Source organism: Fundulus heteroclitus, unplaced genomic scaffold, assembly GCF_011125445.2.
Source record: "Fundulus heteroclitus isolate FHET01 unplaced genomic scaffold, MU-UCD_Fhet_4.1 scaffold_369, whole genome shotgun sequence".
Taxonomy (NCBI): domain Eukaryota; kingdom Metazoa; phylum Chordata; class Actinopteri; order Cyprinodontiformes; family Fundulidae; genus Fundulus; species Fundulus heteroclitus.
The window spans coordinates 1-122,982 of record NW_023396780.1 but is presented as its reverse complement, the minus strand read 5'-3'; the positions used below and the strand labels follow the sequence as shown (position 1 = coordinate 122,982).

General features: G+C 44.5%; 2 protein-coding genes and 3 long non-coding RNA genes across 5 annotated transcripts; 1 reads left to right on the top strand and 4 right to left on the bottom strand.

Moving 5' to 3' along the window:
* Positions 1-19,046: 19,046 nt before the first annotated feature.
* Positions 19,047-20,809, bottom strand: LOC118560017. Its single transcript, XR_004929012.1, has 3 exons — positions 20,032-20,809; positions 19,880-19,980; positions 19,047-19,491 (listed from the first exon to the last, which is right to left on the bottom strand). It is a non-coding gene; the product is annotated as an uncharacterized LOC118560017 (long non-coding RNA).
* Positions 20,810-26,461: 5,652 nt separating this feature from the next.
* On the bottom strand, positions 26,462-27,814 carry LOC118560019. Its single transcript, XR_004929013.1, has 3 exons — positions 27,665-27,814; positions 27,513-27,613; positions 26,462-27,120 (listed from the first exon to the last, which is right to left on the bottom strand). It is a non-coding gene; the product is annotated as an uncharacterized LOC118560019 (long non-coding RNA).
* Positions 27,815-37,862: 10,048 nt separating this feature from the next.
* LOC118560018 lies at positions 37,863-40,461 on the bottom strand. Its single transcript, XM_036130628.1, has 3 exons — positions 40,327-40,461; positions 40,069-40,136; positions 37,863-39,193 (listed from the first exon to the last, which is right to left on the bottom strand). The coding sequence occupies exon 3, from the start codon at positions 39,174-39,176 to the stop codon at positions 38,130-38,132; it is 1,047 nt and encodes a 348-aa protein (XP_035986521.1). The 5' UTR covers positions 39,177-39,193; positions 40,069-40,136; positions 40,327-40,461; the 3' UTR covers positions 37,863-38,129.
* A 12,656-nt stretch (positions 40,462-53,117) lies between these two features.
* On the top strand, positions 53,118-104,066 carry LOC118560015 (NLR family CARD domain-containing protein 3-like). Its single transcript, XM_036130626.1, has 3 exons — positions 53,118-53,194; positions 53,327-55,115; positions 103,862-104,066. Exons 1-3 carry the CDS (start codon positions 53,182-53,184, stop codon positions 104,049-104,051), a joined length of 1,992 nt encoding a protein of 663 aa, XP_035986519.1. The 5' UTR covers positions 53,118-53,181; the 3' UTR covers positions 104,052-104,066.
* Positions 95,104-95,765, bottom strand: LOC118560016. Its single transcript, XR_004929011.1, has 3 exons — positions 95,713-95,765; positions 95,287-95,615; positions 95,104-95,215 (listed from the first exon to the last, which is right to left on the bottom strand). It is a non-coding gene; the product is annotated as an uncharacterized LOC118560016 (long non-coding RNA).
* Positions 104,067-122,982: the final 18,916 nt, after the last annotated feature.

Sequence of the window (122,982 nt, the reverse complement as noted above, 5' to 3'; positions counted from 1 at the left end):
TGCTGTGTGGCTGTGTGGAATCTGCTTATCTGAGTCCTTAAGTGCTGTTTTTCAACCAATTTGTATTTTGCCGCTTCATAAATTTGGTTGGTTTTGAGCGCTACCCCTGCTGTTTGTTTCTGGAGGGCTGTTTCTCCTCTGGTGTTATAAACTGCAGTTGAAGTCCTTTGCAGAGCACAGCTTATGCTGGTTTCTGACGTGCCTTCTTGTTCTACCTCCGTTTATGAAAAGCAGCTCTGTTGATACGTTTCTATCTGAGCGCATGCCTGAGGACTATAGCAATGTGTGTATGGCTTGGTAAATGGCTCGCACTGGTCCAGAGCTTTATCAAGTCTGACGACCCCAAAGCGCTTTACACTGGTCAGTTATTCACCCATTCATGCACACATTCACACCCTGATGGTGGTGAGCTGTGTTAGTAGCCACAGCTGCCCTGGAGCAGACTGACAGAAGAGAAGCTGCACTGTAGCACAGGCTTGTGCTAAATCTCACTGCAGACAATGTAAATAATTTAATGTCAATACAATTTTACCTCTGAAAGATGAACATGTCTCAGGTCTTCCTTAGCAGGACCCCTACTCTGAAATAAAACAGTACAGCTCTACATAAAAAGACGTTGTCATTTATATGTAATCGGGCTAAATTAGTAGTTTCTAAAGTAGGTAATCTAAAACAGATCATTACTGTAACATGAGTCTTTAAGTAAACCATGTAATTTATTATAATCTCAGGTGTTGAACAGGCATAATGTAACATTTATATAAAATTCTATTTACAGAACAGGTTTACATTGATATGAAGACATACATGTTCAAGTGATGAAAATAATGTTTGATCATAAAAGGATTTATGATAAATAATGAAATAAGTGTGAAAAAAGTAAAAATTATTAGTTAATTTTCATGACTGTTGTCATGTTCAAACACCTACAACATTCATTAAACAACACAAAGAAGAGAGACAACAGGGTTAAATATTGAAAGGAGACCAGCAGAGATGAATTCCGTTACATTTCTTGTCTGTTCTGAAATCCACTCTGTTGCTGCTGTACTTTTTATTATCTCAAAAAGGGAGGGCCCTAGTTTAGTGTGACCTTTGACATCATAAACTAGCAGTTTTAAGTATACAGAACAACCTCAACAGTTGAGCATTCATTGAACAGGAAAAGGAAAACACACAGATGGCTGGGTGCAATTCATCACAGATTAGATAGTACTCGCAAATTTATGGTGAGGCTGTTTCTTGCACCAGACCTCACTTTGTAACATACGAGAATCATCAGTCCTCTGAAAAACACTCTGATGTCTGAATAAACTCAACCCTTAAGACCCTTTCAATAGTAATGAGTAAATAACACATGATAAATGCATAAACATAGTAAATAAAAATAAAACATTGAATAGTAAAAAAGATTCCATCAAATGTCTTGTAATTGTTTTTTGTAATTTCAGCTCTCTTAATGAACAATTACAGTTACAAACACAAGGATAAAAGGTAGATGTTAAAACAAAAGAAACATTTTGGCTATATGAGCTATTCAAATTGAAACTGGAAACTTAAAATCAAACCCGGGCAAGATTGCATCATTACATCTCTGCACGTCACTCATCTGTCAAGGATAAACATTCATGTTACTACAACATAAATTCTGAGGTTTGCTGTACACTAAGAACACACCTGTGCTACAACTCTGTCTGAAAAATTAAACACAAAATATATATTTTAAATGTTTTAAGACAAAACTAAAAAATAGCAACTAGAGAAATGCTGAAACTAGCAAGTGAAGACTGTTGCCTTTAATGACAACAACCAAACATCTCACAGCAAACAACTGTGCAGTTTGAGTAAACATTCATAGCAGAGTCATTTTCCCTCCTGTATGGATTCTCATGTGTCTATTTAAATTTGATTTTAGGCTTTTTCCGCATTGATCACAACAGAAAGGCTTCTGTCAATTCAATTTAATTAAATTTTATTTATATAGCACCAATTCATTAAACATGTGATCTCAAGGCACTTTACAAAGTCAAATTTAATCATATTATACCGACTAGGTCAGATTATACAGATTGTTCAAAAATGTCCTAAATAAGGGAACCCAGTTGATTGCATCAAAGTCCCGACAAGCAGCATTCACTCTATCCTGTATGGATTCTCATGTGTGTGTTTAAAGTTGATTTTCGGCTAAATCTTTGTCCACATATATCACAACAGAAAGGCTTCTGTCCTGTATGGATTCTCATGTGTGTGTTTAAAGTTGATTTTCTGCTAAATCTTTGTCCACATATATCACAACAGAAAGGCTTTTGTCCTGTATGGATTCTCATGTGTATGTTTAAATGTGATTTTCGGCTAAATCTTTTTTCACATATATCACAACAGAAAGACTTCTGTCCTGTGTGGATTCTCACATGTGTGTTTAAATCCAATTTTCGGATAAATCTTTGTCCACATAGATCACAGCATAAAGGTTTCTGTCCTGTGTGGATTATCATGTGTGTGTTTAAAGTTGATTTTCGGCTAAATCTTTGTCCACATAGATCACAACAGAAAGGCTTCTGTCCTGTGTGGATTCTCATGTGTGTGTTTAAAGTTGATTTTTGGCTAAATCTTTTTCCACATATATCACAACAGAAAAGCTTCTGTCCTGTATGGATTCTCACGTGTGTGTTTAAATGTGATTTTTGGCTAAATCTTTTTCCACATATATCACAACAGAAAGACTTCTGTCCTGTGTGGATTCTCACATGTGTGTTTAAATTAAATTTTAAGCTAAATCTTTGTCCACATAGATCACAGCAGAAAGGCTTCTCTTCTGTGTGGATTCTCATGTGTGTGTTTAAATTAGATTTTTGCCTAAATCTTTTTCCACATAGATTACAGCAGAAAGGCTTCTGTCCTGTGTGGATTCTCATGTGTGTGTTTAAATCTGATTTTCGGCTAAATCTTTGTCCACATAGATCACAACAGAAAGGCTTCTGTCCTGTGTGGATTATCATGTGTCTGTTTACATGATATTTTAGGCTAAATCTTTGTCCACATAGATCACAACAGAAGGGCTTCTCTCCTGTGTGGATTCTCATGTGTGTGTTTAAATTTGCTTTTAGGCTAAATCTTTGTCCACATAGATCACAACAGAAGGGCTTCTCTCCTGTGTGGATTCTCATGTGTTTGTTTAAATTATATTTTCTAATAAATGTTTTGCCACAGTCTTCACAGCTAAGCTTCACTCCTCTCTGGACTTTCCTTCCTGAGTCCACATTTTTCTTCTTTGTAGAACATTTCTTATATCCAGAGTCTGACAAGTGCTTCAGCTCAGACAGAACGTGTTCTACATCACTGTCCTCTTCATCCTCCTCAGTGTCTTCAGCCTCTGAAGAAGTGGAAGCATCTCCATGATCTTGTATCCTGATGGATTCTTCTCCATCATTCTCTTCTGGAAGCTCTCTGCCTTTAATCTGGTCTGGATAAAGCTGTGAGAGCAGCAGAGACTGTTCATCATCCAGACTCTTTTTGGGAGGAGCAGAGACTGGAAACCTGATGGCATTAATCACCTCCTTCCCATTGAGCTGCTCTCCTGGCAGACTGATGTAGACTCCCTCCTGTTCCTCCTTGATGTGGGGGGGCTTTGGGTCATGCAGGTCATCAGGAGGTCTGTGGTCTAAAGAAGCTTCTTCTTTAACAATCGGCTTCTGCTGAACATCTGCAGGAAACATTGAAACACATTATGCACATTAGAAAGTGTTTTGATTTCAGCCTGAACTGAGGCACATTTTAATAAAGACATTTAGGTAATTTAATGAGATAAAAAAATGTTTTGGCATTTTTCATGTTCTTTTGCTTCATAACCTGCCACGTAACATGGATTGTTGGATGATTTAGTTTACACCATTTCATTTACAGAACATGCAGCAGAGTAAAACACAGAATAAAACAACAGAAAACTTATATGTCCTACAATCAATATAGCGATACAACGAGCAGTTCAACTCGATAACAATTAGTGGACAATAAAACACAAAACACCACCCAGACAAAAACCACAAGCTACTTCAAAGCCAGGGATATTGATGGTATAATCCACCTTGACAATCATGGCGACTGCCCTTATCCCATCCTAAAAAATGGTTTGGGTCACACCGCAGTTCATTCCTCCTCCAGCAGGGTTGGAATGGCCTCAAATGCTAATGTCCAGACACCAGAGAAGAGAAGAAGGCTAGGAGGCTAGGTCTGAAAACGTTATTTACCTCTCAACTTGCTCTTAGGCTTTGGGATAACTGACAGTAACTACACTGCCAGCCTGAAGGAGTGTGACGGAGCATATGTTTGAATCAGGTCAGATACTGAGGGCATGACCATGTGAACACTTAAAAACAAATAAAATAACTTTAAAACCAACTTGGAAATCAACTGGAACCCAATGTACAGATATCTAAACAGAAGTGATAAGTTCTCATTTCTTTGCATCAGTTAAATGTCGTGCAACAGTGTTTTGAAATAGCAGAAGTAGAATAGTGATCTAAATGGGTCGTAATAAACTGTCAGGTACTGAGATTGGTGAACCAGAATTCAGCCGCACACAGAGTTTGGTTTTCAACAGTTTATTAAAGGCGATGGTTGGTGGGGAAGGAACTGACCCAGACTGGAGCAGGTGGGAGATGATGGCAGGAGCAGGCAGACGTGAGGCGAAGGAGACGGCGAGGCAAACGGCGAGGGACGAAAGACAAGGAAGAAGGCTGGTGAAAGGTAGAATGAAGGGAGAAGACGTTCCGGCGGGGATGAACAGACTGAGGAGGGATTGTGTAAGCAGGTTGACAGGTGGACTGAGTCTGACTTGACTGACTCGGTGGCAGGTGGCAGTGATCAGGCGTGGAACCTTTATTCTCAAGGATGTAATTCTCCTGAAGAGGACCCACTTTTTAAGTCTTTGTTCCTTCATGATCTACATGAAAGTCTACGATATTATATGATATTATCTGACCGTGCATTGCAAGGTGATATACTAAAGAATTATTTTTGTTCTTGGACAATGTATTTTGGGAAAATTGTTTAGTTATATAACTTGTTTAGCTTCTTTATATAACTTGTTTCCCTTATATTATGGGAACAACTGGTGAGTTCACATAAACTAAGCGCAACATATATGCTCTTGCACTGAGTTTTACCCGTTATGTTTCTCACATACAACTGAGAACAACATGTGTTATAATTTGTTTTAACTTGTGGTGGGAACTTATGACTATGTGTTGTGGGAAAGACTGATTCAATTTCTTTATTGCTTATTTTGTTTTGCTGTATTTCGCAATGTTATTTTGCTTCACACAGTGCTAAAATGCTGGGAACGGTTTCTGTTTTGGAAAAATGTTTGGAAACGGGACGAACAGATCAGCTGGGAGAGAGAACTGGCCATTCTCGCCCCCATCTGACACTTTGTTTATGGGTATTTAAAGGAGGTTACCGCCCTCAGTCGACAAAGTCTGCCGTGGGTTTGTGGACGCCCGGCCGCTTTGATGTCCGGACTGACCCGGCTTCCCAGTCCTAACCATGGTAAGAGCTGATTCTGAGAATCTGTTGAACATCACGCCTGTTTGAAAGCTTGTCGGCATTGATGGTTGCTACTTTGCTATATTCTGTGGGGAATAATAAAGGACATAATTATTCTAGCAGAAATAGTGCTTGCTGTTTTGCTGTATTCTGTGGGGAATAATAAATGTGGGCATTATTATTCTAGCAGACGCAGTGTTTGTGTTTTTATTTGTGTGTCGCCGATCTCTCCCAAACCTGAATAAAGATTTCATAAAACACAGGGGAAATAACTTTTCCATGCTGGAGACGCGCAGATATGCTCAGTTTCTTTGGAGCACTTGTTGGCATTTAGACAGAAAACAAAGCAAGTTTAGAGACTTAGACCTTCAAACAGGAAAAAGGCCTAAGAAAAGACATAAATTCAGTTCTCCAGTGATCCAGCAGACTGAAAAGTGTGGAGACAGGCTGCAGCGAATGCCTAAAGAGTCAGATAAATATCAACCTTATCACAATGCAAAACCAAAAGGTAACATTGGTAAAAGGTGGAGCCATTCCAGAGAAGTGATCACCAAGGAAAACCTTGAAAGTATCTGCAGAGATTTTCTCACAGACTTTGACGTGTGTTTAACAAAAATCCAAAAGCAACCCCAAACTCATCATGCCCCAGCATACGATAAGGTTGAAAATAATTTCTAACACGGTTTATCCTGTTTTAACCCTTTCTTATCGTTTTGGGACTTAAGACACGATGAAGGTTATATTGCTCAGCTGGAAAAAAGCTGCCCCTCCAAACAAACGGTGGATGGAAGATGTTATGAACCATCTAAAGCTTGAAACATACTGTCAGCGACTCTGTTCATAGATTTAGAGTAACCTGGCAGCCATTTTTTTCATATTTTGGGACTTAATTCGAAAGTTACGTATGTAACTACGGTTCTATGAATCCCGGATGACCGCCAGAGGCGGTGCTGAAAGCACTGAATGTTCCCTTCGGGCATGCGCAGTTCGAGTAATTATACCAACAGAGTCACACCTGTGACGCCGGATGACCACTCGGAGGCTATATAGCCTGCTGTCATCCTTGGCTCTGTTCCTACAGAATCTTCTCGCAGAAGCAAGGATTCTGAGTGACAGAGAAGCTCTGGCGGTCATCCGGGATTCATAGAACCGTAGTTACATACGTAACTTTCGTTCTATTTCATCCCTCCTGACCGCCAGAGGCGGTGCTGAAAGCACTGAATGACTAATGCCAACTATGTCACAAGGAATCCTGAGCACATACCTCACTGAGAGGGCCCAGCAGAACCTTGTAAAAGGACCTGACCCAGTGGATGAGGGACAGTCACATTGACGTTGTAGAACCTCGTGAAGGTGGTCGGGGAAGCCCATGATGCAGCAGCACATATTGCTTCAAGAGGGACCCCTCTCAAAGCCGCCCAGGAAGCAGAGACGCTCCTGGTGGAATGTGCCCTCACCCTGACTGGCAGGGAGCGGCGACCTACAGCGTAGGCGTGGCAGATGGCACTCACTATCCAATGAGACAGACGCTGCTTGGAAAGAGGGTAGCCTAACCTCGGACCTCCATAACACAAAAAAAGCTGGTCTGAGCGTCTTAGACTTGCGGTGGCAGAAATATATGCTTCCAATGCCCTTACTGGGCACAATAACTCAGACCCCTCGGTTGCACCTGACTGGGGCTGAAACCGAGCCAACTGCAATGGCTCGTTACGGTGAAAAGGAGACAACACCTTAGGCACAAATGCAGTATTAGGCCACAGGGTAACACCGGAGTCATCTGAAGCCCACCTGATACATGTAGGGCTGACAGAGAGAGCATGTAACTCACTGACTCTCTTAGCCAACACGATAGCCAACAGAAAGGCGGTCTTGCAAGAAAGCCACTTGAGGTCCGCTTGTGCCAAAGGCTCGAATGGAGGATGGCACAGGGCCGCAAGAACCAATGGTAGGTCCCAATCGGGCACTCGTGGAGCCGGCAGCGGGCGTAACCTACGAGCACCGCGCAGAAAAAGAGAGACCAGATCATGGCGCCCTACTGTACGGTCGTTGACAGGTAGGTGACGACATGAAATTGCCGCAACATACACCTTAAGGGTCGAAGGAGAGCGGCCCTTATCAAGGAGAGACTGGAGGAACTCCAGAATTGTGGGCACCGAGCAGGTAACCGGATTCTCATTGTGGGCAGAGCACCACTGAGAAAAAAGACGCCATCTGTTGTCATACTGCAGCCTAGTGGAGGGCGCCCTAGCACTCAAAATGGTGTGTCTGACAGGTTCTGAACACCCAGTCAGCCTCCCAGGGGCCAGGCCCACAGCTGGAGACGTTGAGGGTTGGGGTGCCATATCTGTCCCTCCAACTGAGACAGCAGGTCCCTCCTTGTTGGAAGACGCCATGGAGTACTGAGACACAGACTGCGAAGCAGCGGGAACCACGGGCGTGCTGGCCAGAACGGAGCTACCAGCAACACCCTGTGGCCTCCCTCGAGAACCCTCCGTAGAGTAGGCCAAACCAGCGAGAGGGGTGGAAAGGCATACAGGAGAACCTGTGGCCATGGATGAGCCAGCGCATCCTGGCCCAGTGCGCCCCCGACCCCTGTCAGGGAATACCATAGGGGGCACTGGGTTGACTCCTCTGTGGCAAACAGATCTACCTCTGCCTGGCCAAAGAGGTTCCAGATCTTGCGCACTACGTCGCGGTGAAGAGACCACTCTCCCGGAGCAGGTGCCTGGCGGGATAGAGAGTCTGCAACCTGGTTCTGCCGCCCTGGTAGATATGCTGCACGCAGGGTGGACAGACGGGGAAACGCCCATTCCAGGAGATCCCTGGACACCTCCAGGAGACGTGCTGACCTGGTGCCTCCCTGGTGGTTGATATGGTAAACAACAGAGGTGTTGTCCGTTCGAACCAACACATGCCGTCCTTCTAGGTGGGGCAGAAGGCACCTGAGGGCCATGTGCACAGCCCGCAGCTCCAGCACGTTTATGTGCTCGGTGCGCTCCCTTGGTCCCCAGAGACCCCGAACCGCTCTGTGTTGCCACACGGCGCCCCAGCCCTTGGGGCTGGCATCCGTGGTGACCACTTCCCTTCGAGACACCACTAACCCCATTGGAACGCCACAGGACAAGAGGGTCCTGTCCTGCCAATGAGCTAGGGCACGGAGGCACAGCCTCGTCACCATGAGCCTATGACGTCTGTGCAGCCTGGCATCTAGGTGAAAGCTGTTGAGCCACCGCTGCAAAGGGCGCAGAAGGAGCAAACCCAAGGGCACGACACGAGTGACCGATGTCAGTTTGCCCAGCATTCGCAGGAAGATGCTGTAAGGAAACTGCCTGCCCAGCCTGAATCGACCGACAAACTGGAGTATGTCGTCCACCCTGCGAACAGACGGACGGGCCTTCATGGTAGTGGAGTCCAGATGCATCCCAAGAAAGGTGGTTGTCTGAGATGGAACCAGACAACTCTTTGCAAGGTTGACTTTGAGGCCCAACCGTGACACCTGTAGAAGAAGCCGGGACGTATCCCGAGAGGCAGCTACCTGAGTGGGAGCACAGAGAAGCCAGTCGTCCAGGTATGGCAGAATCCTTACTCCGGAGGCCTGCAGAGGAGAGAGGGCCGCTTTCACGCAACGAGTAAACACCCTCGGGGAAAGGGAGAGCCCGAATGGGAGCACCCGGAATTGCCAATGGCGACCCTGATAAGCAAACCTGAGAAAGCGGCGATGTTCTGCCGCAATAGGTACATGGAAGTAGGCATCTGTCAGATCTACTGACGCAAACCAATCCCCTGCCACGACAGTCTGAAGGACCTCTGCTGTGGTGAGCATGTGGAATGGAAGGACTTTCAGGTACTGATTGAGTCCCCTTAAATCTAGAACGGGGCGAAAACCGCCAGTCTTCTTTGCCACGAGGAAGTACGTGGAATAGTAGCCTCTGGGTTGCCGCAGAGGATCCACAGCCTCGATTGCTCCCTTGGCTAGGAGGGCGGAAAGCTCCTGGTCTAGTGCCAAGGATTTCACCGGGTCGGTGATAATGGTCATTTTGACCCGGCGTGAGAGAGGGGGCCGCCGTCGGAACTGGAGTCTGTAGCCATGGGTTAGGGTGGCAACCACCCATGGATCCACAGAGTGAGCAGCCCAGAAACGTAGCTGCTGATGGGAAAAATGTCCGACGGCTGGCCCGGTGGCGTCATCTTCCATCCCCTCGGCCTCTGGGAGCCCTGGGGGGAGGACGTCCAGGATCTGAGGCCCGGGTCGGTCTAGCTGGGCGGCCGACTGGCCTACGAAAGTCCCTGCTGGGTCTCTGCCGCAGATCACGGGGATAGGGACCACCAGATCCATCACCAGTCTGAGGCCGTGGCCGAACGCTGGGTGTAGTAGCAGGGCGCCCTGAACGCTGAGGAAAGGGGGGTACGCTCCTGCGAAGGCCAGAAAGCTGCTGGCTGGTCTGACGCGCCTGAATAGTCCGCTCCAGTGCCTCCAGGGCAGCTGACCCAAACAACTCCCCTGGCACGACCGGGACACCCCTGAGGGTCCTACGGCAAGCCTCCGTGAGAGGAGACTGTGCAAGCCAGACCTGTCTACGAGCTTGGACAAGGAATGACATGACTCGACCGAGCTCTCTGGTCATCAGCGCAAAGGCCTGCAACGCTGCATCACTAAAGCCAACCGCTGCAGCTGCACCACCAGCGTCCTGAACGGATGTAGAGAGGGCGAACATGAGGTGCGCCAGGGAGTTGCCGAGACGTCCCGCACGCGCTCCTGCATTGTATGCCTTACACAAGAGGTCATCTGTAACCAGGCATTGAGTCCGTGGGCACCTGACCTCAGGACGTAGGGCCTCATCTGGTGACACAATCAGTGAAGCAACAGCTGGTTCAACTGCTGGCATACGGTCCAGGCCGGCTTTCACCGACTCGTGCATGGCAGCCAACACCCGACCGTCTGAGGAGAGCCGTGATAACGCTCTCGGGTCCCGCCAGCAAGCGTGCAACTCCTTAAGGTACTCCTCTGATGGAGGTACAGAAAATGGAGTAGGGGCCCGTCCGCGCCTGAAAAAGGCACTCCCGGAGTCGGACACCTCTCCTTGCGGGAGTTCTAGCTGCAGCTGCTTCAGGGCCATGGACATGACATCCCGCATGGAACTGTCACTGGCCTCCCCAACTGCACTCCGGGATGAAAACGACCCATTGTCAGAGGCTTGAGAGGACCCTGCCTCCTCCTCATCTCTGAAATGAGAAGCAGAGGCAGCCAGAGATATGACGTCCTCCTCCGCAACTAGTTCAGGCATGGGTGGGGAGGAGAGCCCAGCCACTGGAAGAGAGGTATCAGACCGATGTGTCTGCAGCAAGGACTTCATCTCTGCCAACTCCGCTGACAACTGTTCCACCCTTGTGGCCAGGCCCTGGTCAAGTTTGGCCCGTCTCCTCCGAGGAGGGGGTGCTGAGACCGCAGACCCACCACGGCGCTTAGAACGCCTGGGGGGATCCACCTGTCCAGAGGGCGGAAGGTCAGAACCCTCCTGGGGGCACAACTGTGCCAACCGGGCCACCCTCACTGCATGTGGCATAAAACTGCAATTCATGCAGGGGTTCTCGGACAACGCCTCCACAAGGTGCTCATGTCCAAGGCAGGTAGGGCACAGGTCGTGGCCATCCTCTGCCTGGAGGGCAGCCCCACAATCCCTGCAGCTATGGAAGCCATCCATGTCTAAGGTCGGCAAGGCTCAACCCAATTAAATGAAAATGCGCTAAAATCGGGAGAGGGGGCGCGAACGCAGCCGTCACCAGTTATGGCAGAGCCAAGAAATAGGCTGCAAACACAAGGAGGCTGATATTGGGAGAGGGGGCGAACACGCTACTGTCACCAGGTATAAAACCAATAAATCAAAGGCGCTAACAACGTTAGCCGTACTTCGCACTTGAGTAAATCAGTTAGTCACACTGGGAGAGGGGGCGAACACGCTGCCGTCACCAGGTATAAACTGGTAAACCAGAAGGAACTAACAACGTTAGTCGTTTTTTTTTTTTGACCTCGGTAAATCAACTTATTAGTCAAACTGGGAGAGGGGGCGGACACGCTGCCGTCACCAGGTATAAACTGGTAAACCGAAATGGGCTAACAACATTAGCCGTACACAACTTCGGTAAATGATTTTGGTCGCACTGGGAGAGGGAGCGAACACGCTACCGTCACCGGTATAAACTGATAAACCAAATAACTAACAACGTTAGTCGTCTTTAGACCTCGGTAAATTAACTTATTAGTCACACTGGGAGAGGGGGCGAACACGCTGCCGTCACCAGGTATAAACTGGTAAACCGAAATGGGCTAACAACATTAGCCGTACACAATCAACAGCCCCAGCTGTAGGTAACAGGGTAACGAAAAGCCGTGAGCTGGGAGAGGGGGCGCGAACGCTACCGTCACCAACAAACAGCTTACTTACCTTCCAAAGAACTTCCACAATCAACCCGTTGCAGCCCTGGGAGGGCGGAGGAAAAACCGCAACTCCGCGCGTTGGGGCGTCACACAACGGGGAAGTTAGCGAACCGCTTGCGAGAAGAAAAAAGGAACAGAGCCAAGGATGACAGCAGGCTATATAGCCTCCGAGTGGTCATCCGGCGTCACAGGTGTGACTCTGTTGGTATAATTACTCGAACTGCGCATGCCCGAAGGGAACATTCAGTGCTTTCAGCACCGCCTCTGGCGGTCAGGAGGGATGAAATAGAACTCTTAAGAGTAACATCTTACCCAGCCTCTCCTTTTTGCCTCTTTGTTGAACCTGATAGCTGAATCTCATCTGTCAGCACGTGCTGTTGGGATTGTATTACCCTATTTATTATGTTCTTTAGGCTGTTTTTGAATCTTAGAAATCAATAAAAATTATTTGAATATTTTTTTCTGTTCCACTTTTCAGTTTGTGTCCATTGAATGTGAAATAAGCCCAAAATAACCCCTAATAAACTTTTTATCAAAGGTATCTCACAGAGCACTATAGTGAAAGCAGTAATGCTCCACTTGTGAAAGTAAACCTGTTGGCCTCTCCTTGGCATCAAGACAGCAATTCTTGGTGCTCCACAACCAGACAGGACACGTAAAAAACTGACAGAATCAAGGCTGCCAGACAACCGGCGCCACCGGGTCCTCTGACTACCACCAGCAACCAAAGCAGGTGGAGTGTCTTGCTCAAGGACACAACGACAGAGGATCGGTGTGGGGCTTCAAACTGCCAACCCACCAGTTACAGGAAAAACTTCTAGCTCAGATATTTTGTCTGATGAATCCAGAGAGTTTTGGCCTTTAGCTGCAACACAGGACCCAGAAACAAAGTAAAGCAATCCTTACTGTTGATAGGAGCAGCAGTTAATGGAAAGCTGCTATCAGTCTCCTCCTTCACAAGGAGCTGCTCTCCTTCCTGACGGGCCCCGGGTTCCTCCTGTTCCTCCTTTATGTGGAGGGGCTCTGACTCCTGCTGCTCCCCCTCAGGACTCTGTTCCTCAGGAGCCTCTTCTTTAACATCTGCAGCCAACACTGAAACACATTACATGCTTTATCAACAACTAGATCTTTACAATGTTACAACCATGGGAAAGATTCAGTTTAGAGAAAAAAATTTGATCAGCAGTGAAGAGAAAACTGAACCTCAGGAACTGACAGTTTCACCCTAGAAATGATCACCGGTAACTTGAGGGTCATTCTGTTGTGGGAATTTATTGTAATTATTTCTTTAAAACGTTTAATAATGGCTAAATTGGATAAAATATGACAGTTAAACATTGATTTATAAGTATATATTTGTTATATGAATAAATATTTGTAGCTGATTAATTGAACAGTTATGTCTTGTTATTGTTTTGTTGCATTTAATGACACACAGTTTTATATTATTAGCTACCTTTGGCTCAGTATTTAATTAAGTGAGTCATTGATTTATTTCTTTATACATTCTAAATGTTGGCAGGATTGGTCCTCCATAGTGAACAGCCAGAAGAAAACATGCGACCCTCTTTCTAAACAAGATAAACCAAAAACGGTTTTTTGGGGGCATTTTTTCAAGCACAAAGAAACTCTTGATACTGAACGTTGCTACATGCTAAGCTAGCATTAGCACCTCCTATGCTACAAGCTAAGCTAGCATTAGCACCTCATATGCAGAGCTGCAGGCTTAGCCAGTTTTCTGGGGGAAAGCCTGCAACGAGTTGTGATGAAGAGGAGGAATCCATCAGCTGCTGAAAACGGCTCCTAAACTTTAGCTCCATCCACACAGTTAGCATGAAGAAGGAAATCTCCAAACCTGATGGGTGCAGCAGAACTCTGGGCTGGAAAACATCCCCCATCATTGGTGTCTCCTCTGCTGCGTCCTGCCGCTCTTTGAGCTCCTGCTTCCCTCCAGTTTCTCCGCTGTGCCTCCAGCTGCTGGACTTCTTTCCAGACTTCATCACCTGCAGCAGCTGCTGCTCTCTTTCAGCCTCACCAACACTCCCGCTTCTGGCCTCACAGCAGAACAAGGACAAAGAACCCGGAAGAGATCAACGTGGCTGCGCGTTGGGGAAGAGGCACATAAAAAACGGCCGCCATCTTGGTGCGGTCATTCTGCAAACAGCACCAGGATGCCAGAGGCGGATTCTCAGGATTTCTAATTCAATTCAATTCAATTCAATTCAATTCAATTCAATTTTCTTTATATAGCGCCAAATCATGAAACATGTCATCTCAAGGCACTTTACAAAATCAAGTTCAATCATACTATACAGATTGGGTCAGATTATACAGATTGGTCAAAATGTCCTATATAAGGAAACCAGTTGATTGCATCAAAGTCCCGACAATCAACTTGTTTGTAAAACGAAAGATAATTATGTCAAGGTTGCCTCTTTGCTTTAATTTAAATATTTTTCTTCTTAATATCTGATAAAATAAATTATTTTGCTTATTTTTGTAGTGTTTTTGAGTCATTATATCAGAATCGGTAAAATTGGACACTGGTATTTTCACGTTTTGCACCCAAAAGTATTGTTTCTATGTATATCTTATTACATTAGGGAGATGTTTAACTTTCAGGAAAAAAAACAACTTTCTTTCATCTCAGGCATTAGTTTCCTCTTAGTTTTGATCATCATTTCCAGATGTTGTCACTCGAATTCCTCAACTCTGTTATGGAAACTTGAAAGGCTCTCTGAATATTATCATAAAATAAATTGGGATAGAAATCAACATTTTCACATAGATCAAATGTCCCCCATACTAATTCAATCATTTTAAACTGAAAGATGACATAAAATCACACATTTGTGTCCTCTTATTTCCTGAAATGTGACTAATCTGGGAAAGCACTCTTGTCATTTTTCATCAAAATTGTTTTTTAACCTAAGAATTGTAATCAAAATAAATTTTATATCATAGCTTTTAATATCTTGGATAAAAGTCTCCAGACAATAATTTTTTCAACATTTAAATTTATTTTTTTTAATGAAATTGTAGGTGTGACGGGGTTGAGAACAGCATAACAGGGTTGAAGATGGTAACGGGGTTAAAGGGACAAATACAATTTTACATATTTACTTCAATGTACAGCACTTTCCGTTGGCATTATACTGTATTTAATTTGGAACCATAGCAAGGACACCAGATATAAATTGCTGTTGAATTGAGCTTTATTAATCTAAAGTAAAAAAACAGCATATTACCAACAGTAAAACATTAAGTGAAATGATTAAATGCAACATAATGTGAACTGTGTGTGTGTGTAGGTATAACAAAGTCTCATGGGAGATGTGCTAAAAGTAACCTCTTCCTAATTCCTAACATACAGTCACACTTGTAATTTGATATATTAATATTAATAACAACAATGATCAGACAGTGAAGGATTTTAATGTGTCTGTATCAGTGTTTGTGTCCATGTTAAAGTGATTTTGCATGTGTTCCTGTATCAGTGTGTGTGTCTGTATATATGCATGAATGTGCCTTTTGTTTCATTAAGTTCATATTGTGAGTGGGTTCCACACCTCTTTAAAGACTTCCACATGGCGCTTTGGAACGTTTGTGGGGGTGGAATAAGTTCAAGGACTTCATCAAACAGGTACCAGTGAAGATCATCCTGATATGGCCAGAAGAAGCGCTTTGACCCAATACCATGCATACATTTGACCTGGACATGTGTCTCTTGTATGTTTAGAATGATACCTGGATACAAATCATCATCATATGTGAGAATACAGCATTTACCAATCAGCTGTGAACTTTGCCACTGCTTTGTTTTCCTGTATTTCCCTCAGCAGCTGGCTGTGATGCAGCCATTTCCATCTTCTGTCTGAAACTGAAACACTGGCTGTTGAAGCACTTGCAGATAAACTGCTGACGTGTTGAACTCATGCAACTTGCATCCAGAAGCATCAGTTCTCCTGGAGCCAGAGTAATGAGCTGCTGGATTCTCATGGTTCCAGGAACAGCCGCTATCTTTGGCATTTCTCCATTGCTTCTTCAACATCTTTTCACAAAGAAGAGTTTAACTCTTGTGTTTGCTTCAGACAAGGTCCTGAATAACTCTTCTGCATCTGGGATGTCACGGCCTTTTGCCACCATCTTGTCAGCTGCTCTTTTTAAGGCTCCCCCAGCACCATCTGCTCCTTTTCCATTGACATTGTTAGGAAGATGTTCTGTTGTTAATACAAACAGGATTCAAACTTGGCATCAGTAAAAGGTCAGGCTGTCTTTTTCATAGCCTTACTAAATCTGGAACTGTCCAATCTACCATAGCAGGTCTGAGATGGTAGCATGTAGGGAGTGTTTGCTACCCTGTAGTCCTGCAGCTCGGTCCATTAGTGGCCTGGCTGGCCAGAACCACGCTGACCTCCACTTAAGGTAAAAAATTAACTGCTTTATTTTGGGCACAGGCTGCAGACACCATCATCCCAGCTCTGCTTCAGGAGAAGCTCTCCCAGCTGAATGTACCCGACTCCACCTGCAGGTGGATCACAGACTTCCTGTCTGACAGGAAGCAGCAGGTGAAGCTGGGAGAGACACTCATCTGCACTTTTGCCTCTAAAGTCAGAGAGAAGAGAAAAAAGGAGTCAGTTCCAGTTGCACTGAGCAGCTGAGCAGATTAGTAGATTGTTGGTTCCTGTAAAAACTAGACATCCATGGAGAAATCAGCAGACAGATCCACATGAATAAAGCTAGAAAGTCAGATCAAGGAGAAAGGCAATGGTTTAATCCAGAACACCAGACACTAGCCTCAAGCAGCATAGCAGTCATTTTAACAGCAAACATTAAAAGAGGCCAAAAGCTTCAATTTTAGCACATTTGGAAAGGTTTGCCACATGAAAGTGAAGCAGAAAATGCCAATTGTCCATGTGGTCAGCTGTCTTTAGTGTGAAATGTAGAATCCTAAAATGCTGTAAAGTGAATAGTGGAATGAAGGTAAAAAAGCCGAGGTAAAAAAGGAGGCGGTGGAAGGAAGCACATCTAGCATCAAAATGTGAGTCCCATCTAAATGACTGAGAGATTTAACAAGGACTCATCCAGGAGGTCCCAGAGGAAGCAGAACAACATGTGAAGCTCTGCAGGACTCACTGCCTCAGTTAAGGTCAACAATTAGAGAGAAAGTGGAAAAATGGCCTCCATGGGAGAGGTCCAAGACCAGAAGCACTGCTGAGCCACAAGAAGCCAAAGAGCCAAAAACATCTGGATGATCATCAAGACTTTTGGGGAAATCTTCTGGGACTGATGAGACAAACTGGACCTTTCTGGAAGGTGTGGCTCCGTTCCATCTGCTGAAGAACTAGGACAGCGTTTCAGAAGCACAACATCAGGCCTACAGTCAAACACGGTGGTGGCAGTGTGATGGTCTGGCTGCTTCTGCTTCTTCTGGACCTGGAGGACCTGCTAGAACTGAAGGAAGCAGGAATTCTGCTCTGTGACAGAAAATCCTGGAGAAGAAAGTCCTGCAAGCAGTTCTGGACCTTAGACTCAAGCTGACTGAGGTTCTGCAGCAGGACAATGATCCAAAGCTCAGCAGCAAAGCCAGGGATGAAGGTTGTGGAGTGGCCTAGTCAAAGTCTGGAGCTAAAGCTGACTGAGATGCTGTGGCCTGACCTTAAACAGGCTGTTCATGCTGGAAAAGCCTCCAATGTGTCTGAATGAAAAAGTTCTGCAAAGCAGAGCGGGTCCAAACTGCTCCAGCTGATGGAAAAGACTGATTAGCAGTTATCAGAACCACTTGATGGCAGCTGCTGCCGCCAAGGCTTGAAGCAGAAGAAACACAAGAAGGACTTTAAAACCACTTTCTGGATCTACTCAGGTTCTGTTTGTCTGACATTAAAATTCATTTGATGATCTGAAAAGTTTCCATGTGACAAAAACTAGAAGAAATCCACCAAATTCTTTAGATTTCTGTGTAAAACGTCTGAAGACTGAGAGCAAAGTGGAAGCAAAGTCAGATTGCTGCTTTGTTGCTCAAAGGTTGGCAGTAAAGCAGCTGATTCTGATTAGTGCGGATGAAGCCTCCAGCTGTCTGCCCTTCATCCTGCTCCATGCTGCCATCACACAGGAACAAGACACCAAAGATCATGTGAACTCCTTGGCTGGAGGCAGAGACTCATCCCTAACCTGGAGGCAACAAAATACAGCAAGTCCTTTCTGTCAACTTTGAATTGACAGCTTGATGGATTCAAAATGTGGCCCAGATCAAATCCATCATTTCTGAGCCTAATTTCAGACCTTCTGAGCCTTTTCTCCCTGATGCTCCCCCACATCTAACTGCAGCCCTAACCGTGGCCTTAGTGGCTTTTCTGGCCATTTTAGGAGACACATGGAGACAAAGGAGCTCAGCATGGTGAAGTGGAGCAAAAGGAAACTAGTTGTTTGTTTCTAGGTGGGAAAGTTTTGGAGAATCTCTTTCTGCTGCCGTTCTAAAGGCTTTCCAGGAGGAATGTGATCTGCTGGCTTTCAGTCCACAAACACATCAACTAACTTCTTGGTGATCTCTTTAGTTTTCAGCTTTAAAGTTGATTCAAAGCTGTTAAAGCTGAAGAACATTTGCTCTGATGCAGCAATGGAGAAAATCCAAGCTTTTCTTCTTGGACTCTTTCAAACTAATGAGTCTTCAAAGAAATCTGCAGCACATTTCATCTTGACTTTTATTAGATGGAGTTATTGAGGGGGAAAAAGTTTCCACTAATGAGCCTGGATGTGCTGCTTTGTGTTGATCTGCCAAATCAAATCAGCAGTTTGTGGTGGTCAGCTGCTAAAAGGACTTTAATGGGCTGTGAATACTTTAGCCTGTAGGGGCCTGTAGTGGAAGTCAGTTTGCTAGCAGGACTCTGCAGCAGCTGATGGATGTTGAGCAGCTGATGTGTGGATGAAAAGCCAGAGAAAATGAAGGTGCTCAGCTTTGAGAAAGCTGTGAAAACTTTGCTAGTGTAGCATATTTGTAAATATAATATAGTACATTTTAAATCAATGTAAGTGAATAGTGACCAATCGGGTCAATAGGCTAGTTGGATCAGAAACTAGATTCGACTCATGAAGGAGCAGACAGACTGGAAGGTTGCAGTTGCGAGTGCCTTTGTATTTATAGTGTAGAAAGTTATATACATATTTACAACAGTGAAACATTCAAATGGCCATATAAAATGCGCAAAAGAAAAAAACTAAATAAACAGAAAAAAACATTAATCAATTCTACAATTAATGAACCCACACCCTTCAGTTCATTCACCCCAAGCTGGGGTTGGTTAAAGGTCCCAAGCAAGTTCTTTTAAAGTGCTTGGTGCAGTGCAGGTCCTAACTGACGCAAGTCAGATCAGGGTAGAACAGAATTGTTCGTTGGCTGCAAGGAGCCTCCTACCAGCCTGGCAGGAGATCAACAAGTCTTCACGCACGCACGCCAAAGTGCAAATCTTTCTTGGGCTCTAGGCCTGGATCTTCAGCTCGCCATCAAACCTGGCCTGAATAATAAAACAGGACCATTTTCTCAATATATATATTCAAACATTCTAGTGTGCACACACAAATTCAATAAATGGCACTCTTTGCACTATAAATAATTCCAATTTTCAGTCAATATGCATATTCAATATAAATATAAAGTTCAATATAAATTACATCCATGAAATCCAATAAATACGCACTATATAAATTAGTCAACATGAAATGTAAAGAAAACCTAATATAAACAAGTGCTCAAACAAACATTTAAGGCACCCAATTGTTTACATGTGGTTTGTATAAATCTAAAATGGTCGTCTGTTTGTTTAGCAGCTGCTAAATTACCAAGTATACAAACAAACATTGACATCAATAAGCTAACACTAAGCCACACACAGAAACACTCACCAATTCCACAGTTTATGCCTCACACAACAGGTTTTTCTCCCCATCTCATCCTGGCAAAGTAGTTAGCTCCTGCAGCTCTGCTTCTCCCAACATGTCCTAACCTTCCTACTTCTTCTTCTTCTTTTTGTTTAATGGCAGATTGCAACCCTAACCTTCCTACTTCCTTACTCCAGCTAATATACCTAGCTGATAGGCTGTGGAAGTACATGTGACCATGATACTTGACAGTGATTGGCTATGAAGTAGTGAGGGGATGGAAGTTCTATTTTACACAGGCTTGATCACTGAGATTTAGACCTGGGTTACACCCTCCCCCCTTAAATACATGCAACGCCGGTGCATGCTAAATTATCTGGACACTAGAACATACAGGAGCATCCGGGACAGGCTCCACCCACATTTCACTATAAGCAGTAGCTAAGCTATGCAAAAGAGTTTGCACTACAGAGATTAATGGGTTGCCTAAAGCAGCATACTGAAGACGCTTAATTGGCTGTGGCTGTCGACTAGACCGACGAATCGGCTGTTCAGTTTCTATACTATCACTAGCCTGTGAAGCAGGTATAGGTGCTTCAGTGGAATGTGGTGAGGATATGGTCAAGGTTGGTAATGTCTCTACCAGGCCATGGGATTCCAAATCTTCAGATGGGCTCAGCTCAGGAACATGTTCAGGCTCAGGTGAAATTCCTGGGTCTATTTGATCTTCTTCTGAAGGAACTTTTTCCAGGGCTGGATATGGATCCACAGCATCCGCCAGTAGAGACGACTTATCCACATCAAGTGAGGGATTCTTTCTTTCTGTCTCAGGAACAGGAACTCTGTTCATGGGCTGGGTAGGGATTGTACCCTCAACACTGACCTTCACAGTTGGCAAAACTGAAAACCCAGGTAAACTCCACTCCTCATCCTCCTCATCTGGGCTCCCCTCCAGTTCTTTCACTGGTTCCTGGAGACTGCGGGTCTGAGGCCTACGAGCAGGTGTGGAAACTGGTTGGTCAACTTCGGCCTGAGGAAGAAATCCACAAGGGAGTAGAAGGTCACGGTGCAGAGTTCGGGTCCCTCCAGAGGGATCCTTTCTGGCCTTACAATATACACAGGGAGATCACCCACACGACCAATCACCACATAGATGTTTGTCTCCCACTTGTCCTCCAGTTTATGCTTGCCTCTGAGCCTCACATTTCTGACCAATACTCGATCACCTTCTTCAAGACTGGCTGGTTTCACTCTTTGATCAAAACGGATCTTGTTTCTTCTTGCCATCTTTTCTGCATTTTTGTTAGCTAGCTGAAAACTTTCCTTCAGCCGAGAACGCAAGTTCTGCACATACTGAGAGTGTGATTGAGATGATAAATCTCTGACAGGTAAGTTGAAGGCTATGTCAACAGGAAGTCTCGGACAGCGACCAAACATCAACTTGTATGGAGTAAAACCTGTAACCTCATTTCGAGTGCAATTATAAGCATGAACAAGTGGCTTGACATACTCTTTCCACCTAGTTTTCTGCTCTGGCTCCAATGTACCCAACATGCTGAGCAAAGTCCTATTGAACCTCTCGACAGGGTTCCCACGGGGATGGTATGGCGTGGTGTGAGTCTTTTTAATGCCAGCAATGTTGCAGAGCTCTTTAATGAGGTGAGACTCGAAATCAGGCCCTTGGTCCGTGTGCAGGCGCTCAGGAAATCCATAATGCACAACAAAATTCTCCCACAGACATTTTGCAACGGTTTTTGCCTTTTGATTGGCTGTTGGAAAAGCCATAGCATACTTAGTGAAATGGTCTGTGAGGACAAGGATGTTTTTAGTGTTGCTTTTATCAGGTTCAATTGATAGATAATCCATGCACAGAAGCTCCAGTGGCCGACTGGTCTGAATGTTCACCAATGGTGCAGCTCGTTCTGGCAAAGCTTTCCGGCGAATGCAGCGATTGCAGGTTTTAATCTTGGTTTCAACATCTACAGACATGCGTGGCCAGAAAAATCTAGATCTTACAAGGTCAAGTGTTCTTTCAATCCCCATGTGTCCCATATCATCATGAAGGCTTGAAAGGACAACAGAACGACATTCCGCTGGCAACACAAGCTGAAATGATAGGACCTCACCATCCTGCCTTCTTCTATATAGAATGTCATCTTTTAGTTCCAGACGATTCCATTCTCTCATCACCAGAGGAAGGTCAGGAAGTTCAGCCCTGGCAGTTGGAGGTATTTTCTCTCCTGTTTCAAGCTGATGAATAACTTCTCTCAAAACAGGATCAGCTCTCTGTTTCTCCCTGATGTCATGAAGGGACAGTGATGGAAGCACTGGCAACCCTTGGGACTCATCAATGTACAAATCAGGAAGAACTGTAGGGGTCATACTCATCGTTTCGACCAGAGTAATGTTTTGCTCCAAAGGACCATCAGGCGTTTGGCCTCTCAGCAGGCAGCTGTAAAAAATGGCTCTGACCACATCTGGGGTGAGTTCTGCAGCATCCTCTGCTTCATTCATATGTGCTGTGATGAACTGTTGCACCATAGCCCATTCTCTCTGTGGGTCAGGTGTCTGGGAGTGTGGTCTCCTGGAGAGGGCATCAGCATCTCTGTTTTGGCTGCCCGCACGGTACTGCAATTTAAAGTCATATGTAGACAATGCGGCAAGCCACCGATGACTAGCAGCATCAAGTTTAGCAGAGGTCAAGATATATGTTAGCGGATTGTTATCGGTAACAACAGTGAAACTGGAGCCATAGAGATAGTCATGGAATTTTTCAGTAACGCTCCATTTTAAAGCTAAAAATTCCAATTTATGGGCTGGATACCTTGTTTCACTGGCAGACAACCCACGGCTAGCATATGCTATAACTCGTAGCTTCCCCTCTTGTTCTTGATAGAGAGCAGCTCCAAGGCCAATGGTGCTGGCGTCTGTATGCAGAATGTAAGGTTGACTTGGGTTGGCAAAACCGAGTACTGGGGCTGTCGTCAACCTGTCAATCAACGTATCAAAAGCAGATTGACACTGTGCAGTCCACTTTTCTTTAAAAGGTTTCTTTGCATCATGGCTTTTCATTATGATGGTTGTTTTGCTGCCACGCTTACGGGCAGGAGGGTACCCTTTTGTCAGGTCATTTAAAGGTTTAGCAATAGCAGCGTAGCCATTAATGAACCTGCGGTAATACCCTGCAAAGCCAAGAAATGATCGCAGTTCTTTTAAAGTTTGAGGAACTGGCCAGGATTTTAAGGCACTAATCTTTTCAGGATCTGTTTCAACCCCATATTCAGAAACTATGTGGCCTAAATAACGCACAGAAGTTTGGAAAAACTTACATTTCTGTGGTGATAATTTAAGACCATAATCTCTGAGTCGATGCAACACTCTTATCAACCTACTCTCATGTTCTTCTAGGGTGTCAGAGAAGATAATCAAATCATCCAAGAAGACCAAAACTTCTTTTAAATGCAAGTCACCCATGCACTTCTCCATAAGACGCTGGAAAGTACTGGGTGCATTAGTCACACCTTGGGGCATTCTATTGAATTCCCAAAACCCAAGTGGGGTCACAAATGCAGTTTTGGGCTTATCACCTTCTTCCATTTCTATCTGATAGTATCCTGACTTCAGATCAAGAACACTGAACCAACGTGAACCAGTGAGAGCTGAAAATGACTCTTCCAAATTTGGTAATGCATAAGCATCCTTTACCGTTTGTAGGTTCAACTTCCTATAATCTATACAAAGCCGGACATCCCCATTCTTCTTCCGAACGACTACAATCGGTGACGAGAATGGTGACTCTGATTCTCTTATTACTCCTGTCTCCAGAAGATCTCGCAAATGATTGCGAACAGCCTCAATATCATTTGGATGGATAGGGCGAGCACGATGTTTAAATGGAGTCTCATCATGAAGATGGATGTGATGCTTCACCCGGTCAGTACATCCAAAGTCAAGGTCATGATGGGAAAACACTTCTGGTATCTCTTTGAGCTTAGCAATAACTCGTTCTTTTCAATCAGGAGGAATCGGAGAATTTCCAAATTCAAACTGGAGATCAACTTTGTCAGTGTTCCTGAGCTGTGCATTACAGCAGGAAACCTCAGCTAGAAGCTGTGGTGATACTGTGACTTCTGCAATAATAGCAGGTGGTGACAATATTATGCTCTGTTTTGACTCATTTGTGATAACCACTGGGATCTTATGAAGTGTATGATTGGGCAATGACACCAGACAATTTTTCACACACAATCCTCCCGGCAAGGAAGTGGATGGCTGCTCAACTAATGCCCAACTGCTAACTGGCAGCAAACTGGTACAGGCATAGCCTTCCAGAACCATGGTATGGCCTGCTGGAAAAACAACAGGTGCCTGACTGTCAAGTGCTACATCACATACATTGGGCTCTTGGGTCTGCTGGTGACGTAACTGAAGAAGCTGGAGAACTGCTTTGTAGCCATGCTTGGCTGGTCTAAAGCTAACACTATTATCTTTCAGGCGTTTGTCATATAATGAATCAAGAGTGTTCATTCCAATCAGAACTTGGGACTGAGTTCCACTTTTAACATCTGGAACCACAAGTGCCAGTGTACAAACATCCAAATCTGTGCCAATAAACTCCTTAGGAAAAACTACTGTCATTTCTATATAACCCAAGTATGGGACAGCTTGACCTGCAGCTCCCTCTACTTGTAACAATTCATTTAATGGTTTCACAGGTTGATGAGAAAAATACTGATTGTAAAATGAAACTGGTATTGTGGTAACTTGTGATCCTGTATCTAACAGACATTGAACTTGCTGACCAGCTATTGCTACTTGACCAGTACATTTTGAGCCAATCAACCCTCGTGGTAATTCTGTAGCCTCAGAAATTGCATGAGACATATTGGTGCATGTTATCAGTGTCTGCTTTGTGGGACTTTGCTGGTCCTCTACAGGTTCCGTTTGCCCCTCAACGAGAACCTGTCTCAGTTTAACGACAGGGCACTATGAGAGTTCATTTTCTGCCACTTCTTCTGCTTTTCCATTAATTGTTTCTTCTTAGCAGCAACTAGTGAAGGATTAGGAGGATTGTCACACTTAGGTTTTATATGTCCATCTTCCCCGCAGTTGTAGCAGTAACCTGGCTTGGGTGGTAAATTTGCATTTTTATGAGAGGGTTGAAATGCATATTTACTAGTCTGTGGGGGCTGACTGAACTTGGCAACACGCATAGATTTTGGAAAAACAGACTGTTTCTGGCCAGACTGAGCAGTTGTAAGAGCAACCAACTGTTGCTGTACATCAGCTAACTGCTTGGCAAGTTGTTGGGTGATGATAGTCAAATCATCATAAGCACTTTTTTCTTCAACTGATGCATAAGCATGATGTGAATGCACACTAGCTCTGGATTTACTGGAACCAAGGTGCTGTTTCATACGCTGAGCTTTAGCAGCTTCTCTGTCTTCTTCTGTTCTTAACAACAACAACAGTTCAGCAAAAGACGGTGGTTTTGACTTGCGTTGCTTAAGTTGGAGCTCAGAGATTAAGGTGTTATCCCAACAACCACGACAGAATTGATTCAGCAAATGTTTTTCAAAATCAGCAACTGATACTCCACCCCTCCTTACAGCATGGTTCAAAGTCACTTGCAGGCGTTGTAAATAAACTGATGGTTTTTCACCTGCGTCTTGAAACTGCTCCATAAATTTTGCATACAGTTCATCACCATCTTGGACTGTTCCATAGGCAGAGTCAAGGATTTTGAGGTAACTTGAAGGAGGTGCATCTGGTTGAAGATGTTTAACCATGTATGCAGCTGGTGGTAGTAGACTGTCAAATATCCTTCTAGAACGGTGTAGTTCCGACACGGCAGGATCCTTTAACAGAAGGTCAACGCCAGATCGCCAAGCTTCATAATCCATTTCATGTTGTGGTCTCGGAGTTCGACCAGAAAATGATTTAAGTTTTAATGAGGACATGTGCATTGCATTATCATCACTTTTCATGATATGCTCAACCACATACCTCTGCACTCCAGGTGGGTTGATATCTGAGAAAGACATAGCTGGCAAGGGTCCGGAAGGTCGTGATGTGTAGTGGGCTGTAGGATCAGGTTGGACTTGTGGCAGCTCCCCGTCATCTGCAGTTACATCTTTTGGTTTGAGATGAATCACACCCTTGGTTGCCATCTGTGATGTACTTGAAGCAGCCATAGCCAAATCATCTTTATCTGGAGGTGTCTTCAAGAAAGAAGGTGCTGGACAAAGTTCAGTAATGGACTGGCCCAGTAGAGACACTACACTCTTGAGGACATCTGTGTAATTCTGACCTGTAAGCTTAGCCATGTGTTTCATTTCATTCAGGTAAGTTTGAGTTTTTATTTTAGCTTCTAACTCAGAGCAAACCACTGACAGTTCTTCGATTTCATAAGTAACTTTGGTTTGACAAATATACACATACGGCAAGATTTCACGCAACCCCTCTAACGCACTCCCTGACGCAAACTCAAAAATTATGCAGTTATGAAAATCTGAGTCAGAATCAGTTATAATTTCAGACTTTTCCATTAATCCATAACCTGTTAGAAAATCAGCTACTTCGTTATCAGTTTCTGTGTTCGTCGCATATTTAATCAACACTGCATTAGGTATTTTAACCCCGTATTTCACAAAGACGTCCATAGTAGCAACAAAATAGCAAACTGCAATACTTCAGCTCTGTACAAACTCCTCCTGGCTAGCTCGCCATAAATTAATGTAGCATATTTGTAAATATAATATAGTACATTTTAAATCAATGTAAGTGAATAGTGACCAATCGGGTCAATAGGCTAGTTGGATCAGAAACTAGATTCGACTCATGAAGGAGCAGACAGACTGGAAGGTTGCAGTTGCGAGTGCCTTTGTATTTATAGTGTAGAAAGTTATATACATATTTACAACAGTGAAACATTCAAATGGCCATATAAAATGCGCAAAAGAAAAAAACTAAATAAACAGAAAAAAACATTAATCAATTCTACAATTAATGAACCCACACCCTTCAGTTCATTCACCCCAAGCTGGGGTTGGTTAAAGGTCCCAAGCAAGTTCTTTTAAAGTGCTTGGTGCAGTGCAGGTCCTAACTGACGCAAGTCAGATCAGGGTAGAACAGAATTGTTCGTTGGCTGCAAGGAGCCTCCTACCAGCCTGGCAGGAGATCAACAAGTCTTCACGCACGCACGCCAAAGTGCAAATCTTTCTTGGGCTCTAGGCCTGGATCTTCAGCTCGCCATCAAACCTGGCCTGAATAATAAAACAGGACCATTTTCTCAATATATATATATATTCAAACATTCTAGTGTGCACACACAAATTCAATAAATGGCACTCTTTGCACTATAAATAATTCCAATTTTCAGTCAATATGCATATTCAATATAAATATAAAGTTCAATATAAATTACATCCATGAAATCCAATAAATACGCACTATATAAATTAGTCAACATGAAATGTAAAGAAAACCTAATATAAACAAGTGCTCAAACAAACATTTAAGGCACCCAATTGTTTACATGTGGTTTGTATAAATCTAAAATGGTCGTCTGTTTGTTTAGCAGCTGCTAAATTACCAAGTATACAAACAAACATTGACATCAATAAGCTAACACTAAGCCACACACAGAAACACTCACCAATTCCACAGTTTATGCCTCACACAACAGGTTTTTCTCCCCATCTCATCCTGGCAAAGTAGTTAGCTCCTGCAGCTCTGCTTCTCCCAACATGTCCTAACCTTCCTACTTCTTCTTCGTCTTTTTGTTTAATGGCAGATTGCAACCCTAACCTTCCTACTTCCTTACTCCAGCTAATATACCTAGCTGATAGGCTGTGGAAGTACATGTGACCATGATACTTGACAGTGATTGGCTATGAAGTAGTGAGGGGATGGAAGTTCTATTTTACACAGGCTTGATCACTGAGATTTAGACCTGGGTTACACTAGCAGCAGAATTTGCTGCTGCTGCTGCTGTATTTTAGGAAGAGAAGAGCTGCAGCTCTAGCAGCCCTAATGTCAGAGAAAAGTCCATCTTTAATGCAGCAACTAGAAATCTCTGCTGGTGGCAGTCAGAGGAAGCTGCAAGCTGGCAGCTTGTAGAATGGCCAGCAAAGCAACATGGAGGGAGGCTGTGAGAAATGTTTCCATCCTTCAGCTTTTCTAGCCCACTTGCAGCAGCTCAACATGAAGCCAGATGGAGATTTGGCCAAAGAGCCGAGCGCTTGTCATTGTTGATCATTTAGAGATCAGACTGTGAGGACATGACAGAGCTGCAGTCATCAGAGCCCAGCAGAAAGCAGCAGAAGCCAGAGAAGAAGCAGCAGCCATGCTTGTGTTGTGGATCAAGGTAGCGTGCTCCATGTTTGGCTCATTAAAGCAGAAGCTTGACAAGCAGACAATGGGCCACTACTGCACTTTACAAGTTTACAGTCCTAGCAGAGTTTCCTTTAAAGACCTTTGGCTTCCAGGCGCTTCTTTCTGGAGGAGTGGCACCCTGGAGCGGGTGGGCTCAGGAAGCCCACTGCAGCTTGGTGACTAGAAGCCACTTTCTAGCAGTCACTTCATCTGTGCTGCTGCTGCTGCTGCTGGCTTGGCCTTTAACTTTTTCATCTGCAAAGCTGAACAAGGATCAGATGTGCGCTGAGTCTGGACTCACATCTTGACTGAGAACGCTGCAAATGCTGCGCTGAAAGCACAACTTTGGCTCTTTTCTGGACCCAGGGACAAGATTTGCTGCTCAGCGCTGAGCCTGACCTACATGCTGGGGGGGGGGGGCAGCCAGCAGCCAGCAGTCAGCAGTCAGCATGCTGCTGCTGGCAGGAAATGAGGGAGCAGAGGAAGGAGGCAGCCTTGTGGAGCCGCTCAGTTCCCAGAACACTGCTGAACTCCCTCAGAAGATAAGGTGGTGGAAAGGAGAGACACAGCAGCTCCACATGGCAGCTGCAGACGTTTCCCTCAGCCACTCATTCACTGATGTCCACCAAATGCCCATAGAGTTCATCTTAGGGCCCAACAGCAGAGAAGCCATCCAGCTCCATAACAGAGGTCAGAGGTCAGAGAGGAGCCAGGTCTCCCTGATCACAGCATGCTGCACCCCAGCTACTCCTTGATACGCAGCTCCTCCACCTTCCACTTCACACAGCGTGTGCTGCACAGCAAGACGCTGGGCTTTGTCCCTGTGGGCTGCCGTACTCCTCCCCTTCTACCTGTCCTTGGTCCAAGCCGTCCTGATCATTGTCCTTCCAGCGCTTCTTCAGGCAGCTCTGCAGGGCCAAGGGACACAAGTGATCTCTGCAAGAAGTAGAAAGTGGAAAAGTTGGAGCCTGCCGCATGCAGAAGTTTGAAGAATCAGTCTTTGTTGCCAGAAAGCCGTAGTGCAGGAGCAAAAACACACAAAGACAATGAGTGCAGAAGAGCAGCTGCAAAAAGGCCTGAAAGAAAGTGAAAAGAAGAAAAGAGCAGCAGCAGCAGCAGCAGCAGCAGCAGCAGGAGTCCGGGTGGCCAGCAGAGCAGCACAGCCACAATTTTCCATCTCAAGCCATGAACTTTAAAGCCAGATAGGATCATGTTTAGCTTTGAAGGGCTCCACAAGCCATCAGAATCAAAGCAGAAGCAGAAGCAGGAGCTCAGCTACTTTTAGCTACTTTGTAGACGGCATTCTGGGAGAAAGAAGACTTTTCATCCACTTTTTTCCACTCTTGCTGCTCATGTGCATTAATGCGCCACCATGAGAGACGAGGGCAAGCTTCTGCTTCTGCTGCTCACACGCTGCACTCTGGACTCGCCAGCAGAAGAGAAAACAGACTGTGCAATAGTTAGAAAAGCACTTCTCACTAACTTTGCAGCTGCACACCTTGCAGAGGGAAAAAGGCAGGAAAAAAGAGGCAAAGCAGCCACTTGTTCCATCCTCTGATGATTAGAAATGAAAGCAGGAAAATCTGCAAAGGATCCTGTTCTACGGCTGCAGCTTCTAGCTGCTAAATATCTGCAGCCACTTTGGCTTCAGCAGCTTGTGGAGAGCAGCTCTAAAGGAAACTTGATTTTCTGCTGGAACTTTGCTGCTTTTAGCAGCTTTCTGTCCTCCAACACTTGATGCTCAGACCACAAGCTTAGCTCTGCTTGCTCCCAGCTCAGAGGATGAAGGACGTTTGAAGGTCAAGACGGGACTTTATGCACATGTTGATGCAAATCAAGGACTATTGTGAATTTAGAAGGAGGAGGAGGAGGAGATGGCTGGTCTTGATGACTCAGCATTTCTTGGATCCTTGCAGGGAGAAGAGCAGCAGTGTGTGGAAGATGTTCAATGTGCTGTAAGCAGACAGAGAAATGTTCTCTTCTAGATGTGGCTGACTAGAGGCAGCCTTCCAGAGCCACTCCCCGACTGAAGCCTTTCTGCAGCTTTCCTTTCTGCCTAGCCTTGGCTCTCTGTGCTCCTCAGCCTTGGCTCTCTCTCTCAGACTAAACACAATCAGGAGGGATTGAAGACTTTTGCTCTGCAGGCTGGCAGCACACAAACTTTTGGAACTTTTCTATCTGAGCAACACATGATTGATTTGCTCCTTTAAATAGTCACAGTCATGCTGGGCTCTGGGAGGTCAAAGGTCAGCTAGGTGCCAGCAGGGAAATGCTGATGGCCAAGTTGCTGAATCTTTGCAGCTTTTCCATCTTTTTCTGCCTGCGTTCAGTTCAGATGATCTTTTAGTTGCTTCCTGCAGAGATGTGAACGTTCCACCATGATTCCTGTCTGATTCCAGCAGAGCAGCAACACACATGATGCTTTAAAGCCAAACTGAAGAGGCAGATGCAGACAGGAAGGATTGCTGGCTGCACTTAGTTGCTGTGGACAGCAGGTGGCGCTGCTGCTGCTGCATGGCCCACAGAGGGAGAGCAGCAGCGCCACCTGCAGGGACACATGAAGAGCAGCCTGAAGCTGAGCTGGGAGACATGAAGCTTTAACATCTGCTGAACTCTTCAGCTCCTCTTTCCCTCACATCTGGCCTGAAGCAGCTTTAAGGTGGAAAACTGCTGCAGCTGGAGGAGATTCAGCAAAACCAACATGTTGCTTTGCTTTCTGGGCCACAAGCTCCACAGGAGGCTTGGCAGCATCAAGCTGGATGAAGAAGAAGAAGAAGAAGAAGAAGAAGATTTTAACAATACATTTATTTACAATTCATGAAATGCACGAAATACAATTAAAAACACAATGTATCACATCAGGACAAGTTTTTAAAAAAGATTAAATAAGGTGCTGGTTAAAGGTATACTATGCAACCGGGGTTGATTTTCCAGCGAGGCTCCCCCCAGAGGGCGAAAGTAAAAGTGCACTGTCGTAAAGATGCTCAGCTGTTCTCCTGGTTTGTCCGTCAAGCCAGGCGCGGTTGTTTTGAGCTTAGCAGACAGGCGAACACAACGAATACAAAAGTGGAAAAAATGGCAGTACAAACAATGACTAACACAGTGAAAGTATGAACACAGAGAGAGAGAAACCATTCCAATGCAGTGTTTCCCCTAGGAATTTGGGACGACCGGCGGAGCGGAGCGGGGGAGACAAGCTTTGCGCCGCTGTGCGGAGCGGGGGGTGGGGGGGGGGGAGACAAAGTTTGCACCGCGGAGCGGAGCGGAGCGGGGGGTGGGGGGGGGGGGGGGGGAGACAAACTTTGCACCGGTGACCGGCGGAGCGGGGGAGACAAACTTTGCACCGCTGACCGGCTGAGCGGAGCGGCGCACATATCGAGTTAGTTTTATTTTTTTATTATTATTTTTTTTGAATGTCGGCGAGGCGGTAGCGTGAGGGAAACCCTACAATGTTACTTACAATCGCATCAGCAGAAACGCGAGGTCCGCGAGCCTTGCAGCCTTCTATGTTCACCCGTGTACGACTCCTCTCTCTGTCCAGAGCCATTTTCCTCTTTCTTGCCTGCTCCAACATGGGCTTTCGCTGTTTTCTCGCTGGTTCCGCCATGATAACTGCATAAATATCGCCACTGCGCTACCAACGAGCACACCTTTCACTGCGGGCGTGTAGCAGTTCTCGCCGTAAAGCAAGACCGACTCTCACGATGCACACGAGACTACTGAGCCTGTGACTGCGGGCCGACTGCTCCTGCAATTGCAAGTGCGGTATTTCCCCCACAGACCACCAGGGCGGCCGAGAAAACCTTTGTTCAACCTGAAATGACTCATTTAAATATCCAAAACGGTATGGAACATATTAATTAACTGAAAAATGTTGCATAGTATGCCTTTAAATTCTAATTTTCCTTGAGTTGATATACTGCACAATATCCCATTAAAACCCCATAACTGTATAAAATTTTTCATATTCCCAGTGGCTCTGTGGAAACAAAACTCTAGTCTCAATCTGGCCTTTATATTAACCTTCCACAGAACCACGGCATCGAGTTGAGGTCCAGCCTGGAGTCTGTCTCTACGAGATATATAAATAGCCATTTTTGCTTCTGCAATTAAATAATTTAAAATCTGACCTTTTGACTTATTGGCTTTGTTAAAACGCAGTCCATTAATAAAAATAGAACTGGTAAAAACAAAACCAAAGTGGCTAAAAACAGTCATCAATAAACTAAAAAAAGTCGTCAGTCTCCTACAATCAATAAAAACATGAAAAACATTCTCAGGCAGACCACAGAAAGGACACTCGTTTAAAACCCCTGGACTAATAATTGATAAATACGAGTTCGTAGCGATGGCACCATGTAAAATTCTCCATTGGAGATCACCAGTTGGTTTTCTTATAGGAGGTTTATAAAGGGTCCTCCACTGAGGGGTTTGTCCTTCCAGTCGGTCCGCCCACACGCTCATGGCTCGACCTCGCAGAGTTCTTTCATTCAGGACTTTAACACAATTTTTATAGAGTACTTTTGGGCCTGTACTCTGAAGGCTCATCTGTGAACTTTCTGTGGCGAGGAGAGGACCGCTATCTTTTGTGAAGCCGGTATTCAAGGTCAACTCAGGGATCGGGTCTGTCGGGTCCGGTGAAGCTTCTCCCTCTTTGAGCAGCTGCAGGAGACGCCTCTCCCCAGCTGTCAGTCTTTCTTTCACCAGACTCAGGAAGCGCTGCACCAGTCTAGCAGATCGGACTCCAAGTAGAGGAGCGACGGCCTGGGCGTTGGCAAAGTCTGGTCCAGCCGTCTCCACCAGGTGCTTCAGTGTTGTCGTCTTGGACTTGCACAACGCCTCTGACAGTCCAGGTATTTTGCCATGACATACATCCAGTCTGGCCCCACAGACTAAAGGCTCCTTTAAAAGCCAATGCAGAGAGTTCTGCGCCTGCGAACGACATAGTTTAAAAAGACCACAGGATTTAAAAACACCCTGATAAAATTGAGGCAACCCCTTTAACTTAAAAAAATTAAAATCAGTTAAAAACAGAGCAGCATCCAGCCCCAGAAAATTAACACGTCTGAGAATGCAACTGGCCACATCCTTCCATACAGGTGAACCTGTCAAATACTTCTGGATGAACTGTAATCTAAAAGTAGCCGTTCTACTGGCCAGATGAACGAGGCCCTGGCCCCCCTCCTCTCTCGGTAAAAACAAAACAGACTGTGGCACCCAGTGTAGTACCGTTCCAAAAAAAATTAACCATCTCCGATTGGATTTTTACAAGTAGCCCAGATGGTGGGTCTAACACTGCTAGTTTGTGCCACAGCTGTGAAGCAACTAGATTGTTTAAAACCAGCACTCTGCCTCGGTAGGACATTTGTGAGTGTAACCATTTCCACTTTGATAACTTGTTTTGAATTTTTTCTTCAATATATTCCCAGTTCTTTTTCACAACATGTTTATCACCTAAAAACACACCGAGATACTTAAAACCATCCTTTTTCCATAAAAGACCCTGAGGGAGAACTGGGAGCCCGTCGGACCACTCGCCAACTGCCAGGGCTTCGCTTTTTCTCCAGTTCACCCTCGCAGCGGACAGAGTTGAGAAACTTTTTCGTGATCTCAGTTAAAACAGTGACATCCCGCTGATCTTTAATAAAAACAACGACATCATCAGCATAGGCAGATAAAACCATATTATTCTTAAAACCGGGTAAAACCAGACCATGAACAGTCAAGCGTATTTTCTGGAGGAGGGGTTCCAGGGAGAGTGCGTAGAGCATCCCCGAGAGCGCGCAGCCCTGTCGAACGCCTCTACACACCCTAAAAGGAGCACACAGGCTGCCGTTGATCTTCAGCACACTCTCAATATCACTATACAAAACCTGGATCTTAGCAATAAGACCCTCGCCGAACCCAAACCTCCTCATGGTTTCCCAGAGGAAGCCGTGTTCGACGCGGTCGAATGCCTTTTCTTGATCTAGTGAAATCAAGCCCGTTTGCAAACCCAATGAACCGGAGACCTCCAAAACGTCCCGAATTAGGTAGATGTTATCTACCAGGGACCTGCTGGGGACACAATAGGTCTGATCCCGGTGGATGACCTGCTCCATAGCTCTTCCCAGCCTAGTGGCCAGGGCCTTGGAGAGGATTTTATAGTCGGTACAGAGGAGGGACACGGGGCGCCAGTTCTTGATGTCCTGCAGGTTCCCCTTTTTTGGCAGCAGGGTGATCACTGCCCTGCGGCATGACAAGGGGAGTGAACCAGCAAGCAGACTCTCGTTGTAGACGTCCAGCAAGTCTTGGGCCAGAAGATCCCAGTAGGCCTTGTAGAACTCCACAGTGAGCCCGTCAACGCCCGGGGACTTCTGGCCCTGCATGCTGAGGAGGGCTGTGTGGAGCTCCTGGAGCCCCAGGGGGCGCTCTAGCTCAGCATTGGTCTCCTCAGAGACCTGAGGCAGTTCGACACAGAACTCCTTCAGCAGTTCCTCGTTCTCCTTATATTCACTTTGAAACAGAGAACGGTAAAAACCCACAGCCCTCCTCCTGATCTGCCCTGGTTCACTCAGTTGCTGCCCCGTGTCCGACAGCAAAGAGTGGATCTGCTTCCTCTGCCCGTGCTTCCTCTCTAAGCTAAAAAAGAAGCTAGAGGGAGCATCCATCTCCGTGATGTTCTGGATCCGGGACCTGACCAATGTGCCTTGGACTTTATTCTCCAGCAGGTTTGCTAAAACTAGCCTTTTAGATTTGAGAGCTTCAATGTGCTCTCGATTTCCTGTGGATTCACTAAGTCGTTCTAACTCCACGATGTTCATCTCCAGATCTCTAATAGATCCGGTGATGTCACGAGTGACATTGAGAGTATACTGCTGACTCAGCAGTTTTATTTGCACTTTACCATGGTCCCACCACTGTCTCAGGCTGGTAAAATCAGACTTTCTCTGTCTAAAACCCGTCCAAAAATAACCTAAAATCTCTTTAAAACCCAGATCATAAGTTAAAGCCGAGTTAAAATGCCAGTAAGCGCTTCTAGGTAAAATGTTTCTGATAAAAACACTACCTAAAAGCAACGAGTGATCGGTAAAAGCCACTGGTAAAATCTGGCAGGTTTTAAACACGTTAAAATGGTGTTTAAAACAAAAACGATCAAGACGAGCTAAAGTGATTCGGTTTTCTTTAATATGAGACCATGTGTACTGCCTGGAGCCTGCATGCATCCTCCTCCATATGTCCACTAGGCCGTGAGACGAGACCAGCTGCCGCAGAGCATGTTGGGCCGCTGAATGCGGCTCTGCATGATTACGATCTAAAAACTCGTTTTCCGTACAATTAAAATCCCCACCAATAAAAACATAATCTTCCGACCCACAATCACCCAGCATTTCCCCAATTTTAAAAAAAAAAACGCTTTTTCTCTGCATTGGTGATGGGAGCATAAATATTAATAAAAACAAGGTTAAAATGATCAAACTTTGCTTTGACTAAAAGACACCTCCCCTGAACGACGTGCTCAACTTCTGTAGAGTTTGGGGTGAAAGCTCTGGAGAACAGGAAACCCACCCCTGCACTCTGGGAGGTGCCGTGACTTAAAATGACCTCCCCCCTCCACTCTCTACCCCAGTCTGTTTCTATTAAAGAATCACTATGAGTTTCTTGCAAAAATAAAACATCAATTATTTTATGGTTTATTGTTTGATAAATCTGTGCTCGTTTTACTGCCTCTCTAGCCCCATTGATGTTCAAGGATGCTATTTTAAAAGAATCCATAATGGGTGAGAGATTAAAAGCAACATACCAAACAGCTATACAGAATATTAAAGTGCATGTGCGTTTCATGAGATTCAAAATTGCTTTCTAACTTTACTCATAACTTTTTTCAATCTGTAAGCTTGTTGTTCTGTAAGACCAACCTCTTCCTTGTTTCTAATATGGTGTCTGGCTGAAAAATAAAAAGTTCTCAAATCAGGAAAATAACTTTCAACTTTTACCCCTCTTAAACCTTTTGTTTGTTGCAGAAAGGTTAAAAACGATTCTACAGGATATCTTGTCTCTCCACAGCTGCTCTGTGACAGAGACACCACGCTGCTGTCAGACAGCTCGCCATCACTATCGCTGCTGTCAGAAATGACTTTCCTTTCTGTGGTCAGCTTGCTGACCTGCCTGCTAGCCTGCACAGCAGCCACCACGTTTTTCCTTTTACTACGCCTTTTAGGAGCTTCCAGTTCCATCACCTGCTCCCCCTCGCCTTTCTCCTCCACAGGCTCCTCCACAATCACCTCCCCTCCACCTTTCTCTCCCTGATCGCCACGCATACCATCCTGCTCCATTTCACCCTGATCCTCCCCCTCCTCACCAGTCACACAAGTTTCTCCACCACCACACACCACCGTGCTGCCTTCATTCACCACACAATCACTCTTTTGTAAATTAGATGCTTCCTCCACAGTCTTATCTTCCACCAAACTTTCTTCCTGATCTCCAGCGACCGGGCCAGACGCCACGGGTTCCTCCGCGGTTACGTTGGAGTTCCCCGCAGCGCCAGAATGGACCTTACCAAGCTCCGCCCACAACTGACCTAAAATTCTGAAGTCTCACAAACAAAGCCTCGCGGCGCATTCATTCTACGGTAGTTTCTATGTAAACATGGCGGTTTCCACTTGGACGGATTCTTTGCGGAGTATTCCTGACTCGATTAGTGCGTCATTTCTGCCTGATTTTGAGAAAATATCATCGACAACAATGGACAGAGGAGTTAACAAGTTCATGTCATCATTTTTGGACGAGTTAAGGGTATTTGAGCCACGCGAAGCCTCCAAAGTTGTGCAGGTCACCGCAAAATGCTATCGGTCGATGAGGAAAACGGCAGACCCTCACTCCCTCAGCATTAATATAGATGTGGACAAGATAACTGATGCCTATTGTTCTTGCAAGGCTGGGTAAGTTGTGCATTCATCGTTTTGTCTGTTACTTTTGAAATCAGTGGATAATTCTTGTGGTTTGTTGGCAAATGTTTGTGTGGCTAGCCTGATACGCTGTACTTGGTGCTAGAGTGGCTAACACGAGGAACAGTTTCGTCCAAAGCCTCTTCTGCTAAAATAAAATATTTAGTGTATGTCAGATACAGTACACGATTGAGATTGATCTGTTTAGCTAACGTAAGACTGTGTAGCAGACATGCTTCACGGTCTTGAAGCTGTAAAGTTGTATCAGTACTGCCGTTATGTTGCAATTAGCTAAAAGCTGTTCATGATGCATGCGTTTATTGTTGATTTTCTTTTTTTCAGACTTGGGGGTCATTGTTCACATATTATAGGCCTCCTCAAGACCTTGCAGTATTTCAAACTGCAAAGTTTTTCCTCAATCCCTGACCGATTGAGCTGCACCAGTATGCCACAAGCTTGGGGAGCACAATCAGCTCGGGGTTTGAGGATTGAACCCGTGCCCATCAACCACCTCACTCTAGCACGAAACGTAACTCACCGCAAGCGCAGACCGAAGGAATGCAGTGTGGACTTGAACAAAATGTATGTACTTTTTTACTGATTTAGATTTGAAACAAAATTTAACAAAAAAATATATGTACCCTGGTCTTGTTTTATGATTCTGAGTGTAACTACAACTGCATGAATGCAAACAAAACCAACACATAAAACTGTTCTTTATTTTAATTAATATTGCAAATTTGACAACTCTCAAAATTCATTTTCATTATATTTACAGAGTGACAAAGGTTGAACCCGAGGAGATAGCTGCACTGAAATTATTACATGGTACTCCATTGACATATATGCTGACGCCTTCAGCACCAACTGTCTCTACACCCCTGGGAGAAGTGCAAATTGGGTCAGCTGTTTCCTATCAGGTAAAAATTAATGAAATGTGTACTAAAACAAGACTAGTATTACTGTTCTTACATTTTCTTCAAAACAAAGCCCTGGAAAAGTGTCAAGTAGCAACACACAGCCCATATTCTGTTTAACTTAGGAAATAATATAGCAGGAATTGTACAACCAACTATTTTGAAATCTTTAATGCGAGAAATGAGTCGTTCAACATGCACTCTGTGTCTTGCTATTTTGTCAGTTAGTGCAAGATCTGCCTGAGACAACTGTTTGTCTGCTGAGGCAAAAGGTGGTATGTTTAAGGACAGACCAAGGGCATTTATCTCATCCTTGATTGTAAACCCTTTGTCTGCCATGACACCGTCACCATTCTGAATGTAACCAATGTCCTTCAGTTGTTGTATGGTTTCATAAAAACCACTTGCTTTTGTAATGGCCTTGTCTGATATTGATCCTGTGAATAATTCTGATGTGAACATGAAAGACCCCCGAGAGTCACAACCTATGAGTGCCTTGAATGTTGTGGTAGACTTATAATCGCTATATAGTTGGCATTGCACACCATGGGCCCAGGGGGATTCTGTTTTTAATTCTGTTCCATCAATAATAATTAATGTTGTAGGGAAATTAGCTTTGAAGTCTTTTGGCATGTTGTCTATTATAGTTTGTCTGTGTGGCCAGATAGAAACAGTGCACAGCTTAAGATAAATAATGTCAATCCAAGTGTTAAATACTATACCAGCTGACTGTTGTGAAATGCCGAACCGTGTTGCTAGATCGAACAGACCAAAGTTTTGTCTTAGTCTGCACATAGTCAGGAAAAGTCCATTTTCTGCTGACATTTCTCTAATGTCATTTCTGTTTTCATCATAAGTCAAAGTCTCCCTCTTTGGCAAGAGAAATGTAAATAGTGACATGAAACGGACTAGTGTAAGTCCTGTATAATATACACACAGATTTTTTTTGCTGTTCTTCTCAGATTCAACAACAGCATCAATACCAAACAGTTTTCGTTTCTGTTCTTTCTGTAGCTCTGTTTCTAAATTTTCCACTTTTGCTTGTAAGCGACTGATTTCAGTTTTTGCCATTTCCAACTCTGCAGTCACTGCAAGCATATCCAGCGGCGAAATCCCTGAAAACAAAAAATAAAAAAGGACTAAATATGTATATATAGACAAATGTATATAATGTGATGATACTGCTCTTTTGTTTCAGACAAGGAACTTGAAGGCAGATGCGACAGCGGTCATGCAACAGTGTGGCAACACCTGTGTCACAAATAACCCACCAGTGGATCTTCCAGAAAGATATAAAGCGTTGAAAGACCTTAATATTTGTGAAGATCCTGTGGAACTGGAAGCTCGAACCAGAGAACAGAGTAAATGTGCTGAGTGGTTTGAGGCAAGAAAAAAAAGGCTTACAGCCTCAAATTTCCATCGAGTTATGGTCAGGAAAGCAAAGGTCACACACAAGTTTTTAGAGTCAATTTTTGACGCTAACTCTGTTTCAGCCCCTTCACTGGATTACGGGCGAAGAAACGAGCCCTTAGCAAAATCAAAATATTTACAGACTCATCAGGACCGGCACTTGCATGAGTGTGGCTTTGTGGTCAGTAATCACTTTCCCTTCATAGGTGCTTCACCCGACGGCAAAGTATGTGACGGTGGCCGATCAGGTCTAATAGAAATAAAGTGTCCGTATACCGCTCGAAATTCCACCATTCTGGATGCCTGCATGCTACCCAATTTTTGCCTAGAAATGCAACCCAGTGGCTCTGCTCAGCTGAAGAAGACACACATGTACTATGCTCAGGTTCAAGGTCAACTTATGATCACAGGATGTGATTTTTGTGATTTTATTGTTTTCACCCACAAGGATCTACATGTAGAAAGAGTGTGGCCAGACAAAGTATTTATGTCATCCATGTTAGAAGTTTTAGCTGCTTTCTATCAAGATCATGCTGTGCCTTATTTACAAAACCTGTAGGAACTGGTTATCCTCACTTACAATGTTCATCTGTTTGCACCTCTATCCCTTTGTCTGCATCATTGTTTTCTGCAGCATCGTAGGTATCCCTGTAAATAATTCAGAACATTCACTGTGAACTAGATGGTATCCCTGTAAACAATTGAAACAACAAAAGTGATTCTGTTTCTGTTTGATGTTCATGTTTGTGGAAAATGTGAATTGTGACACATGATAAATAATAAAATAACTTTTAATCAGCACTGTGTTATGGATGTGTATATAATTGTGTGTACTAACAAGCTCTCTGCTCTAATCGATGGTCTCTTGTCTTTGCTGTCCTGCCTACTTGCACTTTCCGATGCTCTTTTTCGTGCGCGCCTAGCTTTATGCACTCGCGCTCCGTCTGCTGGTGTCGGATAAGGATGGGACGCTGTTGGCCTAGCCTCGTGAGACCATCCTGATCTCGCGAGTTTTCAAGGTTTCACTCGCAGATCAGTCTGGCTACTCTCCGTTGAAGAAAATTTGGAGCCGTTCACCAAACGAACGTCCAATCAGCGTTGACTTTGAGGCGGGTTGAGGTGTGACGCAACGGGAAGCGCGACAGTTCAGTCTAAACAACATGGCGGCTTCAGCCGATGAAACTAGCGTTAGCGTGGCTATCGAGCAAGTTTTATCGGAATTACAGAGTATTTCTTTGCTGAGCTAACGAGCCTTTACCTGCAGCAGCAAGAGTAGCTTGGCTTGTGGTTGTGTTTTCGTCGTCGCTCTGTTACGAGCGACGACGAATCTGATTGGTTTATTTGGCCCGTCTATCACCAACATAGGCCAATCAGCTAACCAGTATTTTCGCCCCTTCCCAAAATTACTTCAACGGAAGGTTTCCAGATGGATATGCGGAGCAAATCTATCTGGCGGAGTCAGGTAACTGTTGGCCCATCCCCGCCGACAAAATGCTAATAAATAAATAAATAATAAGCAATAAGTATTATTGCTTTGCTTTAAGTATTAAAGCAAATTTATAATACTTACACCAGCACACACTCCCTTGTTCTTATTGATCCTACGAAGGTTGAGCTGCTCGTGTGGTCGCGCACAAGCTTTGATCCAAGCCCGGCATTCTGCACCTGATTTTGGAAATCTGTGAATTTTCCCACCACAAATACGATTAGGGTATCTGACATCACCAGTACAGATACCCCACTGGCAATGGAGAACCATTATTTTTTTATTATTTTTCGATTATTAACTCGAAAACTTTATGCCGGTATGCTAGCACAGCGGTAGTATAGCACTACATTAGCTTGTGTTTGTGAGACTTCTTCGAACGTTGTAGCCACTCTATGACGTAGAATGGGCATCAGCCAATGAAAAGCGGCCCCTCTGGTAAGGTCCATCCTCCACCGCGGCAGGAGCTCCAGCCTCGCCGGACACACCCACCCGCTCCCCGGCTGCTGCAGGCTGCTGCTCCACTGTGTCTGACGGAGCCGACCCGGCTCTGTTTGGACACGTTCTTATCAAATGTCCCTCCCCTCCGCAACCAAAGCACTTCATGTTTGAAGATGGTGCAAACAATACATAGTCAAAATCATCGATTTTAACTTTAAAACACAGATTGAGTTCCTCGTCACGCTTATTTAAAATCATGTAAAGCTGTCTCCTGTGCGAAACGACATGCTTTAACAATGGTGATTTACATCCTGACAATATTTTTCTAATAGGAGAAACTAATTTTCCATGTCGAGACAACTCTTTGACGAGGAACTCATCACTGACGAAGGGAGGGACATTTGACAAAATAACCTTTGTAGTGGGCTGCACGAGCGGCAACACCTGCAGGAACGAGCCGTTCACGGAGATGCCCGTCTCGACCGACAGGTGTGCCTGCTCCACCTTCTCCACAAACAAGACCACCGCTCCGTTCATTCGGGCCGCGGACTTAATCGCACCATGACCAATAACCTCCCCTACCGCCAAACAAACTTCCTCCACGCTGCACGGAGAACCAGCACCCACCTTGATGCCGTTCCTCCGTGTCAGCGTGGAGAAAACCCCACCACCCACCACCATGGCGTTCAAAACGCCGACCTGCCGCCGGGCAACACCCGACGGCTCCAAAACCCACAAAACCTACCAACAAAATCCAAAAATCACAATAAACACCTATATACACAATATTTACACACACCCTGTGAAAGATAGAAAAAAGTAGGAAAAAAACACTCAAACAGATAACTCACGCTCTCTCCCTTCTCCTCCACTCACACTCCTCCCACACGAAGAAGAAGAAGAAGAAGCAGTGAGAGCAGCAGCAGCAGCAGCAGTCACCTCCACACAGGCTCTGCTTCCTTGCTGAACATCTCCAAGCAACACGTTTCCTCAGCTGTGCTGTTAGGATGCTGCTCTGAAACATCTCAGGAGGACAGGACACTTGGAGACACTTTGGAGAGGAGATCTCCTGGAATCAGACTCACCTAAAGCTGCTGAGAGCCTCAACATCTCCAGATCCTCAGCAGACTGAGCTGAGCTGCTGACCAGTCTGCTGAGCAGAACTTTACTGGACCTGCAGCTCTGACTGGGATCTTCTTCCACTTTGGCTTTCAGCACAAACATCAGCAGAAGATTGCCAGAAATCACCCATGAAATCAATCTTTTCTGGGACTCCAAGCTGGGAGAAAGTCAAGCTGACTGTGGCAACATTTGCTGAACACTTGCAGATGATTTCAGGGAGAAAATGATGGCCGTAGAAGCAGGACTGAATGTTTTAGCTCAGCGTAGAAAGAAAGAAAGATTAGAGTCCAGCTAAACATGGATGGAGCCTTTTCATTAGCAATCTTTCAGCTAGCATAAGAGCAGCTAAACAACTGCTAACACACTTCTAGCACTCTTTAACAAGCTTTAAATGCTCCACAGCACATTAGTTTACAACAACAATCATCAAACTGTCACTTATTATGCTTCAAATCCACTTATTGAAGACAGAAAACCAAACTTCATAGCTTCTCCCACGGAATGCCAACAGAAAGAGCGATGGAGAGCGTGGGAAACCCTTCACAGACTATAATGCTATGATCCGTTAATTTGTCTTTTTAAACTCCGAACTAACACTCACAACAACAATCCATCAATTCAATAGCTTCACCAGCAAAGATCATTATTTACATTTTCATTCGCAACACCTTAAATTTCAATAGAAATAATCATTTAGAAACAGGAAGTTACCCGCTGTTTGTCAATGGATCTGTCGTCTTTTCAAAATAAAAGCCTCCGGTGCTCATATAGTTTCCTAGCGGAATAGCTTCTCACTGGACAATCTAGTGTAATAACATCCCACTGCTACATTATGGATGTGGAGAACTGTTCAATAAGGTTTAAATAGTATAATAATATCATTATTTCTTGGTGGTTTGTGTAAAAGCATTTTGGAGCTAGTAGAGTCACGTGTGACATAAACACAGAGACTCAGGTTCATGCCAGCTGACCAAATCTACCTTGTTCTAGAAATATATAATGAATAAATACTAATAATCTATGTATCTCTATGTAGCAGCACAAATGGTACGCTGCCACTTTAAGGCCAATCTTGGCTGCTGTATATCAGCAGGTCTCCACAAGGCTGCTGCTGTTGAACTCAGCTGCTTGTCTTTGTTTGTCAAACTGTGCTGGGCTTCTTTGTTGCTCCTCACACCTCTGGAGCCATCTGTCCTGTTGTTTGCTGGCAGGAAGCTACACTGTGAGGAGGAATTGTGGACTTGTTTACCTGGCATGCTGGGAATTTACCAGTTACAGCCACCTGACCAGCCTCTGATCAGCATTCAACGTGGATTGACACTCGCTGCTGTTTTGCCTATAAAGACATGTTTTAAAGACTTAGCTGAACTTTCATTGGTGGCACCATTTATGGGATGCAGTGCAATATTGTAGTGGCATTGTATCACTGTTTTACTCATATTGATGTAGTTTTGTCTGTCATTTAGGGACTGAGGCTACTGTGGTGGCAGTGGTGAGCCCTGGTGGCCCTGGTGTTTTGGGTTGTGTTGTGTTGGAGCAGCCTTTGCTTGTGTTTGCTGTGTTTCTGTAGTGTCCAGGGTGCCTTAATTTTAACAGACAATAGCAGTAAAAACGATAAAAAGGGGTTTAAATACTGTTAATGATTTATTTTAAATGTGTGATGACTGCAGTTATTGTGGCAAAAAATAAATAAATCACAGAACATTATTTATTTTTTCAAAAAAATGACCTTACTCCAGCTTTCAAATTACTGAAGAGAATCTGTAAATTTTAGTTAGAGAGTTTGATCAAATTTAAAAGACTTGCGTTTCAGTACAGCTTTTAAAATCTCTGAAGTTAGCAGCTCTTATGTGTTGTGTGTTTCTGTTCAATAAGTACATTGATAACTGCTTCAGTAGATTTAGCAAAGAATGTCCCCTTTTCTTCTAATTGCCACATCGTTTTGAAGGTAACATTAGGCCTTAACAGTTTGATTTTTCCCTCCCTCTTACTTACTTTTTTACTTTTACTGAACTGCCTTATATTTTCACCATAATTCTGTATGTTATGGACAATTTTGTAGCACAATTAATACTGTGTATTAATTCTTGTCTTTTCTAGATCCCTGTGGATAAGCTGACATGGCAGAGAAAAGGCCAGCTAAGTTGCCAGTGATTTTAAATCCTGATGACACCAGGAAGCTAATTCTGCCTGCTGGAATTCCAGAGACTGTGGAAGAGCTTTTAAACCAAGTGAGGAAGATGTGTGGAGTAAATGGCAATTTTAGACTCCAGTACCAAGACAGAGACTTTAGTGATGCACTAGTGAAGCTGACATCTACTAGTGAACTTGAAAATGTGGCAACTATCAAGGTCATCCCAGTAAGTGATGATAGCCAAGCCATCCCTGGATGTGATGATGTAGAGTCTACTCAGACAGATGACACAGAGCTCCTGTCCTCACCTTCCAGCTCTGTCTCTACAAGAACCCACATGTGGCCAAGAGAGTTTCCAATACCAACGTTCTCCTATGACACTGAACTGCAGTTAGAAAAGGCAAATGCAGTGTATCGGTCAAACAAGAGACCACTCACAGCGAGTCCTAAAACAATAACAGATATTCTGAAAAAGGTAGCTGAAGAGATTTACAAGTAGAAACCCTACCAACAGATGCTGACTTCAGTGCTGTAGCCGAAGCACTAATCAAGAAGCATCCATGCCTCTATGAACCTGCTTCCTACAATGGTTGCTATGGATGGAAATGCCGGCTGAAGACAAAGATGGCCAACTACCCAACTCAGCTAAAGGGTATTGGATGTGCTGAATTACTTGCTAATTCACTGAAGTACAAAGGTGCGGAGGATGCATTGCCAGCAAAAAACGTGAAGAGACCACGGAGAGGAGAAGCCAAGCACATTCCTGACATTCCAACTGGAGAGACTCAAGATATTTTGGAAGCTGAGAGAGTGACACTTCTGAGCGAAGTAAAGAAGCCAAACAATCGTGCATTGATCAAGAATAAAATGGAAAAAGACTTTTTCACTCCCAAGACAGTAAATTGTGACAAAGGAACTAGAAGTGGAACATGGAAAGAAAGATGGCCTGTATTGTTCTCAGTGGAGGAGGTAAGTATTTTTTTTTTCCAGTAATAGCAATAGTTCAGGAGTGGCCTATAAATCATGTATCAACTGAGCCAAAGCAATTCACAATGCATGTTTAGGTCTAGTCATAGAAAGATGAGACACACCACACAGTTTTGATGTGAAATATAATAACATTTGCTTGTGATATTGTTTTTATGCAGATCAATGGTGAATTTATGAGGATTACTACTGTTCCACTTCAACCACGATTCCTGGCCTCTTTGGACAAGCACCATGGTAAGCTGATGGAGATCATCAGGAACAAGGGAGGAGCTATCAGAGAGAAGACACACCATGTATTGAAGCTTCTTGATCAGCTATGTATTTGCTTAGTGTTGCAACAATAGCCTACCAGAAAAATAGAAAAACCGTAAACAAAAGCAATAATTTTCATGTGTCACTATCAGAACACTTGATTGTGAAATTAGATCGTTTTGGAAGAAGTAGAATGTTTCTCATCTGATTTTGACAGGCTATTCACCGGTTTGGCAGCAATCACTGCAGATCATCGTTCTCATTTAGACGTGTACATGTTTGCATCTTCAGTCAAGTTGCATGGTTTGTGTTCTGCACTCTCACCTAGAGCCTGGATGTGAGCCTAAAGAGAGAGTGTCTGCTGAAGTGCCTCATCTTGTACCTTGGGGAAGATGTACAAAAACTGATCAAGGAGTTTCTGCTACGATATTTTGCTGTTAATCACTTAAACTTCAGAAAAGTTCATTTACATGAGCTCAGTTCCCAATAAACTACTCAGGTTAATTTATGATAAATTCATATCCAATTGCTGATCCCATTTAAAATGTCTACAGGGTTTCCCAGTGAAAACTGAGTAGTCCTGGCGCTTTGTGCAGATGTTGCTCTTTGGGGGTGCACATGCTACTGATGAGCGGAGGGGGGTGAGCGTAGTCACTACAGCCGCAGCACAGACGTACTGTGCGCTGCGCTGCTAACAGCTTTTGTGAAGCCCCAGGCTTTGGAAATCACAGCTTGTCTTTGCATACACATTTATCTGCCACTTAACTTTCACTGGATTTTGGTCCCTCCAGCGACCCAGTACTTTGCTCTGCTTAGTCGGGATTGTTGAGGGGGATAGGCCGTGGGCCAGAATCTGTACGGTGACTTTTCCTATGAACTGTCAGGGGGCAACTTTCTTCCACCGGGATCAGTTGCTACACATAGCAGTGATCTCACAACACCAATGTTCCCACGTTTTCACTTGCACATTAATAAGTTATAGCAGATAAAAAATCTAAACTGTGGCGCTCCGGTCCAACAACCTGGACAGGTCGCCAGTCCATCACAGGGCAGAAATAGTCCAGACTTTTGCCCAATTTACTGTGATATCAGACCTGCTGCGCTAGAATAACACAGGCAACAGGCGTCGTTGTGCTAAACGAGTTATCCACGCCAGAATTTGTATCCCTGCGTCGGGAGCGTGCTTGAAATCAATAAAACTTTTAACCTCCAGCTTTGTGAAGTCTATTTTTAGGCATCACATTCTAATAAAATGAAATTGATTTTTTTAAACTCCTAATGCATTGTTCTATTTTTAAAAGCGACATATCTCATTTTCTTAATATGGTTAATATCTCTATGGTTCTTGGTTGAGTTAAAATCTTATTAAATCTGATAATTTTGGCTGTACCTTTTATTCAGTGTTCATTTGATCACAGGTGAAATCCGCTTTATATGATCTATTCATGCAGGTTTAGCTACCAAAAAAGAAAAAAGACGAACCAGTAGACAGCTGTGATGGACTTAGGAAGGTGGATTTATGGTTTCAGCTGACAGACATGCGACAATCTAATAACATAAAGCTAATATTTTCATGACACATGTGGAAATGACCACAGAGCCGTTTTCTTTCCCAGAACGTGTTATATTGACTGATCAAACGAGTTTTAACCCTTATGATCGCAATAACAAGTGTTACATTTTCAGTTTTTTATCTATCTGATATTAATGCGCTCTCACCTGTCAGCATCTTACTGGCTTTGCCTTCTGGGAGGAAAGCTGTTGGATTTTGTAAAAGGACCAACAGAAAATGGAGGAAAAAGAAGGAGAGAACAAAAAAGGAGAAGGACAGCAGCTCGGCCCAGGGCACAGCTCTGGAAGGTGAATAGAGGAGTTTAGAAAAGTCAATTGGTCCCTGGATCACAGAGCAGATACAAGCACTTTAAAGCTTATTACTGCAGATTAATTTCTCTTTTTCTCTATTTTTACCACCAGCCTGGTGAGAAGTGCTCCGTGTAGCAATCAAACACAAGGAGATGTACATGTATATATATTCTTTGTAGATGTTTCCACTTGTTATTCAGGATTATTCATTATTTTTCCTGTTTATTGATCCTCAGTAAATGACATTACTAGAGCTGCACCTTTAACCCATCAGGCTGTTGGAACTAATTAACCAGCCTCCAGTGGAGGAGCTAGGCTGATAAAAAGAAAAGAAGAACTGAGAGGAAAGGTATTTAATCTCAGGTAAACTCACCTGGACAGGGGGCGGAGCCTCAGGTGAGTCGGTTACAGTCAGGTATCAGATCAGGAGGAACAGGTTCTGACTCCATTTAGCAGCAGAACAGAACAGAGAGAAGAACTGAAAGGAAAGGTATTTAATCTCAGGTAAACTCACCTGGACAGGGGGCGGAGCCTCAGGTGAGTCAGTTACAGTCAGGTATCAGATCAGGAGAAACAGGTTCTGACTCCATTTAGCAGCAGAACAGAACAGAGAGAAGAACTGAGAGGAAAGGTGTTTAAAGTCAGGTAAACTCACCTGGACAGGGGGCGGAGCCTCAGGTGAGTCGGTTACAGTCAGGTATCAGATCAGGAGAAACAGGTTCTGACTCCATTTAGCAGCAGAACAGAACAGAGAGAAGACTCTGGATCAGGGTGAGTGTGAACTTGTTCTGCTTTTCTCTCTGTGGACTGTGAACAGAACCAGGAACAGAACTCAGTCTGGTTCTCCTTCAGAACCAAGCTGCTGCTTCATGTAACCGTGGTGCTGGTCAGGCTCTGATTTCCTGCTTATCAGCACCAACAAACGCTCAGTTTCCTTCCTTTGTCTCTTTTCTTCAGACAAAAACTGAATAATGATGTAAAAGCGCCTTTAGCATCGTTTGCTTTCTGAGTGGAACGTCTAGTCAGACTCAGATTTGTGGGAAGACCATCCCACAGGTTGGTTCCTTTGACAGAAAAAAACATTTTTACCAAAAGATGTTTTACTAAATGGAACTTTGCATTCTCCACATGTAGCAGCTGCAGTTGTTCAGTAGAACCGGTACCGGTTCTCTGCTGCTTCTTCCTCATGATCTTAGCTAATGCTGACGTCAGAGACTCACATCCTGTTCTAGATGAAGAATTGAGCTGAATCAGGAAAAGTGCTTTGAAAACTCTGAAGTCTGCAGATTGTGATTTAGCTGCTGAATAAAAGCTGAAAATCAAACTTTGTTCTCAGTTGATCTCTGATTCTTTGCAGCAGCAGCCGCACCTTTCTGTAAAATCTCTCTAGAGACAGTTTGTCTCCTGCAGAACAACATGTCATGGTTGCTATTTAGTTCTTTTCCAACCAGCCTCTGATGACATCACAGCAGGCCACCAATCAGAGTCCTTTAGAATACGGCCATTTGGAGTTTTTCTCTCCTTTTTCTCCTGGTTGTGGATCCAGTTGCTCCTTCAGAGGCGTTTCCTTGTATTTCCTGGTTTCCTGGTTTTCTCTACGGCTGCACCATGTTTGATCCAGATGTGTTCAGTTGTCTAGCATCTGCTTTATTATCGCCTGTTGTCTTTGTTCACATAAATTCTATTTTAATTCAATCTGAAAAAACTCACCTGGAGAGAAAAAGACAATTAGAAGAATTTTATTGCTACAATTATTTTAAGACTTTGGCGCTCAGACCTCAGCAGGAAACATTAGCGCTGAATTTTCCTTTAATATGCATAAGCAGGTGTATGAGAACAGGGATGTTTCCCCCCAGGCCTGAAACTGGTGGTGGAGTGGAGATAGACCAAGTTGGTTCAGTCCATAGACGCTGGTTGGTGAGACCATCTGCTTGAGCTGTATTGGTGAGATCCAGTAGACTGGGAGAGCTGATACTAGTGCTTCACTCAGGGACCCACAAAGATAGATGTCCAGCTTGGATAAACACAGGTTTGCATCAACCTGTCCATGATGAGCAAGCATGAGGCGACAGTGGAGAGGAAAAACTCCCCTTTGGGAAGAAACCTCTGGCAGAACCAGACTCAACATGGCGGTCTTCTGCCGGACCCATTGAGATGTGACAGGGAATGCAGTCAGAGTCCAGGAGGAATTCCACTCTGATAGGGACGAGGTTGAAGGAGCACCATGGGAAAGCCAGATGGAGCTTGGCTACCATGGTGGAGAAGGGATGGAGGTGGGTTGGATCAGGTCATCTGAGTCCTAATCAGACATTGGCCAACCACTGCTTGAGCTTTGGCTGGGTAGCAGGCTGAGACGTGATTTGAAGACCTTTAAGATGAACTCTGGATGCTGATTGGGCTTCGTGGAGGTCTGGTTCAAAGCTGATTGGCTTACGTCGGAGGAGATGAGCCTCTGATTGGATGAATGTAAGTAATTCAGTTACTTTAGTTGAATTTCTGCCTAGGCTTCATATAGTTTATTAATACTTTTAAATGGCTGCCCTAATTGACAAATATCAAAGTTTCTATGGAATGAAAAGGAGCCAGAAATGTTGTTCAGCAGTTCATGCAGACTAGTTTGTAACAGCGTCACTTTTAACCCTCTCATTGCCGTTTATTCAGCAGACAGGACTTGCCTGAAGTTTGTTGCTTTGCCCTTTAAACAGTTATTGCTCAGTCAGAAACACAATTAATACTGAATAACTGTCAGATAGTGAAAGTTGAAGAAGTCTTGGAGAAAACGGCAGAAGGACACTCCCTGCACAGTTTGGATTCTACAGCCAAAGAAATAAATAGAGAAAAGCTTCAGGTCAGCTGAATATAACTTTGGTCATAAAGGAGCTGAAACACCAAGATGTTCCTCCTAAATCAAATCTTTTTCAGAGGAACATCTTGGTTCTGATTGAGCTCATCATGGTAAAATCTTCAATCAGATAAATCCATCTCTGCTGTTCTTCTGGAGAATGACCTGCAGGATGGTCCAAGAGAAGAGTTACAAGCTGCAGAAGAGAACTAAAAGGAAGTAAAACCTTCTGGAAATGAGTGCATTTGTCCTTGATCTGAGCAGCTAAATCAGATTATCTGCCAATGGAATGAGTATTTGATCCCTAAAATAAGATAATTAGATATACTGACCTTGAAATAAGATGATGGAGATGAGTTGATCCTATATTAAGAGCTAAATGGTATTCAGTTGGCAGATAATCCTATTTAGCTGCTCAGATCAAGGACAAAAACACTCATTTCAATCCAGTTTTACTTGCTTTTAGTTCCTTTTAGCAGTGAAGCTGCAGCATCTTTGTTCATCTTTGTGGGCCGCTGTGTTCAGAACCAACACATCAGAACTTCAGAGGAAATGTTCCCTCCTTCATTCACTCTGGATGTTTCTACAGACCTGGAACAGGATTCCAGTTCAGACCTGAAAAGGTTTCAGCCTCAGTTTGAGCTTCATTCTCTGAAGAAAGCAGAACTTCTCCAGATGGTTCTGAGGAGATCAGCCAGCAGACATCAGGAGGTGCATGAAGTAGTGAAGGAGAGGACAATCCAGACCCAGATGGTACCTGCTGAACTCAGGTTCCTCTGGTCCTCTACACACATGATGGGAACCAGCTTTCTGCTCTACAGAACACTGACTGGACCTGAACCACTGGCAACTGACTGGTTCTGGTTCCTCTCTCAGGCTGACTGAAGTCCAGGAGATGGAGAACAGAGCAGAACCTCCAGGACCCATCAGTCCATCTATGAGGAGTGACCGGTCCAAAGACTGGAATCCAGACTTCAAAGAACCTGGACCCTCAGAGTAAGAACCTTTAAAGCTTCTGCTTCTCTGCAGCAGTTTGTGTTCAGAGCTTCTTCTCTGGTTTTTATCAGAGTTTCTCACTGATTGATGTGATCTGAATAACAACATGTTGGTGTTTCAGAGGTCAGAACCACAGACAGAGAGCAGAACCTCCAGGATCCAGCTGTCCGTCTATCAGGAGTGACCGGTCCAAAGATATCGATCCAGACTTCAGTGAAGAACCTGGACCCTCAGACTCAGAGTAAGAACCCAGTTTCTAACTGATTCATGTGATTCCACAGAGATATAAAACATAATATTTACTCAGTCTTCAGTTTATAAAGTGAAAGTAAATTAGTTTAGAACTTTAACTTAACTTAAAGCTCCATAATCATCAGCTGTTAGTCAATAAAGCAGTAGTATTCACTGCAGAAACATTGGGCCTGGTTATACACACATGTACAATGGTCTTAGTCACATTGGCTGTAGGGAGAATTGTTGGCATGGAAATGTGTAAATATATGTTTAGAAGCATATTCATTCATTTGTTTAAAAATGGACCTTAGAGTTTTATAAACTGGTAAGTAAAGCATGAATTAGGAAGAGCATTTATGTTAAGATCTAAAGGAAGGAGAAGGGGTGTGATTACTTTTGTTTTACTTCTTCAGACCAGGACCTGGACTGCTGGCAGCCAATCAGAGCAGCTGTGCTCCAGGTGAGACTGAACATCTCCAATCAGAACTTCCTTCTATCGTCTCTGTTGGACTAATTCCTCGTCTTTAGTTGGCATTTGGGAATCTAAGTGTTTAAAGTCTTTCTGGGATCGATTATTTGCCCTGAATCTCTGGATTTCCAGCTGCTGTAAATGTAACGTCTGTGTTCAACCCAACAACCTATTGGGTTTGCTTTGAAGTGCTTCTGTTTTCAGCCCTTTGTGCTAAATGCATTAAAACTGAAGATCTCCTTAAAGCTGCAGCTCATTTTGATGGAAACAAAAAGGTGGAGAAAACAAGCTGCTGCACTGCTGCTTTACAGAAAGAGGGAAGGAAAGTCTGAGAGACAGAAAGCTTTATTTCCTCTGACAATAGATCCCAGATTACAGCAGATAGATTTGTAGAAACATGGAATATTTCTATCTGCTGTTTACTTCTAAAGGACCAAATCAGTCCCATGTCATTTCTAATCTGTAATTATTCTCTAAAAACATCCAATCCAGTCTGTGAGGGAGAAAAGCATCTGAAATGTGAACACTAGCTGATCCAAGGAGCTGTTTCTCTGGCAGATTAGAGCATTTCCTCCAGATTTCCTTCATTAAGGCTGAAAATGCTGCCAGGAAACATTTTCTGTCTCTCTGCCTCTTCTGTAGCTGCTGTGTTTGTGGGAGAAGGTCAGATAGAAGCAGAGAAATTAGGACAATGGTGACCTGATGCTAAAGAGTTGATGTTGCTGAAAGCTGCTGCATGTTTCTGTCAGCATTTCTTCATCTGATCTGCTTTGTGAATCAGATCCTGACAGTGAACAGATACTGGCCACAAAGCAGAGGCACAACTCTGCTGTCTGACCATCTAACAAGGTTCTGCTTCTAAGGATGGATCCCATTGGTTAGCATCACATCATGTGGACTAAGAGACCTTCTAATGAAGACACCTCCTGATGTTCCAGATGTTTCTGCTCCAACTTCATCACTAAATCAGCTTTTTCCTTCAGTTGTCTCTTCTTCTCTGTTCCAGCAGATGTTGGTCTGCAGGAGGTTCTAGAGGAACATAAGATCAGTCTGAGGAGGAGATGTGAACGTGTGACTGAAGGAAGTGATGAACCAGGAAGTAGAACCCTCCTCAACAGGATCTACACTGATCTCTACATCACAGAGGGACAGAGTGAAGAGGTTAATAGCCAACATGAGGTGAAGCAGCTGGAGAGAGCTTCCAGGATCCAGAACCTCCATGACTCTCCAATCAGGTGCCACGACATCTTTAAAGCCTCACCTGACCAACATGGAGCCATCAGAGTGGTTCTGACCAACGGCGTGGCTGGTGTTGGAAAAACCTTCTCAGTGCAGAAGTTCACTCTGGACTGGGCCGAGGGCTTGGAGAACCAAGATGTCCGTGTGGTGGTTCTGCTGTCGTTCAGGGAGCTGAACCTGATCAGAGGTGAGCAGCACAGTCTTCTCACGCTGCTCCATGTTTTCCATCCAACCCTCCAGAAGCTCCCAGCAGAGCAGCTGGCTCGCCACAAACTTCTCTTCATCTTTGACGGCCTGGATGAAAGCAGACTTTCTCTGGACTTCAGCCACAGTCGGCTGGTTTCTGACGTCACACAGAAGTCATCAGTCGACGTTCTGCTGACAAACCTCATCAAGGGGAACCTGCTTCCCTCGGCTCTGGTCTGGATCACCTCCAGACCTGCAGCGGCCAATCAGATCCCTCCTTCATGTGTTGCCAGGGTAACAGAGGTACGAGGCTTCAGCGACGCCCAGAAGGAGGAGTACTTCAGGAGGAGGTTCAGTGATGAAGAGCTGTCCAGCAGAATCATCTCCCACATCAAGACCTCCAGGAGCCTCCACATCATGTGTGGAATCCCAGTCTTCTGCTGGATCACTGCTACGGTTCTGGAGAACATGTTGACCACAGAGCAGAGAGGAGAGCTGCCCAAGACCATGACTGACATGTACTCTCACTTCCTGCTGGTCCAGACCAGGAGGAAGAAGAACAAGTACCATGGAGGACATGGGAGGAGTCCACAGGAGCTGATGGAGGCTGACAGGGAAGTTCTCCTGAAGCTGGGGAGGCTGGCGTTGGAACAGCTGGAGAAAGGAAACATCATGTTCTACCAAGAAGACCTGCAGCAGTGTGGTCTGGATGTCACAGAGGCCTCGGTGTACTCAGGAGTTTGTACAGAGATCTTCAAGAGAGAGAGCGTGATCTTCCAGAAAGCAGTCTACTGCTTTGTTCATCTGAGCATTCAGGAGTTTCTGGCTGCAGTCTACATGTTCCACTGCTTCACCAGCAGGAACACACCGGTGGTGGAGAACTTCCTGGGAAAATACCAGGATTACTCATCTCTGTATGAGTTCATGGAGAGAATCATGTATAAATCCCTCAGAAGTGAAAATGGCCACCTGGACCTGTTTGCTCGCTTCCTTCATGGCCTCTCTGTGGAGTCCAACCAGAGACTCTTAGGAGGCCTGCTGGGTCAGACAGAGAACAGTCCAGGAACCATCCAGAGAGTCATCAACAACCTGAAGTGGATGAACACTGGTGATTATATCTCTCCTGAGAGAAGCATCAACATCTTCCACTGTCTGATGGAGATGAAGGACCTCTCAGTTTTTCAGGAGATCCAACAGTTCCTGAAATCAGAGAACAGATCAGAGAAGCTCTCAGAGATCCAGTGTTCAGCTCTGGCCTACATGCTGCAGATGTCAGAGGAGGTTCTGGATGAGTTGGACCTGGAGAAGTACAACACATCAGAGAAGGGACGACTGAGACTGGTTCCAGCTGTGAGGAACTGCAGAAAGGCTCGGTGAGTCCAGATGTCTTCATTGACTGATGCTGACTCAGCATTATTGCCGTCCGGTTTATTCTTCATTATTCAGTCGGTTCTGGACGTTTTTGGACCTTTAACTACTTCCTTCATACTTTGGACTATTTCAACCATCAGATTTCTAAATCTTCAGCTCATTCAGGTCAGCTCTGCTGCAGCTTTTGGTATTTAGAGATTTTGATCTTTTAGAAAGATTCAATCATCCAGAGACACATTTTAAACTTTAAACAGCTCTTCACTCATTGGGCTGTTACCCATAATTCACCTCTTTAGAAAATCCCTCTTTAGGTCAGGGCTATTGAACTGATGGTCTGTGGGCCACTTCTGGTCCGCTGGTGATGGTAATCTGGGCCGTAAATGACTTCTTTGTAAAAACTAAATAAATCAGAGAAGATCAGAAACATTGTGTGAAAAACAGCCCAGATGAGCGGCATGGTTGACCAGCCTTGGTTTGTCTGCTGTTCAGTTCCTAACCTCTAAGTAATAGGTTAGCTTTCATTGTTCTCTGAAACAGTCCACAACTATGTTTGTCTACGACTGTCACTGACATCTTCAACCCTTGGAGTAAGCCCCCCCCCCCCTCTGTTTGTGATGTCCCCCCTCTGGTCATTCATGGGGGGGGGGGGGGGGGGGGGGGGGGATACATTCCTCCCCAGGGGCGGTTCTAGACAGGGGCCAACAGGGCCTGTGCCCCTGTAGAACTGTTCCTGGTCCCTGTACTAAAGACATGATATTAAATTTCTTAGGATGATAAATGCTGAAAAAGATACCATGACTGGTCATTTGGATCAGTTGTATTTTTTTCATTTATGTTTTTATCCAATAATAAAATAACAAAATATTATTTAAAAATTAAGCTGTTTCCTGCTGTACTGAGAAAAGATCAGGGGTCTGCAACCTGCAGTTCCAGAGCCACAATTGGCTCTTTGGCTTACTTAATATATTAAACGATGAAATGTTGACCTGTTAAGTCCCCCCACCCCAAAATCTTTTGTTCTGTGCCCCTGTGAAAAAACTCTGGCCCCACCCTGGCCCCCCTGCTAAATTTGATCTAGAACCCCCACTGTTCCTCCCCCTTCTGATCTGAATAAGTAATACTATCAGGGGTTTAAAGTTCTCCGTCACTGTGAGGGAGTTTCGTCATTTGGAAAATTAGCGCAAAATGTTCCGTGTAGACTTTTTATTCAAGATTTTAAACAGAAGCTGCGCTCAACCAATGACATCTGGCAGAGCCAGGACATTAGCCAATCAGAAGGAGAGTAGGGCGGGTCTTTGCAAAGCGGAAATCTACCAGTTTGAGGTTTATCGTGTTCAATCATTATGGATGTATGGTATATGGAGCAGCAGCAAAATCATCATTACAAATAGTAGACAAATTACAATATAGGGCATTACGAATTTACCTGACTCCGCCAGATAGATTTGCTCCGCATATCCATCTGGAAACCTTCCGTTGAAGTAATTTTGGGAAGGGGCGAAAATACTGGTTAGCTGATTGGCCTATGTTGGTGATTGACGGGCCAAATGAACCAATCAGATTCGTCGTCACTCGTAACAGAGCGACGACGAAAACACAACCACAAGCCAAGCTACTCTTGCTGCTGCAGGTAAAGGCTCGTTAGCTCAGCAAAGAAATACTCTGTAATTCCGATAAAACTTGCCCGATAGCCACGCTAACGCTAGTTCCATCGGCTGAAGCCGCCATGTTCTTTAGACTGAACTGTCGCGCTTCTCGTTGCGTCACACCTCAACCCGCCTCAAAGCCAACGCTGATTGGACGTTCGTTTGGTGAACGGCTCCAAATTTTCTTTAACGGAGAGTAGCCAGACTGATCTGCGAGTGAAACCTTGAAAGCTCGCGAGATCAGGATGGTCTCACGAGGCTAATTACGAATAGCTACTGGAGAAACTAAGACTACCCCCATAAATGCTCTTTTAGTAGAGGCTGGAGAAACTCCTTTAGAAATGAGACGGGTCAGAATTTCCCTTTCGTACTGGATCAGAATTAAAAGTAGTAGTCAAGAAAACCCAGCAACAAGCATTATAAAGAACTGTTGGGAATATTCCAAATTTACAAGAAAGGGTTTTGGCTGGACTGTGAATAAATGGGCAAAAATATGAGTTAGATGATAAGACGTTCTCTAAAAATAACCCAATTAGTGCTGTGCCACCATGGTTGTTTCCTGAAACCAAAGTTGACTTGGAAATACATGATATGAAAAGAGAATGGAAACATAATGAAGTCGGGGTTAAAACTAGCTTATATATTAGACAATGGTATTATAGTTATTTAAAAATATACACAGATGGCTCCAAAAATTCAAAGGGAAATGTGGGAGTAGGGATATTCATTCCAGAGTTTAATAAATGTATATGTAAAAGATTAACAGACCTTTTATCTATATATACAGCAGAAATGGTTGCAATTATTTTTAGTTTACAGTGGGTGGAGGAGGTTAGACCAGATAGGGTGGTAATTTGTACAGATTCAAAAGCTGCAATAGAAAGCATTCACTCAGGAGGAAATAATAGGAAATACCTTGTGTTAGAAATTTATCAGAGTTTATTTAGGTTAGTTAGATGTGGAATAGATGTTCAGTTCTGTTGGGTACCGGCACATGAAGGGGTGAAAGGAAATGAAACAGCAGACAAGCTAGCTAAAAAGGCTTTAGGAAAGCAGAATGTAGTTGAGATAACATTTGGGAGAGGGGAAGGGAAATCAATAATTAAAAAGAAAGAAACAGAAATGTGGCAAAAAATATGGGTTGAAGATGAGAAAGGAAGAAGATTATATAGGGTTCAAAAATCTGTAATATGTAAAAATTATGGAAAAATAAGCAGAAGGGAAGAGATAATTTTTACTAGAATAAGAACTGGACACACGTACTTGAATGAGTTTTTGTATATAATAGGGAAGAGAAATAATGATATATGTGAGGGTTGTGGAGGAAAAGAAAATGTGGATCATGTTCTGATGAAATGCATTAAATATGCAACGGAAAGAGAGAGGATGAGGAAAGTAATTATGGAAAATGGGAGAGAATGGAGTATTAAAGGAATATTAGGGCGAGATGGAGATAGAGAGGAAATATGGTCATTAATAAAGCATTGTTTTTATTTTTACATAACACAATTAAAAAATAGAATATAGTAGGTGGAACACACCTACACACTCATGTACAGTAGGTGGCAGTATGCACCTATAAGTTGTTTGCGATCTGCCAATGAAAGAAAAGAAGAAGAAGAAGAAAAAGAAGAAGAAGAAGGTGTTCATCATTCAACTCTGCTGAGGTGCTCCCCGGGAGGCGAGAGGGTTGCAGCGAGTGAAACAGTTGTTGGTTAAAGTGACGGAGGTGTAATTTGGAGTTAATGGGGTACCGCGCACGTGACGTCACCGTCTCAAGAGCAACGCCCCTTTTGCCGCTTAGGTAGGGCATACAGGAGAGAACGCCCGTAGCAACCAGCTATTACACGCACAACAGAAACAGCGATATGACCGACTTTACAGCCATTAAACTTTCCCAAGACGATGTTCCAGGCGCACGGATTACTGGTCGCACTGTGGAAGAACACACCAACCTTCAGCTCAAACAATGGCTTGAGTGTCGAGGGCTTAAAAAGACTGGAAAACTGGCCGAGTTGATGAACGGTAAGCTTTGTTTTTTTTTCCTGCGCGGCGATCATGGTGGCGTCGGCTGTTTTTTTGTTGTTGTTGTTGTTTGCAATCACCGTCCAGGAATGGGTATATGTTTAATGTTTGTCTCATTTGAAATGTTTTTGAGTAAGCTATCCTGGTAGCAGGGTATCAAGTTAGCGCCTGCTACCATGATAGCCTATATGCTGTCATGGTAGCAGGCGCTACTTTATTAACATGTCGGCCACCAAAATACTCTTACCTTGACTTGATGTCGCTGGAATTGGGTCAGGATGTTCTTCGGTTGGGCCCTTTCCTCCGACAAAATGCTTGCTACATATGTAGGTGAATTTGGTAACTTTTTCCGGGTTGAACTGTTGTGTAGGCCGACCGCCCCGGTCCCAGCGCACACGTTTCTCCTTGGCAGTCTTGAAGAAAACATCCTTCATATGCGGCCGATCAGCGTACCTCGAGTCGCTGTTGCACGTTCCATAGCAACAATGTTTAAAAACCATGGTCTTAGATTTGGAAAAAGCAGTCGTTTACCGAGTAAAACCTAGGCTAACGCACGTCTCTTTTACAGCGACACAGCGGCGGGTTTCCGGAGTTTGCCCCACTGCGTACCACGTGATGTGACGTCATCGTGACGTTGTGTTTCTAAAAATAGCTCGCGCGCGGTACCCCATTGTAGATAACTTTAAACAAGGAAGTGCGATGGACGAATGCGAAGAATTAGATGACTCAGATAATTGTAGTGTGAGTAGTGATTATTGTAATAGAAGTGGAAAAACAGGAGACGGGCAAACAGTGAGTCGAGGAAATAAGAAAAGGAAAGGATTTGAATCTGATGAAGATAAAAGAGAGGTAAATAAAAGAAAAGAAATGAAAGTGATTCTTAGATTCCAGAACCCATGTGCTTTAAATCCTTTAAAGATAAGTGAGGCAATATATAAAATAGTAGGTGAAGTAAAAACAGTCAAAACGCTAAGAGATGGTAATCTATTGGTGTTATGCAGAGATAGAGATCAGGTGCGGGGACTAATGAGATGCAAGACATATAATCAAGCCACAAATATGGCAGGAGAGAGGAGAAGTAATGGGAGTAATATATGGAGTATCAACTGATCTGACGGAGGAAGAGATTAAAGGTAATGTAGAAGGAGCTCGGGTGATTAAAGTGAAACGTTTTTTACAAGAGAGGGAGTTAAAAGTCCTAGTAAGTCAGTTATGTTAGTACTAGAAGACGACAGATTACCTGAAAAAGTGATGATTGGGTATGTTAGTTATACAGTAAGGCAATACATTCCTCCACCAACCAGATGTTACAAATGTCAGAGGTTGGGACATATTGCTGCTGCTTGCAGAGCTAAGGCCAGGTGTGCCAGGTGTGGAGGAGAGCACGAGTATGGGAAATGTTCTGAAGGAACTAAGTTAAAGTGTTGTAATTGTGGTGGAGAACATAGTGCTGCATTTAAAGGATGTGAAGCTCATAAAACAGCAGTGCAGGTACAAAATATACGTGTCAAAGAAAACGTTACCTATGCAGATGCAATTAAAAGGGTAAGTAATTTAAATGTTAATGCTAAAAGCATTTCTGTGCCCCTTACTCCATCTAAAAAAAACAGAGCAAATGCAGAGCCAGAGTACCTTAGGAAATACAATGATTGTGGAGAAAAATAAATTTGTTGCATTTATTGTGGAAGTAATAAATTGTTCAGCACAGACAGATAGTAGAACAGAGTTAATTAAATTAAAATTATAATAAAAGCAGCAGAAAAATACCTTGAGATGGAAGACTTGTCTTTTGAGTCAATCAATGCAGTTTTAACAACAGGGATAAATGAAAGTCAACAGTCCAGTAGTCATGAAATTTAATGGTTTTATCCATACTACAGTGGAATGCAAGAAGCTTAATAGCTAATGGCGGAGAGTTAGAATATTTTATTGAAAGACAGAATGTTAAACCAAATATAGTATGTATTCAAGAAACCTGGTAAAAACCATCACTTGATTTTATTCTTAATGGATATATAGCACTACGTAAAGATAGAAATCCAAATGTAGGAGGAGGTGTTGCTATATTTGTTCAGCAGGGAATTAGTTATAAAGCTTTGGATATAAATGAAGAAATAGAAGTCATAGGGATTGAGGTATGGATTAGTAAATCAAAATTTTATATAATAAATTATTATAACCCTTGTAAAAAATAAGTAGAGAAATACTTGATAGTATTTATGTGAAGGAAAATGTAAGGAATATTTTATGTGGAGATTTTAATGCTCATAATACCTTATGGGGAAGTAAAAGGAATGATGAAAATGGAAACATAATTGAGCAATTTATGGTTGATTATAACTTAACTTGTCTAAATGATGGAAAAGGTACTAGATTTGATGTAGGGCATGGAGCAGAATCTGCAATTGATCTTACTATAGTGTCAGATCAGATAGCAGGAAATAGTCAATGGGAAGTAATTAATGATAACCCCCTTTGGAAGTGATCATTATCCTATTATGGTTAAATTTAATAATTTTGAAGTAGTATTTGAAGAAAATTGGTATCCTAAATGGAGAATGAGGGAAGCTAATTGGGCAAAGTATAAGAAGATAGCAAGTGACAAATTTATGGAGATTATGCCAAATTTAAGTAACGATATTGAAGAATTAAATTCAATGATTACAAATATAATATGTGAATCTGCAGAAAAGGCCATTGGCAAATCTACTGGATTAAAGAAAAAGAAAATGGTTCCTTGGTGAAACAACAAATGTAAAGAAGCTATTAAAGTTAGGAATAAAGCATTTAAAAGGTTAAAATTAAACCATTCATTTGATAATTTAATAATATACAAAAAAGCACAGTCTAAAGTTAAGAGAGTAGTTAAATTATCAAAAAAGAAATATTGGAGAAGTTTTTGTAGTACAATCGGAACAGATGTTAAAGTAAAGGAGATCTGAGGATTGATTAGAAAGATGGGAGAAATTAGAAGGGAGTTTTCTTTACCTATAATTAAAGATAATCAGTGTGAAGCTATAACAAACAAGGATAAAGCAGAGATGTTTGCAAGGTCCTTTGTGAAAGTGCATAGTTCTAAAAATTTATCAAATGAAGAATTATCACGGAGATTGGAAATGATTGAAGATAATAGAGAAATTTTAAATAGGAAAGAGATGGAAGTGTTTCAGATAAAGACTTTACATTATTTGAAATTAATAGAGCGTTGATTGGAGTTAAAAATACATCTCCAGGTAAAGATGGCATATGCTATAGGATGATAGAACAGCTATCAGATGCTGCTAAAGGCAAAGTTTTAAAATATACAATAAAGTATGGGAACAAGGTGAATTGCCCTCTAGTTGGAAACATTCAATAGTTGTACCAATAGTAAAGCCAGGTAAGAATAAAGGAGAGGTAAAAAGTTATAGGCCTATAGCTCTTACTTCTAATTTATGTAAATTGATGGAGAGAATGATAACTAGGAGATTAATGTATGAAATGGAAAAAAGATGTCTTTTATCTCCTTATCAGAGTGGTTTTAGAAGTGGACGGGCGACGGTAGATCCAATTGTTTGTTTAGATAATGAAATTAGAAAGGCTCAGGTAAATAAAGAAATGCTCTTAGCTACATTTTTTGATATTGAAAAAGCGTATGATATGCTTTGGAAGGAGGGTTTATTAATTAAGATGGATAAAATGGGAATTAAAGGAAAAATGTTTAATTGGATTAAGGATTTTTTAAAGAATAGAACAATAGAAGTAAGAGTTGGGGTAAATTATTAGAGACCTAAGTATATAATGTTCTGTCACTTTTTAATTGACGGGTGATTAATGACCCTAATCATTTCCGGTCCCCTTTGATTTCCGGTCCCCCCTTTGATTTCCGCCCCCCCCTCCCCCCCATTTCCGGTCTCCCTCGATTTCCGGCCTCCCTCGATGTCCGGCCCCTCTTGATTTCCGGCCCCTCCTTGTTTCCTGCCTTACCCATATTATATTATTATCATTAATATGATATTATTATTATTATTAATATAGTTATTAACTTTATTATCGTGATTATTTAAGTTTGTCTAATGATTCCTTTAATACACATCCAATTATTTAATTCAGTTTATCCACATCCAGTTATTTAATTTATCTTATACACATCCAATGATTTAATTTTTATCCACATTCAGTTATTTAATTTTTATACACACTCAATCTGATGCTTAGCAGCAGCATACCATCCATATTAAATGATGACATTAATTATAATACAATTCACTTTACTATCGTGATTATTTAATTATATCTATTTATTTCAGTTGTACACATGCAATTAATGTATCTTATACGCACTCAATCTAACGCTCAGCAGCAGACCAGCCACACTCTACGTGGAAAAAACCTCCGTCCCGCACCGTTGTGATTTCGCTGAAATAGAGAATCCTTAATCTTTAATCCTGAAATAAAGCTCAACTCAGTCCTCCCTCCAAACTAAAGGTTTGGAGCGTCCTCATACTACGGTGGACAGTGTCTTACTGACCACAGGTTTTTGGATCACAACCTAAATTTCACGAGATCTGTTGAGGAGGGGAGGAGTTGTGTCAAAACACATGTGTGGCACTGCAGGAAGGGGGGACAATATCAATCTTTGCTGACTTGCAGTCAGCAAATTCGTGCAGAGCGTTATCTTATCATTTCATACATCTAACAGCAAAACCGTCGCTTTCAACAAGCATGACATCCTTTCATTGTTAGTTAATAAACAAAAACACCGAGCCTCTCTGTTATCTTAATCAACAGACTGACTGGTCAGCGTAGACATCATACTTCCTGGTTAACTAGGGAGCCGAACAGGAAACCTCCCCCTTATCTCAATAAGCCACTGACCACCGCAGCTCAGTAAAAATCAAAACGGTCAGTAAAAGTCATTACGCTGGTGGAACTCACGCCTTTCTTATCCTACAACTCTCTTAGTTAAAATATAGTTGTTGTTTTTGTTTTTTACCAACTCTGAAGGCAGCCATCTCTCTACAGATTGTACTAATATTTGTCCTGTCAAATGTACATGTCCTAACTATGGCTCTTATAAACTAATGATTGTTCAGACAATTAATCGTGTAATCGTTAAAAATGTACAAATTCTGCTGATTCTTACCATAATTACTTAAGCTAATTCTATGAGTAATAGAAATGAAAAAAAAAAGCTAAATCGGTGAATATTTCACTCTGAATAAAAAGGCTAAATCTTCAACTAAAAAAGTTCTAGGATCAAAATGTTAAAAGTTCAGCCCTTTCTGGTGGACTTGCAAATGCAGTGCAAATGCATCTGTAGTGAAAATAGTCACAAACAAGTATCAAGTTACACCTGTACATTACATTCTGGATTTTTTCTTTTTTAGAATAGAATAGATTTTATTCTATTTATATAAAACAGATCCTTCTAGTGTACTGCAGGGACAATGTTAAACTAGGGTTTGTTTAATCGACAAATGATAATATAATGATAATGACACATTTATCAAATAAGGTACACATCTAGTTTAAATTAAGGTATGATAAATACTACCTTTTTCATATCATTCTGACACAGTTTTAACACAATAGAAATAGCTGTACCGTCCCAAAGTGGGGAGATTAAGGTGACAGCTGACTTTAGACAATACTGATTAAAATGGAACAAAGCTCAATTTAAAGTTAAGTTAGTACAGCAAAGGAAAAAGAAAACAAACTGCAATTATTAATACATAAGGCCTAGTCAGATAACAATTGAAAAATAAAAACAAGTTCATTTGCAGAATAATGTAATATTTTAAACATATTTTGTTACACAAATTAACAAAAACTGCAAAGACTTTCTCCACAGAACAGAACCAAAACCAAACTTTGCTCTCAATATATTGCTCTGATAAGACTCTGCAGGTTTTTCACTGGAACCTGCTCATTCTGCTCCACTTTATCGTCTCCATCTTTAAACTAAAAAACTAGATGCTTTGATTTTGCCTCTCCCCCATAGTTCATTTTATAGAACTCAGGGTTTCCCCAGAACTTGGGCTAATCTTTGCAGTAGGTGTTTTGGTGGGTTGAGGGGTGTTTGCGGTTAACTGTGCCGGCGGGGATTTTTACCAAAATATTGATTTTCATCATTAAAAACAGCAGAACAGTATAGCCTTGTACCAGACAAGTAAAAGTTAGGTAACCAAAGTAAGAAGAACATGATTTTTAATTGTGATGGCAGAAATATCCAGTCAGTAGCTTTTGGTTTTACGGTTATAAACATTGATCCATTATTTGGTGGATATAAAGGCTGCTGATCATCAGGCGGCTGCAAGCAGCAACAGAAATCCATGCAGGGTACAGGCCGGCCTGCAGCACAGTAAAAATGCAGAGGTTGCTGTCAGCAATACCTGTTGGCGTGTAATCAGTAGAGCCAACATTTGCACTGCCGATTTTTTTTTTTTTTCTTCACACAAACCACGGTCTGTTTGTACTAACAGACCAATCTAGACTTAGGTTAAATCAGTCAGTTTGGAAGTGGCTTTTTTCTTGTTGAATAATGCCAGTAATTGTCTAAACTTTCTCTTTTATTTGACAAAATTGCTGACAAGCACAAAATTGTTGGATTTTGTTTGGAAATCAGTGGCAACCGCAGAACAACAGACTCTCTAACAGCCAAACCAGTGCTACAAATCCTCTAAAGCTACATGAGGTGAACCCTGAACTAAGGGGGGAGTTTTGTGGTGGATAGATGCTAAACTTTCTTCAGTGATATTTTTCATTTAGTTTCCAAACACACCTAGAACCAGCACCATTGGTTAAAAAATGTAGTTGAACATGCGGAGAGGTTTAGCCTGTATAAGTTTTGACCCTGTCTAGAGCGACAAACCCCCACAATGAATTCACAGCTTTTCACCAAATTGCTTGTCTTAATTTTTTTTCTTCCAAAATTCATCTCCACGATCAGTGTATGTAAACTTCTGACTGGAAAATACCAGGATATGTTGTCCCTGTATAGGTGAAACCAAACCGTAACAACTATTTAAAAATATGTAAACAGTTTTAATTGACTAATTAACTCTTCTACTCCTATTTTGCAAAATCAACACTTACACCCTTTTGGGTCCTTTTTATTTTTACGTTATTTGTTGTTATTTCAACTTTACGTTCTCTCTGTTTTGTTTTTTCTCTTCATAGTAGGTACATCTACCCTGGTATTCTGTTTAGCTGTGACGCCATTACCGTCTTTAACATAGAAACTATTTGTGGATCAGTGTTTCTGTGATGCTTTTGTATCTCTGCTTATGCCATATTGATAGTGTTAGTAAAATTGTATTGTATGTAGTAGTGCTTTCTTATTTTATTTAATTTATTTTTTTACGCCCTAAGATGTTTAGGGCGTAAAATGAATAGCAGAGGGTGAGACAGACAAGCAAAACCAGACTTGAACAGAGCCAGAAATACCAACAAGTTGTTAATGCCAATGACCAAAAACATTCTGGTCTACAATAACGAATACCACATTTTAACATTTTTTCTATGTAATTGATTACTGTAAGCAATGTTTCTGAGACAAATCTTTGAAATTGTAGTAACTGCTGCACTATATTGAGCATCTTTTTATCCTAAAGCTGGTTAAAATTGACTGTTATTGAACTGTGTTGCTAATTAAAGCCTCAACTCCATTAATTGTGCAAAGTAATGATTTCTATCTCTGCTTTAGTAAATGATGGATAATCATAATCTGGTATTTTAAATGTTACTTTTGGCAGTTTTACCAATCATGACAATCATGAAAAAGCAGAGTATTGGATAGTAGAATATTTCAAAACCGTCTTCATATCGTAATTAATAACATCAAAAACTATAAATACTTTTTACGAGGATTGAAACATGAAACACAAGGAAAATAGGATAGAATAGAATTGAAACAGGCCTTATTCTGCCTCACTGAGAAATTCAAGTGCCACAACTGCAAAGTCAAACGTAAATGGAAAGATTCCGACACAGAGGTACAACATACAAAGCAGAAATTAAGAATTTAAGGCTCCGCAGTAAGGGCAAACTTGCAGAATAAAAGAAACAAAATATAGCTTTTATTGTCAATTTAATAATTAGTCAGTATGTCAAATCTCCACCATGTATCACCCCTCTCTTGAATCATGTTCACCGCCTTAAAATGGTGGAGGGTTTGTGGGATCTGCTATGATTCTGAGAACTATGTTTTCCAGAGATTCTTACTCCTGGCTTACCTGACTCCGCCAGATAGATTTGCTCCGCATATCCATCTGGAAACCTTCCGTTGAAGTAACTTTGGGAAGGGGCGAAAATACTGGTTAGCTGATTGGCCTATGTTGGTGATAGACGGGCCAAATGAACCAATCAGATTCGTCGTCGCTCTGTTACGAGCGACGACGAAAACACAACCACAAGCCAAGCTACTCTTGCTGCTGCAGGTAAAGGCTCGTTAGCTCAGCAAAGAAATACTCTGTAATTCCAATAAAACTTGCTCGATAGCCACGCTAACGCTAGTTTCATCGGCTGAAGCCGCCATGTTGTTTAGACTGAACTGTCGCGCTTCCCGTTGCGTCACACCTCAACCCGCCTCAAAGCCAACGCTGATTGGACGTTCGTTTGGTGAACGGCTCCAAATTTTCTTCAACGGAGAGTATCCAGACTGATCTGCGAGTGAAACCTTAAAAACTCGCGAGATCAGGATGGTCTCACGAGGCTAACTCCTGGCAGGATCTCCCATGGCAAGTTGGCCTCAGTCCACCACCAGATTTTATTGAGTATATAGTTCTTTTTCTGAATTGTTAGTTTTACATGAAACCTACCAGGATGCACACCTTCCAAAAAATAACAATAAATCTACTTTTACTGAACTTAACTGAAACAAGCCAGGTGCAGTGCCTGAGATGTTCTGTGTTATTTTGCGGACTCCTGGATGAGCTGTTTGTGTACGCTTGGAAATAATATTGTCCTGGTTACTGGTGGTCTGAAGAGAAAAGATAAAATGGCACGATACCCTCATCAGACAGATAGATGCCGATGATAAATGTCAAATTCTGCTTTTGAATTTATTTAGATCCAGGCATAATATGTAGCCTTCTGAGAAATTGTAGCCTGAATCTATTTAACTGAATTCTTTGGGCTACAGGTCTGACATTAAATAGACCTTGGCGTGAGTATTAAAATTAGCCTCAGCTTACAAAAAATGTGAATAATAACAACATCTATTCATTCAATTACTTTTTCATAATAGGCTGGTTTGGATAGCTTTATACCCCTTAATAAATACAATAATTTAAAAAGCTTCTGGATACATTCAGCTCATTTGTCAGATCTTATACATTTGTTTCAGTTTTTGAAAAAAAAAATATAGCCAAAACAGAAAAGCAGAAACAGGAAATAATCCTCTCACATAAAGGTGAGCTTTTAATTTCATAGTTAAGACCGTCTTGAATGTCTGGGTAATATTGGTAACCTTACAAGGATATTTTTCCCTTTTTCCTCATTACCTAATATGTTATCCACTGTCATTAGATTTCTTGTGAACACATCTTTTTCTGTATATTTATTAAATTGCATTCTACCTTTATTCCGCTCTCAGCAAATTTTTCATGGGATTTAAAATGTGTACCTTTTCTTGTCTTTTTACAAGAAAAAACTGCCTTTGTGCCAAATAAGGAACAACGAGACGTTGTGTTTGAGTGATAGCGATAGATAAAAAGGTCTGACCAGTAACCAACGTGTGGATGGGGTGTGAAAACTTTCCAGTGCACCGTCAGGTTCTGACTTGATGTCAGAACTTTTGCTCTCTGGTTTCCTAACACACCTCAGTTAATTAAACATCAATTAAAGCTCACACAGATAAACAAACACTGCGCTCCAGTAGCATAGATTTCTTTCTATGTAACTGATTACTGTAAGCAATGTTTCTGTGACAAAAAAGTTCTTTGAGTAATTTAATTGTAGATTTGATAATGTATTGATTATATTTTATGTAAAATTTCACGTAAAGTAAAAGCTATATAAAAAAGATGTGTAAAATAGTTTTTTGTCACTGTTGTAAAATCTCACTATACCAGATTCATTATTTGACTCAATTCTGATCTCAGTTTCAAATGAACAATCCTTTAGAATTTTAGCACATAGTCTCATGCAACTAGGTCCTCCAAATGCAAACAGTTAACGCTATAAAATAAATAACTTGAGTGACAATCGTAAATGTTGCTCGTAAACAAAGCAGCATGTTTTTAACCATTGAAATTAGACACCTGATAAACTTCATACTATCCATCCTCTTTACCAAAGACAGATTCAAAAACTAGCAATAAACTATTTTTCTACAAGAGAACCCCCAAAGGAGTAATAACTGGTGGGTTTTTATGGCATATTTGCCATAAAGTGACACACACACATCTTAGGGCGTCAAATATAGTTACTATCCACACTCGTATTGTATTTTGGGTTCTTAATGCTAATTATGGACTTATTTTTCAGAGTGGACAGATAATACAATATCTGGAAAGTAAAAAAATAAAAAATAAAATAAGAAAGCACTACTACATACAATACAATTTTACTAACACTATCAATATGGCATAAGCAGAGATACAAAAGCATCACAGAAACACTGATCCACAAATAGTTTCTATGTTAAAGACGGTAATGGCGTCACAGCTAAACAGAATACCAGGGTAGATGTACCTACTATGAAGAGAAAAAACAAAACAGAGAGAACGTAAAGTTGAAATAACAACAAATAACGTAAAAATAAAAAGGACCCAAAAGGGTGTAAGTGTTGATTTTGCAAAATAGGAGTAGAAGAGTTAATTAGTCAATTAAAACTGTTTACATATTTTTAAATAGTTGTTACGGTTTGGTTTCACCTATACAGGGACAACATATCCTGGTATTTTCCAGTCAGAAGTTTACATACACTGATCGTGGAGATGAATTTTGGAAGAAAAAAAATTAAGACAAGCAATTTGGTGAAAAGCTGTGAATTCATTGTGGGGGTTTGTCGCTCTAGACAGGGTCAAAACTTATACAGGCTAAACCTCTCCGCATGTTCAACTACATTTTTTAACCAATGGTGCTGGTTCTAGGTGTGTTTGGAAACTAAATGAAAAATATCACTGAAGAAAGTTTAGCATCTATCCACCACAAAACTCCCCCCTTAGTTCAGGGTTCACCTCATGTAGCTTTAGAGGATTTGTAGCACTGGTTTGGCTGTTAGACAGTCTGTTGTTCTGCGGTTGCCACTGATTTCCAAACAAAATCCAACCATTTTGTGCTTGTCAGCAATTTTGTCAAATAAAAGAGAAAGTTTAGACAATTACTGGCATTATTCAACAAGAAAAAAGCCACTTCCAAACTGACTGATTTAACCTAAGTCTAGATTGGTCTGTTAGTACAAACAGACCGTGGTTTGTGTGAAGAAAAAAAAAAAAAATCGGCAGTGCAAATGTTGGCTCTACTGATTACACGCCAACAGGTATTGCTGACAGCAACCTCTGCATTTTTACTGTGCTGCAGGCCGGCCTGTACCCTGCATGGATTTCTGTTGCTGCTTGCAGCCGCCTGATGATCAGCAGCCTTTATATCCACCAAATAATGGATCAATGTTTATAACCGTAAAACCAAAAGCTACTGACTGGATATTTCTGCCATCACAATTAAAAATCATGTTCTTCTTACTTTGGTTACCTAACTTTTACTTGTCTGGTACAACGCTATACTGTTCTGCTGTTTTTAATGATGAAAATCAATATTTTGGTAAAAATCCCCGCCGGCACAGTTAACCGCAAACACCCCTCAACCCACCAAAACACCTACTGCAAAGATTAGCCCAAGTTCTGGGGAAACCCTGAGTTCTATAAAATGAACTATGGGGGAGAGGCAAAATCAAAGCATCTAGTTTTTTAGTTTAAAGATGGAGACGATAAAGTGGAGCAGAATGAGCAGGTTCCAGTGAAAAACCTGCAGAGTCTTATCAGAGCAATATATTGAGAGCAAAGTTTGGTTTTGGTTCTGTTCTGTGGAGAAAGTCTTTGCAGTTTTTGTTAATTTGTGTAACAAAATATGTTTAAAATATTACATTATTCTGCAAATGAACTTGTTTTTATTTTTCAATTGTTATCTGACTAGGCCTTATGTATTAATAATTGCAGTTTGTTTTCTTTTTCCTTTGCTGTACTAACTTAACTTTAAATTAAGCTTTGTTCCATTTTAATCAGTATTGTCTAAAGTCAGCTGTCACCTGAATCTCCCCACTGTGGGACGGTACAGCTATTTCTATTGTGTTAAAACTGTGTCAGAATGATATGAAAAAGGTAGTATTTATCATACCTTAATTTAAACTAGATGTGTACCTTATTTGATAAATGTGTCATTATCATTATATTATCATTTGTCGACTAAACAAACCCTAGTTTAACATTGTCCCTGCAGTACACTAGAAGGATCTGTTTTATATAAATAGAATAAAATCTATTCTATTCTAAAAAAGAAAAAATCCAGAATGTAATGTACAGGTGTAACTTGATACTTGTTTGTGACTATTTTCACTACAGATGCATTTGCACTGCATTTGCAAGTCCACCAGAAAGGGCTGAACTTTTAACATTTTGATCCTAGAACTTTTTTAGTTGAAGATTTAGCCTTTTTATTCAGAGTGAAATATTCACCGATTTAGCTTTTTTTTTTCATTTCTATTACTCATAGAATTAGCTTAAGTAATTATGTTAAGAATCAGCAGAATTTGTACATTTTTAACGATTACACGATTAATTGTCTGAACAATCATTAGTTTATAAGAGCCATAGTTAGGACATGTACATTTGACAGGACAAATATTAGTACAATCTGTAGAGAGATGGCTGCCTTCAGAGTTGGTAAAAAACAAAAACAACAACTATATTTTAACTAAGAGAGTTGTAGGATAAGAAAGGCGTGAGTTCCACCAGCGTAATGACTTTTACTGACCGTTTTGATTTTTACTGAGCTGCGGTGGTCAGTGGTTTATTGAGATAAGGGGGAGGTTTCCTGTTCGGCTCCCTAGTTAACCAGGAAGTATGATGTCTACGCTGACCAGTCAGTCTGTTGATTAAGATAACAGAGAGGCTCGGTGTTTTTGTTTATTAACTAACAATGAAAGGATGTCATGCTTGTTGAAAGCGACGGTTTTGCTGTTAGATGTATGAAATGATAAGATAACGCTCTGCACGAATTTGCTGACTGCAAGTCAGCAAAGATTGATATTGTCCCCCCTTCCTGCAGTGCCACACATGTGTTTTGACACAACTCCTCCCCTCCTCAACAGATCTCGTGAAATTTAGGTTGTGATCCAAAAACCTGTGGTCAGTAAGACACTGTCCACCGTAGTATGAGGACGCTCCAAACCTTTAGTTTGGAGGGAGGACTGAGTTGAGCTTTATTTCAGGATTAAAGATTAAGGATTCTCTATTTCAGCGAAATCACAACGGTGCGGGACGGAGGTTTTTTCCACGTAGAGTGTGGCTGGTCTGCTGCTGAGCGTTAGATTGAGTGCGTATAAGATACATTAATTGCATGTGTACAACTGAAATAAATAGATATAATTAAATAATCACGATAGTAAAGTGAATTGTATTATAATTAATGTCATCATTTAATATGGATGGTATGCTGCTGCTAAGCATCAGATTGAGTGTGTATAAAAATTAAATAACTGAATGTGGATAAAAATTAAATCATTGGATGTGTATAAGATAAATTAAATAACTGGATGTGGATAAACTGAATTAAATAATTGGATGTGTATTAAAGGAATCATTAGACAAACTTAAATAATCACGATAATAAAGTTAATAACTATATTAATAATAATAATAATATCATATTAATGATAATAATATAATATGGGTAAGGCAGGAAACAAGGAGGGGCCGGAAATCAAGAGGGGCCGGACATCGAGGGAGGCCGGAAATCGAGGGAGACCGGAAATGGGGGGGAGGGGGGGGCGGAAATCAAGGGGGACCGGAAATGATTAGGGTCATTAATCACCCGTCAATTAAAAAGTGACAGAACATTATATACTTAGGTCTCTATTATTCAAATATTTATGCTATACAAAATGGAACTCCACAAGGTAGTGTATGTAGTCCATTGCTTTTTAATATAATGATTGATATTTTTGATAATATAGATTTTAGAATTAGTAAAGCATTATATGCAGATGATGGGGCATTATGGGTGAAAGGAGGAAATAGTAATTTAAAAAATAGAATGCAATCAGCTATTAAAACGGTTGAAAGATGGTCACATGAATGGGGGTTTCATTTGTCTGTTGAGAAGACACAACTAATGTTTCTCAAGGAAAAGGGTTAATCCAACAGTAGATCTAACATATGGGAATAAATTGAAACAGGTAAATATCGTAAGGTACCTCAGTGTATGGTATGATGGAAAACTTTCATTTAAGATACATATACAGAAGATTATTGATAAATGTAAAAAAGGTATTAATATTTTGAAATGTTTGTCAGGGAATGACTGGGGGCAACTAGCACATCTTTGAAAAGAATATATGATGTTTTAATTCGATCTGTGTTGGACTATGGATGTATCGTTTATAAATCAGCTGCAAATTCTTTGTTATTAGATTTAGAATCCAAGCGAAAGCGCTTAAAATATGTTGTGGTGCTTTTAGAACGTCTCCAATTCCTGCTCTTCAGGTGATTACTGGAGAAATGACACGGGACTTAAGGAGGATGAAACTGTCAATAAATTACTGGTTAAATTTACAAGGACATGAGGAAAATCACCCTGCTAAACAGGTATTTAGAAAATGTTGGGAATAATTGGGAGTATTCTGGGATAAGTAATATAGCATACTGTAAAACTGTAATCACATCTAAAATTGCTCCATGGTTATTTGAAATACCAACAGTAAATTTGGAAACCAAAAAAATAGAACAGTCCTGTGGAGGTTTGTACCAAATTATTCAGCAGTATTTAGATATTAGGTATGAAAATATGACACAAATATATACAGATGCATCAAAAGAGGAAAATGGTAAAACAGGAGTAGCAGTAAATATTCCGAAAGAAAATATTTCTATAAAAAGAAGGACAACAGATCATTTATCAATTTTTTCAGCGGAGATGTTGGCAATTATTTTGGCATAGCAATGGGTGCTGGAGGTGAAGCCTAGAAATGTAGTTATCTGTTCAGATTCATTGTCTTGCCTGACTAGTTTTAAAAGTGGAAAATCTGAAAGCCGTCAAGATCTTTTAGATGAAGTCAGTTATTTAATATATGGTATAAAGCAACTGTCATGGTTTTCAGATGACGAGTCCACATGCAGATACGATCGGGAAGCAAGGCACAGTTTTAAGATGTTTATTTAGGAAACAGGCCGGTATTACGGACGGGACTACAGGCAACTTCGACAGGGTCGGAACGTCACGGCTGGAGAGACTGCAAAGAGAAGGAGAGTAAGTGACTCTGAAAGGTGAACCAGGAAAACTACTAGAAGCTGCGCTGCTTACCATAAAGCTGGGCGGACCTAACCGGGGAGAAGTAGCGCCGAGGGAACTCTGTGATCCTACTCTGTTGGTGTTAGGCGGCTGGTGGCAGAGGGCGGCAGATGTTACTGGTGAGAGATCCAGAGCGAGCCTCCTCGGCAGTGGGTGACAGATGGATTGACCAGAGTGCGAGAAGAGCCAGCAGAATCCGGGAGGGGGAATCTCAGGCCCCGCTGGGTAACATCCAGGGAGTATGAGGGGAGCGCCAGAGCAAAATCTGAGCAGGAGGATTCTGTAGCTCTGTCTCTTCGGACAAGACGTCAAGACGGGTGAGTGCATCCAAGCACCAAAAACTGTGACAAAAACAGGGAGATCCAAAATTGGTCAAAATTCAAAGACGAAAAACTCACAAGCAGGTTTTCAGGAGTTGGGTCACAGGCCACGTCGTACCACGACTGGTTAAGGCTCTGGCGTCTTCCATCTGTCAGCGCTCTGCTTAAGAGAAGCGCTCTGCTTAAGAGAACTTAACATAAGTTGCTGTCCAAAACGGGCTTGATCTGGGAGACATGGAAAGTGGGGTGTACTCGGGAGTGAGGAGGCAAACATAGACGGACGGTGGTCGGGTTGATAAATGACTATCTCATAGGGCCCAGTGAACCGGGGAGCAAGCTTCTTAGCGGACGGGTTGGATAAGACGTCTCTGGAAGATAACCAAACTTTCTGACCAGGGTGATATTGAGGAGCTGGTCTGCGGTGCTGGTCGGCGAACCTCTTGCTCCGCTCTGCGGTGCGAGTGAGTGCAGTGATGGTGGTTCTCCAGATGTCCTGACAGCGAGCAATGTAATCGTTGACGGAGGTGAAGGGAATCCTGAGTTCATCCGTGGGTAGGAGTGGAGGTTGATATCCTAAAGCTACTTCAAAGGGTGAACGTCCGGTAGCTGAAGTGATGTGAGAGTTGAGGGCATATTCTACCCAGGGCAAAAACTTATTCCAGTCCGAAGGTGAAGATGACGTGAGGCAGCGGAGGGTGGTCTCTAGTTGTTGTTTCATTCGTTCAGTTTGGCCATTGGTCTGAGGATGGTATCCGGAGGTGAGTGTGTAACGGGCACCCAGAGCAGAGCAAAAGTGCCGCCAGACCTGGGAGATGAACTGAGGACCCCGGTCAGAGAGGATATCAACTGGGATGCCGTGGAGTTTGAAAACATGCTTTATGAGGAGCTGGGCCGTCTGGAGGGCGTTGGGTAATTTACGGATGGGGATGAGATGACATGACTTTGAGAACCGGCCCACAACTGTCAAAATAGTTGACATGCCCTGGGACAACGGAAGGCCTGTAACGAAATCAATAGCGATGTGGGACCATGGACGTTTGGGGATGGGGAGAGGATTTAACAAACCGGAAGGTGGCTGAGTAGAGGACTTATTCTGGGCGCAGACGGGACAGGCTAGAACATACTCTGGTATGTTCTTGCCTTCTGGTGGTTCATGAGGGCCACCAGAAGTGCCAGGACACCTGAGACTGGGTTCTATAAATGCCCGGATGGGCGGAAAACTTAGCATCATGACACCAGCGTAGAACCTCAGGACGAACAGACTGGGGAACGTACTTAAGTCCAGGTGGACCTGTACCTGGGTCTGGATCTAATAGTTGGGCCTGGTTGATCCTGTCCTCCAGGTCCCAATGCAGGGCTCCAACAGTACATGTGGGGGGAAGAATGTGTTCCGGCTCCTTCTCTTGTTCAGAAGGGGCAAATTGACGAGACAGTGCATCAGGTTTGACATTTCTTGAGCCAGGTCTGTAGGTAATGGTGAGGTTAAATCATGAGAAAAACAAAGACCAACGGGCTTGTCTGGAGTTGAGTCGACGGGCTGACTGCAGGTAGGAGAGGTTCTTGTGATCTGTCCATATTATGATGGGCTGCTCGGATCCCTCTAGCCAGTGCCGCCACTCTTCTAAAGCTAGTTTTATAGCTAGTAGCTCACGATCGCCCACATCGTAGTTCTGCTCAGCAGGGGACAAACGACGGGAGAAGAACGCACACGGATGTAACTTGTTGTCATTCTCTGACTGTTGGGACAAAACCGCACCCACACCGGTATTAGAAGCATCTATCTCTAGGACAAACTGTTTGGCTGGGTCGGGGTGAACGAGTATGGGTGCCTGGGAAACGGGATTTGAGTCTGTTGAAGGCCTCCTCTGCCTCAGGACTCCAGATGTATGGGACCTTGGTGGAGGTAAGAGCATGTAATGGGGAGGCTATCTGGCTATAATTCCTGACAAAGCGCCTATAAAAGTTTGCAAAACCCAAAAACCGTTGGAGCTGTTTACGCGACTCAGGGACAGGCCACTCCATTACTGCCGTTATCTTTTCCGGGTCTGACTTTACTTGTCCGCCTTCTAAAACTAAACCAAGAAAAGAAACAGAGGTCTGGTGAAAATCACACTTCTCAGCCTTAACGAATAAACGATTCTCTAAGAGTCGTTGGAAAACAAGACAGACATGTTGCTTGTGTTGTTCTAAGTCACGAGAGTAGATAAGGATGTCGTCCAGATAGACGAAAACAAAAACGTTCAAAAAATCCCGAAGGACATCATTAACCAGTGCCTGAAATACTGCTGGGGCATTGCACAAACCAAAAGGCATGACTAGGTACTCGAAGTGACCTAGCGGGGTCTTAAAAGCCGTCTTCCACTCATCCCCTTGTCTCACCCGAACCAGATGATAAGCGTTGCGCAGATCGAGTTTAGTAAAGACTGTGGCATTCTGGACTGGTTCAAGAGCTGAAGATAACAGCGGAAGTGGGTATTTGTTTTTAACAGTTATCTGGTTGAGCCCTCGATAGTCGATACAGGGTCGAAGGGACCCGTCTTTCTTGCCGACAAAAAAGAAACCAGCGCCTAATGGGGAGGATGAAGGGCGGATCAACCCTGTAGCAAGAGACTCCCCTATATATTTCTCGAGCGCTTGACGTTCTGACCTCGAAATATTGTAAAGCCGACTGACAGGTAGTGGAGCCCCCAGGCAACAAATCAATGGCGCAATCATAAGGCCGACGAGGAGGAAGGGAACAAGCCTGAGTCTTACTAAATACCATTCGTAAGTCGTGGTAATCCTCCGGGACGCGAGAGAGGTCTACAACATCCTCTGATTCAGACAAGGCGGTCGGAGGGACAGAAACGGGGCGAGCGGACTGTAAACACCTGGAATGACAATTTAGCTGTGGATTGTGGAGGGTTAACCAAGCTAAACCTAGAACCACGGGTGAACGCTTCACTGGAAAAACAAAAAAATGAGTTGTTCCCGGTGGTTACCAGAGGCTATTACCACTAGGGGTCGAGTTCGATGGGTGATCAAGGTTAACTGCTGTCCATCTAAAGACGAAACCTGTAGAGGTTCTGGTAAAGACTCAACGGGCACACGGAGCTGATCAACTATGGCTTGGTCGATAAGATTAAAATCAGAACCCGAATCTACTAGAGCCGAAACGTCAAAGCTGTCCTGGTCAAAAACTAAAGTGACTGGCAAACAAAAACGAGAGCGAGACGGCGCCTTAATGGCTACCTGGGGAATTGTCTTGTTACTGTCCGCCGTTCTCCCCATTACGAACGGCGGTCCCGGTCTTTTGGCCGAACCGGACAGTCTCTTAAAAAATGACCCTCGCCACCACAATACAGGCACAAGTTGCCCGAGTAGCGCTGTTTACGCTCTTCATTAGGTAAGTGAACCTGCCCCAACTGCATAGGTTCTGGGGGTGAAGTAACTACTGGCCGGGGTACCCTATTGGTAAATGTTGATACAGGGGGAGACCGCAGGATACGGTCTGGTCGAGCCCGGTTCCGACTGCGTAACCGGGAATCCAACCTAATGGCTAACGCCACAAAATCCTCAAACTCCTCAGGTTCCTCAACTCGGGCTAACTCATCCTTTAAAGCCTCATCTAGAGCCTGAAAAAATACTGCCTTTAACAGCTTAGGTTGCCAACCTGCTGCAGCGCCCAACGTGCGAAACTCCACAGAGAAGTCAGATACGCGTCGGCCGCGCTGTTTCAAAGAAAGGAGATTACGAGACTGTTGAGCCGAATCTAATTCAGATGAAAAACCCGTCTTGAACTCAGTAACGAATTCCTGAAAGGAACACCCGAATGACTGGCAATCAGGGAAACGAGCCTCAGCCCATCTGAGAGCTCTACCCGTTAAAAGTCGTAAAACATATGATATTTTAACTTGATCTGAGGCGAATGTCTGAGGGGATCGGTTAAACATGAGTTTGCACTGAAATAAGAACCCGCCGCAATCCCCGCTGTCACCGGAGAATTTCTCTGGACAAGGTGACGCGCTCTCAGGAGGTGGAGTCTGAACAAGACTCTCAATTCTCTGAGCGGCGGGAGGCGGGGTATTAGGGTCTTGAGTGACAGGCGGAGTCATCGCGGAAGTGACTGCATCCGTCAACTGGCTAAACTGAGCGGCTAATCTCTGAAGCTGTTCTTGTGTCAAATTTACAGCTAACCCAAGCGACTGCATCTGTTCCTGCTGTGCGGCTAGCTGCCGCCCGAACGTATCCGCTGGACTTTGTTGGCCAGAGCCTTCTTCTGTCATGGTTTTCCGATGACGAGTCTGTTAAGTGTAGATGTTAGGACGAGGTGGAAAATTACGTAGGCAAGGAACTCTTAACAGCTTTCATTCATAACTTGCTTAGCAGGCAGCAAAACCCTCCATTTCACTTCCTTTCTCACACTTCTTCTCCCTCTTCTTATTCTCTACTCATACACCACCTAGTGGTAGACACAACATTCCCCCCTTACTTGAAAAGCTTGCATGTACCCATTTAACATAAGGCTGAACATCAAGCTCATTTAACAGTTTGTAAACATTAGTATAACTTTAGCTGAAATCAAAGTAGGTGATTACTTAAGCAACTAAACCAATCAAATATATTCGGCAACCCTGTACTTTTAACACTTGGGGTTACTATGAAACAGAATTGGCAAATGTAGCCGTTGAAAATAAAATCCACATGTTTGAAACATTTTGTACCACGAAATGAATTCACCTGTACCCAAAACATGTAACACACTCATTTATGCATCCATTTACTCTTTTTTTAGCTTCTTTGAAAGTCCTTGAATCACACTGGTTGAGCAGCAGTTCTAATACTTTTCCTTTGAACCACCAGATCACTCTTTTCTGGTTTTGTTGTTTTGCATGGAATACCTGCAGGGTATCGTGAAAGTCTGGCAGCATTCCACCTTCTATTGTCACTGAGTACATAAGTACTTCCTCCAACCTGCTTTTCAACACTTATCGGTGGCGTAAATCTAGATGATCCTTTGCGAACATGATGAGGTCTTTTTACCCTCACCATATCTCCAGGTTTGAAAGTTGGTGTCTTGGCTCCACGGCGCTTATCAGTATATTGTTTAGACTTTTCTTGTTTCCGTTGAACTGTTTCTCGTACTGTAAGGTGTTTCCTGCTTTCCTCTGAATCTGGAAAGACATTCACTTTTGTTTTCATCCTCCTATTGTGCAATAGTTTTTTTTTTTTTTTTTTTTTTTTTTTTTTCCCCAGTGTCCTGTCTAGCACTATGGCAATAGGAATTGATATCTCAATGCCAGATGGAGCTCGACAGATTTTGCTTTTACAAGTGGAGCAAACAGCTTTCGCCATAGTGCTCCACTTGATTTATGCTTGTAAATAGCTTTATTATGATTCCTGCAAGGAGAATTTCAAATTATATGGACATGACAATGGGAGAGTAAAGGAAGAACAAAAAGTGAAAGAAAAGAAAAAAAAAAAGAGTAGAGGTGAAAGAAAGAGGAGATAAAAGGAAGAGAATGATAAAATGTCCTCTGTCTGCTCCATCACCTGGAAAGAGACACAAAAAGAACAGCACAACCAACAGACATAAAGCAACAGATACACTCGAATAACACCTAGATGCCATTGCTAAATCATATATATTATTATGTAAGCTGACATGTGTAATGTGATATTTGAAAAAAGAAAGTGACACAACATAAATAAATAAATAAATAAATTATAAGATTACTGTATATAAGTGAACACTTAATACCTGGGACCCAGCACCAGTGGGAGATGTGAAAGTGCACTAGTTTAGGTGAAGATTATCCAGAAATAGCTTGATAGTGATTGTGGAGAACCAAAGACCCACCTTCCCCGAGCACAGAGGCAGGCGTCAGGGGACCCGTAGCCCCGGACTCCCACAGGGGTCCCTAAAGCAGGTCGCCCAGGAGGGGCCGACACAGGATATCTGCAACCCCCCCCCCAAGGAAGGAGCAGAGACGACCCCGAGGAAATCCCCCAGCCACCGCAATGCCGACGCCTTCAAGAGCCGCGGGGACGAGCCCGTGGGCTCCGCCGGCAGCTAGCCCCGCTGAAGTGGTCCCGGCCATGGGCCCTGGGGGCCAGAGGCCCCAGGGGCGCCCCGCCCCCGCGACGAGGGCCCCGGCCGCCCCCCGGGGGGCCAGGCCCCGCGAAGAGGCCGCCAGGAGCGGGCCGGCGCACGCCCGGGAACCCGCCCCAAACCCGAAGCCAACTAATGCGCCAGGGGGCCAAGGCGCCCGCCAACGAAGTGGAGGAGGGCAGGACGTGGGGGGATGGGCTCCGCACCTATCGGAGACTTGAGATGTTCTTGGGAGAGGGAGCGGACCACACCCATACCTGAAAAAAAAAAACTCATTCACCCCATCCCTCCCTTGTGCCCCACTCGCCACACAAAAAAAAAAAAAAAAAAAAAAAAAAAAAAAAAAAAAAAAAGACGCTGTACACACATTCCCACATAACACTCACATCCAACACTGACCAAAGGGGGGGGATCACCCCAAATCGACTATACGACTGCTTGTGCCCGACCCCCGGCCCCGGCCCCCGACCAGACGCCCCCCGGACCGGGCCCCCCAAAGAGGGCGGGCCAACACGACCCGCACGAGCCACCCGGCCAGAGCCCCCCCCCTCCCCCTAAATACCTAATAAACCCACTCCCTCCCCCCACCTTACCCTTGCCATCCCTGCCCCCCGTCCCCTGGGGGGTGCGGAGGCATCAGCCCCAGATCTGGTAGGCCGCTGACTGCACACCGCAGCCCCCCGCCAAGACCCCGGACACAGTGGCCCGCACCTCCTCCAGGCCCCAGACTCCTTGCCTCCATCGGAGAACGGGGGTGTGCAGAAGACCCCGACCCTCCCTACGCCTGCTCAAATGTTGTGTTGTTGCATGTTGTTCTCAAGTGCGTTTAAAAACTGGGAGCGCCGAAGGGGATGCACGGCACAGCCCACCCCCCTTTCGGAAGGTAGCTGTTGCCAGCGCACCCCCTCCGTGTGACTGCCCAGAGCCCTCAATGTCTAAGTGGGAGAGGAGGTGAAGGGAGCCGTCCGAGGTGAGGCCCACACAACATAAGCCCCCTCCCAGACGTCTTCCCCCCACCCCCCCCTACCATGGCCTATATGAGTGTGTGATGTGAAAAATGTTTGAAGTGAAAGTGTCTAAGATGCAAAATAAAATTGGGGAGAGGGGCGTCACCAGAAAGTGGCAACCTCCAGTAACGCCCCCTCCCTCATGACCTACATGTGTGGCGGCGTGATGGAGCAGGCAGAGGGAGGAGTCCGGGGATGGGGAGCAAATGACTGGGAAGCCAACCCAGGGAGCCAGCTCCCCTACTGACTCCAATAGGCACCCCCGCTCCCCGAAAGCCCCACCTAGAGAAGGGGGCCTCGCCAGCGGCACCACCGTAGCCCGGGGGCCAGGGAGAGGCCGCAGGGCCCGCCAGCCAACCACCCACCAGGACCAACACCTAAGCCCCCCCCAGCCCACCCACCAAATAAATAATAATAATAATAATAATAATAATAATAATAATAATAATAATAATAATAATAATAATAATAAGAGGGGGGGACCCTGGCCAGCCGGCCCGCACGAGCCACCCCAACCCCACCCCCCAGGTGAAACCCGCACCGGAAGACGACACGGACCAGGACCGGGACAGGGGGCCGGACACAAGCCCACCAGAACGTCAACCCCCCCCAACCCCCCCCCCCCCCCCCCCCCACCCGTGGATTTAATCCCTCCCCAACATTAACGTTCAAACAACTCACCATACATTCGACAGTAGACATCCAGGCTGGGTAGATCCCTACTCCCCCTCCTTTCCCCCTCCCCCCACTGGCAGAGTGCCTTTCCAATAAAGGAGAAGAGCATCTGCCCAGAGGTGTTAATGACCATGCCCCCCTACCAGCTCAACGGGCCCCGAGGCCCCCCAGCGTACCAGAGGCCCCGTGCAGGGGCGGACACCCGGGCGCGCGCCGGCCCACACCAAAAGCGGCACACCCCCCGGAACCGGAACCCCCGAGGCCCCGCCGGGGCCCGCGCCCGAGGGCGGCGCGCCCCAGGGACCCCAGACCCACCCCGGCCCCACCCAGCGGCAGCACAGCTACCAGGTCAGTAACCCACGTCCGTCAACACGCAGCTCCCAAAGAGCGCCGCAAGCGGCTGCTGTAGGCCACCCGTAGGCCTCCCAAACTCCTCCCAGATGGGGGCAACAGACCCCGGAGCCGGATCCACCAGGCGCCCTACTCCAAGTGCCCCCAGGGCCCCAGGAACCCCTCCATCCAGCCACTGCGCCCTGCAGGAAGCAACCCACCGCCCCCTATTCCACTAAGTGATGGTGTTGATCAGAGGAGCCCAAAAAGACCAATCAGATGTGGAAGCAGATGCTGTCTCTAGATTAATATGATCCAACAAAAGGTCTCTATACTGATTGATACTGAGATTTTGTTTACTTTTCCAATTCATGAGGATAGTTTTCTTTGCGATGCATAAAGCAGTAAAAACCATGTAAACTATTTCTTTTTTCAGAGGACTTTCCTCAAAATTACCGAGCAGGCAAACTGATGGGGATGGTGTAATCTTACAGCTCAAGCACCTTGATAAGTCCTTACATATCTGTGTCCAGAACCTCTGGACTGGTGTGCATAACCATAACGCATGAAAATAATTATCAGGATGATTGCCTATGCAGTGTGGGCAGATATTAGATTGTGCCAGACCCATCTTGAATAATCTTTGTCCTGTGTAATGTACTCTGTGAAGGATTTTGTATTGTATTAGTTGTAAGTTGGTGTTTCTAGTCAATTTGAAAGTTCTTAGACATGTCTGAGCCCAGAAATTTTGTTCAAAGGTGCCTGATAAATCTTTTTCCCACTTCATTATAGGAAGAGATATCGAATCATCTATTTTAGTCAGTGTCCTGTATGATTTAGACAGTAGTTTGGGGGGGGGTTAAATCTAAGAACTCTATTATATTAGTTGGGACTTGTAAACCACCATTAATATGCTTATATTTATTTTTAATTATAGATTTAAGTTGTTCATATTCCAAGAATTTATTTTTACTAATGCCATATTGCATATTTAGTTTAGCAAAATTGATGAACTCGGTTCCGTCAAGTAGATGTTCCAGATATTTAATACCTTTATTCTTCCAGTATGTAAAGTTTATCATTTTATTATTTTGTAGGATATCAGGGTTATTCCAGATAGGTGTACGACTGCATGGGATAAGGGATGACTTTGTCATTTTGAGGAACTCCCACCATGCTGTCAGAGTAGAACTAATGTTGATATATTTGAAGCATGTATGCCGTTTTATATTTGAGCTTATAAACGGCAGATCTGAAATCATGATATTATTGCACATTTCCTGTTCTATATCTAACCAAGGCTCATCTAAAAGACTATTTTTTATCCATTTAGAGATGTATTGTAGCCTATTTGCTAAGTAATAGTTATGGAAGTTAGGCAGATCTAATCCTCCCCTGTCTTTAGTCTTCTGTATTGTCTTTAAGCTAATACGTGGGGGTTTATCTTTCCAAAGAAATCTAGAAATGGCAGAGTCTAGAGATTTAAACCAGTCAGATGATGGTTTATTGGGGACCATTGAAAATAAATAATTAATTCTAGGTAGGACCTGTCAGGATTCCCTGTGTATCTGTGCCCTATTCTGCTCCGCAGGTGGTTCTAGCTGGCGAGGGGCGTGACCCACACCTGCGTCTCATTTGGAGCGGCTTCTTAAGCAGAGCACCGACAGATGGAAGACGCCAGAATGTTAAACCAGTCGTGGTATGACGTGGCCTCCAACTAGCTCAGAAGCACTAGCGTGTAAGCTTTGCCTCTCGACTTTTTGACTAATTTTGGATCTTCTCTTTGTCACAGTTTTGTGCGTGGAAGCACTTACCTCTCGACGCTCTGTCCGGAGAATCATACCCGCAGCATCACAAGGCTCAGATTCTGCTCTGGCGACTCCCCCCCTTGCTCCCTGGATATTACCCAGCCGGGCTTGTGGTTCCCCTCCCGGATGCTGCTGGTTCCTCTCGTCATTCAGGTTAATCCATCTGTCACCCCGCTCAGCCGAAGCTCGCTCTGGGTCCCTCGCCAGTTCCACCTGCTGCCCTCCAGCCGCTAGCCACTACACCAACAGAGATAGGATCACAGGGTCCTCTTGCCGCTACTTCCTCCCGGTCAGGTCCGCCCAGCTGAGTGGTAAGCTGCGCAGGTTCTTGTATTTCCTTGTTTCGTTCAATCGTAGTCATTTTCTTTTCCTTTCCCACAGTACCTCCCGCTCGACGCTCAGACCTCTCCTCCGGCGTCTCGTCGTTGTTTCCCAGCAGTTGATTCCTTCAATAAACATCTTAAAACTTGTGCCTGGCCTCCCGCTCGTATCCGCATGTGGGCAAAACAATTGAAAACCATGACAGAAGAACATTCTGGCCAGCAAAGTCCAGCGGATACGTTCGGGCGGCAGCTGGCCGCGCAACAGGAACAGCTGCAGTCACTGGGTTTAGCAGTAAACTCAACGCAGGAACAACTCCAGGTACTCACCGCCCAGCTTAGCCAGCTCACTGCCTCGCTTGCCGCGGCAACCCAGCCTGTCACTCAAGCTCCTGACACCCCGCCTCCTGCAGCGCAAAGCGCGGAGGACAGCAGTTGGGCCCCGCCTCCCGGAGACACGTCACTGTGTCCGGAGAAATTTTCCGGTGACAGCGGGGATTGCGGAGGATTTTTATTCCAGTGTAAACTAGTTTTTAATCGTTCTCCCCACACATTTGCTTCAGATCAAGTTAAGATCTCCTATATATTACGACTCTTGACGGGCAAAGCCCTCAGATGGGCAGAAGCCCGTTTCCCTGATTGTGACTCGTTTGGCTGCTCTTTTCAGGACTTTATTACAGAGTTTAAGACGGTGTTTTCGGCAGAGTTAGACACCGATCAGCAGTCTCGAGTCCTTCTCAGTTTAAAACAGCGTGGCCGGCGTGTGTCAGACTTCTCCGTCGAGTTTCGTACCGTGGCCGCAGCAGCAGGTTGGGAGGGCAAGCCCTTAAAGGCAGCATTCTTTCAGGCTCTGGATGAGGGTCTAAAGGATGAATTGGCCCGGGTTAAGGTTCCCAGCACGTTCGAGGAGCTGGTGAATGTAGCTATTCGTCTCGACTCCCGGCTGCGTAGTCGAAATCGGGCTCGTTCGGACAGGCCGTTACGGTCTTTTGGACCCCCGGCACATACGAACGGTTCTCAACGACGGGAGGTTACGCCTCCACCTGAGCCCATGCAGTTGGGACGGGTCAGTCTGACTAGCGACGAGCGCCAGCAGCGCTTCTCCAATAACCTGTGTCTCTACTGCGGAGGCGAGGGTCATTTTGTCAGGGAGTGCCCGGTGCGGCCAAAAGACCGGGTCCGCCGTCAGTAGCGGGAAGGACGGCGGACCGGTGTTCGATTCCCACCCCCAAGATGAGTGACAGCCAGCCGTCCTCGCGTTTTTGTTTACCAGTTACACTAGTCTTTAATCAGGATAGTATTAACGTGTCTGCTCTCGTAGATTCCGGCTCCGATTTTAATTTAATCGACCAAGAGATGGTCGAACAGCTCCGTTTACCCACTAAACCATTATCGGAGCCACTCCAGGTTTCCTCCTTAGACGGGCTAAGACTGACTTTGATCACCCGCCAGACTGAGCCTCTGGAAGTGATAGTATCAGGTAATCATCGGGAACAGCTCTCGTTTTTTGTCTTTCCCGTAAAGCGTTCACCAGTGGTTTTGGGTTTAGCCTGGTTAGCCGTTCACAACCCGCAATTAAACTGGGCTGAATCACGGCTCGAGTCGTGGTCCCCTGCCTGCCACTCTCGGTGCTTGCAGTCTGCGCTCCCGGTTTCCCATGCCCCGAGTTCCATCTCGGGTCCTGTGGATGTTATTGATCTTTCTCGCGTCCCGGGTTGTTACCACGATCTGCGAGAAGTATTTAGCAAGAGTCGGGCTAGCTCTCTACCCCCGCACCGTCCTTATGACTGCGCCATCGACTTGCTGCCGGGAGCCCCTCTACCAGCCAGTCGCCTTTACAACATCTCGAGGTCTGAGCGTCAAGCGCTCGAGCGTTATATAAGTGAGTCCCTTTCGGCCGGATTAATCCGCCCGTCGTCCTCACCTTTGGGGGCTGGCTTCTTTTTTGTGGGAAAAAAGGATGGGTCCCTCCGACCTTGCATTGATTATCGGGGACTAAACCAAATAACCATTAAGAACAAGTATCCACTTCCTCTGTTATCTTCTGCGCTTGAGCCAGTCCAGGACGCGGTCATCTTCACCAAACTCGACCTGCGCAATGCTTACCATTTAGTTCGTATTAGGCAAGGAGACGAGTGGAAAACAGCCTTTAAGACCCCGTTAGGTCACTTTGAGTATCTTGTAATGCCTTTTGGTTTGTGTAATGCCCCGGCTGTGTTTCAAGCCTTAGTAAACGATGTCCTTCGTGACTTTCTAAACGTCTTTGTTTTCGTCTATTTGGACGACATTTTGATTTATTCAAGCGATCTTGAGCAGCACAAACAGCATGTTCGCTTAGTCCTGCAACGCCTCTTAGAGAACCGCTTATTCGTTAAAGCGGAGAAATGCGAGTTTCATCAAACTTCAGTTTCCTTCCTCGGTTTGATTTTAGAAGGCGGACGAGTCAGATCAGACCCTGAAAAGATCAAGGCGGTCGTAGAGTGGCCAACCCCAGAGTCCCGTAAACAACTTCAGCGGTTCTTAGGTTTCGCCAATTTTTACCGGCGTTTCATTCGAAATTATAGCCAGATTGCCTCGCCCTTGCACGCGTTAACCTCTACCAAGGTCCCTTTCGCCTGGAGCTCTAAAGCTGAGGCCGCTTTCGTTGATCTCAAGACCCGGTTTTCTCAGGCCCCCATTCTTATTCACCCCGATCCTTCTAAACAGTTCATCCTCGAGATCGACGCGTCCGACACCGGGGTCGGCGCGGTCTTATCTCAACAATCCAAGGTTGATAACAAGAACCACCCCTGCGCCTTTTTTTCTCGCCGGTTATCCCCAGCCGAGCGAAACTACGACGTCGGCGACCGAGAACTGCTGGCCATTAAGTTAGCGTTGGAGGAGTGGCGTCACTGGTTAGAGGGATCCGAGCAGCCTGTAATCGTCTGGACAGACCATAAGAACCTTTCATACCTGCAGTCAGCCCGACGCCTTAATCCCCGACAAGCCCGCTGGTCCTTATTTTTCTCTAGATTCAACCTCACTATAACCTACAGACCCGGATCCAGAAACGTGAAACCAGACGCTCTCTCTCGCCAATTTGCCCCTCCAGAACAGGAGAGAGAACCAGCACCGATTCTCCCCCCCTCGTGCACCATTGGGGCCTTGCATTGGGACCTGGAGGATCGAATCAACCAAGCCCTAAAGCTCGATCCAGACCCAGGCACTGGACCAGCGGGTCTTAAGTACGTACCCCGATCTGTCCGTCCCGATGTCCTACGCTGGAGCCACGATTCCAAGTTTTCCGCACACCCCGGCATATATAGGACCCAGTCCCAGGTTTCCCGCCGTTTTTGGTGGCCATCCTGGACCAAGGATGTCCGAGAATACGTCCTAGCCTGTCCGGTTTGCGCCCAGAACAAACCTTCGACCCAACCACCTTCCGGTCTATTACATCCACTTCCAATCCCCAAGCGTCCCTGGTCCCATATAGCCTTGGACTTTGTTACCGGTCTTCCCACATCCCAAGGTATGTCTACCATCCTTACAGTAGTAGACCGCTTCTCCAAGTCCTGCCACCTCATTCCGATCCGAAAACTACCTAATGCTCTCCAAACAGCCCAACTACTCATTAAACACGTGTTTCGACTCCATGGGATCCCCACAGAGATCCTCTCTGACCGAGGGCCTCAGTTTGTCTCCCAGGTCTGGCGGCACTTTTGCTCAGCTCTCGGTGCACGTTACACCCTCACTTCTGGATATCACCCACAGACAAACGGTCAAACCGAACGTATGAACCAGCAACTCGAAACCACCCTCCGCTGCCTCACCTCGTCATCCCCAACAGACTGGAACAAATTTTTACCATGGGTTGAGTACGCCCTCAATTCACACCTCTCGTCATCCACCGGACGTTCACCTTTTGAAATAGCCCTAGGTTATCAACCTCCACTTCTGCCCTCTGATGAACTCCAAATCCCCTTCGCTTCTGTTAACGAATACATCGCCCGCTGTCAAGATATCTGGAGAGCCACCATCTCTGCACTTTCACGCACCGCAGAGCAGAGCAAGAGATTCGCCGACAAACGTCGCAGACCAGCCCCGCCTTATCACCCCGGTCAAAGGGTCTGGCTGTCTTCCAGGGACGTCTTGTCAGACTCATCCGCTAAGAAACTCGCTCCCCGGTTCACCGGCCCCTATACTATAGAGTCCATCATCAACCCCTCCTCCGTCCGTCTACGTCTGCCTCCTCACTCCCGTGTGCATCCCACCTTCCATGTCTCCCAAATAAAACCGGTCTTGGACAGCGACCTGTACCCTCCTGCCGAACCCCCTCCACCCTCCCCGGAGGATCGGAGGCCCCGCGTTCTCAGGGTTGTGGACGCCCGTCGTCGAGGTAAGGGTCACCAGTACCTTGTCGACTGGGAGGGTCGCAGCCCTGGGGAACGATCCTGGGTTTCCGGTTCTGCTATAACAGATAAGGACCTGCTAAGCAGGTTCTGGTCAGCGCAACCTAGCACCTCCTCGTCCGGGCCGCCAGGAGGCGGCCGTTGAGGGGGAGGTAGTGTCAGGATTCCCTGTGTATCTGTGCCCTATTCTGCTCCGCAGGTGGTTCTAGCTGGCGAGGGGCGTGACCCACACCTGCGTCTCATTTGGAGCGGCTTCTTAAGCAGAGCACCGACAGATGGAAGACGCCAGAATGTTAAACCAGTCGTGGTATGACGTGGCCTCCAACTAGCTCAGAAGCACTAGCGTGTAAGCTTTGCCTCTCGACTTTTTGACTAATTTTGGATCTTCTCTTTGTCACAGTTTTGTGCGTGGAAGCACTTACCTCTCGACGCTCTGTCCGGAGAATCATACCCGCAGCATCACAAGGCTCAGATTCTGCTCTGGCGACTCCCCCCCTTGCTCCCTGGATATTACCCAGCCGGGCTTGTGGTTCCCCTCCCGGATGCTGCTGGTTCCTCTCGTCATTCAGGTTAATCCATCTGTCACCCCGCTCAGCCGAAGCTCGCTCTGGGTCCCTCGCCAGTTCCACCTGCTGCCCTCCAGCCGCTAGCCACTACACCAACAGGGATAGGATCACAGGGTCCTCTTGCCGCTACTTCCTCCCGGTCAGGTCCGCCCAGCTGAGTGGTAAGCTGCGCAGGTTCTTGTATTTCCTTGTTTCGTTCAATCGTAGTCATTTTCTTTTCCTTTCCCACAGTACCTCCCGCTCGACGCTCAGACCTCTCCTCCGGCGTCTCGTCGTTGTTTCCCAGCAGTTGATTCCTTCAATAAACATCTTAAAACTTGTGCCTGGCCTCCCGCTCGTATCCGCATGTGGGCAAAACAATTGAAAACCATGACAGGACCATCATTTTTATTGAAGCTACCCTACCCATAAGTGTGATTGGAAGCGATTTCCATCTTTCAAGGTCCTCTTCTATCCTGTTTAAAAGTGGGGCATGGTTAAGTTTAAGTAAATCTGTTAATTTATTCGACACAGTAATACCTAAATATTTAATATTTCCTGATTGCATTTGTAAATTTAGGGAGTTTTCGAGAGAGCAATTAATTGACAGTACCGTAGATTTAGACCAGTTTAACGAGTAATCTGATACTTTGGAGAAAGATTCTAGTATTCTAATTACTTGTAAAAGAGAATTATTTGAATGCTGGAGATAAAGTAATACATCATCCGCGTACAGACTAATCTTGTGCTCTATTTTCATGCATTTTATACCTTTTACAGCTTTTGTTTGTCTGATTGTTGCTGCTAGAGGTTCTATAAAGATGGCAAAAAGTGATGGAGAAAGAGGGCATCCTTGCCTGGTGCCCCTCTGTAGACAAAAACTGGAAGATATTTGATTATTTGTCCTGACACAGGCTGTTGGAGAATTGTATAGAATTTTTAACCAGTTTATGAATAAATCGCCAAAACCGAATTTATGAAGAGTAGCGAATAAAAATTTCCAATTTACTCTATCAAATGCTTTTTCTGCGTCTAAAGACAATATATTGGTTTTAATGTTTTTACTGTAGGAATAATCAATTAAATTAAGTAATCGGCGTGTATTTGTGGATGACTGCCTTCCTCTGATGAAACCAGTTTGATCTGGATGTATTATGAGAGGAGTTACTTTGTCTAATCTTTTTGCTAAAGCTTTACAGATTATCTTAATATCCACATTAATTAAGGATATGGGACGATAACTAGTGGGCAACACAGGATCTTTGTCTGGCTTGAGCAGAAGGCTGATGGTGGCAGAGTTCATATTAGCTGGAAATCTACCTTTTTCCTGTATTTCCTGCAACATTCTGTGGAACGTTGGGGCTAGAATATTCCAGAACTCTTTATAAAACTCAGTGGGGAATCCATCTGGACCTGGAGCCTTTTTATTAGGCATGCTTTTAAGAGCTTCCTGGGTTTCAGCTGTTGTCAGCGGGGAATCCAGTGTCATTCTTTGGTTATCTGATAATTTAGGAAGTGTAATTTTATCCAGAAATTGCTTAATATCCTTCTCTGATGGATTTATCTGTGGTGTGTATAAAGATTTGTAGAAATCGCGGAAGGTATTATTTATACACTCTGGTTCACTTACTGTATTACCAGTTGAATCTGTAACTGCAAATATAGTATTGTGCAATAGTTCTGATGGCGATACTCCAGTTGTGCTATGTGGCGTTGCTCTGTAGTTTTGTAGAAAATCAGTCACTGTGGTTTTCCAGTCTTTCTGCATGTGTTCAGCAGTTAGGATTGTCTCCTTAAGAACTCTGTTCCATCTTTCAACAGCACCATTGCACTGCGGATGGTACACACTTGTACGAAGATGAGATATTCCCCTCTCTTTGAGGAAAATCTGCAAAAGAGCTGGAAAGAAACTGTGGCCCATTATCAGTGACTATGTAATCAGGGTTTCCCTCTCTGCTGAAAATAGAGCGCAGAAATGTGATAACAACATCAGTCGTTACAGTATGAGCAAATGCTACTTCTGGCCACTTACTGTAATAGTCCACTAATGTTATAGCGAATCTACATGAAGAAGCAGCAGTTTCAAAGGGACCCACAATGTCCAGAGCAACTTTCTCCCACGGTCTGTTCGGCAGTTCAATAGGTTGTAGGGGAGCAGGAGCAGTTTTAGCGGATTTGTCGTTCATTTGGCAAGTCGTACATGAAGAAATAACCGACTGAACCATTTTGTCCATCTGGGGCCACCAATAGAGGTCACGAAGCCTCTGTTTTGTGCGAACAATGCCTTGATGTGTTTCATGTGCCAAGTGAATGACAGTAGCACGTAAAGCAACAGGAACGATGTATCGATGTTCACCTCTCATAACCAGGTCCTGAGATGCAGAAAGCTCATTCCTGATGTGGAAGTATGGTATTAAGACCGGGTCCACATCCTTCTTGCACTTAGGCCAGCCTTTCTCTATCTGTCCACGGAGAAGTGTGAGTTCATGGCAGTGAGACGAAGCAGAAGTGAACTCATCAACAGACAGAGCTGACACCACGGCTGCAACCATTTCAGGTTCATCAAAAGGGGTAGAGTCCCTAGGAAGTGGTAACCGTGACAAACAGTCTGCAGCCTGGTTTTGTGATCCAGGCCTGTATTCCAAATCATAGGTGAAGCACAGCAAACGCGCAGACCAGCGTGCGACCCTCATTCCCGCACGCCCAATGCCTTTGGTAGCTAGTAATGTCGTCAGTGCTTGATGATCAGTCCTCAGTGTGAAACGTCGGCCCCAGAGATAAGACCTCCATTTTTCCACGGCCCACACACAAGCAAGAGCCTCCTTTTCTACTGTGGAGTATTTCCGTTCTGCAGAGGTCAGCGTCCGAGATGCAAATGCTACAGTGCGTTCAACATCATCTGGGTGTATTTGGGTCAGCACACCACCCAGGCCGTAATCCGAAGCGTCCGTGGTGACAATAGTTGGGAGGGACGGGTCAAAAAGAGCCAGAACCGGACTGTTCAGTAAAAGTTCTTTTAATTCCCTAAAGCTTTGATCAGCCCCTTCAGTCCACACAAAACCAGAGTCAGCAGTTTCTCTCAGCACAGCCCGCATTGGTTCCACTAATGTGGCAAAATTAGGAAGAAACTTACTGTACCAGGAGATCAAACCCAGGAAGGAGCGCAGAGACGGAAGATCATGTGGTGGTGGTGCATCACGGACAGCTGCACAATGATCTGGATCAGGAAGGATGCCGTCTTTGGAAATGATGTGACCAAGAAACTTGAGGCTGGACTGTCTAAATGCGCATTTTCGCATGTTGAGTGTCAGGCCTGCCTCTGTAAGACGCTGGAGCACAGCACGCAGTCGTTTGTCATGTTCCTGTAGAGAAGATCCTGAAACAATTACGTCATCCAAGTAATTGTGCACACCAGGCAGTCCTTTAAGCACAGTTTCCATCATTTTTTGGAATGCAGATGGAGCAGAAGCCAACCCGTAGGGAACACGGCAGTAACGGAAAAGCCCCTTATGTGTAATAAAAGCCGTGAGATCCCTACTACTCTCATGCAACAGGAGTTGATGGTATGCAGATGCCAGGTCAATGGTGGAGAAAACACTGGCATCTCTGAGCTCACTTAGAAGCTCATCCATGTGGGGCAAAGGGTGACTGTCGGCAACAATAGCTTTATTAGGCTCCCTCAAGTCAACGCACAATCTTGGTCTGCCCTCTTTCCTTGTTGTGACCACAATAGGAGAAATCCAGGGGGAAGCATCAATGCGTTCGATAATTCCCTCCTTTAACAGCAGATCCAGTTCCTCAGACACTGCATCACGTACTGCAAATGGAAGGCGGCGAAGCTTTTGCCGAACTGGTACTGCATCCTCACGTATTTTAACTTTGTGCACAAACCCAGCAACACAGCCAATAGAAGCAGAGTCTGTTTTTGTCAGCAACACAGGTGCAGCCGAAGAGGCATGTTCAGGGGTTGGAGCACGGATTGAATCGGAGTTAAATGTCCAATTCAGTGCATTTATCAGATCCATCCCCAGTAATGCAGATCCGCCTTTGACTACATACAAAGAAGCAGAAGCAGCCTTGTCATGAAGGGTAACTGTTGCTTCCAAACATCCTATTACAGGAATATCCTCTTTCAAGTAGGTAACTAGTTTAACCTGAGGTGCAGTGAGATGACAGCCAGGAAAATGTCTATTGTACAGAGTCTCTGGTATGGTAGAAACTGATGATCCTGTATCAGTAATTCATTATCAGCAGACTCGCCCGATGCAGCTTTAATGTTCACATTGCAAAACAGTCTGTCAGTAGTGTTACCTTCATTTGCGGTTAACATGAGCACAACCACTTCAGGAATTACTTCCCCTACTTGTTTAGTTGAGCGGCAAACTTTAGAAAAGTGTCCAGTCTTACCACAGCTGTTGCATTTTGCCGTGGCTGCAGGGCAGCTTCTTGCATTCGCCAGGTGGTTTGTCGATCCACAGCGATAACAGGTGCGCTCTGTCTGCCGCGCGGGGCGCGTGTGGTTGTTTTTAGATGCAGCTTGCCGTTTTTTTTCCTTGTGTTGACGTTGAGTAGGTCCGCGTTGGGCAACCGTGTTAACAGCTGTAGCTCCGGTGAGGAGTTCGGACGACCGAAGAGCGTGTTCCACTTGACATGCCAGCGTGATAGCGCTGTCCAGCGTCAGAGAACATTCCAGTAAAAGTCTGTTTCTCACCTCCGGTGCATAAGCCTTCTCAATCAGCTGATCCCGCAGCATCTCGTCCTCCATGGTTCCATAAGCACATGGAATAGCCAGCTCACGTAAAGCAGCAAGGTATTGAGGCACAGTCTCATCCGCCCTCTGCGTTCTCTGTCAGAATTGGTGTCTCGCCACGACAACGTTCACCTTCGGTGTAAACTGTAGTTCCAACGCCGTCATTGCGTCATTGTATGAAGTGCCGGCGTTAGGCAAGGTGTAGGATAAACGTTGTCCCTCGAAGCCAAGGGCGTGAATTAGTAGAGCACGGCGTCTAGCATCGGACCAGGAATTGCCAGTAGCATGGATAGCTGTTAAGTAGTTCTCAAACATTTTCCGCCACATGGAAAACGGGACCGTAGGTTCTCCACTGCAGGGTAGGAACGGTGCAGGCATGGGTACAGACGTCATCGTCGCCAATTGTTAAGTGTAGATGTTAGGACGAGGTGGAAAATTACGTAGGCAAGGAACTCTTAACAGCTTTCATTCATAACTTGCTTAGCAGGCAGCAAAACCCTCCATTTCACTTCCTTTCTCACACTTCTTCTCCCTCTTCTTATTCTCTACTCATACACCACCTAGTGGTAGACACAACAGAGTCCACATGCAGATACGATCGGGAAGCAAGGCACAGTTTTAAGATGTTTATTTAGGAAACAGGCCGGTATAACGGACGGGACTACAGGCAACTTCGGCAGGGTCAGAACGTCACGGCTGGAGAGACTGCAAAGAGAAGGAGAGTAAGTGACTCTGAAAGGTGAACCAGGAAAACTACTAGAATCTGCGCTGCTTACCATAAAGCTGGGCGGACCTAACCGGGGAGAAGTAGCGCCGAGGGAACCCTGTGATCCTACTCTGTTGGTGTTAGGCAGCTAGTGGCAGAGGGCGGCAGATGTTACTGGTGAGAGATCCAGAGCGAGCCTCCTCGGCAGTGGGTGACAGATGGATTGACCAGAGTGCGAGAAGAGCCAGCAGAATCCGGGAGGGGGAATCTCAGGCCCCGCTGGGTAACATCCAGGGAGTATGAGGGGAGCGCCAGAGCAAAATCTGAGCAGGAGGATTCTGTAGCTCTGTCTCTTCGGACAAGACGTCAAGACGGGTGAGTGCATCCAAGCACCAAAAACTGTGACAAAAACAGGGAGATCCAAAATTAGTCAAAATTCAAAGACGAAAAACTCACAAGCAGGTTTTCAGGAGTTGGGTCACAGGCCACGTCGTACCACGACTGGTTAAGGCTCTGGCGTCTTCCATCTGTCAGCGCTCTGCTTAAGAAGCCAGAGGAAGCCGCCTGCAACGAGCTGCAGGTGTGGGCCACGCCCCCTCAGCCAACTAGGCACACCTGAGGAGTAGAATTAGAGCAGAACAACACAGAGAACCCTGACAGCAACAAAAAAATAAGTATTCAATTTACATGGGTTCCAGCACATAAAGGAATTTTAGGTAATGAAAAAGTAGATAAATTAGCTAAAGAAGCAAGACAAATTGAATATGATGTCCCACTAAGTAGAACAGAAATAAAAGTAATTATTAAAGATAAAATAAATAATATATGGCAGGAGAGATGGAATTTAAAAGAAAAGGGAAGACATTTATATAAAAGACAGAAAGATATTATCATAAGATATAATAGTATAATGAATAGAAGAGAGGAAATATGGATAAACAGGTTGAGGATAGGGCATACTAGTTTAAATACTGGTTTAAAAATAATAGGCAAGGCAAAGGCAAGGCAAGGCAAATTTATTTATATAGCACAATTCAGTACAGGGACAATGCAAAGTGCTTTACATTATTAAAATATAGCAAATTAAAACAGAATAAAAGCAAGTAGGAATAAAATGTAGATAGAAAATAGAACAAAAAAGTGGTGTTTCAGTTAACTAGAACAGTTGAAGGCAATCCTAAACAAATGTGTTTTTAATCTTGATTTAAAGGAACTCAGGCTTTCCGCACCTTTACAATTTTCTGAAAGTTTGTTCCAGATCAGTGGAGCATAGGAACTAAATGCTGCTTCTCCTTGTTTAGTTCTGGTTCTAGGTATGCAGAGCAGGCTGGAGCCAGAAGACTTTAGTGGTCTGGAGGGTTGATGCCCAGATAACAAGTCTGTGATGTATTTAGGTGCTTAGCCATTCAGGGATTTATAGACTAACAGAAGGATTTTAAAGTCTATTCTCTGAGATACAGGGAGCCAGTGTAATGACTTTAGAACTGGGGTTATGTTCTCTACGTTCTTAGTCTTAGTGAGGACGCGGGCAGCAGCGTTCTGGATCAGCTGCAGCTGTCTGATCCACTTTTTAGGCAGACCTGTGAAAACACCATTGCAGTAATCAATTCTACTAAATATAAACGCATGGATTAGTTTTTCCAGATCCTGCTGAGACATCAGTCCTTTAATCCTGGAAATGTTCCTCAGGTGATAGAAAGCTGACCTTGTAATTGTCTTTAGATGCTTTTGGAGGTTCAGGTCTGAGTCCATCACTACTTCCAGATTTCGGGCCTGATTGGTGGTTTTTAGCTGAAGCAGCTGGAGCTGTGTGCTAACTTTTGATCTCTCCTCTATTGGTCCAAATATTATTACTTCTGTTTTGTTTTTATTCAACTGAAGAAAATTTTGGCACATCCACGTATTGATTTCTTCTAGGCATTTATTCAGTGCCTGAACTGGTTCATAGTCACCTGGTGACATGGTGATGCAGAGCTGTGTGTCGTCTGCATAGTTATGGTAGCTGATGTTGTTGTTTTTTATTATCTGAGCAAGAGGGAGCATGTAGATATTGAAAAGGAGGGGACCCAGGATGGACCCTTGGGGAACCCCACATGTGATTTTTGTCATCTCTGATGTAAAGTCACCCACTGATACAAAAAATTCCCTGTCCTTTAAGTAGGATTTAAACCAGTGGAGAGCTGTACCAGAGAGGCCGACCCAGTTCTCCAGGCGCTTTAACAGAATGGAGTGATCGACAGTATCAAATGCTGCACTGAGGTCCAACTGAACCAGCACGGTGGTTCTTCCACAGTCTGTATTTCTATGGATGTCACTAAACACCTTGATCAGGGCGGTCTCTATACTGTGGTGAGGAAGCCAGACTGGAAAACGTCAAAGCGGCTGGTCGTTGTTAAGAAGGTGTTTAATTGTTGAAATACAGCTTTTTCAATAATCTTACTGATAAAGGGGAGGTTTGAGATGGGCCTGTAGTTCTAGAGTAGAAGTTTGTCTAAACTGTTCTTTTTCAGCAGTGGTTTGATAATTGCTGTTTTTAGGGACTGGGGGAAAACACCTGACAGAAGGGACGTGTTTATTATCTGAGTCAACTCAGACGCTATGCCAGGTAAAACTTTCTTAAGGAAAACTGTGGATAGAACATCAAGGCAGCATGAAGAGGAACTTAGCTGCTGAATGATCTGCTCTAAGCTTTTGTGGTTTATTGAATTGGGACATTTTGTCAGGATAAGTTCCAGCTGAGTACGGCTTTGGTTCTGGAGCTGGTGTGGATGTACAAACTGATCCTCTAATTTTTAGGATTTTTTCAGTAAAGAAGTTAGCAAATTCATTGCAGGTCTTGGTGGAGTGGAGTTCTGAAGCCACGGACACAGGAGGATTTGTTAACCTGTCGACTGTGGAAAATAAGACACAAGCATTATTAATGTTTTTCTTGATGATCTCTGAGAAGAAAGATTCTCTTGCATTTTTCAGTTGTAAGTTATATCTGTAAAGTCTCTTTTTATAGATGTCATAGTGAACCTGGAGTCTGTTCTTTCTCCACCTGCGTTCAGCTTTCCGACATTCCCTTTTTTCACCTCTAACTGCTGGAGCATTTCTCCAAGGAGATTTTTTCTTCCCGGAAAGAACTTTCACTTTAACTGGAGCAATGCAGTCAATGATGTCTGAGACTTTAGAATGAAAGTTATCTACTAGCTCATCTACTGAGTTGCAGCCCAAGGTTGAAGTATCAGAGTAAGCTTGAATAAAATTTTCTGTGGCATTGTCCTTAAAGGTGCGTTTTCTTACGATGTCACTTTGGCTAAATGAGTCACTGGAAATGATACATTCAAAGGTAACGGAGAAGTGATCGGATAAGGCAACATCAGTTACATTGACCTGTGAAATGTTTAGACTTTTAGTGATGATTAAGTCTAAAATATGCCCCTGCTTGTGTGTTGGCTGTTTAACATTCTGAGTTAAACCAAAGTTTCTAAGTGTGTCACACAGTTCTTTTGCACTTCTGTCTTCAGGGTTGTCAACGTGAAAGTTGAAGTCTCCCACAATAATTAAACAGTCATAATCAACGCATATAACAGACAGCAGGTCACTAAGATCATTAAAAAAGTTTGATGTGGACTTAGGAGGCCTGTACACATTCAGAAACATAGTTTGTACCGGGCTCTTTACCTGGAGAGCCAAATGTTCAAAAGAGTCAAATTTTCCCAAAAATACCTTTTTACACTTTAGTGAATCATTAAACAATGTTGCTACTCCTCCACCTTTCCTTTGCTGTCTGCTCTCACAAAGAAAATTGTAGTTTGGAGGTGTTGACTCCATCAGTATAACTGCTTCATTAAATTCATGTAACCATGTTTCTGTTAAAAACATAACATCAAGATTATTGTCAATAACGAAGTCATTAATTAAAAGGGATTTTCCTGACAGAGATCTAATGTTTAATAAACCCAGTTTATATGATTTGGTGGTTGATGATGTCTTTGTGGCAGGTTGCATCTGACAGTTTATGACTTTTAAGTACGACTGATTATTCCTGTCTGTTTTCCTTTTGCTTTTCTTATTTCTGCCACGTATGTTACGAACGTGAATCAGGCAAACCCAGTATTCAAACCAAACAAGTGAGGTGAAGGCAAAAAACAGGATTTAATAATAAAACAGGGACAGGCAAGGCTCAATGGTCAAAATGGCAGTCCAAAATCCGGTACACAAAAGGCAGTCCAAAATAGGCAGAGGTACAAACAGGGCAAAGCAAGCTCGGATAACCATGGGACAGAATCAGGTCGGTAAACCGGTAAATCAGTCAGACAGGGCAGGAAAAACAGATCAGGGAACAGGCTGGCTCAGAATCAAAAAAGGCTCTCAGGTTAGCATCAACAGGTCAATCAAGAAAGGAACGCTGGAAACAAAACTCACCGTGGGCTCGTTAATGATCTGGCGGAGAACTAAAGACTGAGGCAGAACTATATAGTGAAGTGCACAGGTGAAATGGAGTGAAAACTAATTACCGGGAAACAGCTGGAACTAATCAGAGACAGGGAAGTGACTGAAAGTGAACTGAACTAATAGGTTGGTGACTGCTGACAGGGGAGTGAGCTGGCAGGTGAACAGAACTGAGCTAAAAGCTTACAGAACCCTAACAGATAGTATAACACAAAGAACAAAATCAAACCACAACAAAACTCAAACTATTCCATGATACAAAACTAAGACAGAACCTAAAATCATGACAACGTACCATAACAGATATTCCATGTTCTCCGTCAGGAGGCCCAGGCTTATGCTGGAAGCGGTCTTGACTGATAAACGTACTGCCAGGGCCTGCTGTATATCACAAGGAAGTTATCCGAAGGTCTTCAGGACAGGCATGTTCTGTGATATGTAGAGGAGGAGGAGGATCTGGACCTCTGCGTCCTTTGGAAGATGCTGATTTAGTCACAGAGCTGCGGTTTTCAGAATTAATATGTGGAGAGGATGTCAACCGTAGACCAATCTTAAGGACTTTGTTCATGGTGTGAGAAAAATCCAGAAAAGGAACCTCTGGGCTTTGTGGAGAGGAAGGCGAGGCGGGTGTAGTCTGGATCGGTGTTCGTGACGATGGCGGTTCTTGGTCCTCTCTTTGTCCTGCTGAGATCTGGGATGAATCGTCCTGTAGCTCTGACAACGCCTCATTCTGTGTCATCTTTCTGGCCATCTTTATCTTGGCTTGTTCGGGCCGCACTGGGCTTATCTTTTGTTTAGGCACTGGATGTACCTTGTTTTGGAACAAAGCTGATGGAGCATGGTTCACAGAATAGAAGATGTTTGAAATCAATCGTTTTGCACCTGACCTATTTAGAGAGAAGCCATCTCTGTTGAACAGATGTCTTCTTTCCCAGAAGATGTTAAAGTTGTCTATGAAGGTTGCAGTTGTTTGCATGTTTTTTCCAGCCATTTGTTTAGCATCTGAATTCTGGAAAAAATCTCGTCTCCACAGGTCACGGGCGTGAGAGGGCCGCTGAGAAGCACCTTGACATTTTTGCCATGAACTAAGTTCAACAGACGAATGTAATCCTCTTTCAATACTTCTGATTTTCTTATCCGGGAGACGTCACCCAGGGCTTCAGCTTGTATTATGAGTTTTTCCAAGGTCGGGCGTTCTTTCAAGATCCTTGGAAGGTCTGTCTGAAGGATGTCTAATAAATCAGACACCGGGCCATAGTTCGAGTCGTTATAAATTAACACCTCTGTGTTTTTCTTGTTACAGAAATGTTTAATCCCACATACAGACCCACTGCATAAAATCAGGGTCCTTGGCCCCGTGGCATGTCCTTTCTCTGATGTATTAGAGCGAAAGTCGTTGACGTACCTCTGAGTGTTGTCATGATTCTCCTGGGTCACATTTTGGAGTGGAGCGAATCTGTTTCGTAAAGGAATTCCAGCATTTCCAGCAGGTTTACTCCTATCATTTGTTTTGGGAACAGCCCGCTGTTGTTTCACTTGTCCTGGGACATCTCTCTGTAGTCTCGGCCAGTTTTCTTTGTCTAGGTGTGGGGTTTGTTGATCTTTGGTCTTGCACCCAGGGGGGTCCAGGGATTCTCGTTTTCCTCAGGGATCTGTTTGTTCAGAGAGTTGCCGGGCTGGTGGTCCCCGTTTGGAGTCGCAGGCAGGGTTGTTTCCTTTCCATACGCGCCGTTTACATCATAATTCAGTTCGAGTCGGCATATCTTCTGTTCTATAACAGCGATCTTCTGTAGAAGCGTGTCAAGGTCTACTGTGGTGAAGGTAGGCATCTTTGCAAAATGAAAATCAAAAATAAATAAAAAGAAAATAAATAAAAATAACTAAATCCAACTTCCCGTGGTTTTGGCAAAGAGATAAAAAGGAGATAAAAAGTAAAAGGCAGGAAAATGCAAGCAAGCAGGGAGCAGAGAAAAATGCGTCCGAGCAGGCAGAGAGGCGGAGCGGGGACTCATCCAACAGGTAATTGTTCTTATTGTGGAGAAATCAGAGGAGTAGAACATGTTTTGATTTATTGTTGGAAATATATTAAAGAGAGGAAAGAACTGGAAAGGGTATTGGGGAGTTCAGTAAAGATGGATGAATTATTAGGGAAACATCAATCAAATAAAATAATTAAAGCACTTATTAAATATTTAAAAGATACAGAATTAGCTCGGAGGATTTAGTGTGTATGTATGTGATTGTGTAAGTATAGATATAATCTAGTTTCATTAAGATATAAAGAAATATAGGAAAATATATTTCTAAATTACATCTCCGTCCAGTTGATGGCGGTAATGCACACAGTATGTAAACTGCCAGAAAACACAATAGAAGAAGAAGAAGAAGAAAAAGAAGTGTTCATCATTTTAACTTTTGGAAGAACATCTCAAACTGACTTCAGATGCATGAATGAACGTAGTGGTAGTCAAAGGTTTTCTTTGGATTTATGCAAACCAGCAGGTCAGAAAGTTCAGCGGATAGAACAGCTGACAACAACTTCCCTCGGTAAGCGTGTCTAAACTGAAAGAGTAACGCTCTAGCTCGGCTAATTTAGCATGACACGCTTTTTTTTTTAAGAAGAAGATGGAGGGTCGGAATGTGAAACGATGTCCCGGTTTGACTAGGTCTGATTCGGAAAAAGTTAAAAAAAAATCATAAATATTATTCCACCTGCGCTTTTCTGTAACAAAGAAGGTCGTGGAGGGGCTGTTGACCATCTCCAGCAGTCAGTGAGCGAGAGGTGGGGACACAGAGTATATAGGATTGATTTATATTGAATGTGACAGTGGAGTTAATGTACAGGTGTGAAGAAGATGATGTAATGATGCATTACATCTGTCTTTTGAATTAGCTGCAGTTTATGGAGGGTTTTGAAATTGTAAAGTGGAAAGGTGAATGGACTGTGGACCAGTTTGGCAAAAGTGTGAAGGAAGAACTTGCTTGATGCTGCAAATATGAAAGTTAACCAGGTGATGTTATGGATTTGGAAAGTAAAGGAGATTATGCAGAGGGCTGTCCTTGATGGTGCAAAGGCTCTGAAGCTGGAAGGTGGAGAGATACAGAAATTGTCAATGGAACTGTCAGATTTGGTTAAAGTGGACTTGTTACAATAAGCAAATGAGGTTACTAAGGTGGCATGATGTCCACGGCCCGGGAATATATGGACTGACTAGAAAAAAATGTTTTGTCAAATTGATTATTTTTGCTTTAACCCCAGATTATTATGGATTTATATTAATACATGTCTTGTGTCCTTCACATTTGTAAATTAATTTTGTCTGTATTAATACGAGTATTAATACGTTTTCTGCTCAAAGCGGTTAAAGTAAACTAATACCCACTCCCGAGTCCCGACAGTAGATGGCGCAAGTTTAAAAACAATAGTCTAACCTACTGGATCTAGCTAGCTACCTGAAAGAGCAGCTGCTAGCTAACCATTATTAATAAAACTTTGATTCATTAATAAAACTTTTGAAGTTACCCCCCCCCCCCCCCCCCCCCGCTCTGTTTTTTGCCAAATCGCACACTGGCGGAGAGCATGCTGTGAAGAAAAGCTGCTTTATTGATGCAGTTGTAGTAACACACTGTGTTGTAGTGGAAGTAACGTAACGCCGTTAGCTGTTACATTAAGTCATGACTCTCTTTACTAAATGAAAACTGGAGCCTCCTGGTTTCTTTTTGATACATTACCAGTAATTTTACCCAGTTTGGTCACTTGCAGTAAAAGGAAGAGGCGTCACTTGTATGTATAGTTAGAGATGATTTGGAAGTGAGATGAAGCCAAAACAACCATAGTGTATTATCACTAGACTCACATATGTCTAGAGATAATCTGGTGATAATTTACATAGAGGAGACGGCCAAATGCTACCATGGACATCCAGATAGATTTAGTCAGTTCTGTTGTTTTACTCTAGATGATCTTTCTTCATCTTTGTGGTTAAATGAAGCTTTTAACCAAAGCAGAGACACAGCAGCTCTGCAGTAGAACCAAGACCTGAAGAGACTGAAGAGATTCTCTGTGTGGGTCAAACAGGACATTGATGTGAAGAGCAGATGTTCATCTGATGATGACATCACTGTTTAGTCATCATCTTTTAGTCTGTTTATCAGTCTTTATTAGTCTGATTTAACTACAACTGATCTGATTCTTTCTCTCATCACAGACTAGTGGGCTGTAGTCTCTCACCGACTGAATGTGAAGTTGTGGCCTCAGCTCTGAAGTCCAACCCCTCCCTGACTGACCTGGAAATAGATCAGATCCATGATAGATGGAGAACCTTTGGAGACTCTGAGATGAAGCTTCTCTGTGAGATCCTGGAGACTCCATTCTGTAAAGTAAAGAAGCTGACGTAGGTTTTATCTTTTCTGCTACTTTAAAACTTATTTTAATTAATAATTTTGTTCTGACATTTTTTCTTTACAGACAACCTGGTGTCCAAATGTTTTGCCTTGTCAATTATTTATTTTCTTCTTTGATATTTTTAGTATTGAACATTTAAAACTTAAAATGCTTTGGACTGAAGAACAAAAATTAGGAAAATAAGTCAAATGATGTGAATTATTGATGGAGATGTTTTAATTTGATTTGGGAAAGATTTAGATAACAAGATCAGATCATTTATCTTTATTTTTCATTTCTTTGTCACATCTTTACATGAAACATTTGTTCCTCCAGAGTAGTGCCAGGATCACATTCACGCACATAAACAGTAAAATAAAAAAAAATAAAACAGCATTATCTAAAAAATTAATGTTTGAGAAGAACAAAGAGAGAAAATGTAAACTAAATCAAAGCGACGGCACCAGCAGGTTGCATGTTCTCCCTGTGCATGCGTGGGTTCTCTCTGGGTACTCCGGCTTCCTCCCACTGTCCTAAAACATGACTGTTAGCTTAACTGGCCTCTCTAAATCCTCCTTAGGTGTGAGTGTGTGTGTGAATGGTTGGTTGTCCTGTCTGTCTCTGTGCTGTCCTGTGATAGGCTGCTTACCTGTCCAGGTGAAGCCCGCCTCTCAGCCACTGACAGCTGCAGATAGACACCAGCAGCCCTCAGGACCCCAGCAGGGATAAGCCTGGTGGAAAATGGTTGGATGGACGGCACCAGCAGGTTCCAGCAGCTCAGCTTTGTCCTGAAGCTGCTGTTCTGTTGGTGCGGCTCAGAGAGGAACCGTCCTCTTCAGTCTGACAGCTCAATCAGACAGAACCAGAACCAGGAGCCAGCAGTGTGGCTATTAAAACTACAACACAATATTGAAAAGTAAAAAGCTCTACTGCAGCAGACGCTCTCTGGACTCAGCGGTACCGTTCAGCAACAAGCCAACAAGTTTGAGCACCAAGAAGGAAACCAAAGAAAAACTGAAGAATCATCATTTCTATTAGTCTGCAGACCATTTCTGCCTGGCAGACCATGATCCAGAGGAACATCTGGCTCCAGCTGTTCTCCTCCATCCTCCTCCTCCCAGGATGTGAAAAAGGAGGTGCCGGGAGCCCCATCAGCCCGGATGCTCTGTTGGCTCCTCACTTTAAATCGGCGCTGGAGAAGATCCAGAAGAACGCCGAGGAGTCAGAGACGCTTCAGGACCTGGTGAGGCCTCGCTCCGGGCCGACGTCCCTCGCTGGTCTGCCGGCTGCTTGGAGCACCGTGGCCAGGAGGTCAGGAGTTCAGGCGCTCCACGCCTCCTGGAGACTCCCTCTGCTCCTCCATCAGCCTCCTCCATCAGCCTCCTCCATCAGCCTCCTCCATCAGCCTCCTCCATCAGCCTCCGCCTCCATCAGCCTCCTCCTCCTCTTCCTCCTCCATCAGCCTCCTCCTCCCTCTGCTGCTCCCTCTGCTGCTCCCTCTGCTCCTCCCTCTGCTCCTCCCTCTGCTGCTCCCTCTGCTCCTCCATCAGCCTCCTCCTCCATCAGCCTCCTCCATCAGCCTCCTCCATCAGTCTCCTCCTCCATCAGCCTCCTCCATCAGCCTCCCTCTGCTCCTCCATCAGCCGCCTCCTCCATCAGCCTCCCTCTGCTCCTCCATCAGCCGCCTCCTCCATCAGCCTACTCCTCCTCCTCTCCTCATCCATCAGCCTCCTCCTCCTCCATCAGCCTCCCTCTGCTCCTCCATCAGCCTCCTCCTCCATCAGCGTCCTCCTCCATCAGCCTCATCCTCCTCCTCCATCAGCCTCCTCCTCCATCAGCCGCCTCCTCCTCCTCTCCTCCCTCTGCTCCTCCATCAGCATCCTCCTCCCTCTGCTCCTCCATCAGCATCCTCCTCCATCAGCATCCTCCTCCCTCTGCTCCTCCATCAGCCTCCTCCTCCATCAGCCTCATCCTCCTCCTCCATCAGCCTCATCCTCCTCCTCCATCAGCCTCCTCCTCCATCAGCCTCATCCTCCTCCTCCATCCGCCTCCTCCTCCATCAGCCGCCTCCTCCTCCTCTGCTCCCCAATCAGCCTCCTCCTCCATCAGCATCCTCCATAAGGACCCTCCATCAGCCTCCTCCTCCATCAGCTCCTCCTCCATCAGCCTCCTCCATCAGCCTCCTCCTCCATCAGCTCCTCCTCCCTCTGAAAAAAATGCCAGCAGATTCCAGCCTTGCAGTAAAATCGGCCGATCTCACTCCTCTCCTCCTTCTCTCCTTCCTCTCTCCATCTCTCCTCGTCCTCTTCTCCTTCTCTCCTTCCTCTCTCCTCCTCCTCTTCTCCTCCTCCTTTCCTCCTTCTCTCCTCCTCATAGACTGATCAGCAGAGGCTCCACGCTGCACCTCCTCTCCCTCCACGCTTCAGAGGAGTCATGGAGATGGTTCTGGCGTCTCCAGAGCAGAGCGCTGCACCTCCTCCTCTCCTCCACGGTTCAGAGGAGTCATGGAGACGGTTCTAGCGTCTCCAGAGCAGAGCGCTGCACCTCCTCCTCTCCTCCACGGTTCAGAGGAGTCATGGAGACGGTTCTAGCGTCTCCAGAGCAGAGCGCTGCACCTCCTCTCTCCTCCACGGTTCAGAGGAGTCATGGAGACGGTTCTAGCGTCTCCAGAGCAGAGCGCTGCACCTCCTCTCTCCTCCACGGTTTGGAGGAGTCATGGAGACGGTTCTAGCGTCTCCAGAGCAGAGCGCTGCACCTCCTCTCTCCTCCACGGTTCAGAGGAGTCATGGAGACGGTTCTAGCGTCTCCAGAGCAGAGCGCTGCACCTCCTCTCTCCTCCTCCACAGTTCAGAGGAGTCATGGAGACGGTTCTAGCGTCTCCAGAGCAGAGCGCTGCACCTCCTCTCTCCTCCACGGTCCAGAGGAGTCATGGAGACGGTTCTAGCGTCTCCAGAGCAGAGCGCTGCACCTCCTCTCTCCTCCTCCACGGTTCAGAGGAGTCATGGAGACGGTTCTAGCATCTCCAGAGCAGAGCGCTGCACCTCCTCTCTCCTCCACGGTTCAGAGGAGTCATGGAGACGGTTCTAGCGTCTCCAGAGCAGAGCGCTGCACCTCCTCTCTCCTCCTCCATGGTTCAGAGGAGTCATGGAGACGGTTCTAGCGTCTCCAGAGCAGACCGCTGCACCTCCTCTCTCCTCCACGGTTTGGAGGAGTCATGGAGACGGTTCTAGCGTCTCCAGAGCAGAGCACTGCACCTCCTCTCTCCTCCACGGTTCAGAGGAGTCATGGAGACGGTTCTAGCGTCTCCAGAGCAGAGCGCTGCACCTCCTCTCTCCTCCTCCACAGTTCAGAGGAGTCATGGAGACGGTTCTAGCGTCTCCAGAGCAGAGCGCTGCACCTCCTCTCTCCTCCACGGTCAAGAGGAGTCATGGAGACGGTTTCTAGCGTCTCCAGAGCAGAGCGCTACACCTCCTCTCTCCTCCTCCACGGTTCAGAGGAGTCATGGAGATGGTTCTGGCGTCTCCAGAGCAGAGCGCTGCACCTCCTCTCTCCTCCTCCACGGTTCAGAGGAGTCATGGAGATGGTTCTGGCGTCTCCAGAGCAGAGCGCTGCACCTCCTCTCTCCTCTTCCTCGCTTCAGAGGAGTCATGGAGACGGTTCTAGCGTCTCCAGAGCAGAGCGCTGCACCTCCTCTCTCCTCCTCCACGGTTCAGAGGAGTCATGGAGACGGTTCTAGCGTCTCCAGAGAAGAGCGCTGCACCTCCTCTCTCCTCCTCCATGGTTCAGAGGAGTCATGGAGACAGTTCTAGTGTCTCCAGAGCAGAGCGCTGCACCTCCTCTCTCCTCCTCCACGGTTCAGAGGACTCATGGAGATGGTTCTGGCGTCTCCAGAGCAGAGCGCTGCACCTCCTCTCTCCTCTTCCTCGGTTCAGAGGAGTCATGGAGATGGTTCTGGCGTCTCCAGAGCAGAGCGCTTCACCTCCTCTCTCCTCCACGGTTCAGAGGAGTCATGGAGACGGTTCTAGCGTCTCCAGAGCAGAGCGCTGCACCTTCTCTCTCCTCCTCCACGGTTCAGAGGAGTCATGGAGACGGTTCTAGCGTCTCCAGAGCAGAGCGCTGCACCTCCTCCTCTCCTCCACGGTTCAGAGGAGTCATGGAGACGGTTCTAGCGTCTCCAGAGCAGAGCGCTGCACCTCCTCTCTCCTCCACGGTTCAGAGGAGTCATGGAGACGGTTCTAGCGTCTCCAGAGCAGAGCGCTGCACCTCCTCTCTCCTCCACGGTTTGGAGGAGTCATGGAGACGGTTCTAGCGTCTCCAGAGCAGAGCGCTGCACCTCCTCTCTCCTCCACGGTTCAGAGGAGTCATGGAGACGGTTCTAGCGTCTCCAGAGCAGAGCGCTGCACCTCCTCTCTCCTCCTCCACAGTTCAGAGGAGTCATGGAGACGGTTCTAGCGTCTCCAGAGCAGAGCGCTGCACCTCCTCTCTCCTCCACGGTCCAGAGGAGTCATGGAGACGGTTCTAGCGTCTCCAGAGCAGAGCGCTGCACCTCCTCTCTCCTCCTCCATGGTTCAGAGGAGTCATGGAGACAGTTCTAGCGTCTCCAGAGCGGAGCGCTGCACCTCCTCTCTCCTCCTCCACGGTTCAGAGGAGTCATGGAGACGGTTCTAGCGTCTCCAGAGCAGAGCGCTGCACCTCCTCTCTCCTCCTCCACGGTTCAGAGGAGTCATGGAGACGGTTCTAGCGTCTCCAGAGCAGACCGCTGCACTTCCTCTCTCCTCCACGGTTCAGAGGAGTCATGGAGACAGTTCTAGTGTCTCCAGAGCAGAGCGCTGCACCTCCTCTCTCCTCCTCCACGGTTCAGAGGAGTCATGGAGATGGTTCTGGCGTCTCCAGAGCAGAGCGCTGCACCTCCTCTCTCCTCTTCCTCGGTTCAGAGGAGTCATGGAGACGGTTCTAGCGTCTCCAGAGCAGAGCGCTGCACCTCTTCTCTCCTCCACGGTTTGGAGGAGTCATGGAGACGGTTCTAGCGTCTCCAGAGCAGAGCGCTGCACCTCCTCTCTCCTCCTCCACGGTTCAGAGGAGTCATGGAGACGGTTCTAGCGTCTCCAGAGCAGAGCGCTGCACCTCCTCTCTCCTCCACGGTTTGGAGGAGTCATGGAGACGGTTCTAGCGTCTCCAGAGCAGAGCGCTGCACCTCCTCTCTCCTCCACGGTTCAGATGAGTCATGGAGACGGTTCTAGCGTCTCCAGAGCAGAGCGCTGCACCTCCTCTCTCCTCCTCCACAGTTCAGAGGAGTCATGGAGACGGTTCTAGCGTCTCCAGAGCAGAGCGCTGCACCTCCTCTCTCCTCCACGGTCAAGAGGAGTCATGGAGACGGTTCTAGCATCTCCAGAGCAGAGCGCTGCACCTCCTCTCTCCTCCACGGTTCAGAGGAGTCATGGAGACGGTTCTAGCGTCTCCAGAGCAGAGCGCTGCACCTCCTCTCTCCTCCTCCATGGTTCAGAGGAGTCATGGAGACGGTTCTAGCGTCTCCAGAGCAGACCGCTGCACCTCCTCTCTCCTCCACGGTTTGGAGGAGTCATGGAGACGGTTCTAGCGTCTCCAGAGCAGAGCGCTGCACCTCCTCTCTCCTCCACGGTTCAGAGGAGTCATGGAGACGGTTCTAGCGTCTCCAGAGCAGAGTGCTGCACCTCCTCTCTCCTCCTCCACAGTTCAGAGGAGTCATGGAGACGGTTCTAGCGTCTCCAGAGCAGAGCGCTGCACCTCCTCTCTCCTCCACGGTCAAGAGGAGTCATGGAGACGGTTCTAGCGTCTCCAGAGCAGAGCGCTACACCTCCTCTCTCCTCCTCCACGGTTCAGAGGAGTCATGGAGATGGTTCTGGCGTCTCCAGAGCAGAGCGCTGCACCTCCTCTCACCTCCTCCACGGTTCAGAGGAGTCATGGAGATGGTTCTGGCGTCTCCAGAGCAGAGCGCTGCACCTCCTCTCTCCTCTTCCTCGCTTCAGAGGAGTCATGGAGACGGTTCTAGCGTCTCCAGAGCAGAGCGCTGCACCTCCTCTCTCCTCCTCCACGGTTCAGAGGAGTCATGGAGACGGTTCTAGCGTCTCCAGAGCAGAGCGCTGCACCTCCTCTCTCCTCCTCCACGGTTCAGAGGAGTCATGGAGACGGTTCTAGTGTCTCCAGAGCAGAGCGCTGCACCTCCTCTCTCCTCCTCCACGGTTCAGAGGACTCATGGAGATGGTTCTGGCGTCTCCAGAGCAGAGCGCTGCACCTCCTCTCTCCTCTTCCTCGGTTCAGAGGAGTCATGGAGATGGTTCTGGCGTCTCCAGAGCAGAGCGCTTCACCTCCTCTCTCCTCCACGGTTCAGAGGAGTCATGGAGACGGTTCTAGCGTCTCCAGAGCAGAGCGCTGCACCTTCTCTCTCCTCCTCCACGGTTCAGAGGAGTCATGGAGACGGTTCTAGCGTCTCCAGAGCAGAGCGCTGCACCTCCTCCTCTCCTCCACGGTTCAGAGGAGTCATGGAGACGGTTCTAGCGTCTCCAGAGCAGAGCGCTGCACCTCCTCTCTCCTCCACGGTTCAGAGGAGTCATGGAGACGGTTCTAGCGTCTCCAGAGCAGAGCGCTGCACCTCCTCTCTCCTCCACGGTTTGGAGGAGTCATGGAGACGGTTCTAGCGTCTCCAGAGCAGAGCGCTGCACCTCCTCTCTCCTCCTCCACAGTTCAGAGGAGTCATGGAGACGGTTCTAGCGTCTCCAGAGCAGAGCGCTGCACCTCCTCTCTCCTCCACGGTCCAGAGGAGTCATGGAGACGGTTCTAGCGTCTCCAGAGCAGAGCGCTGCACCTCCTCTCTCCTCCTCCATGGTTCAGAGGAGTCATGGAGACAGTTCTAGCGTCTCCAGAGCGGAGCGCTGCACCTCCTCTCTCCTCCTCCACGGTTCAGAGGAGTCATGGAGACGGTTCTAGCGTCTCCAGAGCAGAGCGCTGCACCTCCTCTCTCCTCCTCCACGGTTCAGAGGAGTCATGGAGACGGTTCTAGCGTCTCCAGAGCAGACCGCTGCACCTCCTCTCTCCTCCACGGTTCAGAGGAGTCATGGAGACAGTTCTAGTGTCTCCAGAGCAGAGCGCTGCACCTCCTCTCTCCTCCTCCACGGTTCAGAGGAGTCATGGAGATGGTTCTGGCGTCTCCAGAGCAGAGCGCTGCACCTCCTCTCTCCTCTTCCTCGGTTCAGAGGAGTCATGGAGACGGTTCTAGCGTCTCCAGAGCAGAGCACTGCACCTCCTCTCTCCTCCACGGTTTGGAGGAGTCATGGAGACGGTTCTAGCGTCTCCAGAGCAGAGCGCTGCACCTCCTCTCTCCTCCTCCACGGTTCAGAGGAGTCAGGGAGACGGTTCTAGCGTCTCCAGAGCAGAGCGCTGCACCTCCTCTCTCCTCCTCCATGGTTCAGAGGAGTCATGGAGACAGTTCTAGTGTCTCCAGAGCAGAGCGCTGCACCTCCTCTCTCCTCCTCCATGGTTCAGAGGAGTCATGGAGATGGTTCTGGCGTCTCCAGAGCAGAGCGCTGCACCTCCTCTCTCCTCTTCCTCGGTTCAGAGGAGTCATGGAGATGGTTCTGGCGTCTCCAGAGCAGAGCGCTGCACCTCCTCTCTCCTCCTCCACGGTTCAGAGGAGTCATGGAGATGGTTCTGGCGTCTCCAGAGCAGAGCGCTGCACCACCTCTCTCCTCCATGGTTCAGAGTAGTCATGGAGACAGTTCTAGTGTCTCCAGAGCAGAGCGCTGCACCTCCTCTCTCCTCCTCCACGGTTCAGAGGAGTCATGGAGATGGTTCTGGCGTCTCCAGAGCAGAGCGCTGCACCTCCTCTCTCCTCTTCCTCGGTTCAGAGGAGTCATGGAGACGGTTCTAGCGTCTCCAGAGCAGAGCGCTGCACCTCCTCTCTCCTCCTCCACGGTTCAGAGGAGTCATGGAGACGGTTCTAGCGTCTCCAGAGCAGAGCGCTGCACCTCCTCTCTCCTCCTCCACGGTTCAGAGGAGTCATGGAGACAGTTCTAGTGTCTCCAGAGCAGAGCGCTGCACCTCCTCTCTCCTCCTCCACGGTTCAGAGGAGTCATGGAGATGGTTCTGGCCTCTCCAGAGCAGAGCGCTGCACCTCCTCTCTCCTCTTCCTCGGTTCAGAGGAGTCATGGAGATGGTTCTGGCGTCTCCAGAGCAGAGCGCTGCACCTCCTCTCTCCTCCTCCACGGTTCAGAGGAGTCATGGAGACGGTTCTAGCGTCTCCAGAGCAGAGCGCTGCACCTCCTCTCTCCTCCTCCATGGTTCAGAGGAGTCATGGAGACGGTTCTAGCGTCTCCAGAGCAGAGCGCTGCACCTCCTCTCTCCTCCTCCATGGTTCAGAGGAGTCATGGAGACGGTTCTAGCGTCTCCAGAGCAGAGCGCTGCACCTCCTCTCTCCTCCTCCATGGTTCAGAGGAGTCATGGAGACGGTTCTAGCGTCTCCAGAGCAGAGCGCTGCACCTCCTCTCTCCTCCTCCACGGTTCAGAGGAGTCATGGAGACGGTTCTAGCGTCTCCAGAGCAGAGCGCTGCTCTCCTGTCAGAACTGCAGGAACTCCTGGATAAAGACGTCATTTCCAGGGTTCTCCACGGGGTTCTATTGCCTTTATTTACTGGTTCTGATCACAGAGAGACGGTTCCACATGCTGACAGTCAGACAGCTGCTGGAGAACGTTCTCCAGAACCACTGGTTCTCCTCCATAGATCTGAAGGACTACTTCCATGTTCCATCATCCCCAAACACAGGAAGTATCTGCGCTTCTCTTTCCAGGGGATTCCCTGTCACTACAACCTGCCGTTGGGTTCCTCTCTGGTTCCACGCACGTTCTCCAGATGCCGCTGCGCTCTGCAGGGATGAGAATCCTCTTTTATGTGGACCACCTGCTCTTGCTGGCTCGGTCCAGAGAGGAAGCGGCGGTGCAGACCAGAGCTCTGGCTCCACAGCTGACAGAACTGGGTTCTCCATAAAGTGCTAAAAGGTTGTGTTCTGCGTCCCAGCTGCTAGGAGCTAAACTGGGCCACCATGAGAGCCCAGAGCAGACGCTGTCAGCGCTGCTCCGCCGGGTCACACCTCCACACAGTGACAGCTCTGTCCGTCATGCGGCTGCTGGGGATGACGTCAGCGGCCCACCTGCTGCTTCCGCTGGCTCTGCTTCATAGGAGGCGCCTGCCTGCAGAGATGCTTCACCCGCCTGCGCAGAGACCCTGTGGCCAGAAGAGGCAGAGGATGACTGCAGTCCCTCCGTCAGTGGGAGCCCACCTGGCCCACTGGGGAAACCCCCCCACTGTGTCAGAGGGAGTTGCCCTCAGCAGACCAGAGTCACACGTCCCGGTGTTCACAGACGCTGTCAGGCTGGGAGGAAGGTGTCTGTCCCAGGTAGTGGCAGAGAAGTGGCCACACCACATGTCTCTCCACATAAAGGTGCTGAAGCTGACTCAGCATTTTGCTCCTCTGCTGCGGGACCAGCAGCTTCTGATCCACACCCACAACAGGCTCACAGCAGCGGCATAAAGCGCCAAGGCTGCTGCTTTAGCTTGAAGATGAATCCAGAACAATGTGAGCTGAAACTCTGTTAAATGATCCATGTTTAGAACATTGTGGCTCTGAGAACCACTGTTCTAGCAGAACCCTGAGCCAGACTAGAAGACAGCAGCATTTTAAACAGACGCCAGAGCCATCAGACTTAAATATCCAGCAGCAGCAAGTGATCATGGATGGATTTATGTTCAAGGAGAGTTTATTGTTGGCTGCTAATCTCCAAGCTCTAGTGCCCCCCCCCCAACCCTAAGCCCAGAACATCTTCATCAGCAGCCGCCACTGCTGAGAACCACACCTTGATCTGGACCTTCACACGTCATGATAACATGTTCTGGTTCTGCTGGCTTTAACTCTTTAAATCAGTTCTACTGGATCACATATCAGACATCAGTTCATCATGTTTCTGGCACTTTTACATTCAGGGACATTCATTTTCTACATTTGATCATTTATTTGTTCATGTTTCAGTTTTAACCTGCATCCTGGTGGCTTCAGCTCACATCTTTCATTCTTTATTCAGATTGATGGGCTGCAGTTTGTCAGAGATCAGCTGTGAACATCTGGGTTCTGCCCTGAAGTCCAACCCGTCCCATCTGACAGAACTGGACCTGAGTCAGAACAACCTGAAAGATGGTGGAGTGAAGGAGCTCTGTGGTTTCCTCCAGACTCCCCTCTGCAAACTACAGAAACTGAGGTCAGACTCCATGTTTTAGTTCTGATATCTGTGATGTGAAAGTTGTGTTGACACTAAACTGCAGACATCTGGCTGATATTCTACTGATCCACACTGAGGATCTTCATGGTAAAGTCTGCTTTCTTCTTCACTGCTTTGCTCCACTTAAAGTTTCTTTCTTTTTCTAACTTCCTGTCAGCATTTATTCAATAATCAGCAGAAAACATGAAACAATGAGCTGAATTTCAGTTTAGAGTTGCAGCTTTTATCCAGAACTGAGGAAGAGGAAGAGAGAAGAAATAAAATGCTGATGTTTCATTTATTTGAAGGTTTTTAATCTCTTTAAACCTTCATTAGGTCAGTTTTTCTCCATTTTCTACAGGATGATGTTAAAATAATTGAATAAGTGGATGTAATTGAGCTGAAAAGCAAAGTTCAGATCTTCTATTGTAATAAATCTTTGCTGAGTTTGTTCCTGGACTTGGAGCCAGTTTTTAATGTTGTCTCTCTGTGTAACTGAGTCTGAGCCCTGATCTCAGGTCAGAAGCGGACAGCATTTGGACCCCCAGTGTGTAGAAATGCCCCTCATGTGAAGCGGCTCAGAGGGGATTCAAGCCACTTTAGAAAAGTCAATTTCAGCTCCTGGAATCTGTGTGACAGGAACAAATCTATAATCCCTGATTGATGCTTCAGCACTTTTAGAAGCTCTGAAGGATTTTACTGACTAAAACACTCAGACACAACATGTCACAGTAGCAGGTTCTGCTTCTGGGAGCTTCAGCTCCTAAAGTCAGTTTACATGAAATATTCTCCATCACATCATGTTTTTATGGCTGTGGAATCATTAAAATACTTCATTTATCTGCATTAATCTCCATTTGTTCATAGTTGCTCCACTAAAATCTTTCTTATCAACAGCCGACATCTTGTATAAACTCTTATTTTCCCCTTACTGTAGAGCGTGGATGTTGGGCTTCACCTTGTGGATGAAATGATGTGTAAAGGCCAGTTTAAGTAGCAGCTTGAGGGCTGCGTAGATGGAGCTCAGAATAATACGTGTGCCCACATCGCCATCTTACCGGGGATCAAATGAAGGAGTATGGTAAACTCAATAAGCTAAACACAAAGGCAGAAAATCAAGACAACAAACAGAATGGTCTGTTTCTGAGGCTGAAGGAGAAACAGTTGTGATGACAGAGTTTAAAATGGTCTTAAACGGTCAAAGAGGGTGTGTCCTGTGGTAAGTGGAATCTGATCAAACTTACTAAAGAAATCAACTCACTAGTTGGAAAAGTGAGAAATGTTAAAGTGTTAAGGGATGGATCTTTGCTGATCATTTGTAATGATGTTAAACAAAAAGAAAGGGCTCTGAATATAAAAAGTCCTAGGTGAGAATGTGAGGGGGAGAATGTTAGATAACAGGAAATATGTGTGCGGTTTTATTTCAGGTTATTTCTCCTGATGTTGATGACATTAAATCTAATTCATCAGGAGGGAAAGTGATTGAAGTCAAACGGCTGAAAAACAAAATAGAGGAAGGAGTGATAGTTTTTCTATCATGCTAAAGTTTGAAGAGAAAACTCTAGCAGACAAAGTGTTTGTGGGATATATGAGTTCTGATGTTAAACCATTTATTCCTCCACCACTGCGGTGCTTTAAATGTCAAAGATGTGGACATGTGGCGGCAGAATGCAGGGAAACAGAAGTGTGGGAGATGTGCTGGGGATGATGAGTATGGAAATGTGAGGAAGGAGCTCCTTTGAGATGTTGTAATGGTGGAGGTGGACATAGTTCAGGTTTTAGGGGATGTGTAGCTAGTAAAAGAGCTGTGGAAGTACAGAAAGTTAAAATCACTGCTGGGATCACTGATGCAGAAGCAGCTAAAAAAGTGCCTGTTCCACCAATGATGCAGCCAAAGAAAGTGACAGGGCTAGAAGAAGGAAGTTCTGATTGTCTGAAGGCACCAAGATTAAAGATGACACTCTACTCATGAAGAAAGAGCATTTGGTTTATTCATGGTGGAGGTTATAAATTACACTGCTCAAAGGAAAACAGAAAAAATGCAATAATTGTGAAGGCAGCCCAAAAGTATCTTGATTTTAAGAATGCTAGCTGGGAATCAATTAAGGAGAAACTGAACGAGACACAATCTTCTCTGCCTCAATCATGCAGTGGTGGCCCTTCTTCATGTTAGTTATATTCCAGTGGAAGGAAAGAAGTCTCATTAGTGATGGTCTAGAGTTTAAGAAATACATTTCTGATCTGATAATTAAGCCTCATCTGATTTACATTCAGGAAACTTGTCTTAAGCCCCAATTAGATTTTATAATTCCTGGATATACAACAATTAGGAATGATAGAAAGGAAAGACAAGGTGGTGGTGGGGGGGAGGGGCAATATTTGTGTTAGATGGTATAAGATATAAAGTGGAATCAATAGGGCAGAATTATGAATCAATAGTTGTTAAGATCTGAATGGGAAATGGTCATATCTCAGTGATTAATCTATATAATTCTAGCAGGAAGTTGACCATTGAAGATCTTAATGAAGTAAATGAAGAGCATGAAGGAAAGACTGTATGGTGTGGTGATTTCAGTTCACATCATGTTTTATGGGGCAGTCTAAATACAGATGCAGATGGATTGGTCACTGAAGAGTTTCTAGAATTACATTCACTGCTCTGTGTTATAAAGCTTTTAAATTGGTAAGGAGATGCCATACTCCTGAGACATTAATTCAGTATAAGAAAGCTCAAGCTATAGTTAGGAAGACTGTTAGAACAGCTAAGAAGGCATGTTGGAGGCAGTATTGTAATTCTATTGGAGGAGAAACCAAGTTATCTGAGGTATGGAGAGTTATGAAGAACATTAATGGTGTTAGAAGAACTTTTCCTTACCTGTTCTAGAATTTAACGGGAAAATAGCTGTTAGTGATAAAGAAAAAGCAGTTATTAGCAGAAACGTTAATTAAAGTACATAGTTCAGAAAATGTATCTGAAGATATAACGAGTTATAATTAGAAGATTTTAGCTGAAAATCCAGGAGTCACTAATAAGAGAATGGTTACAAATCAAGATCTAGATCTGCCTTTTACTTTGTATGAGCTGCCAAAAGCAATGTTTAATGTTAAACAGTCAACACCAGGAAAAGATCCAGTTTGTTCTATAATGCTTAAACATTTAAATGATAGATCTCTGACTGTTCTTTTAAAACTGTTTAATCTGATTAGGGAGACGGGGATTATTCCTGCAGCATGGAAACAGTCAGTTATAATTCCTGTGTTGAAGCAGGTAAAAATGCAGCAGAGCCTTCAGACTATATGCCTATAGCTCTGACATCTTAATTAGGGAAAACTATGGAGAGAATTGTAACAGAATATCATCTTTTCTAGAAAGTAAACATTTATTCTGGCCTTTTCAAAGTGGTTTTGGTAAAGGGAGAAATACGTTGGATGTGGTTCTGTGCCTGGAGTCAGAAGTAAGGAAAGCTCAAACAAATAAAAAATAGTGATAGCTGTGTTCTTTTTGACATAGAAAAGGTGTATGAGATGTTATGGAGAGAGGGATTATTGATTAAATTAGAAAAACTTGGCCCAAGTGGTAAGAGTATAACTGGGTTTTAGATTTTCTGTTTGGTAGAGAAATAGAAGTTAGAGTTGGGGCTGTTTTCTCTACTAGATATATTGTTGAGAATGGTAGCCCACAAGGCAGTGTGTGTAGCCCAATTCTTTTTTAATATTATGATAAATGACATTTCTGATCAGATAGATGGTAGTATAGGGAAATCTTTATTTACAGATGATGGGGCTCTGTGGGTGAGGGTCAGAATCTGATATGTTTGGAGAAAAAGATGCAGGAGGCCATTTTGAAAGTGGAAGGTTGGTAAATAAATGTGGATTTAGAATGTCAGCTGCAAAGTCCCAAGTTATTAGTTTTTATAGAAGACATCAAGAAGTTAATTTAACTCTTTATAATCAGAGGCTTGAACAAGTGAATAAAGTCAGGTTTTAGGGGTCATCTTTGATGAAAAGTTACCTTGGAAACAGCAGATAGAATTAGTTCAAAATAGATGTAAAAATAAATAATTTGCTGAGTTGTCTTTGTGGACAGGAATGGGAACTTCAAGAAGTGCTGTTGGCAGTTTATCAGGCTCTCATGAGATCTTCCTTGGATTATGGCTGTATAGCATATATGCAGTGTGCGATTTGCAAAAAAACCACAGGGGGAGATCATTTCTAAAGTTTTATTAATGAATAAAAGTTTTATTAATAATGGTTAGCTAGCAGGTGCTCTTTCGGGTAGCTAGTTAGATCCAGTAGGTTAGATTATTTAAACTTGCGCCATCTACTGTCGGGACTAACCGCTTTGAGCAGAAAACATAATAATAAAAACAAACAAAAATTAAAGTTTACAAATGTGAAGGACATAAGACATCTATTAATATAAATTTTGAAAAATCCATAATATTAAGGTGTTAAAGCAAAAATCAGGGGCCGGAGTGTAGGAGCCAATTATTTTTTGCTATTAATTAAAGTTGTATTTTTTGTGTATAATCTAGTGAAGGTTATTTATTTTACTTTATTGTTTGATATTTATTTTGAGATTATGTGTTGGTTATTTAGTTTTCTTTGCTTCTGGTTAGTTATGAGCAATTTGGGTGGATTAAGTTTATTAACAGGCTGTCAGTGGAAGGACCAGCATGCATCTGGGTGGACGTTTGTTTTTTTACCAGCGCAAGAGAAGCAGGGAGAGAAATGTTTGTCAATTTCTGTTTGCTTTCTTCCAAGAGAGAAATAAACCACAAACTAAACGACTTTACCTGGAAAACGTATTTATTTTTGCCTGCGTAAATTACTCTTCTAAGGTGCATTTGTGGCCCTTGTGGATTATTGGAGATGTCAAAGCTGGGCCACAGCATCACTTATTCGTTCAGCTACATAATAAGAAATGTTTAGTTTGTCTGGATTCCTGCTCATGTTGGTATAGAAGGAAATGCAGAAGTATATCAGCTAAACAGGCACTGAAATCAGATATTATTAACTTATGTGTTCCTTTAAGCAAAAGTGAGGAAAAATCTATGATTCAAAATAAAATCCATAAAGTTGGGCAGGAACAATGGGCTAATCATGACACTGGTAGAGATTTATATCAAATTCAAAAGACTGTGTGGGGTAATAGTTGTATGAATGGAAGGTAGAAAGAAGAGGTAGAACTTAATGGTTCTCTTTCCAGAACAGGAGAACATGAAACAGGGATTTGTAATTACTGTAATCAGACGGAAACAGTGGAACATGTCCTATTAGAATGTAATTAGAGGAAAGTCAGCATTTAAAGTCGATACTAAATAGAGGGAAAATAGGATTTTCAATGCTTAATCTTTTAGGAAATTAATCACATTCTGTTAAAAATTAGATATTTAAAAAACACGGGGGTATTTAATCGTATTTAAAGTGTGTATGTATGTGTGTATGCATGTGAATACACACACATACATACATATGTGATGTGTGATCACTAGTACATTGAAGTATTATCAATTTCCCTCTGAGATCATTGATGACCACACTCCAGTCTGGTAGGTGGCGGTAAATGCACCTTAAGTTAGTTGCCATCCGCCAATAAAAACAAAAGAAGAAGAAGCAGAAGTGTAATTTCCTACACAGAGGCAGTCATTGAATGCATCGTGAGTCTGGTTCAGAGAGCTCAGCAGGAGAAGCCTCAGAGATTCTGGTTCTGCGGCCATAAGTCAACATCTCCATGTTAAGCTGCTTGTCTTTGGACTATAAACAGTAATGTGTGCCGTGGTTTGTCCCCACGATGATCCACAGTGACTAAGTGAGCTTCAGTCTGAGGTAGAAGACGCTGAAGCTTTGTGGACTGTGTTTAGCCACTAGCTTAGCATAGCAGCTAGCCGATGCTAACAAGCTGGCTGATGGACTCTAGGCTGCTGCTTTAGCTTGAAGATGAATCCAGAACAATGTGAGCTGAAACTCTGTTAAATGATCCATGTTTAGAACATTGTGGCCCTGAGAACCACTGTTCTAGCAGAACCCTGAGCCAGACTAGAAGACAGCAGCATTTTAAACAGACGCCAGAGCCATCAGACTTAAATATCCAGCAGCAGCAAGTGATCATGGATGGATTTATGTTCAAGGAGAGTTTATTGTTGGCTGCTAATCTCCAAGCTCTAGTGCCCCCCCCCCAACCCTAAGCCCAGAACATCTTCATCACCAGCCGCCACTGCTGAGAACCACACCTTGATCTGGACCTTCACACGTCATGATAACATGTTCTGGTTCTGCTGGCTTTAACTCTTTAAATCAGTTCTACTGGATCACATATCAGACATCAGTTCATCATGTTTCTGGCACTTTTACATTCAGGGACATTAATTTTCTACATTTGATCATTTATTTGTTCATGTTTCAGTTTTAACCTGCATCCTGGTGGCTTCAGCTCACATCTTTCATTCTTTATTCAGATTGATGGGCTGCAGTTTGTCAGAGATCCGCTGTAAATATCTGGTATCTGCGCTGAAGTCCATCCCGTCCCATCTGACAGAACTGGACCTGAGTAACAACGACCTGAAAGATGGTGGAGTGAAGGAGCTCTGTGGTTTCCTCCAGACTCCCCTCTGCAAACTACAGACACTGAGGTCAGACTCCATGTTTTAGTTCTGATATCTGTGATGTGAAAGTTGTGTTGACACTAAACTGCAGACATCTGGCTGATATTCTACTGATCCACACTGAGGATCTTCATGGTAAAGTCTGCTTTCTTCTTCACTGCTTTGCTCCACTTAAAGTTTCTTTCTTTTTCTAACTTCCTGTCAGCATTTATTCAATAATCAGCAGAAAACATGAAACAATGAGCTGCATTTCAGTTTAGAGTTGCAGCTTTTATCCAGAACTGAGGAAGAGGAAGAGAGAAGAAATAAAATTCTGATGTTTCATTTATCTGAAGGTTTTTAATCTCTTTAAACCTTCGTCAGGTCAGTTTTTCTCCATTTTCTACAGAATGATTTTAAAATAATTGAATAAGTGGATGTAATTGAGCTGAAAAGCAAAGTTCAGATCTTCTATCGTAATAAATCTTTGCTGAGTTTGTTCCTGGACTTCCATCTGATTTTATCAACAAATCTAAATCTTCCACCTGCCCACTTGATCCCATCCCGTCTGCCCTGGTCAAATCCTGCCTCTACGCTCTTCTCCCCTTCATAACTGCCATCATTCACTCCTCTCTTGGTTCTGGAATTGTTCCATCTCTTTTCAAAACTGCTATTATCACTCCTATTGTGAAGAAACCTGGACTAGATCCCAACAATTACAATAATCTCAGGCCAATTTAAAATTTACCTTTTATTTAAAAAATAATGGAAAAAACAGTCGCTTCTCAACTTCATTCTCACTTAACTCATAACAAGCTTTATGAACAGTTCCAGTATGGCTTCCGTCCCCGTCATAGCACTGAAACCGCCCTCTTAAAAATAACCAATGATCTTTTAATAGCAGCTGACTCTGTTCTAATTTCCATCCTCATTCTTCTTGATCTAAGTGCAGCCTTTGACACAGTTTCACACTCTACCCTACTCCATCGACTTTATATAATTGGCATCACTCACACTCCCCTAGCCTGGTTTCAATCCTATCTTTCTGGCCGCACTCAGTTTGTTCAGATTAAGTCATATCGTTCCAACTCCTCTCCAGTTACCACCGGTGTTCCCCAAGGCTCTGTTCTAGGACCCCTACTTTTTATCATCTACATTCTCCCCCTTGGCAATATCTTTAGGAAATTCAACATAAATTTTCACTGTTATGCGGATGACACCCAGCTCTATCTTTCTTGTACACCAAACTCTTCACTCCCACCTCCTTCATTAATCTCCTGCTTAACCGAAATAAAATCCTGGTTCACCTCCAACTTTCTTAAATTGAATAATGACAAGACAGAAATCCTCCTAGTGGGAACAAAATCTACTTTAGCCAAAGCTGACAGTTTCTCCCTTTCATTTGACAACTCCATAATCTCCCCTTCACCTCAGGTCAAGAGTCTGGGTGTCATCCTTGATAGCACCTTGTCCTTCTCCTCTCACATTAACAACCTTACCCGCTCCGCTTACTTTCACTTACGCAATATCAATCGCCTTCGCCCCTCTCTCTCCCCTAGCTCCACCTGCACTCTTGTTCATAGTCTGGTCACTTCCCGCATTGATTACTGTAATTCTCTTCTTTTCTGTCTTCCTCAAAAATCCATTCACAAGCTTCAGTCAGTACAAAACTCAGCAGCTGGCATCATTTCTAGAACCCCCTCTTTTCATCATATCACCCCAGTCCTGCAGCAGCTCCACTGGCTACCTGTGAAGTTCAGAATTCAGTTCAAAATCCTCCTACTTACTTTTAAAGTTATTCACAATCTCTCCCCTCCATACCTTTCTGATTTACTTCAAATTTCTACTCCCTCCCGCATACTTAGATCTTCTTCTACCACTCACTTAGTTGTTCCTTCAGCCCGTCTTAGCACCATGGGGAGCAGAGCTTTTTCTGGAATTCTCTCCCCCCTGACATCTGCAGCACCGAGTCTTTACCCGTGTTCAAATCAAAACTCAAAACCCACATGTTCAAGATTGCCTTTTCATTATGATTTTATATTACTTTCCTCTGTGTAATTTGTGTTGTTTCTTTTAATT

Coding starts and splice junctions, on each gene's coding strand:
- LOC118560018 (XM_036130628.1), bottom strand. CDS start 39,176: ATGCTTGCAGTGACTGCAGAGTTGGAAATGGCAAAAACTGAAATCAGT.
- LOC118560015 (XM_036130626.1), top strand. Junction 55,116..103,861: donor AGGAACTGCAGAAAGGCTCG/GTGAGTCCAGAT, acceptor CTCTCATCACAG/ACTAGTGGGCTGTAGTCTCT.